The 144,179-nt window shown below is 40.4% G+C and overlaps 1 protein-coding gene across 1 annotated transcript; it reads left to right on the top strand.

The window, feature by feature from the left end:
* The first annotated feature begins 37,885 nt into the window (after nucleotides 1-37,885).
* On the top strand, nucleotides 37,886-141,878 carry GRXCR1 (glutaredoxin and cysteine rich domain containing 1). The gene is made up of 4 exons (XM_053672263.1): nucleotides 37,886-38,281; nucleotides 93,399-93,641; nucleotides 130,357-130,422; nucleotides 141,699-141,878. The coding sequence occupies exons 1-4, from the start codon at nucleotides 37,898-37,900 to the stop codon at nucleotides 141,876-141,878; spliced, it is 873 nt and encodes a 290-aa protein (XP_053528238.1). The 5' UTR covers nucleotides 37,886-37,897.
* Nucleotides 141,879-144,179: the final 2,301 nt, after the last annotated feature.

Below are 144,179 nucleotides of genomic sequence, written 5' to 3'. Positions count from 1 at the left end.
GGTCTCTAACATAACTCCCTTGCTTTCTGCGGCCTGAAATTCCACACATGGAGCTTCAGATTTTTTCCTTTTGTTTTCTTTTCCTGTGGAAATAAAATAACACAATAGAGTCACCTGGGGAGATATTAGAAAAATCCTGATGCTTGGGCCCAACTCCCAGAACATCTGCTTTTATTAGCCTGGATTATGGCCTGAGCATTGTTTTTTCCTTTGAGTCCTTAGGTGGTTTTAATGTGCAGTCAATGTCGATACACGCTGTGTTGGTTGTATAGTAAACTACATTCATTTGCACCTGAGCTATCTGAGTATGGGTGTTTGCTTTTGCTTTCTTTTATTTCAGGTAGCTTAGAAAACAGGTTGTTAGAAGGGAGAAAGACAGTAAAGCAGGAAAACTCTGGACTCTAAAGAAAATAGAGTGGTCAGACCAGAGACTGGGAGTGGAGGACACCAGGATCCCGAAACCATGTCCCGTTTCACGATGCTCTGAGGCTGGCTCATTAGTGTTAGTGACAGGCAGTGAGGAAATGACAAGCAGTAGCACACCGTGCCTCCCTTCCCTTCCCTTGAGCATTTAAGGGGCCGTCCACCTGTAGGTCAGGGGTCAGGGACATGGCGCACACACTGACCTGGAGGTGGCACTGGGAGTTTGAAGAAACTGCCACCACCTTTGCCAACGCTCTGCAAACCCATTAGGGAGGTGATTCCTCTGTCCTTTGATCCGAAGTTCCAGATTAATGGGCCTGAAAATTGAATGAGCTCAGAGACTGCTCCAAAATCCATGGCGAAGTGAAAACAAGTCAGAGCAGAAACACACCTGTGGCTGAGTTGCTACAGAAGCTTTTCAGCTTCTGTTGTTTTCAGGCTTACAGTGAATCTGAACTGGTCATACTGCGTGGGGAGATCAAAGTTAAGGGGACGACTAAAATGTTCAAAAATATTCTCAAGTGTCAAAATGTCCTAGAATGAAAACCCAAGGCATAGACATTTTTCTTCTTAGTCATAAATCGTTTGCTTTTCTTTGCCTAGATATTCCTAGTTTTTAAGAAGCAACAAGACTGGTCAAAGAAAATAAGCAAATTAAAAAGTGGGGTAAAGGTAGTCTTTGTAAGGAATTAACACATCCTTTTAAATTGTTTGAGAATCCCAGAAATATTTTCTTCCTTGTAAACAAAAATTGAGGCATTGATGAGTTGGCTCCCTGCCATTGCTTTGGGATGAGTCTCTCCAGAGTTGAATTTCCTGTGAAGCTAAAGAAGCGGATGCTGCTGGCTTCTCCTGCACACTAGCCCCACCTGAGGTCCTGGGAGGAGGGGCTCTAGCAGTAAGTTCAAATGATCCTCTTGTTTCCCGACATTAGAAATAGACAAGATATGTTGATAACAGTCAGTTAACACCATGTTCTCCACTCCATATTCTCCTTTGATGGACTCCCTCTCATGGTCTGTGGCGTTGGAGGGACTACATGCATTTTTTTGGGGATTTGGTTAAGAGTTTTTTTGAGATAACTTGTGTAGGTCACAGCCACTTCAATATGTATCTAAGTCATTACTAGTTATTCTAATGTACACGTAGCTTCCAGGGAAATTTTTCTGCTTATTATGTGCTCATGTGGAATCTTCGCCTAAATCTGTAGGAGAACAAATTTGCCACCCCCAGACATGCTACTTTAGCATATTGATTCTTTTGAATTAACGTTACTTGAGAAACAGCCTGTATGAGAAGGACACTGTGGCCTTCGTCTCTGTCCCCCTCAAAGAAGGAAATAATTATCTCATGTGAAATGTGCCCTCCTTACACCAGGTAGAGAGATGTGCTTAGCCAGAGAAGGAAAATTCAGGGCCCAGAAGCCTGGGTAAATAAACTCTTAGCTTCTTCGCTAATTAGACCCAAGGCTAAGTTTCTTTGTCTTGTCAGTTCTTCACAAGTTTATTTTTTGTTTGTGTACAAAGTACAAAAGCTGACTTTTTTGGGTCATTTCTTTAGGTCCCATAACTATGAGACCACTGTATTCCATTAATATGTCTTGTGTGAATTGAATTGTTAGACAGACGAAAGAACATAAGGGGTTAGAGAAAACATTTTTCTTCCCAATAATGCAAATAAATTTCAGAAATATGTTGGTAGGGAAAAGGGCAAATCAACGCCTGGAATGTCAGGAGGCAGAAACCGGTTTGTGGAAAATTCCCCCCCCCGTCAGAAGGTAAAACTGTAAGTGGAAGGTTTCGTTCATACTGATGCCTATCGAAAGCATAGGTTCCTATCCGTTAGCAACACTCCCCTTTTTTTAAAAAAGAAAATTATGTAGAACAAAATTTATTGGAATTCTTGGGTCTGTAGGACACTAATTTATAGCAGTAGGACACATTGGTGAAGTTGCCTATTTTATGCGTTGCAGCACAGCAGATGGCGTGTTAGAGTATTTGCTCTATCTTGTCTTATTGAAGTTCGGCAGTTCCAAGCCACCTGGCAGGAAGAATGGCCTTTAATAAAGTGAAACAATGAACTATGCTAAGGAAAAGACTGACTTATTCTGATATTTAAAAATTATTATATGAAGAGGTATACAAAAATGTAGGAAACAGTATTGTAGATGTGTTTCATATAACGCATTACTGTGTATAATGTGCACCCATGTTTTTGTGTGCATTACACACAGGATTATTATACCCATAATTATACCCATGGTATGTAATCATTAGACCCATGGATAATGCTCATTCTTATTTTTATCTAAAAAATTGGTCAAAAAAGTGCATATTATACATGGCAAAATATGGTAGCTTGTTGATAAATGTTATATTCTTTTTTTGGATTTTGTAATGTTTTCATTTTTAGTCAACTTTTTAAAATTCAGAACTTTAATAATTAAAGCTCTAAATAAATAACACTTTAACTTAATCTTATATTCTGTTTTGTATTATTTTCTTAAAGAGGGAACTTGCAAGTTGTACGAGTGTGTCCGGCTGCCCCAGACCCAGGTCTGCCTCTGTGACTCAGCGGGAGAGATTTTCACGTGATGGTGAGGCCACAAAGTGCAAGGATGGAGGGGGACTGTGGTCCCTGGTCTGACACTTTCCCACCTGCTTATGTCAGGAAGTTGGGCTCTCTTCTGAATTCTGTCACTTATTGGCTGAGTGGTTAGACTGAGTTCTCTGAGAGAGGGAAAAAGGGAGAGAAATTATGCTTGTTGGAGGTGCAGTAGTGAAATGCCAGGATCAGACCAGCACTTTTTATACATTATCTCACTTAATCCTCATAGCTTATTTATGAGGTTGGAGGATGCAGAGACGAATCGATGAAAAACCTACGTCAAGTGACCTTATGGGCTATGACTTTTGCTAATGTTACAGATTTTAGATTCTAAGATTCCTCAGCTGTAAATTGATGATAACTATGTCTTATTTATATGCTTTGCAGGATTTTTGTCAGCCATCAAATGAGGGAGGCTGTGAGAATGGACTTTAAATATTACTCTATAATTGTGAAATAACACGTATGGTCTACAGCTCTGTATGAGGCCATGTGATTTTGGGAATTAAATTATTTAACAGCAACGGCTCTGAGATACTGCAGCAAATGGAGCTAGTTAAATGTATTTAAGAGGTAGTGACATTGAAGGTTTTTTGTGCTCACTGGGGTGAGTCCTTCCCTGCTTGGACCCCAATGAAGGTATGTCTGTTCTTACTGTAGGAGTTCTTGACTCATCCAGAGCAGAGAACAGCGATGTGGAAGGATAATCACAATGGCGAAAGGAGGCTAAGAGCTTAGAGCTGAACTTGGAGAAAGAAATGACTCCTTAGCCCACAATATATTGGAGACAATCATCATCCACCAAAAGAAATCAATGAAGATTTGGTCATGTCAGTGAACCTTGGATTTGTGCAGAGTCTCAGAATAACATGTTAAAAGTATCACAGGCTCAAAGAACAATGTTCCCAGCAAAGTTTGGAAGAAAACAAATTAAAACTAGACAAAGACAGAGTCTATTCTCCTTGCCAGGGTGGCTAAGGAAGGTTAAGTTTTTTATTGAGAAGGAACTTTTGGTTAATATCAGGATGAAACTGGGAAATTATTTAGAAGAAGTTCTGTATGTTAATGTTCAAGTTAACTGTATTTTGATATGTAATAGGTTTTTATTTCAATTATGCGGTTAATAATTCTCATGTTTTCCTTTAAATTATATAAATTTAAAAATCACTCTTCATTTTTCGTAGCTGGGTACTTGAACTAGGGATCATACTTAATTATTGTCATCAAGATTCTGGTTTCTGGAGAAGGTGGAAGTGGGTTAGAAAACCTGCTCTAACAAGGTTTACTATTGAATGTGCTACATGTAAGGCCAGACTGAGACATAGAACTTGATAGGCAGGTTAAACAACTTCATACTTTTTACATGAAAATTTTAAAAATATATTTAAAAACTTTAATATAGTGGAAGTAAGGAGGAATCTCTTTCTAAGAAGTTATAGTAGACAGAATCCCATTCATTCATTCATTCATCCTATCCAAAGTATCTGTCAAACTATTTCCTATTTTACCTACTTCTTATCTTTCTATGTTTTAAATAATTTCCTTACTTATAGGCATTATAGAATTCTAAATCTGGGATAATGTCTTCAAAGACACAGCACTAGGTTTAGAACTTAGTTAACTAGGTTACTCACGCCCCTGAAGCAGACCTCTGTCTGACTTAATTTAGTTTTAGGACCTCGGCTCACTTTACTGACATCTAACTCACTAAATTTATGTATGAGTTGGGAAAGATACTCAAAAGATAAAGTAGTACAATAAGGAATTTTTGAATTTTGAGTTCATTTTATCTCCTTTAGTGGGGAGGGGGCCAATTTACATCGTGTGACTGCATCCTAATGATGTTTCATTGTTCTCTGGAAATCAGTGTCCCAGGCAAGCCCATTAATCCAGCTCGAGATAAAAGTTACTTATTTTTTTTCTTGTCAAGATCTCCTCTTCTAAATTATGTTCTGTTTGGCTCTTATTTTTAATCTCTGTTTACATTTTGCTGTTTTATTGCATGTGCTCTGCTGTAAGTCATATTAAATCTTCTGGGGAAAGTGATAAGGCATAAAACAAATAATGTGAGCTGTTTCAATCTGTCTTGCCTGTTCCCTTTGGTTTTTATCTTTGTCATCTGCCTCAACCTTTTCAGAATTCTGATGAGCCATTGGCCTGCCATAGCCTTCTTGCCCTAAAGTCCCCTCCAACTCTAATCCAACTACCAACTGTTTTTCCATAGACTTGCTTGGATTGAGGTCTCTGTGAGGTCTGACCCTGCCCTGGGCCGGAAGTTTAGGAAGATTCTCAGTTCTGGGACTGGCAGTTGATCTGGGCTGAGAATCTAACTCTTTTGTTTCTGAAGAGAGGTGATGCCTCTGGGGTGTATACTTCCCCAGGACGAAAGGCCTTGTCATTCCATGGGTGATGTTCCCAGAGGACCTGCTGATTGTGAAAGCTTTGGAGGGTCACTGTGATCCTCCTTCCGTTCAAGAGAGCGCCTGTCAAGGCTTTTCCTGATGTTTGCAGAAAGGACTGGGGTGTTTCCAGGTTTCATATCCCTGTCTGTGAACAGCAGTGCTTCCTACCGCTTGTAAGCTTCTTTCACACCTGGGTACCCTGTTAGTTGGGTACTAGAATAAACTCATGAGTATGCAATAGGGGTACCAAATAGTCACCATGAGGAGACCCAATATAGCCTCAGAGGACCCAATAGTCACCACGAGATGAAACAAGGACAGTGTATGTGTGTGTGCATGTGTGCGTGTGTGTGTAAAAGAGAGAGAGGGAGGGGGAGAGAAAGGAAAAATCAGAATAGAAAAGCTTTTACTATAGTAATAAAATTGTTATGGAGACAGATGACTATTAAAATGAATGCAACAAAATGTTTATAAAGAAGAATCAAGGAAATTCTATTATAGATTTTAAAAGACTTCCCAGAACTTAAAAATTTTATACTTTAAAAATTGAGAGAATGAATTAAGACGATATTAGTCACTACAAGAGACCAGAATTAGTAGCCTGGAGGTTTAAGCAGAAGACACATTTCAAAATACAGAGAGAATAAAATCATGAGTAAAAAGAGAAGGGATCTGGGGAATAGCACCAGATGTTCTAAGATGTGGAGAATAGGGATTCCAAAAAGGGATAGTTAGAAGAAAACAATAATCAGAGTAACAGTTGGGAAAAAGGAACATGGGATCAAAATTAAGACTCATATATTCTTATCGGAAATACCCAGGCATGACTGATTTCCATGTTTGAAGGTTGAAGGTGAGAGGGAGAGAGAGAAAGCAGGTGGGTGGCTACTAGCTTATTATCCTGGTTGTACCCTTTTGGGAAACGCATAGTGCTTTTGTGAGTGAGGAATCTTGTTATTCTCTGATTCCACCATTATGATTGCACCTTAAACTTCCCATGTGACATTTTGGGTCTTGTTTTACTGGGCTTTTACACCAACTGTCTTTATCTAATGGATGAAATAAGTTGCATAAGAGAGTAATTTCTATTATGCAAATTATTTGGAGTTGCCACACACCCTGGTGAATTTGGGTACACAAAATTGGCCCGAGAACTAGGTTTGGGGTTGGGAAATGAGGAGAGTGACTTTCTGTGCAATTTTGGGTGAATTTGGCAAGTCAGAAACTATCTGGAGAAAAGGGGTGAGATTGTATGTAGGTAGGATTCGATGTGGCGTAATGTAACTGATGAAAACTCTCATAAGAAATTGATCCAAACACAATAATAAGGATGCCTAGATTCCATTGTTCAGTTTTAAATTATGTTTCTGTGCCATAAACTCCTCATGGTTCTGCCCCTCCCTCATGTTATGTCTAATCTACCATAATTATAAATACTTCGCCATGTATTATATTTGAGGCAGAAAGAAGTTTGCTACATGAGAATAGGTGCTTAGGAAATGATTGGAGAGGCTGAGGGAGAGGTCTGGGCTGGGTTTCCTGAAACATCTCTAGGAAAAATGCATCACTGTCTCACTAGGTGAGCCGTTGTCCTCAAGGCCTTCATTGTGGGTTTACTTGGAAGCAAGAAGCCTCCACTTTAATCCAACCTTCCTCTCACCCCAAGACCTGAAGAGCAAACCCTTGAATGCTGATCAAGGAACATCTTGTATTTCTATGACCTTTCTTAACAGCAGCTACTGCTGAGGGGAGCAGGGGATTAGAATTCACTGTATTTTGCCTTTGGAATCTTATGAAAGGTATCTGAATAGCAGGATCTAATTCGCTTCCAGATGATGGCACCTGGAAGATACTTGTAAAAGTCAGGAGAGGCAATCCAGCATAAAATTGACTTTTCACAGGGCCAAGGAAGTAGAGGCAGAGAGATATTAGTATTAGTGGTAATTAGAAAGTATAGGGGCAGGAAGGTAATTCATAAACAAAGAATCATGGGGGGGAAGCAGGATCTGGGGACTGTATGATTATGATGCCTCAATTTAGGTTACAATTGTCTTTGGGTGACTTCGGTTGTCTTAAGATCACTTTGGGTGACTTTGGTCTGGGATGGTGAGTGTTGGAATGACTAAATCACCTTCTGTATTCCAACTAATGGTAAACATTAAGATCGTACATTGACCCTATTCCCCGGGCCTTAGAATCTTCAGTAAGCTCTTTAGAAATTCAATTCACCAATTGACTGGAGTTGGTACTAACAGAGAAATGAAACCTGTTTGCTACCTTGCTTGTCATTACCTTTGAAACAAACTTGCCACAGTACCACAAGCTATTATTGTTTAAAACTTGATGACCAAAACCATGTGGGCTGCGCACAGAGCTACAGGTCATAAATGTTATTCCCCATTTATAGAATTTATTAAGTGTTAGTGGCTATCTGGGCATGGCCATAGATGGGAAACAGCAAGTTAACAACAAAAGATACTGGGAAAGGGAGGCTGGGTGTAAACCGCCATGTTTCCTAGGGGCCAGGCAGTCTAGTCCAACAGGCAGAGTGGTCCATACAAATGAACAGAACCATCAGCCCCATCAAAGTAACTTAACCTTAGCAATTCTGTATAATTATTATATTGTTTCATATTGTTGATGATCTTAAGAAACTTGTTTTCAGCTTATGAAAAAATGCATGAAGTGGGGTGGTGGCGGTGAATACAGACAACTGTGCTTAAACAACAATAAAATAAAATAAAGGCACGAAGAAAGCTCATGCAAGTATACTGATGATATGCTGGAAATTTCTCATGTGCTATTATGTATGTGTATATGTATGGTATGAATTGAATTGTTTTCTCCCAAAATTCATATGTCCTTATCCCCAGTAGCTGAGAATGTGACGTTATTTGGAAATAGGGTCATTGTAGATGTAATAATTATTTAAGATGAGGTCATCAGGATGGGTGCTAATCTAATAAAACTGGTGTCCTTATAAAAAGGGGAAATGTGGACACAGATGTACATGCAGGGGAGAACACTACGTGATGTTGAAGGCAGAGATTGGGGTGCTCCCCTATACGCATCAAGGACCATCAAAGATTACTAGTAGCTCAACAAAAGATGGAGGAGAGGCATGGACCAGATTCTCCTTCACAGTCCCCAGAAAGAACCAACTCTGCTGACTTCTTGTTTGGATTTCTAGCTTCCAGAACTGCGTGACAATAAATTTCTATTGTTTATGCCACCCAGTTCATGGTACTTTCTCCTGGCAGCCCTTGCAAACAAATACAAAATATAAGAAATTTTAAAAAGCATATAAGGAATTCTGAATCGATGAATTAAAATTAAGAAAAACAAACATACTGGCATTATGTATACCATGCACGCACATGGAGGCCAGTCGGGTATCATCTTCCCAGATGGGGAAAACTTCAGCTGCAAATCTCAATATGACTGACCTAGCTGTAAGCAAATTCCATGCTAAAGGGGTAAAAAAATATTTAGCCTCTTAGAGTTAGCTGAACAACTCTGATTACAATTGGGATGTTTGGAAGCAATCTTTACCAAAAGGACTTGAGGCAGTGAAGTCACGTGAATCAAGTTAGTGTGATTTCAAACATTATGTGTGGACATATTGCTCCATTTCTGACCTCCGACGTCCCTTGTGGCATCACCCTAAAAAGATAGTCACCTTCAGGGGCGTGTCTAGCATGAACATTGCCTGGACTTTTGACATTTAGATTTTCATGGGAAATTGGGCCTGCTTCTAAGTAGATGTCAAAAGCAGGCTGGTAAAGAGATCAGCTGGGATGTGCAGTCCCAGGTGTCTGCCGGAGAAGACGAAGAGAGGCGGTGCATCGATTCCTCCCCCAGGAGCAGACGCCAGTGCAGCCTTGTCTCTGTCGGCCGTGACCACCTCTTCTACACGACGGCGAGAGTGTGTTGCGGCACATCTTGGGGGTTTGATTCTCAATATAGAGAAAAGCATTTCTTATCTGGAAATCTCCAACTGCTTTACTGAAAACTTTTTTTTTCTTCGGGAGACCCCACATTTCTAAATATGTTCCGTGTATATTTTTTCTTACTAGTGTGCATGTTTTTTTCTAAGAAACAGCCCATTTCAGAAATGAGGAGATATTTTTTCTTGGATTTTACTTATCTATTTTTAGAGAGAGGAGAAGGGGGGAGAAAGAGAGGGAGAGAAACATCAGTTTGTGGTTGCCTCTCACATGCCCCCTACTGGTGACCTGGCCTGAAACCCAGGCAATGTGCCCTGACTGGGAATCAAACCAGCGACACTTCTGTTTGCAGGCCGGTGCTCAATCCACTAAGCCACACTACCATGGCAAGAAATGAGAAGGTATTTTTAACTTTACTTATTGCACAGGAAAATCAATTATATTTTTACCCCTTGGGGAGACTTTACATGCTGCCAAAAATTACCATTTTAGTGCAGTCAATAAAAGCTTGTATCTAAGTAAGATATTATATATAGGACAATATGAGGATTATTTTACTGCAAGTGCAAGAAAGAACCTCAAACTTTGGTGTTACTTTGAACTAGGATGCAAAAACAATCTTTTGAAATGTTATTAAGTATCTGTATAAAAATAGCTAGTAGTAGCCATCATTTATGGAATGTTTACCATGTGGCGACCATTGTATCAGCGCTTTATTCACTTGTCATATATACAAGATTTGTGAAAGGGCCAAATTGCTGCTTGTGAAAAACTTTGGACACTTGAAAGTTGATGAGCTGGATGGAGCCCAAATCCAGGGCTTGAGTCCCTTGTCCACAAAAACATGTACTACAGGCTGTGCTCACGTGTTTGGGCATCCTCACTCATTGGTATACAGGGTTCAGTAGAAGTAACTCCTGCTTGAGTGTGGTTGGTAGTGTAATAATATGGGTGTAATAATTTATAGTTTTAATTTGAACATTTCACCTAAAATGTCACATGGTATGCTTGAGTGTGATATTGTTATGTTACCAATTTACATGCTTATGATTGTGTAATAAAAAAGGGGCATTATTTGTGCCAGACCCTGTATATTATTGAGAAACCCCCAAAGGCCTTTACCTATTAAAATTAATTAGTGGTAGCAAACAATGAGAATTGGAATGTTCTTCTCTTTTGGGATGAAAAAGAGTTTGGTATAGTTATTACTGCCATTGAGGCATGTGGGTTTCTCAGTTCAATACCATGAGATTTTGTTGGCCTGGATGCATATGTACTCACATGTGTTAGTTCAAAACCTCATGAGCTTCCTGGGTGAAGTCTGAAACTCGTACCCATTCGAGGGCAAGGAGAGATGAGGGAAAGAGGCGCACAGCCTGAGACTGGTAGGTGCCTTCTTACCTCAGACTGGTAAGAAGGCAACTTACCCATGATGCTTGTTCTGGGGAGCTGCAAGACCAGGTCTTTGACCTCCAGAATCTTAAGAGTTTAGAGACCTTAACTGGGTTTAGTCACATTTACCATTCAGATGATCTCAACAGCATCTCAGCACAATTATTCTGAGATTCATCCAAGTTGTTGCCTGTATCAGTAGTTCACTCCTTTGCTATTGCTGAGTAGCGTTTCATTGTACGGGCAAACACAATCTTTTTATCCATGAACTTGTTGACTGACCTTTGGCTTGTTTCCAGGTTTCGGCTATTGTAAATAATGTTGTAGTAAACATCCATGTACAGCTATTTTTATGTACACCTGTCTTTTATTTCTTTTGGGTAGATAGCTAGGATTGGAATGGGTGGGATATACAGTAGGTGCATGTTTGATGTAAGAAACTGTCAAGCGGTTTTTCAAACAGTGGTGCCATTTACATCCCCACCAGCAGCGTCTGAGAGTTCCAGGCCCTCTGTGGCCCCCCAGCCCAACCATACTTGGCATGGCCCGTTTTTACATTTTAGACATTGTAACAGGTGTGTAGTAGTATCACATCATGGTTTTAATTGATATTTCCCTAATGGTGGGCGACACAGAGCCTCATTCATGTGCTTGTCTGCCATTGGTAAGTCTTCTGCCAATTGTTTCAATCATTTACCATTTTTTATTGTTTATCTTTCTTGTCATGTTCTAGTAATTCTTTATGTATTTGGGTAAAAGTCCTTTATTAGATACAAGGTTTTCAAATATTTTCTCTCAGACTATGATTTGCTCTTTATTGTCCTTTTAAAGTTTTTTGTTCTGAAAACAGAAGTTTTTTTTGATGGAGTTTATTTTACTTTTTTAAATTTATGCTTTGTGTTTTGATATCTTATCTAAGAAATCTTGGCCTAACAGATGGCACAGAAATTTTCTCAGGTCTTGTTTTAAAATTTTTATAGTTTTATATATTACATTTATATCTGTGACTTATTTCTGAGTTGATACTTTGTATTTGATACAAGGTATGAATTGAAGTTCATTATGTACATGTATAATGAAGACTGCCCACTAAACTGTGTTTAAAGCTTTGTGGAAAATCAATTGATTCTATGTGTATTGGTCTATTTGTACTCAATTTCATAGGTCAATTTTTTTAAATCTTGGAGCGATACTGTGTCTTGATTATTGTAGTTTTATAATAAATTTTAAAGTAAGGTGGAAGAATTTTGCTTTCCTTTTGTGATGTTATTTTGACTATCTCAGATCCTCCGCAATTCCGAATGAATTTTCAAATTATTTATCAACTTCTACAATAAAGTTGCTGGGACTTTGATTGCTACTGTTTTGAGTCTATATATCCATTTTGGAAAAATTCCACTGTAACTGAATTGTCTTCTAATTCACAAACATGGCATATATTCTCATTTAGTTAGCCCTATTTAATTTCTCTTTTCAATACTTTATAGTTTTCAGTGTAAGTTTTTGCATATATTTTAACAAATTTACCCCTAAGCAGTTCATATTTTCATGCTATTATAAATTATATCATTAATTGCAATTTCCAATGGTTGACTATTGAACATTAATGTTTTATCTTGAAACATTTAAAACCCACTTACTACTCTCAGTAGCAACGTAGCTTTTCTGCATGAGTAGACTGTCAGTACATCTGGGAATGACTAGGTATGTGTATGGCCAGTGGGATAATGAGGGGTCTTTGGGATGACCACTGAGTGTCTGATCGCTAGATTACCAGTGATAACATTAATAAGGATAAGAAATATACAATAATACATTTTGCAAGAATAAATACAATAAATTTAATGCTGGCTATGTTGAATTCTAGGGTCCCATGGAAATGCAAATGGAAACGTTTAGCAGGCACTCATATCTCTTCTTAGAGGGAATGAAGATTTCAGGAATGAAATACATTTGGGAGTCATCAGTAGAGATGGTGGTTGCTTTGTGGGAATATAGAAAGTGAAGAGAAAACAAAGAAATTCAATGATAGAATTATGAGGAGCAGCATGTTTAGTTTAGGTTGGAGAGACTTGGAAATTTTCATGGTCTGAGATAAGAGAGAAAAAAATCAGTCTGGAGAAAGACTCTTTCATTTCCTTTTCTTTGGTGCTTTGTTTGGAATCGCCAGTATTTATTTGTATTCAAGAGAAAGTATGTTGATTCCCACAGAGGGTCATACCTCTGTCTCTGGCTTCTGCCTGGATTCAGTTCATGAAAATAAATGTTTCTCATCCTGACATTGCATTTTTAAACTTGAAAATTCAAGGGGTAGATTCTATATGATTGTGAGTCCACCTTTATGTCATAATTTTTATGAAAGTTATTTTACTAAAATAACTTTTATAGTTACAGAAAGAATGCAAACATACTATAGATAATTAGACAACACAAATGAGTATATTAAAAGTAATGCAAACATCACATCCCCACTGTCTCAGGGATTGTCACCATTAATGGCTTAGTACACAATAATATCATGCTTTCTGTTTCTTTTCTTAATCAACAGTCCTCATCTTCCCTGTGCAGTAAAATTTTATCCCACCTAATACCCAGATCACATGCAAATTTGCACAACTGGCTAAATATAAATGTTCATTATAGTTGGTTTGTCTAAGTCAAGACCACACACTGAATTTGGTTAATATATCTCTTATTTTTTATTTGGCACTATTGCCTTTTTAATGATCTGACTTATCAAAGAGACTCTTGTATGTAAAAATCTTAAAGACAGTTTCTAAAAAAGCAGTCAATATTTTTCATTGAAAAATACTATTGCAACAAAAATCAGTAATTAATCTACTTGTCTGTTACATGTTAATGGTTGGTACGTTGTCCAGTCAGGCATGTTTATAAAAGATGCAGACAGCAGGAACCGTATGTGTGATGGACTAGTTAGTGCTGCTTTTGTGGGATCACTGGGCTTGGGTTGGCAAGATGTAGGCTCCCATTCCATCTCTCTGGGTGATTGCAGCTCAGCCTCCTCTGTCCCCCTGACACCAGCCTTTGTGGCTCCAACCCCACCATTATTGGTTCTTGCATCACTGATTTCTATCATCCCGGACCCAAGGATGGTAGCTGCTTCCGCTGTGTGGTGGTTTTAAACATGTCTACAAATTCTCGGACATTCCTATCACTAAGAATCATGGGGCCTATGCTCCCTTCCCTTGTATCTAGACCACTTCCTGACAGAATATGGCAGACACGACACCAAGTGATGTTTGAGGGGAGATTGTAAAGGGAGACAGATCTTCTGAATTCTACTCTTAGATTACTTGCATTCAAAATCTGACCCATCAGGTAAGAAGTCTGAGAGTATAGTTCTGTAAGGAAGGGCAGGGCACATGGAGAGGTTCTGTGTGCGTGTTCTGACCCCTACCAAGTTCCCAGCCAACAGCCAGCATCACCTACCACCCATGGGAGCAGGTAAACTTTCAAGATGACTTCAACCTCCACCACCGATAAACTGCATGAGAAAACCTAAGTGAGAGCCACCTAAGTCTCAGAAGTGGGAAAGGTAATGATAAATAATGTTGGCTGTTGTTTTGAGCTATACAAACTTGATGTACTTTGTTATGCAAAAAATTAGGAATAGAACACTCAGTTATTTCTGAGTTACCTCATCAGCACTGGTCTTCTCTCTTAGCTCATTTAACACCTGTCTTACCACTTGCCCTCAATTAAGCTTCCTCTATTTGAAAAACTTATCATTGTTTTTCATTTCATGACTGGAACCTTATGGAAAACCCTCCCAGGAAGGGTGTCCACAAAACTGGCAGGAAAGATAGAAAAAAATCCAGATCACATGTTGATCTTTTTTAGTCACATGGCTTATGATGTTTATTATCAACTGGTTTTGTAAAACCAGCATTATAAAATGTTTCTGTTCTCTCAGAAACTGTACATGTCACCCTTTTGGAGTGTGTGGAAAATATTGCTACATTTGAATAAGCACAAGACACAAGAATTCCAGCACTTGTTTTTTAAAGTTCTTATAACATAAATGTGATTCTTCAGTAATATCCGGTTTTCTTCACTACAGCTAGCTGCTTTTTGTTTTTGTGACTGTCCACTTAGAGGGGGAAGGTTTAAAAGCACACCCCTGATGTTATTGTTCTTTAATGCCTTTTCCTTAGGACAGTCATAATCTGTGCAATGAGGAAGTGCAGTGGAGACAGTCCTGGCACAGAGTGGTTCTTGCTGCTTAAAAGTTGGCTTTGCCTGTGATCTGCAGCACACGTGGGAAAACTGTGCTGCTCCTGAAGGAGCCGTGCATTGGGGGACACTGAGGACGTGCAGATTGGCAGTTACAGAATAGAGCACAGCACAGGGAATATAGTCAGTGAACATAATGTGATAACTATGTGTGGTGCCATATGGGTACTGGAAATACCAGGGGAAACTGTATACGATTGTCTAACCACTGTGCTGTACAGTTGGAACCAACAAAAAATATTAAAAATAAACTGTAATTAGAAAATTTAAATAAAGATGAGCGGCTTAGATTTATGTAGATGGAAGAAGTAATTCTAAAGGGAATGGCACGGGCATATTTCTCTCAGGGTGTCTGGCTCTGCTCAGTCCTTCAGTGGGTGACGTTTCATAGCCTTGGAGTACCTGGGTCCTGAGCTGGTCGGGTTGCAGGAAGCTAGACTTCAGAGAAAGGAAACCTCTCAGGGCAGGGGTCCGCCTCAGTTCCGAGCCCTGTTTCCAGGCCCATTGTTAGTGTTATGGTACTAGTTCAGCTCTCGAGTTTCTCTTTACCATGGATTTCTTTGCGTCCTCTGATTTTACCCGAAGGTTCTCCCTGGCCTGGGTCAGCCTCAGCCTTCTCTGGCTCAGCGTTGGGCCACCAGGTCCCACTCACTTCCTGACACAGTAGAGACTGAAGGAGGAGACTCTAGTCCATCAGGCAGCAGAGACAAGTTTTGTTGCCAAAAGCCAGAAAACTGGTGCTGGCCCTCACTAGGTGCTGAACGGCAACCTTACCTTATTTCTGCATTGTTGGCCTCTTCCATGCAACTAACTGTCTGTGGTTCACTGCACCAGGCCCTGTTGGTACAGGAGCTTAGTCCTGAACTCCCACATGCTCTGATGGGTCTCTGACAAGCTGCCTAGTTCTGGCCTAACCCTTTTGCCAGCTTGCTCTTTAATACCCATGGCTGCAAGCTGTCTCCCATTTACTTGGGCACATGATGGAGCTTGTTCCCAGAGAATGATGACTCAGAATTCTGGTCCTGTCTCCTCAACAACTCACCTGAGCGTTTCATTGAAAGTGACCCCTATCTGGACTCTTCTGCTGCCGTGCCCCGCCCTCCACCCCTCACTGAAGGCAGGTGCTCAGCTGAATGGAAGATGAGCTTGTCATGCTCTTCTGGATACTAATGACTCCTCTTGTTTGTTTTCTCCAGCCCTAATGCCGTCCATTCCTGGTTTCTTCTCCTTTCACTTCTCCCACTCTCCTCTCCTCAGTTGTCCTGCCAACTGTTTGAACATCTATCTGGCTTCACTTTCATTCTTGTTGTTCCAAATAAAAGCACATAAAAAGCTTTGCACTGACATTTGAGAGGGGAGTGAGATAAATGCCAAAGTTAATTTGTAAGGCCAGGTGCTGTGGAGATTAACAGGTGTGGAATAGAAGGGAAAATAATGGAGAAGCAGGTGACCAGCACTTATCAGGAGAAACTAATAGGAAAGAAGATCCATGACAATACTTATAGCCTTAGGTGGCGGTATATTCAACAATGTACAGAGCTCAGCAAGGAACAAAACGAACTTAAAGTTTTACCTAGGAAGGTGAATATGATCTCCTAGGCACTATTGAGACTTGGTAGCATGGAACAGAGGCAATGGAACAATACTTTCATGGGAAGTCAGTTTTTCTTCAGGTGATGTCCCTGTGCATCCATGCCACTGATGAAACTTTTTCCCTTTGTCCTTTTTTATTGTTGTTCTACAATAGTTGTTTCAATTTCCCGCTTTGTTCTCCCCTGCCCCCACCCCCAGCCAATCCCCACCATGTTGTTCATGTCCATGGGTCATTTGTACCTATTTGTTGATTAGACCCTTCCCCTCATTTCCCCACTTAACCTCTTCTCCTGTCCCCTCTGGTCGCTGTCAGTCTGTTCCTTGTTTCCATGCCTCTGGTTCTATTTTGCTCTCTTGTTTGTTTTGTTCTTTAGACTCCTCTTATATGTGAGATCATATGGTATTTGTCTTTCACTGCCTGGCTTACATGAGGTTATAGCTTAAGAATCCCGAAATACTAATGCAAAAGAACTTATGCATCCCTACATTCATGGCAGTGTTATTTACAGTAGCCCAAGTGCTGGAAGCAGCCTACCTGCCCATCGGTAAACAAAGCTGACTTTTATCTCTCTCTTTCTTTTTGGTTCTGACATTCCATAGGCATTGCCCATGGGTCATTCTCACAACCAGGCCTGCACATTATGGGCTTATTCGATTGCTGTTTTCAGGTTCTTTAGAGTTACACACGTCCCAGAAATGGGAGAAAAAGTATAGTTGTTGGGAGATGACGGTGTCTAAAACCAGGCACTTCAATTGTGAAACACTTGTCATTGTGCAGTATAATTTGTGGTTTCGTAGAAATCACAACACTTTGACATCCAGCTCATGAAAGACCTGCCGGTTGCAAGTGGCTCTGCATGGCTGGCTCTCTTCTCAAGGGTCTGTTTTTCTTTCCCACGTGATGCTTCCAAAAGGCGTTTAAAAGCTGCTGAAGTGAAGCCTTTCTGCTGGGCAGGGGCTGCAGAATCAGGAAGCATAAAGGATAAGGAACCCTTTGCATTTTCCGGAGATGGTAGAAATATGAGAGAAAGGAACATCGATCAGATGGTTCCTCTGTTCTGACACTATGATGTCTATAATGTAGAATGCAATGTTTCCACAGATTTGGACTTGGATCCCAGCTCTGCCTTAATGACGTTGAGTAAAGCATTTAGTCTTTCTGAACCTCAGTTTTCTTATATGTAAAGTGTGGACAACATTACACATTTCATAGGCTTATTTTAAAGGCCAAAAGAGGTAACGTAGGGAGCATTTTGGGGCACATAGGAAATCATAAGTGTTACTTTGATCATTTTCACAGCTATACTGGAGATGCTGCAGTTTTGGTTCCAGACCACAATAAAGTGAGCCACAATCTTCTTGCTGGGAGAGTATCTTACCTTCAAACTCAACACAACATCTGAGAAATGCAGTAAAGCGAAGTGTCATAAAATAAGATACACCTCTATTGACTCTTAGTGAAGCATCCAAAATGGAGACCGTCCAGGAGGCAGTACAGCAGTACAGGCTAAAGTGGACTCCTCACTCCAGGTTTCACTGAGTATCTAAGTTCTTATCTTCAGTTATACTCGTAAATTTAAAATGACAAATTTTGCTTTCTGAAAAATTGAGAAAATGTAATTTAGAAGTAAAGTGAGAAAACAAGGATACCTGGGCACTCCAGGCAGCAGTCGAAACCATCTCAACAGGCTGTGGCAATGGACGCCACTGTGTCCTCCCCACTGACAGGCAGCTTCTCAGCTTCATGTCGCTGTTATGATGGTTTGTAAAACAGGAAAAAAGTTTTCAGGGAAATTTTTATTGAAAGGACCCATCCTGTTTATTGGACAGTAAGTCACCACCTCTGAGTTTTTATTTGCCACCCCTCCCACTTCGTTTTATTTGTAAACTAGGTAGACAGTCAATAGAAGGGTAAACATACGTCCAAACAAATAGCGCTTTCAGATACAGAGGTTCAGAACTGTAGCTATAAAAATATGTATCCTTTTTATAAAGAAAGGGAGGGAAGCCATGTAGCACCTGCAGAATATCAAGAATTCTTGATAAGGAATACTTGGGTAGGTTTTCTAATCTATAGCTTAGCTTGGGAAAAATAATGACAATGGTGACTTGGAATTATATGATACTTATATTTAGTATAGATATTTACAGGTGTTCTAAAACCATGTTTTTGAATGAATAGATTACAATCTAGTTTTCTTTTCAATGAGAACAAAACTCAGAAAAAAAGTGTAAGTTGTTTTTCTTTAAATGTGCGAGCAATATTTTGGTTTCTGTTTGGCCTTTATTAGATAAAGTCTTTTCTTCAACATTCTTGGGAATGTGATAGTGGCAACTATTACTAACTTTTCCACAGAAGCTCTCTCTAACCTTCGATGTCTGCACCTAAGCCTCATTTTTACCTACCTCCGCATTCTTTTTTCCTCATTTATCTCTCTTATACAGCTTGTCAAACTAACTGAGAGTATCTGAGGGCAGGAGCTTAATGAGTTTTGAATCCCTGCTGTTTAACATGACATGTGCTCAATCAAATAGACCAAATGAACAGTTAAAAAATGAATAGAACAAGTGTCTTGTGGAAGGAATGGGGTGGTAGGCATGCTCACTGATAGAATGTGAGGAATAGCCACGAGATCAGGATTCTTGTTTAGATGAGACTTCCTGGGAATGGAGGTAGATGTGAGAATTCTGCATTGGCCTTGGTTAGGATTTGGTCCTTGTTGAATCTATTTTCACAATCTCCCTAAGGCTAGTGTGGTCTGGCAGAAACCGAAGATGAATCAGTTCAGTCAAGGTAAGTTCTTAGCAAGGTAAGTATGCCCCCAAGAGGCATTGTGGAAATTGTGGGAGACTGTGTTTCGGTTGTTAAATATTTGGGCAAGGGTTTCCACGGTCATTTAAGGAAGTTGGACCCAGGGATTCTAGATGCCTTGCTATGCGTAGGAGGGCCCCGCACAACAGATGTGTATGTAGCCTGTGCAAATTGCATGTTATCTTAGCCTCGGCATGAACTCCGTGTGACATATGAACACCAGGTGCTTCTAATACAGTTTTAATATAGGTTTTTTTTCCGGGAAATGCTACGGATGTGTAGACTGAGAGGGGTCTAGTATTTTTTTTCTTAAAAATTTTCAAAAGTTACTTATCATTTTAAAAAATTGACATGATATAGCCTTGTCAGTCTGCATGTGTGCTTGTCATACCCAGAGATGGGTGGCTCTGTGTCTTACTTCGGGCATCAGACTACTACAGTGTGTCTACTATGTCAGGTTCAAGGGCTTACATAAGGAAATGTATGGTTTCTTATAAATTAGTATTCTATTTCTTCTTCATGCTAGAGTTAGGCTATTACATTGGGGTTTTTTTTGTGTGTGTATGTGTGAAGGTAAATTACATAGTTCCCAAAGCCCTTTTCTGAATCTTTTAGCCTTTAGTGTTTTCTGTCCTTTTCAGATTTCAGAAAGCCAAGAAGTATATATACCTGATAAGATGTAACAGTGTCAGTGGAGTAGGGAAGCTGCCCAATTAACCAAACACATTGGTTTTGATGCAGCAAATACTCACAGTGGATGGGATAAATAGAAGTAATCGCTTTCATTAATTTAGATCAGGGGATACAGCCATGTGAGGTTTGGGGCCCAAACTTTGATAGAAGTTGTCAGATTTTAGTTTATTGGGCTTTAGCATTGTGGAGAAGAAACAGGAAAAGATGTATTATCTCCATGTAGATGAAATACAGTGTCTGTGCATTTAATTTAAACATAGTGAGAGGGGGTATAAAATGTTTGGTATAAAAGGAGATCTGAGCGTGTCATAGTTAGAGACCACTGATATAGTTGATGAAACTCAGACTTTTAAGTAACTCTCTGCAGTGAGACCATTGACTGAGTTATGACCCAGGCTTCAGTTTGAAATAGTTCCCTGAGGCTAAAGTCCATTCATAAAATATGGAGATGTACAAGTCAGGTTATTTATCTCCATCTGCTTTACAACAGGGGATTGCACGCAGGGCCAGGGGTACTTTGCTGATATGAGAATGTTATTTAGTCCCCTAGAAAAATGAAGCATGAAAGTGATAGTCAAAGAAGCCAGATGAACTCTCTAGGTTGCTAAAAAGAGGTTTTGTCCTTTTCTATTTCCCATAAAAGCCCAGCTGTACCATATTCTAAAATTGGAACTTATTCATGTCCTCACCAGGTACCAGGGCATAAAAATCAAAAATGGAGAAAGCTGAAACAAGATATTTCAAAAATAAGAAATAGAAATAGGAATGGAGGTAAATGAAAGTGTAAGATGGAAAGAAAAAATAGCCATATGGAAACATTTCGGTGGAATAGAGTGCATACAGAATTTTATTAAACAAAATGAATTTATTGAACAAAACATAATCATTAATCCACCTAGTTGTTTTAGTTGGGTTGGCTGCTTATGGTTCATCCACTGATTCTCTGGCTTATATTTTTACATTTATGAACATAGGGCCCCAAACCAGTTTACAGGGAAGTTTGCAGTCAATCCAGATCTAATTCAGAGTGCAGTTTTCTTTTCATCCAGAGAACTTGGGCTTAAGTGGAGACTCTGAGAAAGAGAAGAAGTGAAATACCTGAGATACATTTAGAAGGGAGTACAAATAGGACTCATGTATTTGGTAATTGTGCAGAGAGAGACAAAGGTAGGGGAAGGGTTGGGAGCTGAAATTTTAAATCTGTTGAAAAGAAGAATGCTCTTGGAAGAAATAGAGATGATTAGAAAGAGGGGGTGGGGAGTTGTGAGGTTCTGTTTTAGATATATGCTTAGGTAACAGAATCACACCGTGGCAATGTCTAGTGGGCATGGGGAAACAAATCAAAGTCACAAAGTAGATCTGAATCATCAGTGTATTTTCATTCAAATGCCCCATTTTCCTAAAGCCAGTCCAGGTATATATCATTAGCCCCAGAGTTAAAGATTTTCTCGCTTGGGATGTTGGGTCCCAGAAAGGGGAGCACCAGTGAGTTTAGGCCTGGATGGTGTTTTGTAGTAATAAGAAGGAGCAACTGCTTGGTAAGTTTTCCCCAGTAAATGAGGCAGGGTTGTTGGTTATAAGCAACATAATGTTGTTCAAATCGGACTTAGTAAACAGGTGGGTTCACTAGGGGAGTTCATGGTAGGACATTCAGCCAGGCCTCATCAGGAGCCAAGAGCTGGAAATCCCCAGGAATCAAGATAGATACTTTCTCTACATTGTTCTATCTTTGAAGTTGCTAGAATGCTGTCTTCCCATTTCAAGTAAATTAATTGGGCCAGCCAAGGACAAGGTCATATCACTACCACTCACTTGGTAGAGCTGCAGGGACTGGCACTCTGCAAAGAGGCATGGCCAAGATAAGTAATTTGAAAATACCTGTTAAAGGCCATTGGGGAAGCACTCTACTGAGCATGCACGGACAGTGGGTCCAGAGCAGGTGGGTGGACATGATAACAAATTTATGAAGACATATTGCTTAATTAGAATGTTGACGCATTAAAAGAATAGGCTGGATAGGGGACTTAGTTGATTAACTTTATATTTCACTGAATAACTAAAATAAATATTAATCTGGGAGAAATATGTCCTTCACTTTAAAATTCATTCAACAAACTTTTGGGAATACCTTCTGAGTGTTTTGTGTTCGTTGTTCTAGATGTTGAAATATAACATTTATCAAAGTCACTTAAGTCTGCTCTAGAGCAACTTACATGGGGAAAACAGGCCATAGGAGACAGATAAATGTAAAATACGAAGAATAATAGAGGAGGTGAAAAGAAACAGCGACATATTTATCTCTGTTTTCAGGGAAGGCAGGGTAAATATAATTTATTATTTACTGGGAATACTCTGAGTGCAAAAACAAACATACTTAGTAATTCTGGGATAACATACGTCAAATGGACTGGCCCAGATGCAGCCTGGCTAGCCTACCAACAGAAGGACATTTGAGCAAAGACCAGGACAAAGTGAGGAGCTGGTGCTGTATTTACTTAAGGGACAGTGATCCAGGAAGAAGGGATGCTGGACCCATTCTGCACAGTTAGGGCACTGGGTGTGTATAGTTTTAGAATTTTTAAAACAAGGAGAGGCTCTCACTGTGGCATTCCCTTTCCTGCAAATGACACCTCAAGGTCTAGCCATGTGAGGACTGGCTGACCTGGCCTGTTGGAGCCTGGCCACTGGTCTAGCGGATCGTCAGTGTGGAAGTGGATCCATGGCTGGTAGGCTTTCCCAAAGACAGCAGGCAGCCTCTTCCACACCGTGGTCTGGAAAATGGTGCTATGGTGAGGAGGTTGCTTTGTGAAAGGCTGGACTCAATCTGTGTCTGTATGTTGAGAAGTCCTTTCTGTCTGGAGACTTGGCTCAACCAAAGCCTGATGGCTGCTGTGGAATAATCGGCTGTCCCTCTTTAATGGGCGCACCCTTTACATGAAGCTGTGCATGCACATGAAGCTGTACTTCCCAGTGTCGTCTAATGGTGTGGGCGGCTCTCCCTGTGGCTGTTGGCTGTCATAGTTCAGCTTATGGAGCAACCTACAGCTGCTTTCCCAGTGCCACCTGTTTTCCATGAGTCTTGCTCAGCTCAGTAGGTTCATGTTATGTCAGGAGACTGCACTCAGGGATTAGTGAGCCAGGAGCTTGGCAGCTTGGGGAGGTTGAAGCCCTTGGGCTGTATCAGCTCCTACTTTTCCTTCTCATCATCACAAAGTAGACAGGGCACCAGGACATCATCCTGGATAACAACAGCAGCAATGCACTATGATTAACAATTATTACTCATTGGGGTGTACTTTGGCCAGATACTTAAATGCATTAAGTATTAAAAACTCAAATCCTCAATCACCTGTGAGATAGCTATCATACTAATGAGTTCATTCATATGAAGTTATTTATGCTTTATCACTTTTAATGTACATAAATGACTTTTTTAATATAGTTAGACCCAATATTTTACAGACAGAGAAAACTTGTTCAAGAAAGTCAGACAAAAATCTTACCAAGTCACACACATGGACTCAGCTAGTATTTGAATGCCCGGAAGTTGGCTCCTGGGTCCACAATCCCTCCACTGTGCCTCACTGCCTGCTGGGTCCTGTATCGAGTAGATTGATCAGTTCTTTCTTTGGAGAGCTTGCAGGCTAGAACACACATGTGCAGAGGGATTTGCAGAGCCTCTGAAATCCCCTGATCCTGCCAAGTACTGACCCTACTATGCAAAGACATTCAGACCAGGGAGTGAGACCCTAATACCCAAGGTTGTGAACACTGAGAAGGTACTGCAGGGTTGAAAATTGAAAAGGGAAATGGGCAAAATAATCAAGTCTCGGGGAGTCCAGGTGAGAGGACCTGCAAGGACATTGCTGTGGACCAGCTGTGAAACAGGGCTGCTAGAAGCAGGAAGTGGCACCGTTTTCCAATAGGGTTCATTACATCCCAAGTTCCTCGAGAGATCTCTTGAGTGAGACAGGCTGGAAAATTGCACTCCGCTGAATGGAGACCAGAGCCAGTAATGGGAACGAGACCAAGAACCAGGCAATATCTCTACGTCTCTCTGTCTTGCTGCCTCTCCCACTCCAAACTCTGCTCCTGTTTTCTTCAGGATGTCTGTGTCTCTTTTCTCCCTCTCTTTACAAACAGTTCCTTGGTTTCTCCATGACAGTGGTGAAAAATTATTGCCGAGAATTCTCCTGAATTCCAATGCCCACAAAGACCAATGAGAATCATATATCCAGTTAGAAATTCCCTGGAGACATGATTGATCAAGCTTGGGTTAGGGGTGAGTTCTGTGCACACTCTTTAAGGAGGGGACAAAGCACAATAGGCAAATTGTTACAGGCACTGCAGTTGGCTTCAAGTCAAATTGAAAAGCTAGACACATTTTTTTTTAATGTTCCCCCCACCCCCGTTATGGCATGTTGGTGCTCGCTCAGGAATCCTCATAGTCTATGTCAACAGTGCCCTCTGCCCTCCTCTTCCCAAGCTGCCCCATGCCAGGGGAGGCTGTGATGTCCTGTCTCCATGCTCCCCTGGGCTCCAGTAGGAAATAAATCCAATAAATGTTGATATTGGTTCTAGAATAAGACTTGTTTTATCTCTAGTAATATGAAGATTGGTAAAATAAAAATAAAATATTATGCACATATAAATTAAAAAGAACCATCTCTAAAGATTTGTAAGTGAATACCTGGAGAGATACCATAAAGACAGCCATCCGTTTCTGTCCAGGACTGTCCACAATGTTTATCCCTGAAAATCTATACTAGCTTTAAAAAATGTGTATTTCTTTGAACTATTTCAGTCAATGCCCATGTTTAGCAGGTGTGGATTTATTTGATAATGTACAGGTATTCCACATGCATATTTTTAAAAATCTGTTTTACTTCTTCTGAAGTAGCACTCCTCAAACTTTGATGTTTGTGGGAACCCCCCAGGGATCTTGTTAAAAGTCGTGTTCCAATTCTTTAACTCTGGTTGGAGGGTTTGCATTTCTGACATGCTCTCAAGTGCTGTGATAGCGATGGTCTGAGGACCACGTGTTCTCTAGAAAGATTCTAAATCAATTGAAATATTATTTTGGGGTATGCCCCTCTATGATCATATTATAAGGGCACATTTGATCATTGGAAAATGGGGGGTGGGTGGGCTTTGCTTACAGTTTCCCAAAGCAGTGAGAACAAAAGAAATATTAATATCTTTTTAAAAGATTTTCTTTTTTAATTTATTTATCTTTAGAGGGGAAAGGAAGGAGAGAGGGAGAGAAATATCAATGTATGGTTGCCTCTCATCTGTCCCCTGCTGGGAACTGGCCTGCAACCCAGGCATGTGCCCTGACGGAATCAAACCACAACACTCTGATTCGCAGGCCCACACTCAATCCACTGAGCTACACCAGCCAGGGCAGAAATATTAATATCTTTATACATTTTCCTGTAATACAAATAGATCTTGTGGGAATCAAATTGTAAACTTGTTCACTTGTTTTAATTTCTAGAGCTCAAATGTGCTTTGCTGTATAGTACATAGGCAGAACTAGCTATGCTCAGGTAATAGATGTCTTAGTGGACAAATAATTACTGATGGAAGACTTGACCTATTTGGCTGCTGGCATCATCATCTGATGGAAAATTCAAATTCTCTCTCACTAAGAAGCTATTTCGATGATCATTTTGCAAAACCAGCTTCTTCAGATCCCATTTTTACGACTTGATGTGAGAACCACTGGGAAGTAAAGCAGTGAAAAACAATGCAAAATCTCACTATCATAATTTTATGAGTTGAGTGTCGCCTGGGCAGCTTACTGGGAAATGCTTCTCAGGATTCTAGTCTCAGCTGTCCTAGGTCATCCTCTAGATTACAAAACATTACTTGATAATATTTCCATATTTCCATTGGGAATAAGAACCCGATGAAGGCATGCACTGGAAGGTCCATTTCCTGTGCTCCCTCACTGATACTCCTTTGGCATGAGTGCTGTGCTGGCTGAGCCTGCGCACACTTTGATCTTTTGAACAGATGCCCGTAACAAAAAGCTAGCTGGGCTTTAGGGATGGCTAATGTCTCCATGGGCTGCAGAATGTTATTAGGCTTGATTGCAATCTCCTGACATGATGAAACCCAATGAAAGAGCAGGAACTGCCTGCTTGGCAGTGCTGAGGGCAGTTGGGAAACTCTGAGAAGGCACGAGCATCAGGAGGAAAGAATGTTGACAGAAACTGGGCAGGCCGACAGGGCTATTTCATTCAGAGGGGTGGGTGTTAATTAATTTATTTGGGGTCAGGGAGATCTGATTTCTAAACTAGACTACAAGCTGTTGCCAGCCTAGTTGGGGATGGTGCCCCAACAGCTGTAGGAATATCATCCATCGTCTGGGTGGCTGACCTCATATCATATCCATCTTCCTGGGTCCAGACTCACCATGTTGTGTCATTTGGACACCAGCAGCTCATTTTTCTTACCCTTCAATGTTTCTTTTATTGTACATGCCTGTCTACTTGCTCGTTGCAGCTCCTAATTCCTCCTCAAACTCCCCTGGACCACAGCAACGGTCTCTGGCAGGTGGAGAGGAGGAAACCTGAGTCAGAAGGTATTTCTTCTTCAAAAATGGCGTCATTTAAAATGTATGAAGTCTTGGCTCCCTGTACTTTTAAGATGGGTCAAGTGCTATCTGAAGGAAGAGAGAAAGAAAGAAAAAAAGAAAGAAAGAAAGAAAGAAAGAAAGAAAGAAAGAAAGAAAGAAAGAAAGAAATTTAGTCATTAAAATTTACTCAAGCAAATGTCAAGCTTGCATGTCCTGTTTTAAATTATTTTCCTGTCTGGTCTCTGCTTTTTTCACTGTCTGAAATTATTTTAACTCAATTCCATTGTTTCACATAACAAAGGATGTGCCTAATGATGTCCTCCCACATGTAATTTTTTGGAGGCTTTTATTATAGTAATTAATATTTCAAGGCAAAAAAAGGTATGATGTATTATGAAATACAGGCAGAAATGAATTAAAGTTTTAGGGTTATTTTTAAAAGAGTTTTGATATATTGTGGAAAGAGCATTGGATTTTGGTGCAGAAGATCTGGCTTAAGCAACTCACTTAAAAATCTAAGGAGTTGTGCACATATTTGTCAAAGCTCATCAATCTGTAGCAATAAAAAGGTGATTTTTATATGGATGTTAAACCTATATAAATAAAAATGTAATAGTATGCTTTATTTATTAAATATGAAGATAACACACACTCATCTGAAAATATAAAAATCACAAAATAATAAAATAACTAGTCATAACTTTTCAGTGATCAGATATCACATGTCTCTTATCTGGTTTACAGGGGGTGAATTAACCATATGCTATTGATCATGGTGCTCTAGCATCACTGGTCTCTGCAAATCACCTCTTTCCCCCATAACCCCATATTCCCATCCCCATCCCTCCCCTCTCCTATATTATGTCTGACATTTATTTAGATTTTTTGTAGAGGGTGAGGAAAACTTCTACAAAGGGTGAAGTAGATAAAATAACCTTCCCTGGAAATGCTTTTTTGATATTATTTACTCTGCACTGTGCTTTGTATCCGGAGAGTAAAACTGAAGTTAGTTATGAAGGGTGGGTATATCCCTTAATAAGGAAGCTCAAGGCAGACTATATGCTATGAAGTGTCTCATTTTTTTCTTGTGCATTTGCTTGCAATGAAGAGAATTATTTTCTGTGAATAACACTATTTTAGAGTAAGACCTTTTTAAACATGAGGAATTACTTGGGAACTTTTGGAGGTTAAGACGTTCATGTTCAGATTGTTCTGTGTTGTCATTTGAACTGAATGATGATTTGAAGAGAAAGCAGAGCAGGCCACCTCGTACATGGGTAAGGGTTCGCCTTGTGCACATCTGTACATGTGGGTAGTGTGAGAGGTGCTACAACGTATTTGCTGAACAAATGAATGGGCTGGAAAATTAATCAGTTTGGTTTCCAAGTGAAAGTATAAAGATAAATATTGATTTTCTGACTTTCTGAAAGGTTACCAGTATTCAACTTTAACTCAAATGTTTCATTTATATAGGACATTGAATGAGGATAAAAGGTGACATAGGAATACTTGTATCTCATCGTGCCTCACTTTCTTAAATCTGTGGATTGGACAATCCACAAATATTGATATTTACCTCCTTTTTTATTTTTCCTATGCCTCCTATTTTTCTAATTGGTCTAAATTTATGTTGCTATATGAAATGCATTTTTTAGCATTCTTCTACTTCCCATAAGAATTGGGTAAATATAAATAGAAATAATGATAGCTACTTTATTTTAAATCAAGTTAGACCCTCTGTAACTAAGCCTTCATAAATTCTTCATTAATAAACATTTATAAATATGTATGCAGAGTCATGATTAACCTATACTTTGATCATTGGTGTTGTAGTTATGTAAAAGATTGTTCTCCTCAATGTAAGTCACAGCTAATATGCTGCCCTACCTCCTCATTCTATTGGTCTGTGTTAGAGTTAGTCCAGGACTCACTATTTAGCCTCAGTTTTCTTATCTGTAAAAGGGGTGTTTCATACTCCCTTATTCTTAGGAATGCTATAAGATTAAATAAGGTAACAGGCAGTGCTCTCTGTTTGCTTTACCAGTTCATTCCTTACCATCCTCACCCCGCCCCAGACCCCCTCTCCAAGCCCCTGCCAGCATCGACATGTTGCATTCATGCCATGAGATGGGATCAGTGTTGGTGAGAACACCTTGACGGTTTCAGAGGGGCTCCATTCAGAAATGTCTATAAGACCTGAGCCTGTCCCCATAGAGGGGTGAGAAGAGCCTGATTCAGAGGCTATGACAACACTGAGTGACAAATCAGTGGGGTCCTGGGCCCTGGAGGAGAGCACATAGGAAGAGAAGGGAGAGGGCAGTGGGGAGGATGGAGGTGGGAGAAGGAAATCTTGGAAGCTGAGTCTGACTTTATTGTATAGAAAGGTGACCCTACGGAGACGGCAGGTAAATGGATGGCCCGTCCTCTGGAATCCAGTCTTTTCCTGACAGACTGCTGGTAAAACCACATCCTTTCTGGTAATGAAGGTGTTTATGTCTGTCTCTCGGGATGTGGCACAGTTGTAAATAAAGTTGAAAGGTTACAGGTACATGGACTGTGTGGCCCATATTTCATTGAATCTAAGATGCTATCAGAGGGAAGATGTGTCCTTATTTTATGAACCATTACAAACAAAAACAGGAACCCTGCTAATTTAAACCCTGGCACAATACTTTATTGTCACTCAAACTTCTTATTTTAATCATAAACATCTTTTAGATGTGTTTACCTATAGCTTGCTGTTATACATCACTCAAGTGTACACATAAAGGCAAATAAATGTAAAGTACACTGATTAGGATAGATGTGTTCCTGTGAATCATTTCCCACGCAGCGTCACCGGCGTGTGTGCTTTTCCACACAGCGCAGTTGGTCCCTCCCGCAATCGAGAGCACTGATGATGCAGCGTTATTTGAATGTGGGCTTTGCTATTGTCTTTGGTTTTCTTCTGGGCCAGTGGCACCAGTCTGCAACCGTTAATGTGCAGGCGATGACAGCTGTGTCATGACTGTCACCGAGTGATCTGCACACCAATTTCAGAGATGTTAACATGTCTAGAAGCATATGTCTTAGATTTTATGTACTGTTGTGGTGAATATTCAAAAGTGCTAAGATCCTCATATCCCTCTTTTAACCACTGACCAGCATTCAGGTTGAGTCTTCCATCTGTGTTCACTGGTGGATGTATGTTGTAGGCTTCTACTGCTGGAGAAGACAAATGATCCCTAAATTACTGTGGCTCTGAGTCTTCAGCTGGTGGATAGCTAGACCTTGTGCTCCACTGCTCTGAAGTCTCCAGAATTATTTCAGGAAAAGGGGGTTCAGTGAGTCTCACGTGGAAAACTACACATCCCCACGTGGTATGCATTCCCCTTTTTGCTTTTGCTTATCAATACTCACCACCCCTAAAGTGGCTTTGCAGGTGTCAGCTGCTGCCCTGCATCCAGTGAAGCCACAGTGTTCACACCAAGGAGGTTGTCTTCTAATGCTCCCAGTCACTGTTCATCTTCAGGGTGTTGGAGACGTAGGAGTTTGCAGGTAGAAGAAGGGATAATGTTATTCTCAATTCTCACTTCATTTTATTCCCCATGTCTCAAAGCGGCTAGGAGTCAATAGCAACTTCTGAGAGACTCCCAGCTTCTGGACACGGATAACATTTTGTTGGCTGCCAGATGGGAGCGGGGCTGGAGGTTGCGTACAAAAAGTGAAAGGATTAAGAAGTACAAGTTGATTGTTACAGAACAGTCATGGGGATATAAAGTACAGAGTAAGGAATATAGTCAATAATATTCTAATAACTATGTATGGTGCCAGGAGGGTATGAGATTTGTCAGGATGCTCACTTAGGTTATATAATGTCTAATTACTGAGGTATACTCCTAAAACTAACATAATATTGTATGTTAACTGTTTCCTTCAAGAGGATGATAAACTCCTTGAGAGCAAGGATTATCTCAGGTATGCTTTGTGCATATATTCTAATGCTGTGCAGTCAATATAAAAGTGATAAGTGAATTTTTATTTAGCTTCCAATATGACTTATGTATCTATACTGGGAAAAATATTCTATTTGCCAACAAAGCTGATCAAAGCCAAATTGCTCAGATTACTATAGACTTCCAAAAGCTTTGGCAACTCAGCCAGAATTAACTCATCGTGCAAAAGATGATGCACGGTAATATAGCTCTGCAGAAGCCCTCCCTGCGATTGGACTTTGGGAGAGGTGACAGCTGCTGGGGCGATGTGCTTTCTTTAGCCACAGAGCCCACAATTCATATTCCATCATTCCTTCTCCTTAGGGGAACTTCGGCTTCTCCTGGGCACCACGCACCTCCTCTTAAAAAGCCAATTTATTTGTGGACTCAAAATTAAAATTCCACCAGAAAAACAAAAATGCCTCTAAATGAACACAAGTTTTTGTGCTGTCTTGCTGGCTCCCCATTCCCCCTCCCCCTTTCCAGCATTAACCTTCATCTCAGGCACTAGAATCCACAGTCCTCTGTTACCTTGGCAACAACGACAGAATAATAGAATTAGAATTTTCCAGGGGCCTATTCTATCATCATGCTCTTGGAAAAAAAACATGCAACACACTTATGAATTATAATTTTTAATACTTTAAAGTGACCGTGCCCATTCTTTATTTTTTAAACTTATGGCATTTATTGGTAAAATATAATTTATATTAAACTTTCAGTGATTTAAAAAAACTTGACCATGAGCATAAGACAGGAAATCTTTCTCATTTATTTTTTCCATTTCTTTAAAAATATATATTTTCACTCAGCCTTTGTATGTTTCTCTTGACATTCTGCTTTTTCATCAATTTAAAATGAATGAGAAAAATTTATCAGCAGGAAAGTTTGGGAGATACTGCCATTTTATTTCAATGGATGTGAAAGTCTGAAGGCTACTTTCACACTTCCTACAAGAAGATTCTCACCATGGTAGAACACATTGACACCCGAGGGATTCACACTCCCAAGCGACTATGTTAAGCACTGACAGTATCTTCTGCCACCGGTTTGGAGAACTGCGCGTATGATCCCAGGTGATGTCCCTAAGACTGTAAGTCTACTTCCCTATTCTCTTATTTCTGTCCTGAGTCTGGAGAAAACCTCACTGTCAAACACTGGTCTTTTTGATATTTGGTAGGATATCTTGAGTATGTGTGTGTCTGATTCAGTATTTTTAATGGTTTATTTATTAATCTTTATTTTTGAGTGCTGAGTTCATTCAGATGGTTTGACCTTTTCGCCATCCCGTAGCAGCTGGGTTTGCTTCCGTATGGTTCCAAGCAGAATTTTAAGAAATAAACTTTCCATGTGTAGGGAATGAGTAAGTGTAATTCCATTCATTGATTATATATTTTTAGGAAGTAAAAGATATAAAAGTAATACAGCAATATCTTAGAGTCATAATGAAGTTATTTTAAAAATCTTTTTACCCTAAGACATATTTGTAAGTATCCTACAGGTAGTGACAATCTGATTGAAGAAGGATATAAAAGTGATCCTTTTCTTTCTTGCTGTTTGAAGTATCTTAGCCACACAACACACAAGAGACTCTTTATTCAAGAGGAAATAGCAAAGTCCTTGTTTCATGCTTGAGAATGAAGCTTAAGATTATAGTTATTAGCACTAAGTGGACTGGGTCTTTGAGTCATTTGGCTTTTGTAAATTAAAGGCAGTCAAGTCAAGTTTTTAACACCTACATAGGTAAACTTGATTTATTTTTCCTTTATTTTTTCTGGGACTGGGATTCCATAGGCAGAGTATATTATTTGCTTTGCAGCATTCAACAACTTCTTATGTTGTGACTGGTCCTTTAATGACACCAATAGCATTATGTGACCCAGATATCTCACCCGGAAAGTCAAGTAATATTATTTTTTAACTTGCATATGAAATGGAAGCAGGACAAAAAGAGATGGAAGTCATCATATGATTTGTTATTCACATCTCTCCTAAATATGAGATCAGTTTGTTCTGACATTAAAATCGAACTTAGCTAATTTTAATTCAGCAAACATTTTTCTAAGTGTTGTTTACATGCAAAACACTTTACAAGATCCAGTGGGGAAATCTGAGATGAAAATTGAACTGTAAAATTTATTTTGGGAAGCTGTTGCTCTGTGGAATCTTTATTTATCCTCCTTGTGTTAATTTTAGAGAGTTTGGGTTAATTATAAAACAGAAAGGCTAGCTATGTCCCAGGAGTCTGAGGCTGCAGGAGGTGGGCCAGCCCTGAAACCCCGCCCCCAGCACAGCCCCCGCGGGGACTCCCGGTGCAGAGCCGGGCAGCACGGAGCAAGGCTGCTGGAAACCGGAGCCCTTCTCCAGGATCTAAGCGATGACAGACTGCTTTAGCCTCGAAGCCCTAGAATCAGACCAGATACAGAGTGGGTTACCTTTATTCCCTGTCAGTTAATCACACTTACCCAGTTCCATTCTTCTCACTGTCCTTCAATCAGTATGTATATTTAGCTAGTTTACATAACCAATAATACTTTGTAGTTACCATTTGTTGAGTGGCGTGCTGACCATTTTGTATATGTCATTCTATTTAATCTTTCCAAACACTCTATGAAATAGGACCCATGATCTGACAGATGAGGAAACCGAGGCTCAAAGTCAGTGAGAGGATAGCTGATGGAAGATTCCCACCCAGCACCCTGTGTACCTGCAGTCCCCATTCTTCACCCCTAATCTCTAAGCTAAGAAATAATCCATCTTTGATGATGTTATTAATGACAATAGTCCTGTTCTTAAAGAATACTTTCCTGAATGTACCTACTTTCTCTTCTGATTACAAGGGCTCTGCATTTTAAAGTAATCACTGAACTGTGAATTTTGATTTGCAAATTCATGTTGGTTAATAAAGATTCAATATTCTATAATCTGAAAAATGTCAAGGATAGCCTATTTTTCCCTATTTCACCAATGATTACTAAATCTTTTCCCCCCTCTAATCAGTAAAAATCAATAGGTTTGTGTCCATCCAAACAGAAGTTCTGAGAGCAGAACTAGGGAGTGAATCATAGCTTATGGCTGTTCCAATGACAGGTATTGCAGGAAAGAATACAATTACTCTGCCAGGGACCAGCAGAGTTTCTGCTTTACCTGCAGCAATCAATTTAAGGGAGATTAAGAGAGGGAGAGAAACATCAGTGTGTTGTTGCCTTTCACATGCCCCCCACAGGGAACCCGGTCCTCAACCCAGGCATGTGCCCTGACTGGGATTCAAACTGACGACCATTCGATTCTCAGGTTGGTGTTCAATCCACTGAGCCACACCAGCAAGGGCTATAAACTTTAATTTAATGTCTCACATTAAGAGAGGCCTTCTGTGATTATTTCCTCTAAAGTAGGCTGCCTTTTTATCATTTCCATTCTATCTGCTTCTTTTTCTTGCTATCATACTTGCTCTAATTTTTACTATATTGTAACTTGTTGCTTGTATGTTATCCACCACTAAAGGCAGGGAAGGTGAACATGCCTTTTATTCTCACCTGTATAGATCCAGCGGCTCGCTCACACTTCACAGGTGCTCGATAAGTATTGTTAAGTGAATGAATGCTGATAAGAATACATCTGAAGGCAGAATGGTGATAAGAATATATCTGAAGGCAGAGAAGGAAATTCGTACTGATGCTAATTTGGAAGGATGCTAATCTGGCAGAGAGATTCCCATGTGGGAAATAACAAACTGATAGTGAGAAAGGTGGTGAACGGACTGGGTAGAAGTTGCTCTGGGGACGTCAAGCAGAGTGAGGGTGGAGAGTGTTGAGAACAGTGTTGATGTCTTATGTTGGACGAGACTCGTAATTTGGTTATTTCAAGGAAGAAGGATTTTATATGAGCTTAAAGTACACTGTGTTGAAATCTAGCTATTTTGTTTAAGCACATGTCACCAATGGCAGACATAAGAATAATTGCATATATCTTTATATTCACCATAGTATCTTGTGATGTCTTATCCTGGGGGGCATGCAGTGGATACTGTGGAATACTCATTTCCTGAATGAAAGAAGAATCGCAAAGACTTTCTCATTGTGAAGAACAGCTTACTTTTTATTTTAGTTTATGATAAGTGTGTGAGTTATAATTACCAAGGTCATATTATATATCAGGACACATATTTTCTCAAACTAGCAGATACTTCCCTGCACTTGTGGCAGGCTTGTTCCCAGTCTTCTGGACAGCTAGTTCATCCTTGAAAGAGAGATAACTCTTAACTAGTCTCATCACTTAAAAATATAATATATAACATTTTATAAGCATATATGTGCATGTGTACATGTACATATACACAAATTATGAATTTTTAACATTTCAATTTAAAATATCACAGGCTTTCCAGTAATCCTAATGATTTTTCTCCATCCTTCAAATATATCTATGGGCACAGCTTGTATGGCCACTGTCTTACCTTAGACTAAAATTAGTCAGTGCTTTCCATCCAAAGAACACATAGCACAGGTGCACATCATCGCAGACACATTGAGGGACGTGTTCTAGACACTTTGCCAGCACAGCTCCCTGGGGTAGATACTGTTATCATTGCCCCATTGAGGGGGAAACTGAAAGTTTAGTGAGAAAGACCAGTCTCACTAAGGTTGCTGGAATTTGAACTTCCGTCCCTTGCCTCCAAACCTTGGTCATGCTACAAAACACTGTTCACAACTCAAAAGTGTAGAAAAATGAACCTGGGGCAGATTAAGTGGGAGCTGAAGACACAAAAAAATTGGGAAAATGCAGAATTTTGATTTTTCTTGATTAGGCTGATATTCATGGCCTCCCCACTCATCCCCGTATATTCTGAAAGATCTGGACAAATGGGTACAAAACGGCATCAGTATCTTCCTTCTGCCCCAGTAAGTATTTCCTCACTTAAGTTCTCATGTTGCATATTTTGATTGTAAACTCTCTTACTTTTCCAAGTTAAAATCACTTTATATTGTCACCTAGATGTAGGTGACACGGGTCTATCTCTCTCACTTTCTCTCTCTCCTCATTCTCTCTCCCTCCCCCTTTTGTGGCATTGTATAGAATTCTCTAATCTTAGATTCTAGTGCGACTCCCCATAAGGCGGAGATTCTCATTTTTCTCTACCTTCTCTTCAGTGAGAGTTCTGTGTGAAAACATTCAGAATGAAAATCATTGGTAGTGTTTAAAGTTGCAAAAGTATAACATCAATGAAATACTGCTGTTTAAGTTGATAAATAAAATTTATTGACAATTGGTAGCATTCAATGTTGGCATTAACAAAAGTGCAGTAAAACAGGAACTCACAAACTAGTAGAATTTACTAGTAGTAATTATATAACTTTCTTATAAGTAATTAGCAGTTTGTATCAAAAGTTTTACATTAAAAATATTTTTACCACATTGAGTTTTACCTAAGGAAATTTATGCCAAAGAACTATTTAATATATGCACACTAATTTCTGAGTAAGAATATTCAGTACAGTATTATTCTACTTAATATTTTAAGTAATTTAAGCATCCAGCTTTCAGAAAGAGTTAAATAAAATATGGGGCAGCTATTAGAAGGACTTTTAATACACATCATGTATTCTTGTTTTTGAAAAATAAATATATAAGGAATTAATATGTAATGCTGAATGGAAACAGCAGAATATTAAGTAAATGCAATCTAATTTTATATATGAGAACACTAGATTCAATAAAAATAAGTCCTCTAACAACACTTCAATATCAGTCTCCATTGCCTATCACAATCAAGTCTTCTTTTTTCTCATGATATACTCCGGTGCAGGTGGTGGCAGTTGTGAATTTCCCTGTGGTTCCAGCGAGCTCAGTGCATGGCTCCCAGGCTGCTGAGGTCCAGTTTCTTTGGTTCACATCACTGTTGCTCACATTCCATCAGTGAAAGCTGGGCATGGATTCTCTGTTCTCTTAATGCAACCGCTGGGCAGTGTGGTTCTGAGAGCATCAGAGCCTCTCATCTCCAAACTCACTGGAAGCAATTCACAAAATTATGATGAGCATCTCCTGCAGGATCATTTGTGACTTTCATTTTCAACTTTGTGCTATTATTTTCTGAAAATTTTAAGGTTAGAATAAATTAAATTCATCATCAAACTATAGACATTTAAAAACTCAAGTTGCAGTGTGAGGGCCAGCTGCTTCTTTTCCCTCTGGGGGGGCGGGGCAGACAGGTGGGGCACTCCCTGGAGTGTAAGTTTCAGTGTGGCTGCCTGTCTGAAGAGGTTCTTCAGGGTCTGCCAAGGTGACGGAACATATGCTGGGCATAGCGTAAGGAGGGCCGTTCTCTATGCATGGGTGACTTAGATATATTTATCAATACTCATCACATGGATTGCTCTGGCTGATCTGGCAGGCTTGGAGGATTTTCCTTTCTTCCTTCCTTGTTCCATGTTTCCTTTCCAAAACCTTCCCCTCTGTTCAAGAGAACTGTGCTTTCTACCAGCAGATGTGGGAAAGTAACAGAGCAAAAGTTCTCTCTTTCCACAGTCTGTTAAAAACTGATTTTTTAAAAAAACACTTGTACTTGAAGATGTAGATGGAAAATCATACATTGTAGATGAAGTCTGAGGATTTAAGAACCAGTCATGGCAGCTCCATGCAGCATAGATTCTGCATATCATACTATGGAGCAATGGGCATGTCTACTGCCCTTTTTAAAGTGCTCGTTGACAGTGAAATAAGGAAGAAATAAGCACTGTGAGAAGACCAATGTCTCTGATGCTCTACATTTGATTCCATATTTATCTCTGGCCTGCACCCTGGACGAGGAATGTAGAGATATGTCTGTCAGAAAGACCCCTTTCAACACTCACTATTCACTATTGGCTTTAAAGTTTAAGTATTTCATTTCCTTGCTCATACTTACATTCTTTTTCATTGCATGCCACCTTCTTGCACTTGTCCCGTTAAAGAGTCCACCATAACCATTTAATATTTAATGGCTGGGATCATTTTGCAGGTTTTAGTTTAAAGGTAACCATAGCACACACACACACATCCATTATTAACAGCCGAGACGCACAGTAAGTTCTTGGGAATCTTCTTTCCTTTCCATGTTAGCTTCATATGAGGGCTGCTGTCACTGGAATTAAGTTCTGGTACTACTACATGGCAAGTGGACTAAAGCAATAACAGGGGATGGAGCATTATGTGAACTGTTAGTGTGTGTGGATGTGACCATGCTCAAAAGGGAGATGAAGCCGGAAAGTGACAGGCCACGGAAAGTCCGCTTTCGGATAGCGTCATCTCACAGCGGACGAGTTCTGAAGGAGGTGTATGAGGACGGGCCACCACCAGGCTCTCTGGATTCCGAATGTGCCAGTATCTGTGGCATAGATGGACTAAGTGAGTCTGATGGACAGCACAATGGCCACATAGGGTCAGAGAGTGAGGAATATGAGAACGAGCAGGATAACTTGTTGGTGTTAGCCAGGGCTGCCAGTGAAAAGGGTTTTGGTACAAGAAGAGTCAACATTTTAAGCAAAAACGGCACAGTCAGAGGTGTCAAACACAAAGTGAGTGCTGGCCAAGCTCTATTTAACAACCTGACCAAAGTATTACAGGTAAGTCATTGCCTTTTTCTCCTCCTGAAGTTGTTCCTCACTCACCATCTGAACAACACTCAGTTCTCCAGCTTAAAGCAAGCCTCTCTCATTCATGACTCTTGCATACTTCATGAGTCACTTTCCCATCTTAAATATTACCTCCACAGCCACTGATTAAAAACAGGTTACTGTGCTTAGCAAACTAGATGGACCTCTCAAAGCCAAGTTTTCACCATTTATGTGGTCTATTCTTTCAGCTTGCAATGACTGAAACAGAGTATCTGCTCCTTAGCCAAGAAAAATGACACGCTATAGTGTTCAAGGCATCTGAGCAAAACTTAGACGTTAATCTCTGGTTGATCATTCTTAAGACACCAGATTAGTGTTCATCATCAGTTGTACAGATATTTAAAACAGAAAACGACTGCGTGTTGCACGTGGGGGGGGTGGGTTCGGTTGGAATGTTGTGAAGACAGGAAGGCTAATTGACTCTCTGGTTCCTGAGAAGGTTGCAGGTTCATCTGTGTGCACTTCTCCATTGGTTTGCTCCTCAGGACTCGTAGAGAAGCACTGGGGAAAGTTATTCTTCTGTAAGTGTAGAGACCGGGATCCAGATTTCACAGTAAAAGATTGCCCTTACAATTGGATAGACTGTGCAGAGTAATGTAGGAATGTATTATTCAGGTCCTGGGCCTCTGGCAATGATCTAATATTGAGACAGTTTCGTGAAATTGCCTGGAAGTATTAGTAAAATGATATTCTGTTAAAAACAGGCATGCATTTGAGATGAAATTCAAAACCACTATCATTAAGGTAGCTAACCAATATTTTCATTTTAATATTTATATTATTCTCAATATTTAAATAAAATGATATCTTGTGGTGAATTATTCAATGTCGACATTAGGGAGAAAGAAAATTTAAAATGATATTTGACTTTTTTTATTTCAAAGGAAGTACACAGAAATATCACACGATGGTGACTTCAAAATGAAAATTAAAGAGTAAAAGCAGTTAAGGTAATGGTTATTTTCATATACAAAACCTGTGAAGGGTTTCCCAGATTACAGGTCGGTGTGGGGAACTGTAGATCAGAACCAGAGGACTATGTTTTACCAGGTTGGGAATAGTCTCATATAGATTCCAAGACAGGTGACTATCAGGTTGAGATTATCTTAGTGGCTTCCCTGTTTCACCCAATGCAGAAATTATTTTTGTGAAGGGGGGACCAAGACTGTATAACAGTTACATTTCAAAACCATTAATTCATTGTAATTAATTTAGCTTGTCATGATTTCAAAGGCTTTATGGTTTACAGCATAGCATTATTTACAAAACTACTGTATCAATGTTAGTACTTTGGTTTGATTTTGTTCAAATAGCCGCCCCCCTCAAACTATTATTTATTATGAGTTGATACTTTAAATCTTCAAAACCTGCAAGAGAAAAACTTTTCTTCCTTATGACTTTAATTTGATGGTACTATAAATTTGCAAATAGGAAATATAAAAACTTATTTGTCAAAATATTAGTACTCAATTAGCTTACAATATTAACTTGTATATTTTTCTATGCATAATTCCATGACCCCTTTTTGGTGCTGGGGAGAAAAAAATTCCACAAGGTTGTCATTTTCTAATGATTTAACTGGATTTCTTATACCCCTTGCTCTAAGAGGAAAAAAGTGGTTCCTAGCAGAGGGGTCTCAGAGTCTGATATTTCATGTCTTATTAATATTAGTAGGACCCTCTATTTATTTAATATAAAGGACCCCCTATCTGCTCCTTCTTTCTTAATGTGGATAATCAGTATCCTGAAGGTATTAAAAAATGTTGGTCATTATTATCAGCTTCATCATCACCACCATTATCTTCATCATCACCACCATCATCTTCATGGAATGTTCTCTGATCTCTACAGAATAAAACATAAGGTAAAGGAACTCCTACCTTGGATCAGGGCTGCCAGTTGCACTATTTCAAGAAGCTCCATTTGTATCATTGTCTGTGTGAACAGCACCCCCTGCAGTTGTGCAATGCAACCTACAGGGCATTGGGCAGGGAGCTGACTTAGATACTTGCTGCTTGCTAAGGGATGCATTTATCATAAGCAATGATAAATGTCTCAGGCACGTGTCTTTGAATGACTGAGTAGTTTTCCATATACGTCCCACAATGTAGTAGCAGAGAAGTCCTAGGGGCTAAACTCAGAAGTTATATTTCAATTCCCTCCATACGTGGGTGTGGGGCCAGATGTGACTCTTCCCTGGATCTTTTTATATTTTCCATGTCCCTCAGAAAATAAGCAGCTAACTTAACTAGACAAAACTAGGACACAGCAATTTCTGTTAGGGAAAAAAGGGAGGAGTTGTGCCTTGGCTATTTGGTTAAGCTCCCAATGCACAGGCAATCTTGCTGGAGCAGGGAACCATGACCAAAGGAAGAGGTCCTTTTTCCTGTTTTATGAAACACTCAACTTGAAATTTGAAAGAAATTCTAAATATAAATAAAATCTTTCAAAGACCCTGCAAATCCCCCTGCCTCCTCTCCATTAGTCTCCCATTCTGTTATTCCTGTTCCCTTAAACACTGGCATGTGCTCTGTAAAAACTTCAACTGTGCAGAGAATACTCATTGAAATTATTTACTTCAAACAATTTTCTTCTTAGCAGCACTGATTTAGAAAGTTGTCTATAAAATATATATTGGAATACATTTTCATTTTCATTATCAGTTCATTTACCTTATAGATTTCTGAACTATGGAGGATGTGCAATATGGAACGAGGTTGCTAAGGGTAGCAATGGATCAGGAGGCACAGAGAGAAAGGTCATCTGGGTTGTCTGGGGGCCTTGTAGCGGGGGGTGGGCTGGTTCCTTGGTGACTGGCTCCAGCTGGTCTGGATTATAGCTCCTCAGAGCCAGGTGCTTGACTTTTCCAGCTCTCAGAGGTGACAAAGCTGGAATGCTCAGGGGGGGCCAATCTGGAAATCTGAAAACCTAGAGTCTGAGAGTGGCCTGGAAATATGCCTTTACTAGAAGCTCTTTAGGATGTTCTTACATACAAGGGTCCGGCACAAATGACACCCCTTTTCATTACAAAACCTTTTATTAAAAAATCATAAGTATTTTAATCTGTAACATAACACTATCACACTCAAGCACACCATATAACAGTTTAGGTGCAGTGTTCACGTTAAAACTGTAAGTTATTACACTCATGTTATTATCCCACCAACCACACTCAAGCAGGTGTTGCTTCTGCCAGACCCTGTACATTAAAGTTTGAGAGTCATTGACCTCAAGTGTAAAGGAGGAATTCATCCAGGTGCCTGAAGTTAATAAATATATTCCCTAATGTTTTTATGTCTTCAATATTTAATAAGGAGAACAAAGAAGACATGTATTGATCTATGGTTTGCGGGGTCACAAAGAGGGTCCCTCCTGATCCAAACTGAAGATGTCTCGACAGACGTGTTTCCTGTGGGTTTTCTGAGGCATTGCTTAGTTGGCCAAGGAACAGGCCCAGAAACCCAATCAGTGCACTTCGGTGTGGGTGCAGAGTTGCAGTTATGCTTAAGAGATTCTGCTCTAAAGATATTTCTATGGAGATAAGTGATTTTACTCCTCACTAAAGGAGTATTTTAGAAAGATCATTATTTTCTGTTTTTCAAAAGCAGTTATTGTTGCCTCGTGGAAGACAAATCACAGAACCACTGTACAGCTCAGGGCTCTCCTCACCCGTTTGCAGGATGGGATTTGAGATGTTCCCTGCTCTCAGCAGCAACGCATTTCTAAAACCTGTTAGGGTGGGTCGGTGATGCAGATGATTAAGGTCATTTATTTTTTCTAACTTATTCTCATGGGATTAAATTTTAGACATAATTGAATTTCACTCAGTGATAGTTTCTTGACCTTATCTTCAAATTTGTATAATTTGTTGTATACTCTGTAAGAATATTGTAATGTAGTTTTTATAATTTCAATTCCCCAGTTTTCTACAAATTTGAAATTATTATATAAAGATAAATAATACAAAGGAGGAGAATAATTGCACCACATACTCTGATTTGGTAGCTCCTTTCTAAAAACCCAAATTAAACATTTTCCTTCATGGATATGTGTGCATGCACATCTGTGGTTAGTGTGCTTCTACTTGTGACTATTCTAATATTTCAAGACAAATAAGATAAAAATACTATTGAATTTTCAGAATGAGTTGCATTTTACAGAAGGTTTTCTCATGCACAATTTTACTTCAATGTCCCCAAAATTTTGTGAAGTAAGCAAGAAAATTATAATGCCTGTTTTCAGATGACTGCTTGTCAGAGAAATCAAGCATCTGGCCCAAAGCTACTTACATAAGAACGGTGCCTTTCTCTCTTTTAGCTGTCTAAAATTTTAAAAGCATAATGCTATGGACAAGACCTCCCAGTTTTACAATTTGAAGTGTTATAAGTACGAATATGAAGATGTACAATATATTACAAATAAGAAACTATTATAATTACAAATATGAAGATTCGTGGTACAGTCTGGTTTTTTGAAAGGCCAACATTTCATTAGCAGGCTTTGAAATTTATTATTTAGCCAATATTAAGTCTTCACCTAGGTTTTCTGTAGAGTTAGATAGTTCTATTAATTTTTAAAATTAATTAATCAAAACCTCTCCTATCTATCACATTATTTGATTAAGTTATTGTGGAGTTACAAGGGTCGCCAGTGGAAGGGGATGCTGGGGTATTTTGAGGAAGAGTGCTGCTCAGTATTGTTCCGTAGCTTTAGGACGGGGAAAGAGAAGTTTTTGGCACACTCATGATCTACCTCTGGTTCACTGACCTCTGTTAATAGAATAATGTTCCGGTGAAAACAAGGCCATATCTTTGATGACTCCTTGGCCCCAGTGGTTCATTTGAACCACTCTGGAAAAGCAGCAAGAACAGCAACAATGATGGTTAGTGTTCATTAAATCGTTACTGAACATGAGGCACTTTTCTTGTTATTTATGTGCATTGACATCTTTATTTTTCACAGCAACTTCATGGTGTAGTATCATTATTAATCTAATAATAGTGAGTTTCTTTTTTATGTATGAAATATTAAGTTGTAGGTTAAAATATCATTTATCCAAAGAAATTTTTATGTAATATTTTATCAAAATAAGCACTCACTAATGAAAATATTGCCTTTTTTTGTTATCAAAAACCAGGCAAAAGACTTCAGAATTGTTGATACAGTTTCAAACCATTCAAAAAGCTACATTAAGAAATTAGGTGCCCTGTAATTTAAGAAACAGGAAAAAAAGCATCAATAATGAATTGATACTACTAGTATATTTTTATGTACAATTAAAGACTAGCAAACCAATAGACCTTAGAATCTTGTGACCACCTTTTCACACACTATCTCTTTGCTACTCTTGGTCACAGCATTTGACACTAATACTGAGTTGGACCTAAATAAATTCTGTTTTTGAATTAATGAATTAAGTGAAATCCTATTAGACAGTGGTTATTTTTTTCTTTTCCACCTCTTTTGGGTTTGAAGATTTCCCATAGTGGGTGGGAATAAAGTTTGGGTGGAGACGCATTAGTAGCTTGCTCCAGTTAATCCTTTCTGTTGTGGGTTATCTTCACTATTCTTTCAGTCATTCATTCAATAACCATTTACTGCTTATCTGTTATAGAGCAGGCCCTATGCTAGATAATTTGGTGGATAAAACTCAATTCCGGCCCTCAAGGAATATTCAGTATTGTGTTGTGAATGGTAGTGGAAAGTGACTCAAAGAAGGATTCAGATGTAAAACTCAGTTTTGTTTCTTCTTGCCATAGGATTCTCCTGTTTTCTTGTTGACCTAACGTAGCCTCTGCATTTCTCCAATGCTTGTGTTTTTCTCCTTTTAGTCTCTCTTTATGATATCATAATTTTGTTGCATCCCTTTCTTCAGCTTCTCTCACTTTCTAATTTAGTTCTGTCTCCAGGCCTAGTAACGGATGGATCATCTGTGTAACTGACTCTTATCTTGATCCAAGAGTCTCCAGAAGTCTGTAATGATGACTCTGCCCATGAGCACTGACTTATCCAAGGTCTATCAGTCTTACTAAAACTTCCTCTCTTTAGTTCAGTGAATGTCTAGTTGAGGTATCTCTCATTCTACTCTATTCATTAGAACCCTTGTATCATCATGACATTTTAATTTATGGGAGTTTGGTTTTAATTGTTTCAAGCTTAATCCTATGAGTCTACCTGAATTCTATCTTTAGAATAACATGCTGAGCAAAATCACAGATGAGCAAATGCAAGATGAGTTGGAACTGTTTAATGAACTCTTAGGGAAGCTCAAAAGCACCACATGATTAGGGAATTTACACCTGATGTTTCTAAACTTTATTAAAGCAATATAACTACAGGACTGTAAAAACATTCTTTGGGTGGTTTAGGCAAGCTGAAAGAGTTCCTGATATTTTCTCTAAAACTCAGTATTTTGAATGCTGTACAAGAGCAATATAACATTTATGGTCTATAAACTGACACCAAATAAATATATCTGTCTGTCAATCATTATTACAGATATTGCATTATGGAAGAAATTTTAAAAATTATAAAGAAAATAAAATGTGATGTTAAAATAAATTTTTAGTTAGGGAATTATATGATCTATTTGCTCATGTTTTCATTTTTATTAAATTTATTGGGTGACATTGGACAATAGGATCGAATAGGTTTCCATGTCCATTTCTATGTTACTAGACCTGTATGGCGGACTGTGTGCCCTCCACCCCAAATCAAGTCATCTTCTGTCAGTATATTTGTCCCCCTTTACCCTTTACTACTACTCACCCCTAATTATCTCACCTGACTGCTGATGAATTATTTATGTCTTAGAATATTTCATTAGGAGGGATGAATTAAATGTACATTTTTTTCATGTACATCTCCTACACAGTTAATATGACAAATTATGAGTGTATTTGTTAATTTTTTTGACTCCTAAACAACAAAATTGGGTCATGGATGAATTAAAGGAATGTTACTCCTTTTATGGATCTTTAAGGTAACTAGTGGTATGGATGAGAGATCCCTATTTTATGAAAACTCTGAAAGTGTGGTTAGTCCATGAAGCAGGTTGAGTAGTGAAAGTCAAGGTACTTACTTGCAAGAGATGGTTTGTTAGAAGAAAATTGTGCTCTAAGAGGCCAGTGGAGAGAGGATAGGGAGAAAGTCAGAGCACCAAGCCCATGGATGCTAAATGAAGGGCATTTGAGGAAGGTGGGAAGACCTGGGTGGGCTGTGACCTCTGGGAGAAAGGGGTTTCATGGATTAGACCAGGGTCGGCATGGAGAAGCGGCGGTTGCCCTGCTCACAAGGGGCCTCTGATCCAGCCCATGCTGTCAGAACAGCTGCTCTGCCCGTGTACTGCCTTTGGTGTGCCAGGTTCAAGTCCTCCCATGGCTTCTCATGGCTGTCAAGGGACCTTCCTTTGACCTTCCTTTGACAGCCACCAGCACATTGCTTTTGGAGTATTTGGTGGAAGTGACACTCTCTCAAGTCCCAAGATTGTGGAACTCCACTAAAACGTCCCAGATATATACTCCTTTCTCAGTGATATGAGATTAATGATTTTCTACAGAAATAGAAAGCAGAGGCTTTGGAATATAGATTAATCATGTTCATTTTATGAAATATAAGCCTGCAGTAATTACATTTAGGAAGGACTGAACAATGATAATTACTCACCTAGTGTATTAGTTCTCTATTGTTGTTGAAAAACACTGCCACGAACTTAGTGATTTAAAACAAAGCAAATTCATGGCTTTATAGTTTCAGAGCTGAGAACTCTGAAGGAGTCTTATGGGGCTAAAATTGAGTTTCCACAGGGCTACATTCATTCTGGAGGCTTTTGGAGAAAATCTGCTCCTTGTCTTTTACCACTCTCAGTGGCTGCTTGCATTTTGGGCTCCTGGGAGGGCATCACTGTGACCTCTGCTGCCACAGCTCTGCCTCCTCTGACTCTGACACCTCCCTTCCCTTCTAATGACTTCTGTGATTACCTGGGCCCACAGGATAATCCCAGATCAGCTTTGTATCTTAATACCCTTAATGCAATCCTGTCTACAAAGTCCCCTTTGCCAGGGGAGGTAATGTATTCATAGGTGTGGGGATTAGGCTAGGGGTGTTTTCAGGCAGCCATTAGTGTGCCTACAAAACCCGGTGGATAAATAAGCTTATTTTGTATATGAAAAAACAAGGGCTTTGTGTTCAATAAATTATTGCTCTATTTCTTTATTTTCCTGTAGCACCATAGTATGAAACATTGATACCCTTTTGCCATGGCCATCTGAGGACAGGAGTGCACTTCTGCAGCCCTTGACTTCAGTCTTGGCCTGATGACCTTTGAACAATGGGCTCCCAACAGATGTGGCACATGCAGAAGCTTGAAATGTGCTTGCATGGTTGTGTTTGCCCTTTGGCACTCCTTCCATTACCAAGGGAAGGGCATGATGCAGAAGGCCAGCTTGCCCAGAAGAGTGAGAGACACAAAGATCAGAACTGGACCCAACTCACAGTTCGAAGCCAAGCCCTGCATAGCTTCCCCTAGATCAACTGACTGCCAGCTAACCCTCAATGAGTGAGCAATAAACACTCAGTGTCATATTCCACTGAGTTTGGGGTAGTTTGTGAAGCAATGGAAGGAAACTGGTACAAGCTCACAGCTACTGAGTATCTTGCTCAGTCCCACAATAGTAAGTGATACGAACACCAGAATGTTTAACTCCAAAGCTTGGGTTCTTATTCACTGAGCAAATGGTGTCCAACCGCTCACCTGCTCCCTGAGCTTTCTTTACTATGCCTCTGCTGAGGCCTTACCTTGCCTCTGGTGGGGATTTGTAGGGGAAAGTGATTCAGGGTATTTGCCAAAACAAGGTTTCAGATCTTCCCTCCATCCCATGGATACTGAGCCTACTGAAGCTGATCACTCTAGGACAGAGTGGAGACCATCCGTCATTCATTTCAACAATGTAGCTTAACATTAAATTAGTGTTTTTGGTGGTCACATCACACTGTCGTGATGTTGGCTTGCCTCCTTATTAAAACATCTTTTCTCAGTGAAAAGATTCACGAATGAAAACTTTCAGTCCTATAAAACATCTACTCTTCTCACTTAATGTAATACTGTTTTGTTGGCTTCCTTTCTGCACTTAAATACAAGACTCAATAGTCAACAAAATTCAATTTTATTGCATTAGTCCCAGTTGTCAAAATATTTTTGGATCCTGATATTTTGTCAGGCTGCTTCTGAGTACCTTGTTGAGTCACTAGAACACAGTTTAGATCGTGGCAAATTATGGTCACAGAACAATATAGTGAGTAAGAAGAAATGAATGTAAAGGAAGTTATGCATGCTAAGGAAGTCCCAAATGTGTTACTGAGCACTGGAAACCAGTCAAGCTAAATGAGTGATCTTATTCTAGTACAGGAAGAGGCAGGAGTCAAAGGGTGTGGCTGAAGCACAGGCTGTGATGGCCTTAGAGGACTGTAGGCTTCCCCTTAGTAGGTTGAAAATTATCCTTATACTGCCAGACAGTTTTCTTCAGGAAGGAGGTCATTTGTCCCTAAGGTCTGGCATCCTTATTTCTACAACTGGAGGGCAATACCTATGATCTTTGGGAAGCAGATAGCTTGTGGTCATGCACAGCATAGGTTGAGTCAAATGAATGAATTCCCAGCTGTGTTGGGCTCTAGAGTCATGGAGTTTTATCCACAATCTAAGGCAACAGCAGGAGTCTGATGGCTGAAGACTTGCCTCTCTGAGTGCCTGTGCTTTTAACTGCCATCTAGTACACACAGTCATATACTTTTCTGTTAAAAGGACGTATTAGGAGATCTGTTACAAGTTTAACACAAATAAACCAACCATCCTTTACTGATGATGCCACATCTCTTTCTAAACCACACAGAAAACTAAACAACAGAACTTTGGGGTACAGCTTCACATATTTTCTTGATTAATCACATCTGTCAGGGCTCCTCCTCTAACTGCAGAATTTTCCTTCTCATTTATACAGATATACTATATATATTCTTCTTCTGCAAGGCCATCCTGCCTGCCTCAATTTCTTCGGTACAAGCTGGCTTTCTCGGTAGTAGTTTTTCTATTTCTATGAAGGACTGCTGGAGAAGAGACTTTCCAAAAAAGTGACTTGGTGGTGGGGGCTTATGAGAACTGACACAGACTCGAAGCCTGTGTTGGAAATGAGGTGGCTGCCTATTCAATGTGCACAAGTGTCCCTTCCTCTCCCCCTCCATCTCTCCCTCCCTTCCTTCCTTCTGTTGAAGGTGTAAAAGTGAGGCACAAGCAGCCATTGCAAGAAACAGCATTTTATACTTGGTGTTTCCACATGAGGTTAAAAGTGACTCATGGCTCCTGTTTGGAAGGGCACACAGAGAGTTCTCTGTTGGTCATCACTGGGGCTCCTTTCCTCACTCCTTGAGCTCTGCAGGACATGCAGGCTTCCAAGGGACCAGGAAACCTAGTGATGGTCCTGGCCCACAAGTCCCATCACCACTGCTGCCCCTTCAGCCCTGTGATGCTGCAGGCAGCCCATGAGGCCCTTCTCATGAGCCCTTCCCCAGCACGCCCAGCTCTCACTTCTTCCAGCTCTAGGAGTTACCCAACTCCACTGCTTTATGTCCAGCAAAAGAAGACCCATGTTTCCAGGAGTGAGAGCTCACTTTTCTATGGGAGAGAAAGAAGAGACAAGTGTCATAATTCTCCAGTAGTGTCTTAAATAATTTCTGTGCTTCTTTTCCCTCCACTAATGGATCAGAGTACTGTCTCCTGAGGGAGATGACCTGCAGAGCTCAGCCATTTCCTAGTTGGATATTCTGGGGAAATTTACTCAACTTCTGTAAACCCCAGTTTCTTCATCAATAAAGTGGGAATAATGATAGTGACTATTTCCCATGAAATAATTGAATTATTGTGTATAAAGCATTTTGAATGATGTCTGGAACATTGCAGGGGCTCAATGAATACTGCTATTATTTTTATTATCCATCTTCCAAACAATTGTGAATTAATTAATGCTAAAAACTCTGTTAGGCAATGGGTGTGCAAGTATAAAAGAAGCATCTTTTCTGTCCTTAGAGAAATTAAATTCCTTTTTATGAGGGAGGCAAACTCATTGTTACTGTAAAATATAGTTATTCAGGAGCTTACTGAAGGACAGAGGCTGGACATCTCACCCAGTTCTGTGAACATTGTAGAGATTCTGTTCCTTCTCATATAATATTTTTTAAATAGGGCCAGTTCTTTTAGAAAGCATGATTGTACTTTGAGCTTTATTGGTAGAACCCACTTCCTTTGGGGCAGTCTTGCTGTCTCTAAACTTGGCCGAGCCCCTGCCATGCAAACCTGGTTTGCCAAGGCTAATTCCTCTGTTCGAGATCCTGTCTTGGCTCCAGCCCCTACCTGGGCTCTTGTCTTGGATTCTGTAGTTCTAACCTCCTGTGGCTACTGGGCCATGTGTTGTTCAGCCCAGCTCAGCTGCCCTTGGCTCCACACCTGTGAGCTGAGCCAGCCAGCCACCCATGTGCCTTGTGTCTGTGCATTCCTGTACAACACCTGTCATCCTGAAAACCTGGCCTGCTCCTTCTGTGCAGACGTAGGCTTTGTGTTTTCTTTAGCAATAGCCTGGGTTGATTATCCTGTCTTTCAGCATTAATCAAGGGTAATCCAAGGCAATAGTTCTTATTTATAAGGGAGGTTGTAAGGATAAACCATAGAGTAGACTGCTACAGGTGGCTTAAAATGCACAGACATTTATATTGTGTATGAAGCCCATAAGAGACCTCCAAGGTTGTTTAGTGGCTTCAAACTGTGATAAACAAGCCAAAATGTTCTGTTCTGTCATTTTTAGCTTATTCGAGGTGTTCTCTCATGGATTCAAGATGGCTGCCATAGCTCAAAGGCAGGGCAGAATCAAAGACGGAAGGAGAGGAGTGGCAAAAGAGAACGGTCTTTGTAGGCGTGCCTCTTTGTTGAAAGACAAATACCACATGATCTCACCTTTAACAGGAAGCTAAATAACAAAACAAATAAGCAAGCAAAATAAAAACAAAGACACTGAAATAGAGAACAAGGGGACAGTGACCAGAGGGGAGAGGGAGAGAATTTAAGGGGAAAAATGGGAGAGATTTAGAGGAACAAGTATAAAGGACACAGGGACAATAACTAAGGGGGGTGGAAATGGAAGGGAGGTGGGGAGAATGGGGCGGGATGGGCTGGGATGGGAGAAATAGAAAACTGTACTTGAAAAATAACTAAATAAAAAAAAGAGAATCTTCCAGGAAGCTTTCTCATACAGTTCATTGGCCAGCGTAGAGTCTCATGGCCACTCCTTGTTCTAATAGGAGGTTGAGAGTGTGAGTTCATGGCATTGCCTCTATGGTAGAAGGAGCATGGAGCATGGGGTTGGCAAGAGCTCATGAACAATGAGCGACGGCACCTACCACATCATTATCCAAGAACTTTGCTAAGACAATTTTTATTTCATGCAATTTAACTCCATTGGATTATGCTACTTGAGTTACAAAATCATCTTAATAGCGATCTTATTTTATAACCTATGTACAGTTATTTTTCCTGAACTTGTTATTATTCTGTCTTCTCAGGTTTGTTTTTTTCTCATTGTTTCTCAGTATTCGGTCCTTTTGATGTCTGATTGCTATCAATATTTTATCAGGCCTAGAGCAATTTACCTGATGGCTTTAATTATTCTAACACTAAAACTTCAGAGACCTCAAGTGATGTTAGGGATGCTAAACCATTTACTTTTAACATCAACTAAAAGTGTAAATCTATTAGTTACCTATTCTCTCTCTCATAGGGTGCTAAGTGTGCCATTTTAAAGAAGTATGTTTCACATTTAACCTAAGCTGAACAATCTAAAACTGAAAAGCACTTTGCCCAAACAGTGCATATTGCTTTATTTTCCTCCCTGCTGCCTGCTTTCATTAAATCAGAAACAAAATAAAACACAAAAGACAATGACTGCAGAGTCACAGCCATCATTCCCACAGCTCCTTCATTCACTCCTGCATCCGAAGCCAGTCACCTCAGGGCCTCCGAAGTCAGTGGGCTGGAACTCATTCCACATTGGAGAACAATGGCAGGAAAGCTTTCTGCATGCAGAGTAGGGCAGGCCCGTTCCCTACAAGCCTTTCAGCAATGCTGCCCCAGCTCCCCTGATTCTGCTACTCATAAATAAGCTTTAAAAATTATTCAAAAGAATATTATTAATATTAATAATAAGAGCAACTCTTTACTGAATGCCTATGTGTGACAGAAATTATGTTAGGTGCCTTTCTTATGATGCTTTTTTCTTTAATCCTCAGAGAAATTTGAAGGTTGATATTAACTTGTTTGACATGATGAGAGCTGACAACTTCCCAATATGATTTAAAGGACCATTGAAAAAACATGGTCCTGGAATATTTTGGCCTCCATGTTAACCTGCTACTTGAAATGTCTTCTGTTCTTTCTCCTACTTCACTTACTTTAGAGATCTCCTTTGTCTTCAGCTGAGTTCTTTAGAAACAGAACCTGAGATTGGGTTCTAGTGCACAGTGATTTTGTAAGAGAGCACTCTCAGAAGATGGGAGAGAAGGTGTGGGGGTAACTTTCCTTGCAAGTTCCCTCACTGCCATGGATGAGAGTAATCATGACTGAGATATGATGTGATCTGCTTGGGGAGGAGAAGTGGCCATTTTTCCAGAGGAAAAAGGCCGTAACCAGTGGACAGTTTCTCAGGGGAAAAAGGCGTTGAGCTCCCTCCTCTAGGGGCTTTTATCGGGTTGTAATACACAGGAATACAGGGCGGTAAGTATCAAAGAGTAGATAATATTTCAAAGAAATCTGAGGGCTTAGTCTGAGTCAGAGTCTGTCAGGAACAGAGTTTTAGGGTTTCCTGCTTGAACTCTTAACATATGAATGAAAGCACTCTTAGCAGAGCAGATTTCACAGGTTTATCAGGAAGTCTTTGTGATGCCAGATTTTTTCCCCAAGACACACTCTAGCAAGGCAAGGAGCTGTACCTCTCCCCAACAGGTATTCAGGCTTAAGGGGATTAGAGCCAGGAAGCACTTCTCCCAGAGAACTTGGGGACTTGGGCTATGTCAAAGCTGGGGGGTGAGAATCCATTGCTCTATGCTGCAGCCCCCTGAGTTCTTCCATGAAGGCCTCCCAAGTGATCGAGTCTGGCTTAGGTTGCCCCCTGCTGTGAGGGGTCTTACCCGTCATTGACTTCCAACCAAGCTTTGGGGGCAGGGAGAGGAACTGAGGCAGCGTTTGCTACCAGAGACAGGCTTTGTCTCCCGTGTCCTTAGCCACAAGGAGTCAAGATACAATTCCTAGAACCAGGCAGAGCGGTCTATGACAGGAAGAAATCAGATTAGGACAGGAGAAGAAAGTTAAGCAAGAGAGTGACTGTGGCTGGAAACCAGCTGCAGCTTGGACACTCAAAGACACATTGTAGCGTGGATTTGGTCCCACCTTACAGCAAAGAGCTGGCATTGACTATTGGCTTTGCATGTGTGTGTATATGTGTGTGTGTGTGTGTGTGTGTGTGTGTCAGGGCAGCATCCATTGTGTTGAGACATTTGGAGATATTTATCCAGAGAAGGGGGAAGTATGACCTTTTTAGCAGCCAATATTTACAGTGGCTGAGGGACGGGTCTACCGGCGTTATGAAAGGAATCTAGAAGTGTTCTCTCCAGTGTGCTTCTTGCACTAGTCAGAATTAGTTGCTTCTTCATTAAGTTCGCTCCATCCCCACACAGCCTTGCCACTGTTAGTGGGAGAATTAGTGGGGTAAGTTAAAGCCCCACAGTGTGGTTGACCTGGAAGTAATAACTGATACTTATTTTTCCCTTGTTTGCTATCTGTTTTAGAGGTCCCCCCCCTCAGCTGGCACTTCTGCTTGTCTAGGTGGCTGCTGTGGTTGGGTGAATCACATTCTCAGTCCCCTTGGAATCCGAGCCTCTGGTCACTATGCCCTTGTTGGGGAGGCAGTGGTTGCTGTACTTGGAGGGTTTGAGCAAAAAAGAAAAATAAAAGAAAGAACTTATGGATACAGGCAACAGTGTGGTGATTGTGGGGGTAGGGGGGTGGCTAGAGGTGGAAGAGGATAAAGAGAGGATACAAGATGACGAAAAAAAAAACAAAAATTGATTAATTAATTAATTAAAAAAAGGAACCGAGTGAGTACCATGAGAGGCATCTAACCACCAAACATATTTTCAGCTGCCCCTAATATGTGGCAGCAGTTCTGTCCACCTCCTTGAGACAATCAAGGTCTGTTACCCCGGCCAGTAACGTAATGCCTTTTTATGTCAGCTGCATTACTGGCTTTAAGGTTAATGGGCCTCTTTCTGTGTTGCTTGGGAGAAACACTCCCCCCTGGGACCAAGGGCTTAGACTAATAATGCCTAAAGTTTCAAGGATGGAAAGCACAGTTGGCCAGGTGGCTGACTGGGAGTGATGCTGAATGGGATCATTCCTACATCTTCCCATTGGTCCCATGAATTCTAGCTATTGGCAATAAAGCTCCGTATAATGACCATTGCTTTAAGATGTTGAGCGTCAACGAATAGACAGCCAGGTATTTCTTCAGAAAAAAATGGATTTATTCAGGAACAACAAAGAACTGCAATTTGGGGCCTGCAGTCTAATGACAAGCCACACGCAAGTGCAGAGAACAAGGGAGAGGAATGCTATTTTAGAGAGGAAAGGGAAAGTTCAAGGGAGAGTTGTAAGCAGAGTCTCCTGGCGGAAACTGAGTTCGAAGTGTTGTGGCTTTTCATTGGCTGACTTGTAACAGTCTCTCATTGGCTGAGTAGTTGCTGGGGAGGAGAAGATCATATTCTTTCCTGCTGGAGAAGTGGAGTAGAAAACACCTTCCTGTTAGAGGTGGAAAGTTCCCTTGTTCCTATTGGGTGTAATTGATGGTGAGTGGTCCCACGTGAGAGCTTCCCCTACATATCCTCCCAACTATAAATGAAGTTTTTGTTCATTAGTTCTTGCAAAGGTAGAAGTGGCATCCTAAAGAATCATGCCTCTTTCTAAAGAGTATCTTCTCCAAGCTGATGCATCAACTATGCCCTCAAGATGCTACCCCGCAGCTCTATCAGGTGGCAGTGTGGATGATGTGGTACATGGTAGGTACTCCTCCCTGTTCAACTAGCTTATCTGAGCCCTCTGAGCCTCTGTGAGCCTGATCTCAGTTAAACCTCTTTCATTTTATGATCACTTATCGGTAGGCCTGTTTATGACTTTGTGGCCGTGACAGTATGCATCCATGAAGCAGTATACATCCAAGTAGTTCTCATGCCCTGGTCGGGTAACCGCTCAGTTTCTGCTGGGCCCAGGCCAGGTCAGGAGCTGGTTTTTGAATGTTGTGGGGTTTCTCCTGCCAATGGCATGGTCTTTATCAAGAACCCTAGCAGGGGTTGGTACTGTGTCTCTCTTATTGAGGCTCATAGGAGATTGGACACAGTGCCTTTCTCCACCACAGGTAACTAGTCATGTGGGATCTGCCATGTTGTATGAACTGCACTTCAGAGCTGCTTGTACCTCAGCCTGAAGCCCTTGGAATGCCCTTCTTTTCTGAGCCCTGCTCAAAACTAGCAAGCTCCTGTGACACTCGACAAATGGGTAGGTGTCCTCTAAAACCCGCAGGGGTCCACTAAGCACTGTGCTTCTTTCTTAGCGGTAAAATGTACAAAATACAGTGATCTTCCCTTGCCTTTTGAGGTGTTCCAGCATGGCCCAGACCACAGACTCCTAAGTAATGCACCAGGAGCTGCAAGTTCTTGGATCTTTGTGAGGTCTATCTCCCACATTCTGGGGCAGATGTGTCTTACATCTGGATACTTAGTGTTTCTTGCTCGTCAGGTCTTAAGATGTGTTACTAATACCAGTTGACCAGTGTGAGGTCATGTCTAATGGATGAGGTGGCTCCCATTCATCCGAGAGAGCAATAGCAGACACAACTCACAACAACCTAGGGGCAGAGACACACACCATAGCACACACTAAGCCTTGTCAACAAAAAAGTGACACTATCTGGAGATAAGGGAGGAGTGGTGGTGGGTGGGGAGGGGATCAAAATTCAGGATGCTAGGCCCTGGCTGGCATGGCTCAGTGAGTTGGGCGTCATCCTGCGAAGTGAAAGGATGCCAGTTCAACTCCCTTTCAGGGCACATGCCTGGGTCATGTGTTCGGTCCCCTATTGGAAGTGTGCAAGAATCGATGTTTATTTCACACATCAATGTTTCTGTCCCTCCCTTCCCCTCTCTCTGAAAATAAAGAAATAAAATCTTAAAGAAACATTAAAATTGACGATGTTAGGATCTTTCATTAGAGTATTGCAGGGGAAAGCAGTGAAAGACCGGTGTATTTTGAAAGAGACGAAAGAGCCTTGGCCGCCAGATTCCTAAGGAGCCAGGAGCTTTCCTGGGGGAAGGGGCAGTGGTGTGGTGGAGAGAGAGGGCTACTGTTTGGTTGGCCAAAATGTTCATTTAGTTTCTTCTATAAGATGGTTTTGGTAGCACTTAGTTGTCTTTAATTTCATTTGAAACAATTTTGTTAGATTGTATGGTGATGGCAGTTATATCAGCATGCATTTCAAAAAAACATCAAAATTGGTGAAGTTTTGTGCAGCCATTTTAATGTTGATGATGGAAGAAAATATACAACATTTTCAGTGTGTTATGCTTTATTATTTAAAGAAAGATAAAATGCAAACAACGATTTGTGCAGTGTATGGAGGAGGTGCTGTGACTGATCAAATGTTTCAAAAGTAGTTTGAAAAGTTTCTTGGTATTATTGACATTTTGGCAAAATAATTCCTTGCTGTGGGGATGTCTCATGCACTGGAAGATGTTTAGCAGCACCTCTGGCTTCTACCCACTAGAAGCCAATAACAGGAGATGACTGACATGCTCAAAATATCTAAATCAATAAAATTATTGGTGATTCTTAGGTATAATTCTAGCAGTGGAATTGCTGGGTCAAAAGGCAGGTCCATTTGTAGTTTTCTGGGGAAATTCCATACTGTTATCCACAGTGGCTGCACCAGTCTGCATTCCCACCAATAGTGCACTAGGGTTCCCTTTTCTCTCAATCCTCTCCAACATTTGTTTGTTGATTTGGTTATGATGTCCATTCTGGCCTATGTGATGTGGTATCTCACTGTGCTTTTAATTTGCATCTCTCTGATGGCTAATGATGCTGAATGTCCTTTCATATATCTCTGGGCCCTCTGTATGTCCTCCTTGGAGAAGGAGGACAAAGTATCTGTTCAAGTACTCGGCCCATTTTTTGATTCGGTTTTTTGTCTTCCTGGAGTGGAATTGTGTGAGTTCTTTATATATTTTGGAGATCAAACACTTGTCTGAGCAAGAAAAATATAACTGGAGACATTGAAATAAATAACCAACTGATGGTAACCAGAAGGGAGGGGGGAGAGGGATAACGGGGGGAAAGTAGGGGAAGTGTCATCAAGGAACATGTATAAAGGACACAGGGACAAAGCCAAAGGGGATAGGATCGAGAGTGGGAGGTAGGGATAGGTGGGGAGGGGGTGAGAGGTGGTGGTGGGGGGAATGGAGACAACTGTACTTGAACAACAATTAAGAAATAACATTACTGGTGAAAATGAAAAATGTGTCTTTTATTTTATGGAAAAAACTAAATGGGCTTTCTGGCAAACCCAATAAATATTCAGAAAAATTTCAAGACAGTTATTAAACCCTTGGCAGTTAGAAATTGGCCCTGGTTTGACTATTCCCAGCACAGGATTCAGCAAATAAGTACTACAAATTAGTATTTGGACGTTTTTCTCCCCCCTGAAGGTAATTTACCAGCATACCACTGCTATTCCAAAGCTGCTGAAAAGAACGTCAAAACAGGAAAAGGTGAAGACCCTTGAATAATTCATGCGGGAGCCAGAGCTAGCCCCTGCACGTTTCATTTCCCTAAAATGCACTCGGAACACGCCATCTGGTTAGCTATTTTTTAAGGTTATTATTGCTACATTCTCATTAAAAAATTGGTTTGACTTCTGGGTTTGTTTAGTAACTTTATGTTGCTGCAGACGTGAAGAAATTATTCCCATTTCATTGTCCGACTTCGGGGTCGCCTTAGTGATCCTTCCCTCCTGTGTGACTGAACAGCTCATCATCCTTCTGCCCTGCTAACAACAAACCCATGGTTCATGTAGCATTTACATATAAAATCAAACATTTTAGTCTGGTGTGTGAGCCTGAGTTCCTCTCAAAACACAGTGTGAAATAAGGTCGTGGGTACAGTTAGTTTATTGGGATGGTAATCTCAGGGCAGGAGGGAGAGATGGAGGAATGGGGAAGAGGGAAGGAGATACAGCCACTCAAAGCTGCACTGGTAACTGCTATGGGCAACTAACACTCCATCCATCCTGGGTCCTCCCAGCCTTCTGAGGAGTGTCTAGAATGCCTTGCAGAATACCCACAACCTGAGAACAATGGGAGAAACATTTAGGGACTCCCTTCCCTAGGTGAGGATTGTCCCAAGAGATCTATAATCCCCACCCCACACAGATGTTTCTGAGCTGCATACACTTAAGAGCGGAGAGAGTGGTCGTGCTCCAGTGCCCCACACTGGGGTGTGGGGGGACACCCAGGGCAGAAGGCAGAAGGTGGCACAAGCGCTCAGCGTTTCCATCACTACAAAGTGACTTGAAGATCGTGTGGAGCTGCTACTCGAAGTCACAGTTGTGAGGTAACACAAAAGAGGCTGCTGATCCACAGGCATGTACAGCTCTCCATGGTTTTCCATTTTCTCTTCCAGTCCCATCCGTCCCTGGACTCGTTCTCCAGACAGCCTGTGCATACCCATACAGGGAGCCTAGCCATACTTTGCTGCTGCGTAAGGCCCATTTGTATTTTGCACATGCTGATCTGCTGAGCTCTCTTCTTGAAATGCATCCATTAGCTTCTCTCAAGTCCGTTTTAAAGCAGAACACTGCTTCTCCCAGCTAGTGTTCCATGTGCTTATGGCTCTTGCACTAAGCTCCATGAAAACCTTTGTTACAACGCACTGTACCAGAAATCTGTTTAGCTCTCAGTCTTCTGCACAGATCTGTGAGGAGCTGTGTTCTCAATGTCCGTATTCTGAGTGCCTAGTATAGTACATAACCACATAATTACATAGCTATATAATAAGCATTCTGTAAATACTTGTGGGCTGAATGAATGAATACATTTTGGTTTTGCAGTGGGTTTCTTTTGCCAAAAAAGAAAATCTAATCTAATTGAAGACCATTCCAAAGCAAGTGAAGCATGGATATATTTTGAAAGAAGTCTACTAGGTATTCAAATATGTCATTCATTATATGTACAATAAATAAATATATAACTGTAGATATATATAACTATATATATATAACTGTATAAATATATAACTGTAAATATATAACTAAAACAATAATAATGAAACTGTAAGAAAGCCAAGCAATCAATTGATAATAATGAGTGAATGACTTGTGCTTTTAAGAATTAGGTAAGACACAAACAAATAACAAAATGAATAATAATAAAAGAGGGGAAAATAAAGACATTAAGCTATGAAATATTGTAAGATAGCATGAGTGAATAAGGAAATGAGCAGCGAAAATATAGTTGCTCTGATGGATCCCGAGGTGCTGTGGGGATAGAGGACAGGGGGTTTCTGGTCAACAAGGTAGGATTTGAATGAGGCAGCATGCGCGGTGGTTGCCGGCAGTGACCCCGGAGAAGAACTTGGAGGTTCCAACTCCTGGCTCACATATCACCTGATTAGGCATGTAATCTGGGGCAAATTTTAGTTGCCCCATTTATAAATGTGAGTTTATAACTATACTTAATTTATGTGGTTATTGTAGGGATTAAAATAATTAATGTGTTTATAGAGATGAAAACAATGCCTGGCATAGAACACATCTGTCAGCTATGAGACACCTTAAACCCTGCGGAGGCTAATCTCTTAGCAGAGGCGTCATGTTCGTTTGCGAGCTAGTGAAGGGACTGATTTATTTGCAGCAGAGAGTTTATGTGGAGCAATGGCAGGGGCTTCCTAGGGAGGACCACAAAAGTTAGCTTTATGTAATGACAGCAAACGAAGAAGACCCCTGAATGTCTTGCTTTGCCCTGGATAATTGTGGCTTAATTATTATTTTGATATACTTATCTGGGCACCTTCACTTCCCAAAGTGTCTTGTTTGGATAAGATGGCTATCAGAGTAATATTTAAACAAGGCTCAGGGGGATTTTTGGCGATTATCTTGCATAAATGTAAGGTGTTCTGGAGCAGAATGGTCTATAGATTGGTTGCAAACCGCTGCATGCTTACTTAAAATCACATCCGCTTCCTTAGAACCATTAGAGACTGATACTGAAAGGGGCCTGGAGATAATCTGATAGAATTCCTTCTTTGTTTTTTGTATCATCACATTCTGATTTGATGTCTCCTCATGATTAGATTCAAGTTATGCATTTTTGAAAGGGATGTTATATAACTGGTATGTCTTTCTGGGGTTATCATGTCTGAAATATATTTTTTAGATTTTATTTATTTATCTTTAGAGAGAAAGGGAAGGAGAGAGGGAGAGAAATATCAATGTATGGTTGCCTCTTGTGCATCCCCTGCTGGGAACTGGACTGCAACCCAGGAATGTGCCCTGACTGGGAATCTAACTGCGATTCTCTGGTTCACAGGCCCATGCTCAATCCACTGAGCTACACCAGCCAGGGCTTCATATCTGAAATCTTATGATGTCCATTTCCCCCTATTTGTGATATTAACTTGATCCCTCTTTATGGTATTGTCTAACTTTTCTCCTATATAGTCATTTTCCTATGATAATTAATAAATAATGTGTTGGGAGATACTTTGATATTATATAATTATCTTGTTATCCATCAAATTTGTACACCCAAGATTAACTACCCATTGATGTTTGCCTGGATCAATTTTTAAAGTTATGCTTGCAAAACGATGATTTATTTTCTATAGTTACTAGCCAGAACTTTTCTGTAAGGAAATTTTTTTGTTTCTCCTTTGTTTATAGATTTATTTATGCATCTATTTACTATCAGTATGAACAGACTCACAGATTCTTACTCACTGGGTTCTACTCCACCACTGCCCTTATTTATTTTAGTGCTCTAAATATTCCAGCTTTGGCCAGTGGGAACCCCTTAAAACTGGCACTAGTATCTTTTGACATGCTCCCATCCATTTGTGAGCATGTCCTTACTTTTTGGCAAACTGTGTTCCAGGCTCACCTTATACCTTTCTTGCCCATACCAGGAATCAACCACTTCTTCCAAGAGCCTTGGTCGCCTTTGGTGCAGAATGTTAGGAGACAAAAGTCTGGGTGCTGGGTTTGCTCACTCCTCCTGAAATGCCATTACTCATTGGTCCTCTCAGTGGACAGAGCTACTGGTGATGGTGGAGGGAGCTCTGTTTTCATTCAGCATCTATTTCTCTAGTTAATTTGAAGCTTGTGCTCTTCTCTCCCTGTTCGGAATTCTGAAGGCATGGGATGTGTCTGGTTTTATTTTGTTGATCCTATTTTGGGGGGAGGATGTGTGGGGTGGTTTGGATTTAAGAAGCCACCAGTATCTGAGGGCTGAGTGGAATCTCTGAGAGCCAGTCTTTGGGTGTCTTCCTTATCCACGGCCCTCTCAGTCTCCAGGGTCATTAACCACACGTGAATTTTTAATGAATGAATTAATGTACACGTTGATGAAAACTTTGAGAGTAGAAATGTATGCTCTATCCTCCCCACAATCTTTCATTTTAACAGTGTGTAGTTGCTGTAGGGTCAAAGGTTTAGAGGGAAAAAAGCCAAGAATTCCTTAAAATGAGCACTAATGGGAGGATGTCATCTGCAACTTGCTTTTATATATTGCCTTCTGAGGCTGCTGTTGTCTACCCAATACATAACCAAAAGTGCATCCTTGGCATTAGCAAAATCAAATCTGATTTTATTGCTGAAAGCAGAAATTTATGGGGGAGGAAAAAAGTGTCCCATTTCCTCCAGTATCGATAGCACAAATGAGAGTTTAGTTTCATTCCAATGAGACTGGGGCTTTCATTACTCTCATGTTCACAGCTGATGAATGAAAATTGTTTTGTCATGGTAGGCAGACTACTCCTGCAGAGGAATTAATCCCCAGTGAAGGGCTGGAACAACTGCCAGTGAAAATGTTATATATTCGCAGCTCAGCTGAGACTCACCAGCGAGGACATTCCTGGCAGCGACTCATGACTCTGATTCCTCTCTCTGACACAGGGAAAGTGACAGATAGAGCCTCTGACCTGCACTTTAATTAAATAGTCTCTGAAACAGGCGGCTAGTTGGGGCAAAGGAGGTACAGAGGGCTTCTTAGGTAAGAGCTTCTTAGGGTGATTGTATTGCACTGGAAAAGAAGCTGCCCTGGGCAGAAAGGCAACACTGTAGTGCTTCTGGGTGGAACTGGAACCATCAGGATTATGAAGCACAAACTGCAGTCCTCAAATAGGGAAATAAGATAGAAATGAGACACCGGAATAGGTAGAAAGGAAGTCCATGAACTATTCACCCCAAAATGTAGTTTGTCAGTACTAGGAGATCTGATATAGGGCCTAAGTGGTGAGTGTGCATTTTAGGATTCCAGCATGGAGAGCACTTACTCATATCCGAGCCTGGAGTGCCTGGAGATCAGTTTTACATGCATTTTAATATTTCTCCCAAACGCACTCTGGCGAGTGACCCACCCCTGCTACACCAGCCTCACCTTCATGAAGGCATAAACCTAGGATCACAGTCATGCCTTTCTTGAGCAAACCCAGTTCTACTGAAGTTTTCTGGTTTTTTCCTCTGAGGACTGAAATTCGCAGAAAGAGTCAAGGCCTCCTGGCTTCTCAGCATGTCTTCTAAGGAGTAGCAGCATCAGCACCACCTGCGAGTTTATCAGAAACGTAGAATTTTGGGTCCTACCCAGAACTACTGAATCGGAATTTCATTTAACACAATGTCCAGGTGGTTCCTTTGCAAATAAAAGATTGAGGAGCCCCGTTTGGGAGGACTAGACCTCCCCGTTGACTTCTCGACACCCTTCCATGTTCTTCTGTCCACCCAGATTCATTTCTGTGTCCCTCTGGGGCTGGTCTCGGGGATGGCCCCTTGGAGTTTCAGGTTTGTTGGTTTGTTTCCCTATGAGATCATATGTTCCTCCAGAACATGTTATATTTGTCTTATACTTGGCTTTCAGTAACTATTGGCATAAGTGGTAACCGATGCATTTGATGATTAAAAAGTGATAATAGAATTTTTAGGGTATAATCCCAAGAGTGGTATTGTTGGGTCAAAAGGAAATTCCATTTTTCGTTTTCTGGGGAAGGTCCATACTGTTTTCCACAGTCTGCCTTCCTACCAACAGGGCGCTAGGGTTCCCTTTTCTCTACAACCTCTCCAACATTTGTAGTTTGTTGATTTGTTTATGATGGCCATTCTCACTGGTGTGAAGTGGTATCTCATTGTGGTTTTAATCTGCATCTAGGTGGTGAAAAAAATACCATATGATCTCAGCTATAAGTGGAACCTAATCAACAACAAAAAACCAAGCAAGCATAATACAGCCAGAGACACTGAAATAAAGAACAAACTGATGGTAGAGGGGAGGGGCAGGGGAATAATAGGAGATAATAGGGGAAGGACCATCAAGGAACATATATAAAGGATACATGGACAAAGCCAAAGGGGGGTAGGATCGAGAGTGGGAGGTAGGAATGGGTGGGGAGGGAGTGAGTGGTGGTAGGGGAAATGGAGACAACTGTACATGAACAATAACAAAAAAATTAAAAAATTAAAAAGTGACAATAGAAAACAAAAGGAAAAGAAAAAAATTGTGAACACCCCTCCTTCTGCCCCTGCAGGTGCCCATGTGGTCTCATCTCAGGTTCTTTGTGCACTGTGTGGAGGGAGCGATGTTTGCTCCCTTCTCTGCTGGCCCCCATTAACTTTACAACAAATTCTTGTGCGTTGGCCACCTCTCTTCTGACACATAAGTCTTTCCCTGTAGGTGCCCCAGTTTACTGCACGTGAATAAAGCACTGGAAGACTCTGCCCCTTACACATTTCATACACGCTAAGCCCGAAGGTGAAGTTATCCTATGCTCCAGCTGGGGGCTCCACTAGCTGCCATTTTAATAATAACCGTCAAGGTAATCTGATAATAGGGTTCAAAACCTCAGGTCAGTGGCTAATATTTCAATATAGGGGTATTTTACATAAATCTAGATAGTAAATCTAGATAGTGGTATCTCTTGACAAATATTTCCTGCATTTCCTTAACTGATGTCAGCCAGGGCTGCTCGGGGGTTGGTCGGTCAGACAGGGACACACCAACTTATATGCCACACTCTCTACTACTTTTTGTTATTTTTCTAACTCCAAGTTCACGGGTCCTTGGTAGTTGTCCTGATATCCACTCTGTTGCTTGTTTGTACTGGCCCGAGTTCCTCATTTTTACATTTCCTGTTTATATTTGTGAGCATTTGGATTTGAGGTCTTGGGCCAGCTTCCTAGCCTACCTTCATGGTCATGGTAATTTTAAAGTGTTCCATTTGCTTTTAAATCTGAAGTACTGTGATTCCAACATGTATAGAGTTAGAACTTCCAGTAGTGTCTTCACACTGAGAGCTCGACGGAATGTGAAAGAAATATATTTGGATAATATTGAAACCCATAAAGCCATGTTTTCCTGGTGTTCTCACTGAAACTCCCTCCCCCTTTTTATTCTCACCTGAGGACATGCTCATTGATTTTAAAGAGAGAGGGGAAGGGCGGGAGAAAGAAAGGGGTGAGAGAGAAACACCAATCAGTTGCCTCTCATATGTACCCTGGCCGGGAATTGAACCCATGACCTTTCAGCTTACAGGACAATGCTCCAACCAACTGAGCCACACTGGCCAGGGCCAAGGACCCCTTTGAATATACTGAACCAGTGAGCACAAGGCCATTTCCAAGAAAATGTCACTGGAAAAATAAATTCCCAGAATTTATCCTTTATTTTCTGTCTAGAGCTTAAATTGTCATTTCTTGAGATACAAATTCCTATACTAGTTCTTCTCCATTTATATTACTGACTGCAAAATCTCTTAGTTGACTCCTACATCTCTCCAGGAGCCTGACACATCCTACTAAGTGGTTTGCTTTGGGAGATATGGAATGTGTGGAGCGAGCAGGTCTGTGGAGTGTCTGCTCAGTGCAGAGCATTATGACCTCAGAGAAGGAAGCAACACATCTGGCCTGTGTCTGAGGGTCGGGCAGGGAGTTTGGCATTGCTGACCACCATCAGTGTGCTGCTTCTGCATCATGGCGGCAAGTTAATATCAGGAGAGTGGACACACTGACAAACGATTTCTAGAACTGGCTGCCTTACTTGGAGTCAACAACTGAAAATGTGGAAGGGGAAGGAAAGGTGGATGAGCACCGAGCACAGACAGTGAGTATATTCCTTGGCACTTACCTCAACTACAGAGGACTTTTTAATATTCCCAATCATATGCTTGCCTGTTCAGGCAAGAAGGCTTTTATTTCACAGCTTATGATGAACTGATGTAGAGCTAATTTGCTTCCGCTGCCATCTGCACTCCATGCACGCATCAGGAAGAATGGCATTCAAAGCCAATTACGAAATTGTGATATATGTGTTGGGGCAAGGTGTCACGTAGAAACAGCAAATAGTAGTGTAGGGTGTGGTAATCATCCCAGAGGAGCCGGAAGCTTAGAGAATATGCTAATGTGGGGTGTGTAGAGTGTATACCGCATGGGCACAAAGGTGCTGCGTCAGATCCCCTCTCTGTGTGGGTCCTTCTCTCTGTCAAACTGGACAAACCCAGTAGAGCCCACGTGTTCTTCCCTCTCTCCCTTCCTTCTTTCATTTTGTTATTTCTTATAGGCTTTCTTAAACATAATTTTCAGAAAATGGGATGTTTTATTCTTCTCTTACTTCCCACACCAAGCTGTTACACTAATCCTGATCAGATCACTGGTTTTCTGTTTCAACCTTTTTTAGTCAACAGAGGCCAATAAGTTATTTCCATAACTTTCACTATGGGGTTATCTTTCATGTTTGCAGTGAGTGCCTTTAAAATATCAGAAAATAAATGCCATTGATCTTACCACAGAAGAAAATTCATACCTACATCCCACTTTTACCCATTTTTAGATTTCTTTTTTATCCCTCCAAGGATTTCCTAAATTTGGGAACTCAGAACTAGATTATGCTTCCCGTTACTGTAGACTCCTGCAGGAAATACTATGAAGGAGGACAGTGGGAATGTTCTAGTTTGAATTCAGGGGCGGGGCATCTTGTCCATAGGAGATGCTGTAATTGTACCCACATAAATATGCTCAAGCCATCTCTAAGTAGTTTATTGAAAAGTCTGAATTTGGTGAGAGTCAAACAATAAGTTCTTATTTTTGAAGATTTTATTTATTTATTTTTAGAGAAAGGGGAAGGGGGGAGAAAGAGAGGGAAAGAAACATAAGTATACAAGCAATTGGTTGCCTTTCATGCCCCCAACTGGAGACCTGGCTCACAACCCAGGCATGCGCCCTAACTGGGTATCAAATTGGTGATCTTTTGGCTCACAAGCCAGCACTCAGTTCACTGAGCCACACCAGCCAGATCAACAATAAAGTTATGTTTTTAAAGAATCACTGTTTTTAAACATGTTTCCTTGTTAAATTTCATTTAAGACAAATTCCATAATGATTCCTAATTTTTATACTCCTAAAATATTCATTTTCTTATCTATTCAAAGAAATCCTTTCCCCCATTGCTGATTAGACTTAAGGTTGGAAAGACTTGAAGAGATGAGGGAACATACTATTTGCCTTCCTTTTCCTCACACTCTGTCCTCTCCTAGGTCCCCATGCCTGTGTTGAAGGACAGAGAAAAGGGATTGAAAGCGACAAGTGTTTCTCATTTATCTTTGGATTAATACTGATGCGCTGCCCCAGATACCTTTCTCTTGCTTGCCCTAAACATCCATGGGTCCTTGGGCATGAGGACAAAGGGGAATCTAGACACCCTATGTCTAAATATTATGAAGTTATATATCAAGATAGTGAAGGGTTAAATAAGTGTATCCCATATACTTCTCTTGATAGATAAATGTTCATTAATGGTCTTCAAGACCAGGTTGGAATTTGGAAGTTTTGAACTTCTTGTAATGTCATATGTTGACATGGCGACATGGGATAAACTATGTCCCTGCTCACCTCACCATCCATGGCCCGAGGACTACCATCCTTATCTTTCCAGTCCTGCATCTGTCTCACATTGAGAGTGGCCTTGTGCACCTGTGTGTAATCACTCCAGCCAACAATGTTTAACTTCTGTTTTTACCTGCTGCAAACAGCCACCCCTTGGCTACTCATTGAGTATAGGGGTTGCACTCCTCAGAAGAATTAAACAAAGGAAGAAGTCCGTATAAACTCTGAAAGCAGGCTCAAGACCATTTGGGGAGAGAATTCTGAGTGCTAGGTATGATCTAGAAGTTGGTTCAAGTTTCAGACAGGCACGTCTCTGTCCCTCACCTCGTAGGGCTGATAGTGCTATAGGAGAGCAAGTATGGGGTTCTCTAGAGAGCAGGCTGTCAGCTACCTTCTCTAATGATCCTCTGCCCCATTTTCCTCTGGATATTAAGGGGGAGGGGAGTTGGAAATGGGGTGCAGTGATGGTTGGAGGATAGCAGAGCTCATTTACTTGCTTCTTAATAAACCTATGAGGCACTATTTCTCCCCAATTATGAGATAATTTATGCTTTTGTGTTCTCAGCTTATGGTCTCAGTAGTCCATTCCTGGGCCAGTAAGAAAATCTCTTAATATCTTAATCAGCATTCAAACATACTCCTTCTCCTGTTAAAGTAGCTAACTTCACCAATTAAAAAGAAAAAAGACTATCTAGCCAAATACATATTTACCTTGTTTTTTGCTTTTTGTGTATAGAAATTTCTTTCACTTCAGTTATACAATATCATAGTTGTAGTTTAACTTAAAATATGTTCTGGGCAACATACAAATGGCCAGTTTTATCCTTTCTCTTCTTAGCCTTGCGCATGCTTCTCTGTCCCCACCTGTCACCAGTCTAGGAGACCCACATACACATTATTCCTACAAGTACCAATTCCTTAAAAATCTCCAAAGACAATCCAACATTTTTTTTCTTCAGAAACATACTAGATATTGCTCACTAGCCAGACGTTATTTTGTGGGCAACAATGAAGGTGATACGCAGCTTGGCATGTGGTACTTTCACTCCATTCTCTCTCACTCAGGTATGCTAGTGAGTGAGCATGAAGTGATCATGGGGATAACCTTGAATTTGTTCTCTTCTATTCTATATTAAAATGTAAATCACTTACAAATATTAGTGCTCTTATCAGTAAAAAATTACCTGCTTCAAATTGTACAACTGATTATGATACTAAAGTTGAGAAGTAATTCCCAAGATGAGTAGAAAAAGCAACAGAGAGCAGGACAATTTACTTTCAAATTCAACAAGCACTCATCAGCTCTGGACGTGCTCTTAATCATTATTGTAGCTTTAGTAATACTTATGTAAAACAAAGTAAGGGTTGTATAATAAATGTGTGTATATGATGGTCGAGGAATAATGATTAGTGGATCTGTGATTTCACCTAAGTAATCACAGTTAATCCTTAAATCAACTCTGTGGGAGGAAGAGAGAGGGGGAGTTGATTTCATTTCATAGATAAGGAAACTAGACTCAGAGAGCTTCCCAAATCTGCTTACGTTCATTTAAGAGGCAGTAAACTAGTACAGTCACTATGGAAAGCTACGTGGAGTTTCTTCTAGAAATTAAAAGTAGAACTGTATGATCTTGTAAACCCACTTTGGGGTATACACCCAGGAAACCAAATCATTATTCCTAAGAGATATCTTTGCTTCCACCATCATAGTGGCATTATTCACAATAGCCAAAGTATAAAAACAACCCAAGTGTTCACTGACAGATGAAGAAAATGTGGTTAATGTATAAAATGGAATATTTATTATCCAGTCTTTCAAAAAGGAGATCCTGTTGTGACAACGTGCATGAACCTGAAAAGCATTGTGCTAAGTGAAATAGGTCAGTCTCTGACAGACAAATAAGACAAATAATGCATAACATAACTTTCCTGTGCAATCTTAAATTAAAAAATGGTGAATTCCTAGAAAGAGAGAGCAGAGAAGTGGTTGCCTGGGGCTGCAGTGGGGAAAACAGGGGGAGGTTGGTGAAAGGGGACGACTTCTGGTTGTAGGATGAGTGAGTCCTGAAGATCTAAGATAGAACATGGTGCTGTAGTTAGCACTGCTCGGTATAATTAAAACTTGCTAAGAGAGTAGAACTTAAACATTCTTACCAAAAAGAAAAAAAAATCTTAATATGTGAGGTGATAGACTGTATTAAAAAATTCAATGGGAAGAATCCTTTCACATGCATACATACATCCATCAAATCATCACATTGTACACTTAAAGTATCCTGCAATTTTATTTATCAATTATATCTCAGTAAATTTGAAAATAACAGAAGCAATAACAACATAAGAGGTAATGAAACTCTATTGCAATTGAGGACTTTCTGACCCCAAAACCAATTTTTCTTACTATTCTTTCCTTTTCATCATTTATTTCTTTCCTTTACTTAATACAAATGTATAGAGTTGTGGGGGCAACTTTGCTCAAAAAGTCCCCCCATTTGCCACAGATGAAAATAATACTACCAAGACATGATCTGCTTGGGGAGGAAAGGTGGCCAATCTCTCAAAGGAGAAGGGTCAAGAGCCTCTTGCTCAAAGGGTTTTTATTGGGTTCATTTGCAAAAGAATACAGGTAAGGATCAAACAATAGATAGCATTCAAAGAACCAAGGGGGCTTATTCTTCATCAGGGTCAGATAGCTAAAGAGCCATAAAACTTTGAGGAACAAATTTCTTGCTGGGAACTTTATCATCTAAATGAGAGCAGTCTAAACAAAGCAGGTTTCACAGGACTTTACATATTCTTTCTTAGGCCTGATCACCCAGGGAACCCATCCTATCCAGCACAGGGCTGTACTGCCTTCCTCATCATAGGTTTTTAGGCTTAAGTGGATTAGAGCCAGGAAGCCCTTCCCCCAGATGGAAATGGGGACTCAGGCTATGTCAGAATAGCTGGGGGCAAGGGCCCATCACTCCCTCTTTGTTGCAGTCCCCCCCAAGTCCTTCCATGATGGCCTCCCAAGTGATCATGTCTGGCTTAGGTTGCCCCTCCTCTGAGGGGCAAATGAATACATTTGCTCTGAGTATTCCCATGAAAGACAAAAGTATGTGCAATGTTTCTAAGTGAATGGGAAGATGTCTGAGTACAGATAAGAACATTTTAAGTCTTTACATGGCAAGTAGGTACAGATCCTGTGTTTAGGTTGGATGCCCCTTTAACTAAAACCAATGTGACATGTTTGGAAGGAGTGAGAACATTAGATAGCAGGGAGAGGGTCAAGGAGGAATTTGGGAGACATTAGTAAGGGCAACTTGCTTGCGAAAGCAGAACATGAAAACTCTAGATGCAAAAATGGAAGCTTCTAGTTTGTTTTACTCAGGCGTGTATAAACCTCAGAATAATCCAATTCTAGAAGCAGATAAAAATGGGTCATTTTACAAAGTGAATCGGCCCCATAATTAGAAGTTCATTTTAATAATAAATCTCAGTAGACCAATTAACTGAATTCTTCTCATTTCAATTGCCTATTATTTTTCCAGCAATGTGATTATATTGTAATTTATTTAAGCAGTTTCCTTCATAACCTCAGGATGATATTTTTGAGGTATAACTGTCTTCAAAAATATGCTGAATTTATGCATGTAAAAATGTTACAGTCTAATTCCATTTCTGGAGTCATAATTGAAATGGAATCGCTTGGACGTATGCTCTTCCACCATATTGGCAGGAGATTTAATGAGGTGGAGAGAGAATGCAAGATGGAGAGGAAGTGCTGACTTTGATAGAGGCAGAGAGTGGAGGCAGTGGGGCTGTTCTGAGAGACAGCTGATTCAGTTAATCCCACTAACCATTCTCGCCTCCTCCAAAGATCAGACCCTGGAGCTGCGTTGGACACTTCTGGGAATGAATGAGAGAGAACTTCAGTGTAGAATACCTTTGGGTGGGGAAGTTCGGATAACTGAACTCATTAATTACTCCATTAAATGTTGCCATGGGATCAACTGCTCTGACTGTACATTTCAAATGTCCTCAAGAGAAAAGGTTTCTTTGGGCCTAATCTTCTTTTTTTACCCAAAGATGCTCAGTTGGTAGCTAATGTTGCTGTTTGTGAGGGTGCAGTGACTCAGCGTGTCAGTGCTTTATTGTAGGTTTAAATAAACTAGAAGGAAAAAAGTACAGAGTTCTAGTAGAGGGTGAAATTTATTTTGATGTTCCCTTCATTTTGAGTTTCTCTGAGCCCAGCTCTTGGTGAATATGATAAAAATACTCAAAGTGTTCACCAGAATGGTAGCTCCATAGGGACAGAAATGATTTTTTAGCCTTTAAAAAAATTCATTGCAGTATCACCAGTTCACAGAACCGTGCCTGGCATATAGCAGATGAACAATAAATATTTCTAAAATAAATGGACAATTGAGGTGGTGGTATCACCCAATTTATGTTTTTGATATTCACTATTCCTGGACTTTGTGAATTTGATTTTTTTTAACTTTTGGAGAACAATTCATTGACTGAAAAGTAATACTGATTTTCTGTTAGATTTTAGGGCTTCAGTGTGCTATGCTACATAAGTTAAGTGTTCAAAAGTAGTGTCACACATATTTTACATTGGGCTGTTTTGCCAAATTTTAAGTCATTCATGATGCTTTGTTAATTGAAGATATTTTTAACATGGAAATCTCTAGCAGTTTATCCTCTAATTGAGGCTGATAGCTGAGCCTGTGGTTGAAGATGTTTTTAATTGCCCAACTTTGAAATTGTGGTTGAAGATCCCCCTGAGTTTATTGAGGTATAATTGATGAATGAAATCGTATTTATTTAAAGTGTATAACATGATGATTTTATATTTATATACATTGTGAAATGACTGCCACAATTAAGTTAATTAATACACCTATCAGCTCACAGTTACTTTTTTTGTGTGTGAGAATGATGAATATCTACACTCTTAGCAAATATGAAGTATATGATACAATATTGATAACTATGGTCACTATGCTGTACCTTAGAGCCTCAGGACTTCATCTACTTAAAACTCAAGGTTTTTCCCTTTGATCAACAGCTCCTCAGCCTGCTTTCCCCAGCCCCTGGCAACCACTGTTGCAGAATCTGTTTCTGTGAGTTTGACTTTATTTTTTGTTAGAGTCCACATGTAAGTGATACCACACAGTATTTGTCTTTCTGTGTCTAATTTAATTTACTTTGCATGATGCCCTTCAGTTTCATACGTGTTGTCACAGATGACAGGATTTCCTTCTTTTTATGTGGCTGAGTAACATTTAATTGTGTAAATGTATACCACGTTTTCTTTATTCACTTATCAGTCAATAGACACATTTTGTTCCCATAACTCAGCTATTAGGAATAATGCTGCAGTGGGAGTGTATATATTTCTTTGAGATGGTTATTTCATGCCCTTTGGATATATACCTGGACATGGGATTGCTGAATAGTAGGGTAGCTTTTCAAAAAGTTTCCTGAGGAAACTCCATATTATTCTTTATAATGACTCTACATTTGTGTCCCCATTAATGATGTCCATGGGTTCCCTTTTGTACACATCCTTACCAATACTTCTTATTTTTTCCTCTTGATAATTGACATCCTATTAGAATTCATGTAGTTTCTTGAGAATGCTAATCTCCCATAGAAAGGATTTTGAGGTTGTCCACAAAAGAATAAATTTTTCCTTCATCTTTGCTAGCAGGATACTATGCATTTTCCTAGTCACTTGCTCTATCATGTGATAGAGTTATTTCTTCCTTGATTTCTATTATTTTTCACAAAATATTTTCACTTATTGTTCTTCATGTTTCTATTGGACTTGCTGTTTGAATAAACTTTGGAAGAATATGAGCTACCTACGCAATAGCTAAAACTAGTGACGTGTGCAGAACCATGTATGGGGTTTGTCTGGAAAAAGTCCAGCCATTGTTAATATAATGAGATGGTTTGCACGACATTGATGTAACCTGGCAGCCAAGGAGAGTGGATTGGATTGTGCATGGGTGAACAAAGCTGACTTCACTGTACTTGTCAGTGGGGGCCATTGAGTGAGCATGCGTTCTTTGTGGCCGTTGCATTCAAAATGACTGAGTAAGCAGAGAAACCAATCTGCATCAAATTTTGTATTACGTTTGAACCTTCCTCCATGGAAACTATTTGGATGATTCAGAAGGCCACAGCTATGGGCAACTGGTGATTGGCAGCTTTATTATGATAATATGCTTGACTTATGAATCATGTTTTCATGTAGTTGTTTTGTGAAACATCAAGTCACCCAGTGACTCAGCCCCCATACAGTCCAGATTTGGCAGCCTGCAACTTCCGGCTTTTGCACAAACTAAAATCACATTTGAAAGGGGAGAGATTTCAGACTGTCAATGAGATTCACAAAAATATGACAGGACAGTTGATGGTGTTTGGAAGAGCTGTGTGAAGTCCCAAAGTGCCTACTTTGAAGGGGACAGAGGCATTATCATTCTATATACAATGTCACTTGTATCTTATTCAATAGATGTCTCTATTTTTCATATCATATGGCTGGATACCTTCTGGACAGACCTTATATAAATAGGGACTTACATAAGAGCTGGGATGAACTTGGAGATGAGAAGACCCCATCAATGAGCTCAGAGAAAGCTCAGGAGCCTGGACAAAGATTATTCTTGTGGCTAATGACACTCATCTCTGAGATATAATAAATTCAGGTGATAACATTTCCTCCTCAGGATCTGAGTCTGGGACAGGAATTTTGGTTGGAGATTGAAGGCTATAAACTCTTGGCTTCTGCTTGGGGGAAAAGAGATTTTTCACCAAGCTCCTCGTATAAGCAGATTATTTTGGAATTCCTGAAACATGGCTGCTCAAAAACATGTCATGGCAACGAGTATTTATCATACACCATATGTTAGAATTTCATTTTGTGAGTTACTAACAAATGAAAGACTTATTTTTGCTTTCAAAGAATTACAGCCTTAAAAAAGACACGTGCGTGTATTCAGAGATACACAAACAACAGCAAGCTGAAGTTTTTTCCACTGAGGTGTGTGGGTTTCTAGTACTAAGAAATGGCCAGGAAAAACAAAATCAAATAAATTCTGGGTGGTCCGTGGAACACATTCTAAGAAATACTGAGCAAAGTAATCAGATATTGTGCAAAAAGCGGCCTCATAGACAGATTATGAACTATAGGAAGAAAGGGAAGATCGGAATGGTTAGGGCTGGGAGAGATTCAGGAGGGCTTTGTGCAGAAGTGTGATTAAGCTGGGCTTCGAATGATAGGGAGAATTTGGAGACGAGGGAAGGAAGGAGCCCATTTTCGATAGTCTGGTAGGAACAAAGTCTTAAGCAAATCTTGGATATGAAACCAGTCTCCAGATGGAGAGGGAGGAGCTTTGTAAGAGCAGAGGTTCATGGTGAAGGAGTCTGAGATATGGGCTGAACCCTCAGTGAAAGGTAGATGGACCGATGGCTGAGGGGTATGAAACCTGGGCAGGTGCTGGGCAGGAGCATCTAGCAAGACTAAGAAGACATTTTAAATCATTCGGTTGAAATCCTTCCTGAATGATCTCAATGCACTGTGTTATGAGGCAGTCTGATGTTCCTTCAGGTGTTAATGCGTGCCTTGTGAAACACTGTACACTTACCATCCAAAGTTTCTTTACAAGAGGACTGGACAGTCTCTCGTGCTAAAGTGCACTGTGGCTTCCGGGAGGGGATGTAACATTTCATTAAGGAAATCCCATTATATTTTTTCACTGTGAAAAACTCTGTGGGATATATAGTCTTGACCTTTGTTAATTTGAATAAGGGAGAAATAAGATGAGAAATAGCCTTCTTTAAAATAACTGTTTTTGTCAAATATAAAAATTAGAAATAGCATTGCCATATTGGAATTTTACTTTCTACTATCATTTCAATAAAATTACAGTAGACTAGAACTTTCAGTTTTCTGAGACCACATATCAAGCTGAAAATTGGTCTTTAATGTGAGAACAACATCAATTTTCTTATGTTAATTAATAATTATCTGAATTGTAGCACACTATTAACATTTTACATTAATTTTAAGCTTGTTATTAGTGGTATTAGATTATTTCATATTTATTAGCTTTATGTTTTTTAAAATTGAATGTTTTTTGCATAGTTTCTGATACACCCAACACCCAACACTCTATTATTAACATCTCAAAATTAGTATGGTACATTTGTCACAATTAATGAACCAATATCGATACATTATTATTAATTAAAGTCTACATTTTATTCAGATTTACTCAGTGTTGACTTAATGTCCTTTTTCTGTTTTAGGACCTGATGTAAGAGAGCACATTACATTTAGCTCTCAGAGTTTCCTTGGTTTTGATGACCATGATGGTTTGGGGGAGTATAGTTCAGGGATTTTGAAGAATACCCCTCAGTTTGAATTTGTTCACTGTTGCTCTCATGATTAGACTGGGATTATGTGTTTTGGGGAGGAAGGCCACAGAGTGACATTTTCATAACATCCAAGTCAGGGTGTGTACTACCAACCTGACTTAACCGCAGTTGAACCTAAACTTGACCTTCTGCCTGAAGCAGGGCTTGTCAGGATGTTCACGTAATTTCCATACTGTACTCTTTGGAAGGAAGTCATTATGTGCAGCCCACACTTAAAGAATGGGGGAATATTTCATAGGGTTGCTCTTCCCTGTTGCTTCCAGAACCTGGTGGGGATCCTTCTTGGTCCTTCACTACAAGAACCTATTGGGGTTCTTGAAAGTAAAACTCATGAAAGTGTAGGAGCTTCCCTAAAACAGCAGCCCCGTGAATGTTCACATTCTCATGCTAGGCCATGCTTGGGTGCCAGCAGTTTACACAAATTACCATTTAGGGATCCCACCAGTTTATAGCTTCAAAGACCACAGCCCCAGGTGAGCAGAACTCAGCTATGTCTCTGAATGCATCTGGGTCCCAGGTTTGACCAAGAAAAGTCACTGATGTTAGTTTTGTTCAGCTTTTCTTGTTGTAAGGATAGAATTGACGATTGCTAAACTTTTTACATGCTGGGACTGAAATCAGAAATCTAAACTATTACATCTTAATGATTGTTTCACTGGGTATTTTGAATTAAAATAAATTGTTAATTTCTACGATCTGATTGCAAATGCAGCATAGCCCAATAAATGGACTAAAGAACAGTATGCATTGTTTTTTTAGAAATCTCTTCTAGTCTTACTATTCTAATTATGACTATTCTAATTCTAACTATGACTACATTACCTTTCCAAAATAATTTTTCTTCAATTTAAAAAATTATCAATAATTTAGACAATTCACTTTTAATGAAAAGTTACTCCTATTTTCACTCTCTAGCTTCTAATAACTATTAGTCCTCTAAGTGCACAGTGCTAGTTTAGTGATATAGAAACATAGAAATATAACTGATTATTTATTACTTTTAATAACATTGAACATTGTTAATGTTTAGTTGAATGTTAAATAAGGTCACCATATAAAACATTTCCCAACTTTCAAATATTATTTTTTATCATTTGTTAAGTCTCTTGATTAAAGTTTGTAAGCAGAATATTCAGTCAATTATGAAATCGTTTAGATTGTCTCGCTCTATTGATGATGTTTTATTATTCTTTTTGTTCATTGTTTATTAAGAAATTATAAGGAGTAAATACAGAGTTTAATATAGGTGATGTTAATGATCAATCGAAGATCTGTGGTTTCACATAGTGACCTCTTATATGAAGACCAACAAGATCTCTGTCAATGTGTCGAATTATCAAACACATAGTAGGTTCTTTACATAATGGTAAATATGAGAAAGATCCTACTGACAAAATTTACAAAACTATCACCAGAGAGATTTTATATCTATACCTAATCACTGAATGAAATGGTAAATGTATGGCCAAAATATTTAATCTGTTATGGTAGAGAGCTTATGTATTTGAAATGATGATTTTTATATATAAAAACCGTTAAGTGGATTAGCATGGACAAGTGATTTAAACTGTCTGGGCCTCAATTTTCTCTTCTGGAAAAGGAGTGTAACAATACACCTACTTTACTGAATCATTATGAGTATAAAAATGAGTTACTTATATAAGTAAAGTCTTTAGCCAAGAGCCTGGTAAATAAAAATCAACATATAAATGTGAACATTATTATCTATGTTATAAGGTAGTTTAAGTTATTATTACTGACAATTTTAGAACCCTATATGGTTAAACCTGGAAGGCGCCATCTAGTTTAGAGATTATAAGTAGTGTGTGGGCTGAATTGAACTTCCAGAGGTTTGGCTACCATGATGTTTTAAAATTATTTTTAATTGAAATGCTTTTTGAGAGGACATAAAAATCCATTTCCTTGGAGTAGTAATTCCCACTACTCCTTGTTGTCTTAAATGATCACTTTGCTTGCCACATTTGCTCGCTGGCTTAGCTTTTTTAAAAGAGCTTTACTTGTGTAGCTCTTGATCTAGTCTATTCTTCTCATTTAATAGAGAAGCAAATGAGTTCCAGAGGGATTAAAGAGGAGCCCCAAGGTTGTGACCAAGCTGCAAATGAGATCCTGGACTTGATTCCTTAGCCAGTGTTATCCCCATTACACTACAGTGTCTTTCTTCAGTGACAGCTCGATGGCAGGGTCGAAAATTGACCACCTTGCGATGCATGTCCATGGGGAGAGTGTGTAAATTCTTGAGGACAAAATTATCCTCAACATTAAAAAGCAAAAAACAAAATAGACTTAAGGTGTGTGGCAAGACCCCCTACCCCCTTTCTAAAATTGCATAGATGGGTCAAGTTGACACCATCAAGAAGCTCTCCTCCACCCTTATTAACTGGTTGCATTCCCAAACTAAAATAGCAACTTGAGCACATCATTTCAAAACCTGCCTACGAGGTTTTCAATTGACTTCATGTTCTTGTGCTGTCTTCAAAAGAGAGACTGAAGCTAAAATTATTTGTGTGGGATGAGAGCATCAAAATAGGGAACTCTTCTGGTCGTGGGCATGGGAACAATAATGAAGTCATTTCTTTAAAATATAAGATGAAGAAAAATGATGTGATTTATTTTGAATACACTAGGTCTAGTAAAATGGCTGCAACATGAATCATATATAAGCAGAAAAATGAGGACGTTGAGGTTTATTTAAAACGAGATGAGTGTTTTAGTGATGCATTAAATTTTTGTGTAAGGTTTCACTTTATTATTTTTTAAATCACATTTTCTTTACAAAATCAAGAAAGGAAGTAAGACAGTGTAGGTACCTGGACCTGACTCACTGTCAGATCAGTGGGAGGTTTTAATTAGAAACCTTCTCTCAGTGAGAATAAGAAAATGAGAAAAATGTGATAGCCTCATCTGTTGACAGTCATTGGAATTAGGCGAACTTCCTATAAAGTGCTGACTCTCTGCAGGGAACAAATTGAATACGCCGTTTAAAAGCTCTGTGTTTTGTTTTGTTTTGTTTTTGGCAAGAACGTTGAGAGACTCCAGGTTTCAGTGGCGTGCACTCTGTGGTGTGGGTAAGAACCACTCGAGGCTCTTCCTGCAGGAAGGAGCTACTTACTGCACCAGAATCAGGGGTGCTGGTGCCTGGGACCCTCACCCCAGAGATTTGCTGTAGGTGAGAAATGATGGTAATGCATCTTGTCTCCTGTAAGAATTTTAGAAAATTGACATTTTTTGTTCTCTCTCTTTCTCTCTCTCCTCCCTATGCTCAGCTTCATTTTAGGAGTAGACAATAATAAAAAAGATGAAAGACTTGAAGATATGAACCTTACCTTCTCACAATCTCCTTGGCACACATAATGCCATTGATACATGACATAAGAAAGCCTGGACTGAAGGCTAAGGGACAAATAAGAAGATGCTTGTGAGCAAAAGGAAGCCACATAGCCCGTGATGGAAGGACTAGAACAGGCTAAGTTAGTGGAAAGCATGGCATTACTGGTTAGGGAGGAAGACTACTAGGGTTCAGTTCTGTTTTTCCTCATCATAGCTGTGTGATCTAGGGCAAGTCATTTTATATCTCTGAGTCTCGACACCCACATCTTTCTAAAAAAAACAAATAAAAGCATTTACATTGCAGAGTTGCAATGCACACACACACACACACACACACACACACACACATATATATATATATATATATATAAATTTATATTTTTATCAATGAGTTACAGGGACAGCGATTTGAATAAGATTATTCAGACATTGATAGTGGGAAGAACATCAGATTAGGTGACTTAGGACACAGTAATCCAGGAAAAAGATGGTGATAGTTTAGCATTGCACGGGGACAGTGAGACTAGAGTATGAGGGACAAACTTACAAGGACACCACCACCCCAACAGAAACTGGTTTATGGTTGGGTTGGATCGATCAATCGATCAATAGAGAGGAAGGAAACTCCAGTAGATGATAAATAGACCCAAGCCAGAGAGGGAAGATGAGAGAGAACATGGATTTGGGGGAAAGTCTGATTTTAGACTTTCTGAGTTCAAAGTTATGTCAGGATTTAAAAAGGAAATATCCATCACACTATACTTCCAGTGAGAAGAAGGGAAAGTAAGTACTAAGCTGGGAGTTAGAAGCAAGAAAGTGGTAGTTGAAGACAATCAAATAGATTAGTCTCTATGGGAGGGAATCCATACAGAAGATATCAAAGGTTCAAAGGTTAAGCCTTGGGAAATATGAGCAATTAGTAGCAGTAACTTACTTATAGTTGTACAAAGTATAAGCATGGCATTCACTTTATTTTATCCTTATTAAGAGCCCCTTGACATGGCATAAGAGGGTTTTACCTATTTTATTTGTGTGGGATAAGCTTATTATAGGTTATTTGGCTACAGAGTAGCAGAGATGGGATTCACCACCTAGGTTTCATATCCCGGACTTCAGAATTCTGCTGACCATGAAGTCAACAGGCAGATCGGCCAGGCGTTCCTGAGGTCTATTATATTCAAGCCTGGGTGATATAAGAGCATAGAAATTGGTTACGTCCCAAGCATATGAAAACTGTTTAAAAGGCTGGTTTCCTCCCCCAAACAGTTATTTCTGGAAAGCAAAAAAATGCATAAATAAAATTCACTGAATCTGCTGAAGTCCTGGGGACTGTAGTGGCACCTTTGCTTGGTCATGAAAGAAAGGAGACCAACTCAAACAAACTAACTAGCAAACTAAAACACAGAAAAAGGAATTTACTTGTTGACACGTGTAAATAAACCACGATTGTGGCATGGGTGGAGATAAAAATGAAAGTGGAAATAACCTGGAGACCCCTTTTCTCATTTCTGCTTCCTTCCTCCTCTCCCTTTCCAGTTTTGGGGTGGTGGAAACACCGTGTCCGACATCCTCTATACTTACATTTGTCCCAGCCTGGGAACCAGGGAGAAACACACCTTCTCCTTCCCAGGCCTGGCGGAGGTTGCGGCTGTGCCACGTGGTGCAGAGGGTGGCTGTTTTCTAAAAGACTTCACAAACCATTTCAGTAGGTGCCACCAGGAAAACAGTGGGAAGGCCAGCAGGCTCCCCTCGGGCATGGCTAACATCTGCACGAGCATTTAGCCACATCTTGACGGCACGTGAAGGAGAATGACGATGCTCTCCAATGTGATTTAGAGGTCATTAGCTAGTTCTGAATCTCAGCTCCTGTTTTACGAGCATATTTTAGAATGCCACTTCAGGCTGATTCCCAGTGTTTGTGAAATCATCACGAGCTTGAATAAAACGACATTCTTTCATTCTAATTTTAAACCTTAACTCTTTATCTCTTTCATATGTTATTAAAGTGATAAAATGAGGAGAAGTGAGGGTCCTTTTGCTGATTTGTTTGAATGCATCCTGTTGGCTGCTGTGTAGCACTCAGCCTGCAGCTTCAGACTGCAGAGGTGGTTTCAGTTCGAATCAGAGACAATGGCTGCAAACTTCCCCTGTTGGGAACTCTGTACGCCGGCAGGAATGGCTGAGCGACAGCAGTAGCCTGCATTTTCACCTTGGGTGCTTTGCTAGGAGTGAATTAGTCATTGTTGTTATGCAGAGAATTTGTTGATGACATAGCAAAAATATCCAGTGTAAATGTTTTCTTAAGTGGCACTTTGATGATAAACTAGTGACATTGTGTTTGGCTTGCTTATTTTGGATTAAAAACATCACTTAGGAGATTTTTCTTTTTCTTTCTTTTTTTTTATTTCCTCCTAAGTCATGCCGTATTGTGATATTATATTACTGTGGAAAGTGCATAACCTTTAAGATCTCAGAGCCTTAAGTTTAAATTTTGGTTTATTATCCATTCAACAGACATGTACTTAGTGCCTCTGATTATGCTCTAGACATTTCATGAAGTGTGGGGGACACAACATTAAATAACCCACACCCATTGATCTTAGGAAGTTCATAGGAAGACAGGGGGTGCAGAGTGAGTGAGTGCTGGGGTGCGGAAGATGGGCAGCACACATCCCATTGTAGAGATGGGTGGGAGAGACTTCCTAAGAGGCACCACTTGACCTGCACTGTGTCAGGTGAGAAGGAAGAATGAACAATGGAGGAAAGTGTGTTCCAAGCACAAGGACTACATGAGAGAAAGTCAGAGATGCTAAACACGATGTGTTTTGGAAAACATGTTTGATGTGTCTGGAGAGGTTAGCATGTAGTTGGAACTTACACATAGGTCAAATAATCAGTGTATGGTGAGGAGAGCTGTGGGAAGCAGGCTGGTGAAGAAAGCAAGAACCACAACACAGAGGGCTGCATGGGTAAGCATTGTGACATTTATGCTAAAAGCTGTGGGAAGCAATTGTTTCTTCTCATTATTTTATGTCGAGAAGTGACATGCTGGTCTAGAGAACACACTTTGTCTTTCTCTCAATTTAGCAGAAAAAAAATGATGTCATTAGGAGACACTGATTTGGACACCCTGTTGTACTGTTTGGAAATTAAAATCCTTATAAAAAGATTTTATGGGAAAAAAAAGAAGTGACGTGATCAGATTCTTACTGCATGCCAGAGAAGGAATAGAAAGGGCCTACTTTAGGGGCATGGAGGCCAGGCCAGGAGCTATCGTGTAACCCGGGTAAGAAACTGTGAGGCCTGAGTAAAAGCGGCAGGTGTGGGGACAGAGGGAAGGAGCTAGGCTTGAAACACAAAAAAGAATTGATAGGACTGCTGGATGGATAGAACATGGGGAGTGGTGAGGGAAAGCCCTGCAGAGCTCGGGACCGTTCCCAGAGTTGAAGCAACTAATTGAGGAGGGTTAGCGACAATGATGAAGTTAGCTTCAGACATTCTGAATTTGAGGGCTGGAGGGCATGCTCAGATACAGATGCCACAGAGATAGCGGGACACCCAACCTGGGTTGTTGCAGTGGAGTCTGAGCTGAGGATGTGCACTTGGGAGTTTCTCAATCTTTAATGAGCTATTGAAATTGTGGATGAGGTCATCCAGACAGGAGGTGGCCAGGGGACCAACCTGAGAGTCAATGAGAACCAGAATGTTTAGGGGAAGTGTGACCATAGCTGACCATGGAAAAGGACTAGCCAGACACGTAAAAGAAAATATAGGAAAGAAGGATGTTACATACCAACAGGAAAGATTTTTAGTACTTCATGACCTTGAGCAAGTTCACAGCCTCCCTGTGACTCATTCACTTGGACAGTGAAAGTGGAATGATAGTATCTATTACATTATATATTGTGAAGATTATGGTAGCAATGAATGCATTCATATGACATAATGCCTCCAACATTAAATTCATTAATGAATATTTTTTCAATTTCCAATGTTGATGGTGTTAGTAATAAAATCTTTCATGATAAAATCTTCCACTTAATGAGACTTATTATTTAGTTTAATAATTTAGTTAGATCTCTATTCTAATGTTTGAATCTCCAAAATCCAATACTCAGGTCCAGTGAGGAGCTCTGTCATCAAAGCAAGCATTGTCTGGTGAAGAACATTTCCAGAACTAGTTTTTTTTTCTTCATTCTGATAACACTGTGATCTATCTTATTAAAAAAAACCTTGCATTTGTTTCTGATTTGAGTATGCAATAGAAATCAAATGTTAAACTTTCTTTACAAAATTACATCAATAATCTTGAACAATAAAGTATGTATTTGAAAAACATAACTTTTAAGATTTTGAGCATTATTGTTTACATCTGCTTCTGCAGACTTAATCATCACAATTTAGTTGCTTTTATTAAAGTGACCTTATTTGGGGGAATTTCAGAAGAAATGGGAAGACATTATTTTCTTTCTTTTGACTTATGGTTATTTGTTCGTTCTCTTAGTTGAAGTGAAAAATTAGCTAGATTCCTTTTTGGAGTACACAGATATATTGAACCTCTGGCTTTACACAGAAATTTCAAACATTTTCTTATGTATTTTCCATGTCTTGTAACACAAAATACCTCTTTCATTTGGTCATGCTGAGTGTGTATTTTTCAGAGCAATTTCTAAGGCTTGTTTGACAATTGGAGGCAAAGCCTATTGAGAGGTAAGAGATAGAAAAGGAGAGAAAGAGAGATGGTTACACTAGATTGATGAAGAACAGGCGAATTTCTTTAATACACTTGTCTCTTCTTTTATACACTTTCATGTCTTCAGCAGCAACTTGGAGAATAAGCCCTACTCAAGTATTTCTGTCAAAGGTCTTGAAAGAACAATGTGTTTCATACCTGCTTTACTCCAATTTACCCTCATTTTATGTGTATAAAGCAAGTGGATGCACACAATAAGGAAGATCTTGTCTGATAATCAGAGGTTAGAGTGTTTTCTTGACATCTCATACATTTGTTCAAGTTAGGCTAGATAATCTCCAAGTTTCCGTTCTATTTTAAGATTGTGTACCTTTTATTCCTATACTTAGGATCCAATCCCTTTAAAATCTATCATCTATCTATCTATCTATCTATCTATCTATCTATCTATCTATCCATCTATGTATCAATGTATCTATCTTTCTAACTATCATAGGCTGAATAATGGAGTCATCCCCCTACCACCAAAAATGCCCATGTTCCAACTACTGGCACCTGTGAATGAATGTTACCTTACAGCAAAAGGAACTGTGCAGATATAATTACATTAGGGATATTGAGATGGAGAAATTACCCTGGATTATTGATGGGCCCGATGTAGTCACAAAGGTTCTTACAAGACAGAAGCATCAGAGAGGAGATGTGGTGACGGGAGCAGAGGTTGTTACTGTATACTTTGAAAGTGAAGGAAGGGTCTGCTCTCCAAATAATGCAGGAAATTTCTAGAAACTGGAAAAGACAAGGTAAGGGAGCCTCTCCTCGAGCCGTTGAAGGGAGCATGGTCCAGCCAACACCTTAATTTCTGCCCAGTGGAACCCATTTGGAACTTCTAACCTCCAGAATTGTAAGATGGTGTTGTTTTAAGTGTGGTAATTTGTTATAGCAGCTCTAGGAAACCAACACACTATCTCTCTAAAACTCCTGCATATTTACAAAACTTGAAGATTCATAAATTTGATGTATATCCCTCTAACTTCTTGTTCTGTATCAGAGGAGATGGGATATAGCTGGACTCATAGAGAGTACATGACCAACAGGGTCATCAAAAGAGTTAATTCTGCTATGATTTACTTGGATAGAATACCAGTGACATTATTTGCCAGGTGTCTGACTCTAGGCTTCTCAAACACTTCCGTGCTTTCATTTCCTCATGTGAAAAGTCAAGATAGTGATAGTGTCTACTTTCCTTATAGAATTAGAGGAGTCAGTGCTCATAGAAGAATTTTTCTTTCCCTGAATACACTGTTTTGAATCTGGAGAAGAGCATATCTAGGTGAGAGTGGGACCAGGGCAATGATTATAGTCAGAAGGACACCTGTAGGTCTGAGGAGGAGACAGATATGAGAGATTTGCCTGATGTGGGTCCAGCCTTGTCAGCTCTCCCGTTCTCACCTGCTCTGTTGCTCTCCATCTTCAGTCTACTCTGGGAAAGCCATGGAGACAGAGGTCACATCCCCTCAACATCCTGGCATTTATGAAAGCATCAGGCTGACATGAGATGCAGGTATTTCAACCTTTACAGTAGGTTCTTGTCCCATGCATCAAACCCCACTCAAAAAGACTGACTATATCAAGCCGATTATTCAGGCCTTTTCTTTGATTTAGAAAATTAAGGAAGATTTTAATCTTTTATTGTTTGATTTTTATTCACGATATGCATATATTTGGAAGAGTTGAAGGAAGCAAACACCTTGCCCTTTCAGAAAGAGCACCGGGGTTTTTGGAAAGTAGGAATGTAGAACATTACGAAAATGGTCAAGGAAGGGCTATCAAAGCATTTATTACTCTGAGGCTACTTTTTAAAGTTTTAGTTCCATTTCTTCCGGTTTTGCAACTTGAATCTCTCCTAGGAAAAGATGGAAAAGTAATTTTTCAATGTCTCCGTTTGTAGACTATCCCTGATTCATTTGCTGCCTGGCTCTCGCTCCTGCAGTAAGCGCATCACTTTGGCACTGGGTGCTTCTAATTATGGTGATTTGGGTGTTTGTGTTGATATCACTTCTATCTGCCAAGATGAGCAGAATCTCAAATGCCAATAAATAATGTTTGTAACAGTTTCTATAGCAACCAAAACATTCCTGTTGGAAGAGAGATACTTTTGTTTGGTAGGAAGTTGGTTTCCATTAGATCATAGTTTCTCTTCTCTCAGCTGTGTGACTTTGAGTGATGATGATAGCTGGCATGATTGTAAAGTTTTATAATTTACAATCTGTCTTCAGGTGCATTTCACATGTGATTCTACAACTCCCACATTGCAGAAAAGAGAGCCCTGGACGTGTAAACTGATTTTCCCAGTTTGGGCAGCTAAATCCCAGAGCATTGGCTCAGAATCGGTTTTCTTCCACTGCAACACATTGCTTATTCCCAAGCAATGGGAAGTTTGGTTCAAATAAACTGTTGAGTCTCAGTTTCTCCCCATATCAAGGGTGTAAGCCGATGTATTGGACTAGCTGTGATGCCACACAGTCAGTTCTCAAGGAGGAATACAGGCAATGTCAATGCAAAGCACTATCTTGACATGAGGGAATGTGGCCTCAGAGACAAGTGCCACCCACTGGGGTCGCTGCTGCCCAGCTGCAGCTGTTGTTTTTATGGAGGAATGCAACAATACTCCAATGTCGTCAGACTTTCTGCCTTTTCAAGAGAAGACACAGTCCAGATCTTCAAGTGAAACCTTCCTGTGCTTGATCATTGCAAAACTGGCAGAACCATGACCCTTTTCCAAGATCTCCACTGCAGGGGATGGGGCACCATCATTTCCATAACTCTGATGTATTGTTAAATCCGCCGTGTGGGGGAGGCAACGTATGGAGATTCATTAGGTTCACTGACTTTTCTATTAATGTTTAGGCCAATTCAGTAATAGATTTGGACACATACAAAATTCCTGAGGAAATAATTGAAATTCATTTATTTATGTGATTTTGGAAAATTATGCAAATAAAAAATTTTTACTTAGTTTCATGAATTGCTGGTGCATGTCTTGGTGCTGGCAAGAAAAGAAGTGTTCTGAATTTAGGACAGGAGGGACTTTATCATGTCTGATATGTACACTCCACTATGTTGCTTTCAGTCAAAACTGATGGCACATGAAAATAAACGTAAGTGGTGATTTAATTCATTAAAGAGATTTATTTTTTGATCATTGTATAATTATAAAGTCAGCCCTTGCCATTTGAGCTCATGGGGTTTATGACACGTGAATTTGGACTTGTTGATAATGCGGATATTGGTGATGATACTGCCGGTGTGTGTCAGTAACACTTTATAACAATGATATTAATAATCAAAAAGATACCATTTTACTCAGTGTTAATTATGCATCGGGCTTCATACCAACTTTTTCTATTCATGAAATCATTTAATCCCCACAAATCCCCATGAAATAAGCATCAGTGTGCCTATTTTTCAGGTAAGGAAACTCAGATATAAAGAGATTAAGTAAATGGTTCAAGTTATCCAGTTACTAAGAGGCAGATTCAAACCAATGTGTGGAAAACAAGCCAGGGGACATTTATTGAGCACGTACTATGTGCCAGGAAATTTCCTGGGTTCTTAGTTCCGGTGAATAAAACTAAGTCCCTGCTTTACTGGGGTTATATTTTATTCGTGGAGCTTGACAGTAGACAAATAAATGTATACAATGTCAAGTCCAGCAATACTAGATACTTTGAGGAACAGAAATGGGTCAGAGGTGGAGGGCTTATTTCCCATATGATGTTGAGGGAAGTTCTGTCAGAGGGCGACATCTAGGCAGAGACATTAGCACAAAGTGGGGAGTTGAGCTAAGTGAGTTTCAGGGACTGTCCCTGGGACAGATCCTTCGTGGTAGAGTCACGGTCATCTCTAGAATGGTATGCCCCACCGGGGGGTTGCGTTGAAGAGGGGTATGTGTGTATCTTCCCACAGCAAGAGCAAGGACTTAGGAGGTGGACCCAGGTCAAGATGCTGGTTCTGCTTCCTTGTCCTCTGACCCATCTGGGCACCTTAGGTTTATTTTTAAGCTTTAGTTTCTTCATGTATGGAGTTTTCATAATAAGCTTTATCTCTTATGATCAATGGAAATTGAACATGTAACATTCCCTTTGTAGTCCCTAGAACTGCATGTAAATATGCAGGAGTCATACAATAAATAATAGCTATTTTAATAATCTGTGCCTTACAGAGGGACACAGAGAAGTTCACAGGGTATTTGGTTTTGTCTTGTGTGTGGTTGAAGTGTAGGGAGTGGGTATGGAAAAGCCTTTTATCTACCATCAGAGCTGAATAGGGAATAGTGACGGAATGGAAGCAGATCCAGGAAAAGGCTAAGAGAGGAACCTGCTGTGGATAAAGTGGGTTTTGAATCACATTAGTTAAGAGCAAGAATTCAGATAAAGAAGTGATTTGAGAGCAGGAGGTTTTTATTTCAGTTCAATATTAAGAAGCATTCCATAATATATGTGGATGGATGCCCTAACATAGTAATTATATGCTGGGAGATGGGCCCCTTGTAGTACAGGTTTCCTCATCAGGTGAGTGTTCTAGAAACCCATCTGTATCAGTGTACCAGCTGGCATTGTTGTGAGAGGCTGTGTTTGGCTTCGGTAAATTTTTTGAAGACTCTTTGAAGGTGTTTGCCCATTTCATGATGGGCAATTTAGAAGTGCACCTGCCCATACCTCGCTGAGTGTTCAGCAGTTTTTGACCAAAAATGGCATGACCCCTGAGCCCCACTCTTCCTATTCACTTGATCTCACCTTGAGCAATGCTTTTTTGCTTCTCTGGATGAAAATAGTCCTTGTATGGAAATGTTTTGAAAATGTGGAAAAGGTGAAACGAAAACCAGCAGAAGCACTAAAAGGCACCAAAAGCCTTTTAAAACTGTTAAGCAGTGGAAAAAAGTTCTTGATAGGTGCCTTGCCTCAAGTGGAGAGTACTTTTAAGGTGACTGGAGTTTAAACATATAAGAATAAATACACAATTTTTAATAAATAAGTTCTGTTCTTTTGGATTCCCCCCTTGTATATATAGCAAAAAAGGAAAAAGGGCCCATGGACATGGACAACAGTGTGGTGATTGCTGGGGGAGGGGGGTATAAGGAGGATTAAATGGTAATGAAAAAATTATAATAAAGATTAAATTAAAAACATTAAAATTTTTTATGTTTAAGACCTGAATTCCTAAAGTTGCCTGGAGGCCCCCAGTGTCTTGGTGATTGAGGGGCACACTGGGAGAAAACTGGGGGGTCTCTTCCTGGAGGCCTTTTCAACCTTGGCCAGGCTGCACAGGCTAAAGGTCAAGTGTAAATAACTCGCTGTACTTGCTGTAGCCTGGGGAGCTGGGTCTGCTCCAGGCTGATCCTCTGATGAGGTGGGGTGGGGTCTAATTCTTGTCCTGAGTTCCACGGGTGTGGGGGCTCCAAAATTGCCCCAAGATGACTAAGTGACTAAAGTACTTACTTGGCACAGTGACAAGTGCGGGCTATGGACACAGGTTGGCTATTTAGTAACCTCTCAGCCTCATTCCCAGAATGTCCATCTCTTGCCTGCAGGTCTACATTTGCTGCAGGTTGTTATGAGGCCTCAGGGCGCCCCTAAGATTCATCCTCGTACAATTTTTTATTAAAAATTTGAAAATTGCAGTTTGCATTGAACACTATTTTGTATTTGTTTCAGTTGTTTGGTATAATGATTAGACAATTACAAACTAACAGTTTGTAAGTGTTAGACAGTTTGTAAAATGTTCTCCCTGATATTTCCAGTATCCAATAGGTACAAAGATTCATTTTTTTAATCAATGGAAAGGAAGAAATGGCTTAACTTCATTAACATCTAGGTCAGCCCTCAGAACAAGCAGGCTGCAAATCTCAAAGGGTTCTCAGGGCTGTCTCAGATGCCTGCATCCTTCATTACGCTATTCCCATGGTAACCCTCTGAAGGGAGCAGAGGGACAGCTATCTGCTGAGAGGCTATTTTTAGATTTCAAGCAGATGCTTTGCCAAATCTGTTGAAGGAAAGAAAAGGAAACAAATGTAGAAGAAGATTTTTTTAAGGTCAAAGACAATATCACTTAAAATTTATATTATGAGGCTGGAAAAGACCTTGTGAAATCATTCGACATACCTCTTTCTACTTTTAAGAAGATCTACTTTCAAGTCACACCAAAAGTTGTGCAATTAGATTTTTTTAAAACATTTTACTTAACAGCCTATTCTTATAGGTGTCCATATTTCCTACCCTGAATATACCCTGCATTCGATCTTAGTTCTGAGACAGAGGCAATTGGGACAGAGACTATGACTGCTCAAGTCGAGGACCATACAACTCTGAAGACTTAATTCGTTCAGACTTTGCTACTAACAGCATTCCCCAGGTTTGCGTTGTGCACGACCAACACAACTATCCACACTGGCTCTGCTTGCTCACCTTCTAAAGATGTAAATTCCTCCCGTTCCCAAAAGCCTTCAGGGATCTCTCACTGCTCTTGGGTTAAAGGCCCTACATCTTTAAGGTGGCTGTGAAGTCCAACACGATTTTGATCCTGTCCAGAATCATTTGGTACCATTATAATCCTATCGCTTTGCGTCGCAGCAAAAGACCTTTGAGAGTCTCACCATGCCATCTTCCTCCCATCTCAAGAGCTTTGCACTTACATATAATACTTTCCCTCATGCTCTCTATCTAGTTAGTTTCTCAGTAACTCCTTATACTTCCAGCCAGAACTTAAATATCAGAAAGACGAGAGAAGGCACTCCTGCAATAGCTTCTCCTAATATTTTGTGCATTTTCTAGACAATGCTTAACAGTTTGTAATTCTGCATTTATTTACATAACTTTTTTAATTACTTCAAACAATGAGCTCTGTGTGGTTAGGGCACGATATTGTTTGGTCATCGTTACAAATCTAGTGCCTAGCACCATGTTTGCCACATAAATTATTCTAATAATTGAACGAGTGACTAGCAGTTTAAAGGATGTGACCTCGGATTCTCTGCCAAGTCAAGCTGCCGATGTGACCGCAGTAGGACTCTGCAAAATGTAATGTGCTCCAGATTTCCCAGAACACTTGTTAAAAATGCAGAGCCAGTAGCTCTGGGATAAAGCCTACGACTCTGGATTTCCAATGAGGATGTAACTAGCTCTAACAGGAGTGTCAAACTCATTTTCACTGGGGGGCCACAGCAGCCTCTCGGTTGCCTTCAAAGGGCCAAATGTAACTTCAATTCCTTAGCAGTTAAGGAGTAGTTACATTTACACAGTCCTAAAATTACATTCAGCCTTTTGAAGGCAACTGTGAGGCTGATGTGGCCCTTGGTGAAAATGAATTTGACACCCCTGCTCTAGAACATGGTTCCCCATTAGAATCAGCATAAGAGCTTTAAACAAATTTGCTCTGAGGCCCCACCCCTGGTGATTCTGACTTAACTGGTGTGTGCTTGGGGCTTTGTAAAAGTTCCCAGTTATTCTAATAGTCTAACCTTCTTGGACCCCCATTGATTCCAGGCAAAGCTCAGCCTCAGGAGTAGATTAAGGGACATTTTTGTTGCCCTTTGCAGTAGACAGCATCCAATGTGACCACCTGACAGGGGTTTACCTTATCACTGTTTTTAAGTGCATGACTCTTGAGACACAGAAAAACGGTACCTAGCATTGCTCTGTGAGTCGAGAGAATCCTGTGTGAGTTGGTTAATGTGGCAACAGAGAGGTTCGATCTTCAACTTTCCCACTTCTGCACATGGGGCAAATGCATTTCTTATCAAATGTTTTTAAAAGTACACGTAGCCATTGAAAAAAGTAGAACATTTGGGTAGGACTAAATGCAGTTAAATGTAGTCTTCACAGCCAGAAGAACAGTGCATAGTTGGTCCAATACTAACAGGAAAAAAAAGAGAGAACTTTGGGGCTCTTCTAAAAGCTGCAACATTGGCAGCGAGTTCCCTGGTTCCAGACTTGCCCATAATCATGAACATGAAGAGGAGCTATAGGCTCTTGGGCATTTGGTTGCTTCCTCTGAAGATCAGTGTTTCTTAATCTAAAGTGTAGTAATAATCCCCTTCCCTTCACATTTATTGCTCTGCTTTTTTCCCACTGACTTATTTGTGTTAGTGTGTTTAATCTTAGACATTTCACGATGCGGAGTGTAATATTTCTGTATTGGCAGAGCACAGTTGGAAACCCCATACTCATTGTTTTCATATTCTTGCTTACTTTATCTTCTGGACAAACCTACTAAGCAGCTGTTAACTGTTATCACATTGTACAGATGAAAAAACTAAGGCTTGTTAGTTTAATAGCATCAAAAAGGCACACACATGGCCAGTGGCAGAGCCCAAGCTTATCAGATGCTCTTTCTACCCAAGCGTTACTATATTAGCAGCTATAGGACAAATTTAGCCTTCCATCTATAGGTCTACAAGGTCTCAGTTTTTAATGAGGTGCCAAAATTTCGACAGCGGCACATTTCCTGTAATGATCTGTATTTCAACCTTCCGTTTAAAATAACCAAGTCTGACAACATTGAGCAACGTGCCTTCAAGCCTGAAGCTTGCCTGAAGCTAAGAAAGATTTTTCTCTTTTGTATGACACTCTGCCTGCCTCTCAGTAATATCTCTTTCAGTTCTGACCTGTTGAGAATTTATGAGTCCTGCTTGGCCCTGCTAAGTTGGTTTCCATTTAGCATTTAAACGCTACCGAGGGAAGAAATGATTCTAACAACTTGAACAAACTTTACATCACAAAAGAAAACTGTCCTCTTTATTGGTGAGGTGAAGAAGGACGTTGCCATTTTCTCAATTTGGGATCTTTTAGGACTGCCTGCCTGCATGCATCTGGCAGAGTTCTCTGAATCCTGTGAACACGAAGTGCTGGAGCGTAATAACCCTACCTTCTGGTTGAGGTTGTAGCTGGTTGGAGTGGTTAGTTGTGTGGTTGTTTCAACGACTGTAGCCCTGTGGAGTCCCACATGTCCCTTGTATAACGGTTCGGCTGCCTCGTGTTCAGTCCCCTGCAAGTAGAACTGTAATAAGCGAACTGTCTTTCCAGGACAGACCTGGTGTGGTGTGAGCAGTGCTGGGCGGCTCTCCCAGGAATGCGGTCACTGCTTTCTGATGTAGCAGGAAATGCAGAAAAAAAGATTCTCCCCTAGGGCGTCTGTAGCTTTGTGTGAGATTTGCCTGCCTCTGTTGCAGTGCGCCTGTTTCTTTGTTTCCTTTTCAAGCCTGGCTTTGACCCACTGTCCATTTTGCTGCTGGTCTCCGTGCATTCCCGGGACCACTCCATCTGCTGCATTCCCGGGACCACTCGATCTGGCATTCTCTGTAGCAGAGCCCCTCGCTGCACAGCGGAGCCCCATGACTCCACAGAGCTCATGCCCATGTGTCCCGCTACTTAAACCTTAGAACAATCCTATGACACAGGTCTTGTTATTCCCAGGAAATTGTGGTTCAAAAGACTCTGAAATTTGGTCAATTGACAAGTAAAAGAATTGTTTTATGGGTAAATGTCACCTTGACTATTTTGTTCTGCATTTCACTTTGGGTTTAAGAGGCGCATATATGCCCCTGATGGAAAACTGTTAGCTGCTCATGTGAGCTTTCAGTAGTGCCTTGTTTTGCCTCCTTAAATTAGGGTGTGCACAAACCTTGTTTTCATTGCAATGCATCTCAAATTTGAACACCTGTAATTTTTTGTTGTTGTTGTGAATGTTTTAGACTCATGGGTTTATTTTTTTATAGCCCTTTGGCCACTGCCCTGGGGTATGCCCACAGCGCCATGCCTCTCAGCCCATGTCAATCAAGATGGGTAATTACTGAAATTACCAGACTTCTAAATGACATGCTTTGGAATCCATTGGGTAAATAAATGCTGCTTTGGGGCTAAAACAATTTTTTTTAAAAAAGAGGCAAATATAGTGAATGAACAATGTGTTAAAGACACAAGAATACTTGTACTCTCCTTTATTTCAACACATGGCCTGCCGAGTGACACATGAGCAGTTTGAATATGCCATTACTCTGTGTGCCACTGTGAACAGAAAAAATACTGTCAGCTAAATTATGTCATTTAAATTATGTTGATTGCTGCCCCTTTCTCAATGACATATTCTAACTTACATAGACCTATCTGAGAAGTGACAAATACCATACTCATTAAACTGTTATTGCATGCCCTTAGCGTATAAGGCACTTGCTACAACTTGTTTATTGCCTTAAAATAAGCCACAGTAAGAAAGTAAATGCAGACATATTCACACTACAATGTTTTCCCCTCAGCAACCATCCACTGAACTGGAATTTGACCGGGTGGTGATTTACACCACTTGCCTGCGTGTGGTGCGGACAACCTTTGAAAGATGTGAACTGGTTAGAAAGATCTTCCAAAACCACCGAGTAAAATTCGAAGAGAAAAACATAGCTCTGAACGGTGACTACGGAAAAGAGCTGGACGAACGCTGTCGCAGGGTGTCCGAAGCGCCTTCCCTCCCGGTCGTGTTCATCGACGGCCACTATCTCGGGGTAAGGAGAATCCTATTTCTGTTAAACCCAGCCGCGGTTGGTAGAGATCTGTAAGCCAAGGACAAGGTAACTTGCAACATAACGACCAGGACACTTGCTAATTTTGGAGTTCAAACCAAGGGAGTGAAGCACTTACTTCCATCCTAAACAACATGTTGCAACAGAGTTCTTCCCGCAGAAGCGTGGTGAGATAAAATCGGCATGTAATTGTCTTTTTGAATAGGATACATTTTAAAAATGTTCAGTGGACTTGAGTTTTGTGTTACAAAGTTTAACGTGTTATAAAAACGATTTTATTTGGTACAGGCAAGAATAATGGAATATTTGTAAGACACATATTTGTGAGTTCTCTCAGCACTCACTTCCCTACCCTGTTATCCAGCTCCTAGTTTCCTACCTAACGAACCAAAGAGGACAGTCCTGAAACAAAATCAATAAGGAATGGAGCCTGGAGCCGGAATCTTATCTGCTTGTTTAAGATTATCCTTGATTTTGCTAATGCAGTATGAGACACAAATTCAGGCTCACAGTGAGCGGAGAGAACTCCCAGAGCGGCAAGAAAACATGCCTGCTTCATTTCTCTTTGAATAATACTCTTAGCGTAATAGCTCCCATTGATCTATGGACACGCTCAGTCTGTGAGAAGCCTTGGAGAGGGCTCCAGTGAGTGCACTTGGCAAAGACTGGGAGCAGGGAGCCAAGAGAACCAGCAGTTGAGGGGGGAGGGGCTGACCACAGGCTCACTTATCAAAGAACAAAGAGGGACTGTCAAACTGCAGATATGCCTGGATCTAGTTTTTGTTTTGCATCTGGTCTTAACCTTCAGCTTTCAGGAGCGGTTAGAAAAATCCAGAGCAGAATATACTCATGTTTTGTTGCAGGGAACCTCACATTCCTGTCAGGTCCTTATAGGGGAACTGTGTTCTGATACACTGTCTGCAGCCATAGTTATTAGAGGCAGCCTGCCATCCCAGTGGAAAGATAAACCCAGAGAAGCTCTGATTCATTAGCTATGACGTTATACAATCTGACACATGAGTGGAGCTGGGTACAGACTTCATTCTGAAGCAGAGGAATTTTGATTTGAAGTATTGAGTCTCATTTATTATATTTCAGCACAGACCCTTAGGTCTCAGAATGTTGTAACAATGGTAGTGATAATCATGATGAATCATAATGATAACATGAACCTATGCTGTTAGCTTTACGTGTGCCATCTCGTCCAAGCTCAGGACAGCTTCAGAAACCAAGTCTGCGGCACCCTGGTGAAGAGGGAAGACCGCCTTGGAAACAGGAAGCCTTGTTTCGAATTCCTGCTTTGATGTTTCCATGTCATTCTGGGCAATTTGCAAATCGCCCTGTGCCTTGATTTCCTCATTGGTAAAATGAGAATGATAATATAACTTTTCTCATGGACTAATTGTAAAGATTTGATGATGTATATGCTTAGTTGCTGTGCCTGGGACAAAGTTAAGTTTTCACTAAATACTGATAATTATTATTCTTGTTTTGCAAAAAAGAACAATAACTCCTTTCTACCAAGTCACACACATAGCTGGGAAGTGGCAGGGCCAGACTGACAGTTAGGTTGGTCCGACTCCCCAGACCCTGGCTGTTTGGTGCGCTATCTCAGGGACAGGAATCTTGGACTGTTGCTGATGCATTCTTGGCACCTATACGGCAGGGCTTGACACAGAGTGCTCAAACACATTGTTGAATGGACCTGTGAATGATGCTCTTTGTCTGCTTATAAGGTTGTCTTCTCTCCTAAAGACATCTTCCACAAGGAAATGATCCGATACACTCATCTCCATCAGGGAGAAAAATCACTGATAGGGGTTCTGAACATTTACATTTTAACCCAGAAAATTTTCTTTAGACAATATAAGATGTTTCTCCTTGTGGACTTTAAGTTTCTGTGAAACTGCACAATGCAACTTAGTGGGTGACTGATTGCCTGTAGAAGTACAAGGCTGGCCACACCTGTGATACTGCTCTGGACCACACTTACATTCTTCTTGCTTCTGAGACAATCCAACAGGCTGGGGTGCCTTTTCTGCTTTTGTCTTTTAGTTTGAAGATCAGAAAGAGAGTGCAACGGAGGAGGTAGGGTGCTGATTTCTCTCAATTGCTTTTGTTCTGTGATCTCTTTATTTTCACACATAGTAGCACAGAGGAGGAGGGGTCACATACGTGCTACCTTGTTGCTTCTGAAATTTGAAGCTAATGTTTCAAACTCGGTAAGAGGGGCCAGAGATAGAGAGTTTTCTTTTACCTCTTCTTCTCCTTATAAAAGGAGAATTACTTGTAAATCTATAGTTCAAAATGGAGGTAAACACCCCAGAATAATAGAACAGATTCTCCTTCTACCACAAGAGCCTTTTGACTTAAATTCCTGGCACGGTTGTAAATGGAAGCCATTGCTGGCCTCGAGGAGCCCTTTTGCTGCAGTGTTCATGCATCTGAGATGGAAGGGCGCCCTCTGCTGGGTTTCGGCATGTGGAGAAACATAATTTCCATGGAGGAAGAGAGGCTGATGCTGGCCATTTCCTTATATCCGTGAGATTTTAAACAGTTACATGAACCCATTTGACTTAGTTTAAATTTGGATGAGTGAGAAAAATTCAGATGTGTGAAGCATCTGCATAATACAACTTTCATTAAGAAGGGAGGGAGAGAAAGAGAGGGCCAGAGAATGAGCTGGACAGAGACAGACACAGGCATTCAGAGGCCGAGGCAGGAGGCAATGAGACGGGGTGCGGGGAGCCCGAGAGCCTTTCGCAGCTCCCTCGTTTTCCTGCCAGCGCTGCTACCCTACCCAGATGTGTGTTGCCAGAGGCGTTCAGTTACCTGCATTGAAGAGAAGATAACAGTTCAGTGGGCAAGAACAGGGGAATTGACCAAGACGCTGACCTGACCTCGTTTTCCCAGCCAAACTAAAAACTCAACGTGAAAGCGATGCAATCGTCAAGGGAAAGAAGTTACTTTAGAAAACACATTTATACTGCCCTGGGAGGCTCCACGGCCTGGGGCTGGGAAGCTGGGGTTTGGAAAGCAAGTTCAGCTTGTAATTTGCTTAGGATAGTTGCCTTGTTGTTTTGGCACCAGAAATTCTTCTTTACACAAGAAGATTGTGTTCCAATAGTTCAGACATAAAGCATCTTAGAAATTGCAGTATGAAGTAGGTTAGAAATAGTGTTTGGACTCTGGACCAACTGTAAAACTCTGCAGTGGAAATCCACAAACCCCACACTGCAACTGAGCTGTAAAATGCATAGAATGAACCTAAGTGAGGACTCTGGTAGCAGAGTGAAGACTATAAGGGCTGCTGATGTTGCGGTGAGACTGCTGGGTAATTAATTCCATTGTTTAAAGGACTGTTTTATTCCACTGAAGAGTAAAAGAATTTCTTTTCAACCCAGCTAGTTCACAGACTAGAAATACAGACTCTGAACACGTGTAGAGGGACCACTCTCAAATCTCTGCACACCTGCTCACCAAGGAAGCCCCTGCCCTGTCAGGAAGTGGGCAGCTCTGGAAGCTCAGTGTTTCTGCCCTGGCCACTGGCAAAGTAGATGATTTGTTCCCTGTCCTTCTCTCAACACAAGTCTACTCCTAGGTCAAGACTGGAGAGCGAGTACCCTTGGTTACTGGAGTCACATAGGAAAACTGTGAGAAAAAATGGGAAACGTACTTTTCCATTTCCTAGCTTCTTCAGCACAGCAAGGCATTTCGAAAGACTGAATTGGTTCCCAAACGAGCCGGACCACAATACCCGCCAGATATCTTGTTTTCATTTATTTTGTTTTGTTTTATTCAGCTTTACCTAGGTATAATTTATTATATATAAATTTAAAGTGCATAATTTTATGAGCGAGTTTTGACAAATGTGGAAACCCGTGAATCTACCAACACCCTCAGGACACTGAGCATTCCTGTAACCCTCTCCCACTCCTCATGCCATTGGCAACCGATCTCGTCCTCCAGCCCGAGTGCCCTGGTAGCTGTCGGTACTTCCATTAGCAGAGTTTTCTATGCTTCTAATGCCTTTGCCTGACTCAGTATCAGGGAAACAATGAGCTCAACCAGTGAATTTGGAAGTACACTGCCCTCTGCAATTCAACCTCCCGGACCCTTGATGCTTTAGTGTAGATCCTTCTGTCCATTTGACATTAGCTCCCTTCAGTTTGGAGGACTTTCTTCCTGCTGTAGTGTGGGTCGGCCGGAGGCGGATTCTTTCAGCCTGTTTTAGGGCTGAAAAGTCACGTGACCTTTTCTAAAGAGGTATTTTAGCTGGACATAGAATTCTAGGTTGAAAAGGTTTCTTGTTCTTTCATCACTTCAAAGAAGTTGTTCTTCTCCTTCCTATTTGCCTTTTTTCTAGTGAAAGTATCTGCTGTCATCCTTATGTTTGTTTCGTCCTTATATCTGAGGAGAAAATGTATCTTTTCTCCTTCTCTGGCTGCTTTTTCTCAGTCACTAGATTTGAGAAACTTGATGATGATATGTCTCGATGTTTTTTTTTTAATGTTTCCTTTGCTTAGACTTCATGGAGACTCTTGGATCCATAGGCCTATGGTTTTTATCAAATTGGACAATATTCAGCTAGAATTTTTAAAAAATATTTTATTTATTTACTTTTAGAGAGAGGGGAAGGGAAGGAGTGAGAGAGAAACATCAGTGTGTGGTTGCCTCTCATGTGTCCCCCCACTGGGGACCTGGCCTGCAACCCAGGCATGTGCCCTGACTGGGAATCGAACGGGTGACCCTTTGCTTCACAGGCTCAGCCAGAATTTTTTGAAATGCCATTTTCTTCTTTTCCCTTCTTTCTCTTCTTTTGCCAGAGGCTCCAATTACATGCATATTAGGCTGCCTGAAGTTATTCCACAGGTTACTTCATTTCATTTTGTTTCTATTGCTACACAGGATGGGGCAAAAGTAGGTTGTGTTCATTGTGTGAACACACGAAGCACAGAGTTTATTCTTGCATTATTATGCATTCATTATTGTATTATTTTCCACAGAAACAACTGGAAACCTACTTTTGCCCCACCTTATATCTCCTGGTCCCTGACATTTTCTTATGTAACATCTAATCTTTATACATTTAATTAGAATGTCTTCCATGTTTCTATTGAACATGTTCAATATTTTTCTAGCTTTTTGAACACATGGGAAGTAGATATAATAACTGTTTTAATCCCTTTGTCTGACAATTCTAGTATTAGTGTCAGTTCTGGATTGCTTTCAATTGATTGATTTTTCCCTTAATTATAAATCACAATTTCCTGTTTCTTTACCTGCCTGGTAATTTTTTAACTGAATTCCAAATGTTGTGAATATGCCTTGTTGGGTAAAAATATTCCTTATTGGAATATTTTTATATCTCTATAATATTGTTGAACTTTTTGCTGCGATGCAGTGAAGTCACTTTGAAACAGTTTGACCTTTGAATATTGGTTTTAAAATGATCTAGGCGGGGCCAGAGTAGTGTTTAGCTTAAAGATAATTATTCCCCAGTGAGGAGGCAGGATCCTGTGGGTACTTTTCCCAAAGCTCGGTGAATTATGTGTTCCTTCTGGCTGGTAGGAACAGACGCTGTTCAGCGCCCTGTTCCCAAATATTGCCCCTTTTTATCCTTCGTGGTGGTTCTTTTGCTGACCTTGGGTACTTTCCTCAAATACACGTATGAATCAGTCTCTGCTGAACACCCAAACTGGGTTCTCTGCATGTCTCCAGAGTTTTCTGTGACGGTCTTTACTCTCTAGGACTCTGTTCTGTGAGCACCAGTCTCTTAGTTTCCTGGACTCTCAGGTCTATTTCCTCAACTCAAAGTCTACCTGGCTCTGCTTGCATTTCCTGTTCTTACACACCGCTTGGTCAGGTGGTCATGATAGAAAGTTTAGGAAACCATGGATCTTACCTTTATTTCCTGCTGCTCAGAGATCATAGTTCATTTGTTCCCTAAAGTCCAAATTCATGAAAAAATATGATGAAAATTGTTTATCAAAATGAATCATCAGTTAGTCCTCTTCCAGGTAACATAACAAAATACAATGAAAATTTCAGGTTGTTTCTCTGTAGCAGTTATGAATTACATTATTTTCTGAATAATAATTTTTTCCGCATTAAAAAATCTAAACAAAAAACAAATTCCAAAGCATTACAAACTAAGGGTTTATTATTTTTTTCACATAAAAATACTGTACAGAAAGATGCTCCAGGCAGAATATCAGACTTCTGTGAATCATCCAGGACTACTTCTGTTTTCTAGCTCTGCCCTTCTTAACACGTGCCTTCTGTCTTCAAGGACTCCTGCTGGTTCAGGATGGTTGCTGAGACTCTTGACTTCATGCCTGCTTCACAGGCAGGAAGAAAGCAAAAAAGCAAAGAGAAAAAGAAAAGTACATCCTAGCTAAAGGAGCTTTGAAGAGCTCTCTCAGAAATTCCATCCAACTTCCACTTGCATTTTTTTAAAGATTTTATTTATTTATTTTTCAAGAGGAGAAAGGAGGGAGAAAGAGATGGAGAGAAACATCAATGTGTGGTAGTCTCTCACCTGCCCGCAACCCAGGCATGTGCCCTGACTGGGAATCCAACTCTTTGGTCCACAGGATGACACTCCATCCACTGAGCCACACCAGCCAGGGCTCCCTTGCATTTTATTGTCTACTTTTAATCACAAAGTAGGCTGGGGACAGTGATCTTGATATGTTGAAAAAAATCAGGTTTTTCTTAGAAGAGGAGGGGTATCATGGATATTGAGAAGGTACTTAGTCACTTTTGATATTTTAGCATTTAAATACGGAGTCTAAGAATTTTGATCTTTATCTTCCCTTCCTTTTTCTTCAGAAGTCATCTTCATCTCTTTTTGGTCATTTCCTGATAATTAGTAATTTCATCAGAGGTCTGGATGAGGGAAGGGTCCCTGAATATTCCAACTTAACCCTATTGTCTTGTATTTTATTTGCCACAGACAACACATGTGTCTCATCTTTGAGCCTCTTTGTTCAAAGTCACGACATTTTGTTTCCTGGCAGGCGCACTTCAGAAAATGCAGGGGTGGAGAAATTTGCAACTGAAGCCTCAAGTCAGGCTCTTGGAATTTAAATTAAGCAATAACTTTCTTATACGGTTGCTTCTTTGTCCTCTCTCCTGAATAATTAAGGATCACTTTTCATAGCAACAGTAATGACAATGACGGTGAAAGCTAACTTGAATGCTAAGGTTTTTACTTGTATTATCTCTTTTACATTTTAAAGTAATACTGTGAATAGTGAGTACCATTATCATCTCTCCCACTGAAAATTTTGTACATGGAGAAAAGTAAGCCTTAGTGATGTTAAGACACTGTTTAAATACCCGTAGATCATACATGGCATAGCCAGAAGTAAAATTTAGGTGTGCCTGTTTGTAGAGCTTCAACTATTCAAAGTCAAGGTCATTATATTCCTTAACCCTAATCTCTAATGTCTTTCTGTTGTTGGTGGAAATTAACCTCTTCAGTGGCATCACGAGGAAAACATTCCGAGGATGCACACACGGGGGATTTCAGTGTGGCACGGTTTATTCGTGTGGAAATGAAAACCACCCCTTGGGTTTCCAATGTCCCATCTCTCTCTGTCCTGACATAAAAAAGCCCAACTGTGTCTTCAGCAAGGCCAAAAAAAGCCAGTGTCCGGAGTTTCTGCTACATGCTAAAGCTCAGTGTTTTGGAGCCTGCGGGTGGCTGCTGAGAGGTTTCAGTGCCATCCAGGTAGCTTAGCTTGCTCCTGGCTGCTCCGATGGCAGAGTTGGTGTGGTTGCTGGCTGCATGGCTACTGAGTCCACATGACTATGGAGATAGAATACCTCAGTGTGCAGGGTGAGTGCAGGGCATGAGCCAGAGAGAGAGAGAGAGCTTAGTCTGTGGGAAGCCCATGCCGTCTTCTGCGGCACCGGTGGCTGCTAGGCCCACGTGGTCATATGCTCTCGGGAGAGTGACAGTGCAGGAACCAATAGGCAAGTGCATCACTGGTTTGGCAAGAGAGAGAGAGAGTTTCTTTGTTCCCTTGGGATTATGTTAGTTTGGGCATCGGAAGGACCAGGTACCTTTTCAAAAGAACCAATCAACTTCCCAAGCTTTCGTGGGCTTTGGAGGGATTGCACTCCGACCAATCCCTTCTTTCCCCTGGCCAGACTGAGAGGCCTGTTTGGTCCAGCCCCTCCCCCTGCACCATTTTGACTTCTATTGCTCCTGCAAGAGAGGAGCCTTCATCCTCTGGCCGAGGGCAGTGCTGTGGCCTCCTGCAATGTGAAGAGCCATGGTTTTCTAGTGCAGCAAACAGGCTCCTGTTTCCCACTTTATCAAGTTCAATTTCTAGTCCCCTTTGCTTCCTCTTTTCTAGCTAAATACCAATGATAACCTTCTATTTTACTCTTTAGCATCATACTCACATTCAAGATATTTAACTTTGAAATGTCCTGTTCTGGCCATGGTTTTCTGCCCTTGAGTCTCTCCCCTTTGACTCTATTGAAGTTACTATGTCATCATTAGTATCTGTTCCCCTGTCCCCCATTTCATGTCTCTCAGCTTTCAACCACAATTTTGGGTTTATTTGGCTCTCTGCTTTACTGTATTTAGGGATAAAATAACATCAACTTTGTTATCGCTTGGTGGAAAAGTTCTCTTGAATTTCCAAAGTTGTTAATTCCCAGTCCTTTGTAACTCCTCCCATCTGTTATTTCTTCTTTTGCTCCCGTATACCTGAGGCATTATTGGAGAAAATCACAAAAACCATAACAAAGAAGTCTGCAATGAAGTTGTAACATTAAGGTCCACCATCTAATATTCCTGTTAGTATCGTGTTGGTTTCCTATTGCAGCCTCATACCCAGAGCTCTTTATTTTCCTAATTTCCCGAACAGAAGTCCCATCTCCTGCTCCCTCTCTTTCACAGTCATTACTATCTTTCTTCTTTTCTAGCCTTCAAATCTATTTACAGCTCCCACCGTGTAGTATACTTTCTTTTTCTTGCAGATGTTTTACCACCATATTTTTTAAAAGAACACCATAGAGTAGTTCCTCATTATTCGTTCCTTACTCCAGGTCTCTCGCTTTGACTAATGGCTCCTCAATTCTCCTGGTCACTCAAAATCTCAGTTTTCTTCCACTCCATCCTTTTCTTCCTCACATGCAGTTGCTTGCTGAAACTTACATTGTATCCTATGAAATCCCTCATTTTGGGGGTCCCTCCCAGAAGGTAAGAGTAACACAGCAAAGTGGAAACAGATATCTGGATTCAAGAGTAAGTTTTTTTGTCCTACTGGTATGTATGTTAGACAAGTTATTTAATCTCTCTAAAATGAAGAAAATAAAATACCCCTATGACTATTTTGACTATTTTGCAATTAAATGAGATTAGGCATAAAAACCAACAGCTCCTGGAACATGGTACACAGTAATGAACTCTTTGCTAATATTATCAAGGCAAGAACTTTGGAGAAAATTTACTTACAGGGTCTATAGGTGAAAAGAGACAGAGAGAGAAAAACAGAATTAGGGTCAGTAAGTCATTCATGAGAGGAGAAGGTGTAGCGTTTTATAATGAGTGTAGTCAAACTCAGACACTAATTTCCAAGGGGTCTAATCCGTGGGGCCAGGACGCCCCATGGTGTGTGAACTTCTGGATAGCGGCAGCATTCTTAGTGTGAAGCAGGAATCAAGGTCAATAGCACTGTTCCATGTGAGCAGAAATGTCAGGTATCAGAGACATTCCATCTCCATTCATGATATTTTTCCATGAATAAATATAATTATTTAAATGGGGTCATATTTGTTCATTTTAATACCAGATCAATTATTTTAATTAACAATGCTATTTAAAACATATTAATGAAAGTGTACAACAGAAGAGATTTAAAGATTTTATTTATTTATCTTTAGAGGGGAAGGGAAGGAGAGAGGGAGAGAATATCAATGTATGGTTGCCTCTCATGGGTCCCCTGCTGGGAACTGGCCTGCAACCTAGGCATGTGCCCTGCCTGGGAATCGAACCACGATTGTGTGGTTTGCAGGCCTGCGCTCAATCCACTTAACTACACCAGCCAGGACCAGAAGAGATTTAAAAAATATTGACAATATATCTCTTTCCCTTAAAGTGGAAGACTTTATGTATAAGAAACTGTATATTTCATTTTTTTAAACAATATAAACCATTGATTTCTCCCCCCCCTCTCTCTCTCTAACAATAAATTCACTTTTACCTTTATTCAGCTCAGCATTTAATTATGCCAGGGGGGTGATATCTGATTTTTTGTTTGTTACTAGAACAAAGCTAATAAATTTAATATGTAAAAGAAATGCCCAAGTAAAAGAATTAAGAGTTAATTTTTCACTTTCTTCCATTAACATCTTCCTTCTCTCATATTCTCTCAGATCAAGACTGAGTTGAGAGACTGGTGGGACAACCCTTGAGATGAGGTTGCAGAAGATTTGCTTTATTAAATTTTGCAGAGACACATGTAGATAGATGGACACAGAAATTTCACACAGAAGCACAGATTATTTGGTTTGGGAGGAACCTTATATGTCATCTTGTCTAATGTTCCTCTCGATGCAAAATTTCTGCACATCCCTGGGAAAAGAAGAATAATCTTTGAATATATCCAGTGACAGTATCTGACTGTTCAAGCCAAACTATTTTATTGCTGTACCCCTTTAAATATTACAAAACTCTTCTTCATGTTGAGAACAAATTTCTCTCTGACTTTCATCACCCATTGGTCATAGGACTCATACCTAAAGCAATGCAAATGAAAACTGTTCCCTGGTCCTCCTCATTAAAACTTCATATACAAAAATCATGGCAAGTTTTCTCTGTGATTTCTCTATTTTTACTCTTCTCTCATGGTTTTCTGAACTTCCCCATCCTAATTACTCTCCTTAGGACACATTCTAGTCTTTAAGTGCAGCACCTAAAACTAAAGCTGTCCTTCTAGATGATTATTTCACTGAACAGGATCTCTGTCTCTCTAGTAATGCAGCTGAGATTTACTTTACACATCACTACCATGCAGCTGATCATACTGAGTCTGAGTCCATGGAGACTGGGGCCTGCTGGTGGCTTGGTGAGAGATGGGTAGTCCAGGATGGCCTCAGTTACAAAACTGGAAATTTGCTCCTCAGATTTCTTCCACGTGGCATCTCTGGAAAATTAGCTGGGACATGTGAAATGGTGGCCAAGAAATTTCTAGCGGAGAGTAAACCCAATGTGCAAGCACATTTTAGGCTTCTACTGGCATTACATTTGTCTTTGTCCCAACAACCAGAGCAGGTCACATGGTCAGATCCAGATTCAACATGGAGAGAACAGCCTCCAGGTCTTGATGGGAGGACCGGCAGTGTCATGTTGCAGAGAGCATCTATACAAAGGGGTGTGGACAAGTGAGGGGCAATTACCGCAATGGTTTACCTAAATGCAGACCTTTGAAGTCATCTAATCCTGGCCTTCTTCCTGAGACAGGTGTGCTTGCTCACTGACATTGTCATCTTGGAGGACTGCATACTTTTACCAAAGCCAGTTAGTTACGTTTTAACATTGTGTGTGCTCATGAAATTCGTTTGTAGAACAGGTTGGCATTGGATGCACAGCTGATGGAACTAAATCAAAGTGCTAAATCCCCCTCACATTTCCAGAGTAACACACCGCCATCTTGTTCCTTCAGTAATATTGCTGCATCATCAGTAACATCCTGTGATATCTGCGGTCCACTGACCAAAGTGTCGCCTTCAGCTTTATAGATATGCTATTTATCTTCTTCTCTTCTGTCAGAATCACCTGTTCTCACAGAAGAAATGCAGAAGCAGTAGTTTATTCGCCTCACACTTTGGGTGCTAGAGTTAATCAATGACAGGAAAAGTCCTAGAGTAGTACATACTTCAAAAATTATTTGTGTATAATTCAACTTTCACTCCAGAAACTTAAGAGTCTGTTAAAGAAAGAGAACTTTTGAGGCATGCAGACATTAATGATTGGTAAATTATAGGCCAATGAAAAACTTTATTCACATAGACTTTTCTTAATATACAAGCTCTGTCCAGAAAGTATCCAGCCACATAATACGAAAAGTAGAGACATTTATTGAAGAAGATACAAGATGCAAGAAACACCGTACATAGGACAATGATGCCTCGGTCCCCTTTAAAGTGGACACCTTTGGATCTTGCACAGTTCTCCCAATCACCATCAGCTGCCCTGTTGTATTTTCCTGAATCTCATCGACTGTCTGAAATCTCTTCCCTTTCAAAGGTGATTTTAGTCCTGGGAAAACCCAGAAGTCCCAGGGCACCAAGTCTGGGCTGTAGACGGGCTGAGTCACCTGGGTTATTTGATGTGTCACCTAAAAGCTCTGCACCAGATGTGATGCACGAGTGGGCGTGTTGTGGTGATGAAGCTGCCAATCACCAGATGTCCACAGCTGCGGCCTTCTGAAGCATCCAAAACATTTCCATGGAAAAAAAATTAGTTTCCATGGAGAAATGTTCAAGCTTAAGGCAAAATTGGATGCAGATTTGTTGCACTACTAGTTCAGGCATTTTGAATGTAGTGGCCACACAGTGCACATGCTCACTCAATGGCATCTACTGCCCCCACTGACTAGTACAGTGAGGTCGTCATTGTTCACTCATGTACATTCCAGTCCTCTCCTTTGGCTGCAGGGTTACATTGATGTAGTGCAAACTGTTCTCATTGTATTAACAGTGGCTGAACTTTTTCCAGACAGACTTCATATATCCTGGTTTTATCCTTTCACAAACTTAAATCTATTGTCCCAGCTGTCTAAGACTTTGGCACTTTTAATTTTGTCTGGTGTAGTTCTCTGCATGGCAAGATACTTTAATGTATCTGCTAGGTCTATTGTTTTCTGATTTGCATAATGTGTCAAAACATGAGTCTTAAATTTGGTGCTTTGGATCTGGGCCTATACAATATTGATCAATTTTATCTATTTGTGACTTCACCAAAAGTTAAAAGAGGCTATATATAGTACATGCCATTTAATAAAGGTCTCCAGGAGTCAATTTCATATTTTTCAACTTAGATGTAATGGCTAACTATTCTAAATATGATTGAAAAGAAAGGAAAATGTATTTGCACATAATCAGTTTTTTTTTTAAAATTAGGATTTAAAGACCTAATGATTTTACTTAAGATATTTTGTTTTAATCCTAGAAAATGCATAAAAATAAACTGACCTTCCATTCTATGAATAGGTGAAAGTTATAGAAAATTTAATAAATACCCATGTAAAATAGAACTTGAAATCAGCATTTCAGTAAAGAAAAGCTTTCGTTTGTAATGAATTTTATTTCTCTTATGAGCATTAGGTTTCAGTATCCTTTCCACCACCAGAGGGCTCCCACAGTATGAGAAAATATGTTAAATGGGAGAATTAATAAAAATAGAAGAAATCATTCATGATATACCTTTCTTTAGAGCTCAACTAAAATTAAATACCTTATATAAATGGATTATAAACAGCACTTCCAATCCAGATAACCTTTTAGGAAAAGATAAAGATAGAAACAATTTTAAATGGGTGACTCAAGAACTTAAAAGAGGTGCGATAAATACTTTACTATTTGGAGGCCTAATCCTGAATGAAACGTGTATATACCATTCATATTTTCACTGGAAATGAAATAAAAGGAAAGTGCATGTATTTTTTTTCAGAGTTTCTGACCCTTAAGACCCATTTTTCTATAAACATCTAGTTTGTTACCATGATTTTATACATAGTTACAACTGAGCCAACATCTCACAGGAGGGTTCTACAAAGTTAATAGCTCCTGAGCCCAGCGTCAGGCTTCCTTCTTCACAGGCAGGATTACGATACATTGAGTTGTGGTTCGGTTTTGTTTTTAATCACTCCTTGGACCCCCGGTTTGATTGAGCTCATCCCAAGATGCCTGTCTCTTCAAACACAAAAATTAAGCTCAAGACCCGACCATGTTTTGGTCCTGAAGGTGCATATTCTTCGGATTAGTCTCAAAGAACGTATAGAATGAATAAAGTGAAGCAAATCACCTGAGCAACAACAAGCCCTGAAATGCTTACCAGGGACTCATCCCCTCTCGATATAACCAGGTCAGCCTTGCAGGAAATCATTGGCATTCAGCCCCCAGAGGCCAGGGCTCATCCTTTTTAGTGAATCCGGGCACTTCTCTCTGACTCAGGAGGCTCATTTGAGGGACCGAAGAGGCTGAATCAGGATTAGTGGTTTTCAAATCGTTCTCTCTGGTCCCCTAGAGGTTACTTTGACCTTTCCTTAGGGTGTACCTGGTGGGTAGTGTAAACAGGAGGGACTTTAATCTCTACTCCAAATGTCAGACAACATCAGGCTGATCCACACAACTAACTTTATTGTATTCCACACATGCTTTCCCTCGAAGATTTGAAACAATCAAAAAAGTTCAGTTGAAAGACTTGGGAAAACAGAAATACATGTCTAAAGTTCTTTTCAGCTATTTTCTATTACTTGAATTTCTCTGGAACTTGAACCATATTGCTAAAATACAGGGTGGGGGAGGTGATCTACAACCAGATGGGGCAGGTTTGGCTATGTCTCTCTGCACAGCCTCCGAACTGTTGTAAGAATTGATGTCCTGAAGAGCTTAGGGGAAGCAAGCGGAGCATCATTGAGCAAACGAGGAGCACCATGTGTGTCCAAAGCATCGTGCAGTACTCCAGAAATTCGAAGATATTAAATCTGTAGAATCTCGGCTCAAAATTTAACGGGTGTGTGGGGGTGGGGAGGTGGGGCAAGTATGGCTACATAGTCTAAGCTAGTTGAACTGTGTGCTGAATGAATGGTAAACCAAAGTTTATTTAGATGGACGAAAAGAGAGTCCCATTTCACTCAGGATGATGAGAGAAGGTGCTAGGAAGGAGGCGGTGCTCTGTGAAATGAGTTTGACTCCATGAAGGAGTAGAGAGAATGAGCCTTTAATTCCACGCCACATATGTTCCTACCATAAGAGATTTCTGGAGAGAAACCCAGTGCTATGCCTAACTTGTGAACATCTGTGATTATTTCGCATGAGGTGTGATTCAGTTCGGTTCTGGGAAAGTGCTAGGTGATGAAATGCAGGGTAAAAGAACTCTAGGGAGTAAACAGGTCAGTTTAGATCTCTCTAAAATCTTAGTTCCTAAGGAAAGAGTTATAAGCCTCCCCTGACGTTCAGCTTAGCTGATTGTACCCAGGCCGCTGCTGCCTACCTTTCATTATAGCTGCCCCACCGGAAACCCCAAAGCCATTCAAGTGCACCGAGGGCCTGGCCGGGGAGTTCCTCCTTGTTCTTCTCACGGGGATCCTCAGATGTCACACAGTTCTTGGAGTTTGCTATGATTTAGAGCTCGAAATTACTCGAGCCTGAGCTTTAGTCTTTTGCTTTTCTCTTGAGAGAGTCCAGAGTGTTTAAACATGTGGCCTCGGGTAGGAGAGGGGGTTTGAAGGACCTGGGTGCTGGGAAGCGCTCCCCGGGCTGGCGGGCATGCTCGCTGAGGGTCCTGGCTCCACTCTGCCTCCTGTGTCTCGGCCCCGAGAAAACACGGGCAAGATCTACGCCTGCAGATGTTTAGGAGTCACGATGAGAAATCAGTCCCATGCTGCCCCTGACTGGGAGCGCTGGTGCAGAACGGCACCGCATCTCAGTTCTTCCTCAAGCAGAGGACACAATAACAATTATAATGTGGTTTTTCTTGAGGACTGCTAAATTCACTCCATTCTTTCACTTTGGTGGTGCAGAACTCAGGGTAAAAAAAATTATTCACCATAAATATTCTTTCAAGGTCACTTTTTCCCCTAAGTTCCAATCATATATTTGAAAATGTATTATAATTCATAGTGTGATAAATTATTAGAAAACTGGAATTGAAAATATAGTTAAACATTCAGCTATATTTTTATCCTTTAGAAGAAGACTCGGTACCTTTTCCCAAATGTCTCCTCATCATTGACTAGTTGAATATTTTTGAAATGAGCAGCTAATAAGTGAATGGGGACCTACTCTGTTCCACGGCAGGCCTCTTGGAGGATTTAGTAGCAATAGAATCTGTGAGGTTTACATGCCAGGAACTCGCAGTGAGGCTGAAAAGACAAGAGTGTACATGGAGTGATGTGGGCCCCACAGTGTTTTCCGGGTTGTAAGTGCAATGGGCTGCAGTGGAGAAAAAGATCACTGGAAGGTGGAGTTTTCAGAAAAGACTTTTAGAGCTCACAGGACTTCATTCTTTCATAGCACATTCCTCCACACATCTCACTCAACTTTCTGACTGAGTGACCTTGAGCACATTGACTAAGCATCCATGTCAGTTTCACATCTATGAAAGAGGAACAATTGTATCTGCTTCATCGGATCTTTTCCAGATATTGTTTTAAGCAATGGAAACACAAAAACGATAACATCACAATCTCCGCAAGAAACTCACGGTCAGTGTGAAGGGAGACAGGGAGGCACACAGAGTGAATGAGCGCCCTGCTGGATGTTGTGACGTCCAGAGGACATTGAGGGTGACCTCGACATACTCAGGGAAGGTCTCACTGAGGGTGCAGTGCTTTGGTGGATCTTACAAGTTGGCTTGAAGTTCCTAAGGTGGGCAAAGTCAGTGGTAGGGATGAGAAAAGTAGACTGCAAACTCAGAGATAGCTGCTCAGTATGACTAGGGTATCAACTATGTTTCTGCTATCAGATTCTTGGCAATGAGTCAGCCCAAACTTAGTGAGCTCAGAAAACAATTTATTATTTCCCACAATTATATGGGTTGACTATACTGGCTGGGGGATTCTTCCATTCTCCTTCTACCCTGCATCTACTAAGGCCACTCAGAAGTTCTAGAACATCATTTTTTATACTTCCTCTGGGTTGAGACAAGTCACAAGCCCAGATTCAAGGGGAAGGGATAGACCCCACCTCTTGATGGGTGAAGTGACATAAGTCTTTGGGGGAGAGAGGAAGTGATAGTGGCGATTATTGGAGATTATCTATGAAAGCATATACAGGAGGTGGTGGGAAATGAGATTGGAGAGATTGCTAGAGCCAGTTAATGGGGTGAGTCACAGGCTGTGCTCTGTTCTGTGAGGTGGGCTGGTTTACATACGTAGTCTTTCCATAAGAAGTCCATAAGGGCTTCTAGAGCCAGGCTGAAAGGATTTTAGAGTGTCAGTACTGATAAAATCTTTTTGGGTGGTTTATACATTTTTTTGACATGTACCTCTTCCTTCTTCCTTCCTTCCTTCCTTCCTTCCTTCCTTCCTTCCTTCCTTCCTTCCTTCCTTCCTTCCTTCCTTCCTTCCTTCCTTCCCTCCTTCTTCCTCTCCCTGCTGTTGAGAATTAAGGCTCACTGTTGTAGAAAGTACCACAATAAACATCTTTGTAAATGCAATTTTTATATCGTTACTATCTTCTCAGAGAATTGAGGCCAAGGGCTCAAACATTTTCACCCTTTTGGAGACATTATTGTCCTTATGGACAGTCTGTGCCCCGCAGAGAGGTCTTCTGACTGCTGGGCACCTCTGCAAGTGTTGGTCACGTGTTTGGAAGTGTTCTCCACGGTTTCCTCGGGCATGCGACTTCTTCACGGTGGAGTCCATGGAACCTTCCCCTCTACCTGCTCTTCCTTCAGCAACATGCCTTTTAAGCACCTGACATGTGGGTTAGCCTGTTCTAGTTTTTATTGCGAGGTCCAATGTTCCCCAAGTCTTATGTTTATAATGTAAGATGTGTTATCCTGCCTGCTATTCTTTCTACTTTGGAAGATTACAAACATTTTACTACTCAGATATGCAATTTTCATTCTTTTCTCTTATCCAGTTTCCCTACTTAGAACTCTAATATTAGTGTGGAAAAGAGCCGAAAATCACATTAGTTTACATTACATTTGATACATTCGCTGCGGATCATGCTATTGACTCAGTAACCTCAAAATCCTTGCTTTGGTTTTCATATGGGGACCTTGAAGCTCATATCGTTTAGCAGCTGGACTCAGGCAAAAACATACGGAGAAAGTGACTCCCCACAGTTCCTAGCTGTCAGTTCTTCAGAATGATAAAGTGAGGTGATGGTGGGTGAGGTGAAGTTCACTTTTTAGTATAATTACTTAGATATAAAACAAAATTAAAATGGGCTTCTTAAAATTGATTTTAAAATATTTTTATAATGATGTTAATTATATATATATTAGTGTATCTTTTCTTTAATTTCGCACCTTTATTACTTTGGGGAAAATAAGAAAAATCTCGGTTTTTTAAATAGCTTTTTTTCCCTCCTTTTCCCATCTCAGCAGTCATCACACATACTACATTTCATTTCAGTGTAGAAAATAGCAAACAGAGTTCTAATCAATGATGGGATTTTCTCCCTTCCTTACTTTCTGCCTGTCTCCTTCTTTCCCTTCTTCCCTTGTCCTTCCTTTCTTTCTTCCAACTAGAGTCTGTTTTATCTTTCACAGGCAAAACCTAAGGGAAATTGAAAGAGCAGTTGAAACTGTGCTTCCGGCCAGATTGGAGCAATTCACTTCAGTAACAGCTCAGAAACACTCCCTTTATCTTCTTTGTTCTCTGTCTCCTTGCTTTGCCTGGACTCTGGGCTATATATCCTTTGGTGTCTTCTGTTTGAACTAAAAAGCCTATTGTATCAACTTCTCAACAATGAGCTCTAGTTTTCAATTACTTAGTTTCAACTAAGAAATATCATTCGATTCCAAGTAGGTAGATATCAACACTTGTGCCAAAAAGTGGAACAGACATATGGTCTCTTCTCTATTTCTTTCATAAATAATTAAGCGGGGAAGTAATCCATCAGCTCTGTGAGCATGAGCTTCTCATTGCTGATGTCAGCCATGAGAAAGTCTGGAAGGAGCTTTCCTATTTGGGAAAGGAGGTTGAAATAGTTTATAGGGTTGGAGGAAGACTAGTCAGGTCCAATGAGTCAGGCTAAAGATGGTTGTTGAAAAAGGCTGTATTATTCTTGGTAATTAACCACTATTGATCAGTTTGGATTATATCAAAAAGAATGAGAGGAGTAGTTGAGGGCTGAAGTCACAAACAAGCAGCTATGGGGAGAATCAGCTGTAGGACACAAGGACACAAAGGGTGCCTGAGTTCAAGATCCTCAGTCCTCCAATGGCTCTTCAAAGATAGTATGAGTAGTTGACAGACAGGGGGAAGTGAAGAGACGGATTACTATTAACTCTACCAAATGTACTAGATAATTTCAACAGCATTAAAATTCTTTTTAAAAATATTTTACTTATTTATCTTTAGAAGGGAAGGAGAGAGAGAGAGAAATATCAATGTATGGTTGCCTCTCATGTGTCTCCTCCTGGGAACTGGCCTGCAACCCAGGCATGTGCCCTGACTGGGAATCAAACCGCGATCCTCTGGTTCACAGGCCCGCGCTCAATCCACTGAGCTACACCAGCCAGGGCCAGCATTGAAGTTCTTATGTGGACTGGTGACAATTGCAAAAGTGAATGAGGGACCACCCCCAACTCCTTGCTCTGCTCCAGCTCCTGTGATAATGGGGATGAGTAACACAAGTTAAATATCTCACTGAGCATGTGCTGCTGTTCAATTTCTTCCACCAATTTTTGAGTGTTTCCTATACACACAGTCTTTCTCTCATAATCTAGTGGAAGAGACCCACTTTCGTAATCACCCTAACACAGGTTTCTGTAGTCACAAAGTGAGAGAGCGGTTCTGAAGGAGAGACACTGGGTCTTTGATGACACCTAATAAGGTAGCTTTACCCCAAGTGAGGGGTGAGGGAAGACTTTCCTGAGAAAGTGAGAGAAGATGAACTATGAAGGCCAATAGAGGTTGGAGAGAAAGGGCTGATTAGATTTGAGTTTTGAAAAGTTTACTGTTAGCTTGTTCTTACATATTACTCTGAAATAATTTATAATCTAGATCATTTTCTATTCTTTAACTTTATCGGACAGATGAAGACTTTTGAGTGTTAATACACAATATACAGACTATTTCTAGGGAAACTACTTTGTATGATACCTTACTGATGAATACATGTCATTAATGCATTTGCCCAAACTCATAGCATGTACAGAATGAAGAGTGAGCCCCCATGTAAATTACAGACTTTGGGTGACAAGGAAGTGTCAGTGTGAACTCAACAACTGTCACAAACCTACTGCGGTGGTGGATGTTGATAGTGAGGGCAGTTCTGAGTGCATGTGGGTGTATAGGAAATTTATGTGCTTTCAGTTTTGCTGTAAACCTAAAACTGCTCTAAAGTAGTCTTTTAAAAATATACATATGATAGTACTGCAAACATGTTCACTTTCCATATTGCCTTCCAGTGTGTATGTGTGTGTGTATATATATGTGTGTGTGTATATATATATATATATATATATATATATATATATACACACACACACACATATATGCATGTATATTTTTATGGTGACATTCACAACAAATGGATCATTTTTACTCTGTTTAGCATACTGTTTTATCAAAAACATTTTTAATTTTTTCATGTACTTATAAGTAAACTTGATAGTGATTTTATTGTGTATCATCATGATGAAACATTTGAATTGTTAAAATGTTTCCCTCTTGTTGGGAATTAATGTTTCTAGTTTTGGGGTTTGCTTTATATGATAATGTTGGATAGATATCTTTGTTTCTGTTGAATTATGTTTTAGGACAAAAATTTCAGAGATGGGAGTATTGAGCTATAGTTGTATTTTAGCCATATACATCAGTGAATTTTAGTTTCCTTGGTTCGGATACTTCACATTGTGATTTTTATTATAAACATTTAAAAATGCAATGTATTTTGTTTGCATGTGTAGAAATGATTCATTTAAAGATATTTCTGGTGACAATATTTTTCTTGGAAGGGAATGAAGCATTATCTATTGCTTTTCCAGCCCTTTTTGACTCTGCTGGAAATGGTTGCACAATTATGTAACAACCACCAGGAGTCACTAAGTTACCACATCCTTGCTCTCAGGAGCTCTCAAAGGACAATCCCATGCACACAGCTGAATTGGGGGGTGCTGAGGAGAGCTAAATATGGTGCAAATCTTACTTAAATGCCCATACATTTGCTACCTTAAAAAACATGAAGTATATATGTGCCACTCTTTAGGCCAATACAATGAATCGGTAAATTAGAGAATTATATTTAAAAATTTCCACTGTTCTCCCCTTTTAAGGTGATGTGCAGAGTAAGCAGTTTTGTCATCAAAGAATTGGGGGGGTTCACTCTGCCAGCTCAGGAAAGTCTTGTTGAATCTGAGGGCGCAGAGGCTGTTTAAAGCAGAACCATGGTCTACTTGCCCAGGGCTGATGCCGGGCCAAAGCAGGCTTTACCTACGACCGTCTAATCTTACTGGAGAATACCTCAAACATAAACACCCTGAAGCATCCTGATTTCTTCATTATCCTGCTATATCGTAAGCAGCATTTAATCAATAAAGAGAGATTTTTTTCCAGACTGTTGTTATTTCTTTAGAAACATGGAGAAAAATTTATGTATTTTTTTCAAGTATGTTTTTCAAAGATGAAATTTAGTATAAAAATGATTTCATGAGAGGCAAAATTATAATGGAAGTGAAGAGAAAATTTAATTTGATTCATAAATCCTGCTTTATGTGCGATGCCACGGAAACCGGTCCCTAACACCCACAGAGTTACTGTCCCCTGTCCCTGTGACATGTGGCTAGCAGTGTCCGGTTGGAAATACACATTATGCCAGGGTGAAAATTGCTTTGGTTACGAAATGACAGCGAACAAAGCAAAGACACAGATTTACTATATCCAGTGCTGTTTTATGACCCTGATAAGTCATCTTTAACTTTGACCTGAAGTTACATGGAAAATAAATCATTGTAGTGTTTCTGACTTGTGTTCATTGATGTGTGGGCCCTTTGGTTTGCACCGTAAAGAAATCTTGACTAATAATCTGTGTATTTTGAAAATGGACCTGTAATTCTAGTAAAATAACAGATTTCCCTGTGACCAATTTTTATTTTTGCTTTAAGAATGGTCAAATATTCATTTTGTTGTGAATTTATACAGCACAAACATACATCCTACAAGTTTAGATTTATTGTGGGTAGCTGTCATCCTTAATTATAGTGTTTTGGAGATAACTCTGTAATTTCCTCCCCAAACTGCAATTATAAAAGATGGTAAAATAACATCCTGACTGTCCAAAAATACCGCCCTCGCCCCCTAGTGCATTCCGTCCTCTCTGCTTCCTTGGAAAGCGAAACCCAAGAATCGCTGTCTCCTGACAGAGCGGGGAGGCCATTCTCCTTTGCTGCTCCTGGGCTCCTGTTCCTCTCCCATCCTTGGGCTTTCTTCTCCCCTTAAGGGTTACCTCCTTTTGGAGGTTTAGATACCTCCAAATCAGGGCACTTCCACCAAACAGCTTTCTCCCTTAAAGATATTGTGCCTGGGCAACTATCAGGACTCTTCAAAAACTCATATCAAGTTCATCATACGCTGAATTAATTAAATGAATTAGTTAAAGCTGTCAGCTTTAATTCACTAACAGCTCCCTAGAAGTATACAAAGGAACCAACTCAAAGCATGCCATTGGCTCAAGAGCAATGAGCTCACTGAATTCCTGAGATGGTTTGACATTAGATGGTTGTTGGAGTTTAATTTCTACTTCATGTACCTTTTGTTACCTTCTGTGATGTGTGAGCCTACTCTGTTATTACCAAAACATATGGGTGGAGGCCGCGAGGACTATGTTACCAATTCATAGTTTTTCCAGCCATATACCAGTGACAATATGTATAACTATAGGTACTTCCCTCCTTTAATTTGATTCTTATCTATTTCTCAGAGATTATGTGATCGCTTTGTACTACAGGAAATCTTTTCTCCCTTAGTCACAGTGTACCATTTATGACAAGTCTCTGCTTTGCTTCCTTTGCTTGTCCTGAATCCAGCTGTGTTATTTATTTAGTTAATTTTGAGTTCACCTTGCACCGGGGCTGAGGCTCGTGGATGACATCTTGGCATGACGCTTGATGCTCGACTTTGCAAAGGGGCTAGCTCACTTTTTTAACTGAGTCTTTGACTCGTGGAAAGTATGGATTTTTAAACACTGAATTAAAAAATCAGTCTCAGTCATTTGTTCCACACTGTGAGGAAATGCAGCTGGATCTGTGTGGAGTATTTTTGGAGGAAAATCTATTTGCTTGTACTCCTCAAAATGTAAGTGCTCGGCAGTGTACATACCTCATTGGAAGCTTCCAATGGCCTGCATGTAATTGTTTGGATGTGGGGGTGATAGCCTTCTTATGTTTTAGCAGATTTGTCCCCTAGTGCTGGCCTGAATGAACCAAAGGTAAGCTTTTCCGGCTTCTTATCCTCTTTTGCTCTGCTTAAAAAAACCCCAGGGGCAAGGAGATGACCGTTTGCTTTAATGATCTCATAGAAAATGGGGTACTGATACTTACTGCCTGATATAGGCAAGAACTGTATTGAAGCAGGTTCAAGTTTTGGAGGTGTTTTCTCACATATTTAATTGAAGAGCGTGCCTGTATGCTGTCGTAGCCTCTGAGAGACTGGTTGAATGCATTTCATAATTTGTAGCAAATTCTTTAGCTTTAATTCTATGCTTTCTTGTGGGTATTTATGAAGTGGAACAGCAAATTTTGAAGTTTGATCATCTTTGGCAATGATGATAATGTCATGTTGTTCAACCTTATGCTTATTCAGGAACAAAGAGCCACCACAGGAAGGAAGGGTGTGGCCAGGTTGCAAACTACAGGCATCAAGGAGCCAAGCCACAGAATCCCACCTTGTACTGAGTTACCCTCACACTAACATCTAACGTAGTGGGCAAGACACCTGGTGGAGTGAGATGCCAGACATGGGGAAGGGCTTGGAGACCAGGCATTCTGCTTTGTGCTCCTCGGTTCTGAATCTTGAGGATTCTTGTCCATGAGGAAGACCAAAGCTTTGGAAAAAAGCACATAGTATGGCCTATCATTAAGCAGATATTTATGAGAAACTAATATGACTCTGGCGCCATGCTTGCTGACAGTTTTGAATTCAACAGTGCTGAACTAAATAGCTGGTGTCTCTGCTGTCATGGAGCTTACGTTCTACTGGGGTGGGGGAGCAGGTAAATAAATAGGTTCTAAATTACAGATTGAAAACTGTTGTGAGGTTAACAGGATCTGGGATTGAGAGTAATTAGAAAAAATAAAGCTAATTAACTTGGGTGATGGGAGGAAGCCTGCTTAAGAGTCTGAGACTTGAAGCTAAGACTTGGAACATTATAATGAAACCACTGTAAAGAGATCCTTGGGGGGAAAGAGATCCTTGAAGTTGTGAATTCTGAATGCAGAGATTTTGTACATTCGAGCATGTGCTCATGCTCCAAGGCAGAAAGAACCGGCACATTCTAGGAGCTGAAAGGAAATGGAAAGAAAGCGCAAGGAGAAGTTCATGAGCTTGAGACAGAGGTGAGTCTGTGAGGCAGGTTAGAGCGCTAGGCAAGGCCATGCTTCCCAGGATCCTAGAAATCACGATAAGAAGTCTGGCTTCAGTTACCAGTGGAAGGCAAAGGTGTTCAGTGTTTTCTATGGGCGGATGGCAAGTGATGTGACTATTCCGACTACGTAGCAGATCATTCTGTCTCTGCATGGAGGAGATGTTGGTGGCAAGCAAGAATAAAACCAGGGGAATGGTGGACCCTTGGAATAAGATGTTAGCAGTGAGGTGATGAGAAATGGATGGGAATAAATAATCATTGCAGGTGAATCAGCAGGGCTTAATGATGGATTTGGATGTGGGGTGATGAAAAGTGAGGTGTCAAGTTCAACTGCAGGAATGTGGGTTTGAGTAACTGCCATTAATAGTTTAGAAACTAAGTGCTTTGGATTTAAGGACTTGGGTAAGTTTCTACATGTGGGTTTATGTTTGGGTCTTAGAAGCTGCCTCATCGATACATTCAAATAAAATTGTTTGGCTTTTATTCTCATACCTCATAATACCTCAATTGCTTACTTTTGTATTTTCAAATACTTTTTTCCATTTTGTTTTAAGGAAACAGATATGTCTAGGAATCTCTTAATTGCCTCAGTCTGCTGTGACTCTCGGAACACTATCATAGTTCACTAATACCTTCCTCCTAGATTTTATTAGCTCAATCCAGTTTTCATAGATTATAATAACTTCTTATTCATAAAGTCTACTTTTTATTCTTACTTTTTACTGCCTGGAGTGTGCTTTCATTTCTTTATTTCATTATATTTGTGTTTAGTATATCATCTTTTATCTATCATCATGCTTTGCCTTATTAAGTGGTTGGTCAGATAAAAGGTCACTTCAAGGATAACTTTTTGTTAGCCCACCCTTTGGATAAGGGGACTATATATTTACTCTTTGGATTCCCTGAAACAGAACAGCCTACATCCTTTAACAAATGATCTATATTTTCATCCATTTGCTTCTGATAGGAGACACGCAGATCAAACCTCACAACAGAAGTTTGTCGGTACTGTTTGCCTAAATGCAACATTGAAATGATCTCTGAGTGGTAAGAAATGGCAAGATCTAAAATCTATGTTTTTTATCATCTACCATAGCTGAACATTAGGTATCATTTGTAATATATTACTATCATGGTGTTTGAGTATAATAATAAAATAGTTTTAATAGTAGTTGCAGATATTATTTATTAAAATGCTCCCTATGTTTTATAATGAATTGTGGCTTAAACTATGTATCATGCTTTAATCTACTAGTGTTCCTTAGAAGCAAATATTATTTCAATTTATTTGTAAGTTAAAAAGTGGAGTTCAGTGAAGAAAAGCACAGGCTGTGGGGTCAGGTTGATCAAGATCACATCTGGATGCTGCCATTGTCAGCTGTGTGATGCTCTTGGATCAGCGCTCTTCTGACACTGGTGCTTTTATAATCTCTTCGAGTCTCCATTTCTCTCTTTGCAAAACTGCAGGTTTTCAAAGACAACTTGTAGAGATGCCGTGCAGACTGAGTGATGCTCACAGAGCACATGGTTACTGGTAGGTGCTCATTAACTTCTCTTACAGTTCGCTGCTTCCTCCGTGCTCAACCCTCTCCTCCCACATCCCTTAAGAACTGGCCTCTTTACCTCAGAACTTGTACAGCATTCCATCTTCAGCTTGAACTTGTATATTTATTCCTTCCCCTCTCCCAGAATTATTTCCTGATATTATATAAACATGCACCAAAAATCTTTTGTTGAGTACTCTAACATACTCTTCTGTAACAAAAATGTGTATATATAATTTTTAAAAATCCTTCTGGTATTATGCTACTCACTGAAATGACCAATGTCCTTAAGAGATGAATTAAGAAAGCCTTGTAACTCTGAGAAAATGCCAAGCTTGTTCTCTCTGGAGGCCACGGAGGCTGGGGCAAAGGGAGATGACGCAGGGGCACCAGGCCTTGTTCTCATTCCGCCTGCAGAGACCCAAGGTGATTCACGCTCCCTGAACTTGCCTGAACAATTAGTTCCTCAATTTGCTTCTTCAAGCAGGAGACAGTTCTGATAGGGAGAGTTCTTGAAGTAATGGAGGAGAAGAGTCTTAACATTTCTAAATCTCTCTGGACAAGGTTAGTAGGGCCACCCTGGTTTACTTATTTTCTTAAATCTTCTAGCTAAAAAAGATCTTAAATTTGGTCAGTGCTCAAGAGTTTGTACTGGCTTCCAACTCGCTCTAGCTAATGTCATCTTCATTCTTTCTCTCTCTCTCTTCCTAAACCTATCTATCATCTATCTATCTATCTATCTATCTATCTATCTATCTATCTATCTATCTATCTATCTATCTATCTATCTATCTATCATCTATCAATCATCTATCTACCTACCTACCTATTATCTATTTGCCATGTATCTCTCCATCTATACTTACCTACATACATATATATACACATATCAATGTATCTATAACTGTCTTTGTATCCATCTATGCGAATCAGAGGCTCCTGGTCCAGACCGAGGAGGTGTTGTCTCTTGAACAAGTTCCAGCGGTGCAGAGGTGCAGGTGTCTCTGCTCCATGAGTGCGTGTCTCAGCTCGTTGCACCTCCCTTTCACAGTGAGTCCTCAACTCATGGTTAAAAACAGCCCTACTCCATCCTATTTTTCCAGCTTGTTACAAGGTACAAAGAGTAAGTATGGGGTGATCACCTCGCTCTTAAGAGGATGTCCTGGAAGCTGTATGCAGTGCTTCTTTCCCATTTCACTGACCAGGACTTAGTCATACAGCTACTGTATCCAATCACGCAGAGGCCAGGAAGAAGACTGTTTCTCTACATGCTCTGCCCAAATAAATTTCAAAGGGTTTCCTAACTAAAAAGGAGAATGGAGAATGGACAGTGACAGTGGGCAGAGGTAATTAGGGTTCTTTCTACCCTGTTAATAGAGGTAGGACAGTCCCAATAAAAGAAGATCATTATGGTTCATTAAAAAACAAAACAAACAATTGACAATCAATCCCTCAGAAAGGATCTTTGGAATTAGGCTCCGTGGAACACCCATTACTTCCACTTGTCTGGTGAAATAACAGCAAGAATAAACAAATAATATTCTAGTTACCAAGGCCCTATGCTAAACACATAATGTTATCAAGGCCTGGCACTGTGCTAAACACACAATGTGCATTATCTCATGTATTGATTACCACTCCACATGCTAAAGATATTTTTCCGCTCATTTCATAGTGGAGGAAACAGGTCTTGTGATGTAAAGTGACTCGCTCCAGCTCACACTCTAAGTAAGCAGCACAAACAGGACTCAGTGCATGGCTGCACCCACAGTTTTAACCCCCATCCTATAGCCACCCCAATGTCCCTTGGTACCCACATGATTCACCTTCCTTCACTTTAGGATTATGGGAAGACTCTCATCATCCTTATTCTCTTGTTCTGAAGACAGATAGAAAATGGACTCCAACGAGGATCAGTGCCAATAGGAAGGGCTCATCCAATTCATTGCTGGCCTTCCAGGTTGCTTTCTGTCTTCCCCTCCAGATCCATCCTCTGCCCTGCTCCAGTCTGCTCTGAGCCTCGGGAAGGCAGCCTCCACTCCTGTGTCACACAGATGCCTTCCCCCTGTGATTTCTAGTTCTTCCCCCATGAGTTCATTCGAAGGGAAGATAGGGCTGGGCATCTGAGTAAGGCAGGATAGAGAGGTTGAGGTGCTGATTTTCTCTGCTCCCGTCATGCCGAGGTGCATTTTTGGCAGACCCTGTGTTCCTCTCAGCTGCATTCCCACGGCTACATTTTCTGTGAGGTTCTGGAATATATTACCTTTCCCACGAACATGAGGCCCGGGGACCGTGCCAGCTTCCTGCTGTTGTCAGCCCCTGGGAACCTCTCCAAGCCTGTTGGTGCACTTAATGCTGTCCGCACTGCTGTTGACGGGCCCTTTGTCAGGCCTATCTAACAAATAAATGCCGTAATAGTAAATGCCATCCGTTTTTTGTTGGGATCCTGAGAGATGCATTAGGTTATTGTCATGATTGTAAAAATATCCACTATTAGACTCGTTGGCATTATAGCACCTTATAAAAATGGGGTATCTGTTTCAATTTATGATCATGAACTTCAGTACACTGTAGAGATGCCTTTCTAGGTGGCAACTGGGGTGGGGTGGACGCATCTTTAATCTTTGGTAAATTTACTAAAGTAGTAACATGAAAGATGAATTGTTTTGCCTGTAGAAGCTGCAGTGATGAATCTTTAGGAACCTGCTGGTGCCCGAACATCCTTAGACATCAGCTGGGATCAAGGCCCATTCAAATTATAGCTCCCTTTTAGGAATGAAGTTTTAATTGACATTTTGACCAAGTAATTATATATCTCAATTACTCTCACCACCTGATTCTTCCTCAAGTATTCTTCCTGATTAGTGATTAAACATCCACATTGTCCCAGAAAAACAATCCACTCACTTTTCTTCAGCAATTAAATGATTTCTTCAGTGGTTTTTCTTCACTGACTATCCTCAGTTTTTCATTCTTCAGAGACCACTGGCTGAAAGCTGGTTAAATCACCCATAATAAAAAATACTTTAGCCATTCTATAACTTCGCTAAGGAGTTTTGTGGTCTAGAAAGTCCTCAAATTTTATAACAATGTTTCTTTTTAAAAAGTCACCAAATAGAGTCATTCCAATATTTTGTGCAAGGCCCCCCTCTTTTTTATTATATTCTTTATTACTTTATGGTGATATGCAGCAACACTGTAAACCCTTGTAAATATCCACTTATCTTTTATGAGTTATTGACTCTAGATGTTTATGGACCAAATTTCATGTGCTCAACATTGACTCTTAGTTGTAATTGCTCTCAGGGAGTTCGATAGTAATAATAATAATACACACGACTACTACTATTGCACTCCTAGTGTGTCATACCGTGTTCCAGATGCATATATCATCTCTTGTAATCTTTGCAACACTATAAACATTTTGTACGCGATTTCCAAATGAGGAAACTGAGTCTTAAAGAGTTTATGTTACTCCTCCAAGTTAAGTTAGAATTGAATCCAGAGTCCTGTTCAAAAAGTCTTTGCTGAGCATAGTCACTTCCATCTAAAACCGAGTTAATGCAAAGAGAATTTACGACACAGCTGAGAGCAATCTCAAACCTATTAAACAGAATAGCCTTCTGGCTTCTTCCAGCTCAGCCCCCCAAACTGTATGCATTTATTAACCTGATGACTTGATGTCACTTTTCATATAATTTGATATCCATCTTGAAGAAACAGAAGAGATGGCTGCTGCCATAGAGAAGAAAAGAATACATCCCCATGACCACCTATTTTGATGATACTTCTTTTTTATTTTATTATAAACACCAAGATTGGCTTCTATGGGAAATTGCTCTTCACAGCTACACTGCAAAAAGTGGCTCAGCACTAATTTTACATGACGAAAGTCACTTTTGTTGGGAGACACGTTTCCTAACCCCCAGAGGGCTGCATTGAACAACTGCACAAACCAACTCAACTGGTTTAGTTAATTTTGCAGTTAATTCTTCCTGCGAGGGATGCAGGAAAGCTGTGCTTTTTCTGATGAGATCATTCATGGAGCTTCTGCTATGCGATTTAAGACACTGCTACACCTGTTTTGAGCATTTTTCACAGCCAAGTGTTTGGTGTAGGACTTCATGGAGTATGTTCATCTCCTGGGAAAGATCCAGGACCGATTGCTGAAGCAGGTTCTGCTTTGTCAGCAGGACACAGGTGGCCAGTCCCGGGGTTGAGGTAACCTCCCATTCTGGTGGGCACGGTAGCCACAGCAACACACATTTATTGAGCACACCCTTTGGCAGGCGCCATGCCAGGTGCTGGGTGAGCTTCTGAATGCCAACCCTGCCATCTGCTCTCCTGATTATGCAGCAGAAGGCTTCCCTAGCAGCCGCACTGGACAGTCCTAGCCTCCTGGTCTGCACCAGAGAGCACAGCCTCTAGTGGTTTGCTCTGCACTTCCCATCAAGTGCTGGCAGAGAGAAGTGATGGCTGGGAGAGATCATTTACACAGTGTTCATCCCTTTCAGCTCTCTCACATCTGGCGTTCTATCATCAAATCATATCGGTTTGGTCCCTTTGCAAATCTCTCTGTACCAAGGTGCTATGATTCATGCCCTCACTTGTTTTCCCCTTTTAAAACAGCAGTCGTTAGAAGAAACAGCCCTCTGGAATTGAATGCTGCATTTATCACAAAAGGCTGGAGATATAAACACAGCAAATACTTGTTGAGTGGGGTAGCCTCTATTCTCTGCAATGTGCTCCCTGTGTAGTGGGAAAGTGTGATCTGGGGAACAACTGTTTTTTTTTTGTCTGGGAAAACCAAAGAAGCTCCATTGAGAAGGTAGGCAACACTTCCACTGAGTTTGAAGCATTTGTAGGGTTTCTGCAGAAGGTAGTAGGGAAGATATAAGAAACGGTGGGCACAGGATGGAGCATGTATGTGTGAAAGCATATTATCTCACCGGAGGACCAGGAGGAAGAGAATTCAGGGGGCCCAGAGTGTATGATGTGAAAGGACTGGGCTGGGAAGATTGATGCGACCAGATAGTGAAGGCCATTATAGACTCTGCTCAAGAGTCTTGGTTTTGTCCCTGTCACTAGAAGGCGTTCCAATGAGCAGGGTAGGGTATATAGTAAAGTAGAGAGAAATATACTGGGGGGGTAATTAGGTGAGAGAGAAGTGGAACCTTGTTTAAGTCAATAAGAGGGATGAAAACTAATGTTTGATTCAAGAGCCACTTCTGTGATGGCTTTGATCTGCAGACTGTAATTTAATGGTTAATTAAAAAGCAAAATCATTACTTATTGTATCAGCCAGTTCACCTAAAATATTGTGTCAAACATCTCTTTGTTGATCTACTGTGCTAAAAAAAACTGATTTAACTGAGGAGCTGGCTCAGAATTATACTTAAGGCTCAATCATGGCTATCATTTTTGAGATTTATTTAGGGCATTTTATATATCCTGAATTCCTATTCAAATTTTATTTTATTACCATATCATTGTATGGATCTTTTGTTTGAAGCTGATTTTTTAGTAACATGAAGTGAGGTGTGAATGAATGCAAGTAAAAATAAAATAAAGCTTACAACTAAAGTTTGTGTTTGGTTTTGGTTAGTGAGAACATTTTTTTCTAGTCCTTCTGGGCCTCTCAGAAATGTCAGGTGAATTGCTCTCAAATATCGGTGCTCCGCATGGAAACTGAAGCCTGGGTATCAACATGGAGACACATCAGCATGTGTCTTTAAACAATTTTTGAAAAAATACTGGAGTGTTTGTATTTGTTCACTTTGTTTTTGGATAATGTGTTTGGAACCCCTTGACTGAGCAGTGCTTCCCAGAAACCTGGGAGAGTGTGCTAAATACAAAGTGGCTCGCACCAACCTATTCTTCTCCTCACTTACTGTTAAAGTGGATCTCTTACACTGTGGCCTGGGTTCCCACCTCTGCTTCCTTCATGGAGTCCTGCAGAATACCACAGAAAGTTTCATGGAACATAGACTTTTTTATTTTGAGTGAAAGGAAATGGTGATTACAAAGGGTGATATATATATAATATTTGTTGCCCTAATTAATATATAACCTTATCGCCCTAATTAATTTCCTCCCCTTATTCTATGGGAGCAATCAACTACTATTCTTCCTATAGATTATATCATTATTACTTTATGTTGTAGACCATTCTGACGGGTTCTAGGAATTGTATCTCGACCCCTCGTGGCTAAGGGCGAGGGAGGACCTTTGGAATGTGAGCCGCAGGAGACAAAGCCTGTCTCTGGTAGCAAACACTGCCTCAGTTTCCTCTCCCTGCCCCCAAAGCTTGGTCAGAAGTCTTTGATGGGTAAGACCCCTCACAGCAGGGGGCAGCCTAAGCCAGACTTGATCACTTGGGAGGCCTTCATGGAAGGACTCGGGGGTGGCAACAACAAGCAATGGACTCTCGCCCCCGGGCTTTGACAAAGCTCCAGTCCCCATGTCCTCTGGGAGAAGGGCTTCCTGGCTCTAATCCCCTTAGGCCTGAATACCTGATGGGAGGGGTGTAGGTCCTTGCCTTGCTAGAGTGTGTCCTGGGGAAAAATCTGGCATCACAAAGATTTCCTGATAAACCTGTGAAATCTCCTCTGCTAAGAGTGTTTTCATTCATAAGTTAAGGGTTCGAGCAGGAAACCCTAAAACTCTGTTCCTGACAGACTCTGTCTCAGACTAAGCCCTCAGGTTTCTTTGAAATGTTATCTACTGTTTGATCCTTGCTGCCCTGTATTTCTGTGTATTACAACCCGATAAAAGCCCCTAGAGGAGGGGGCTCAACACCTTTTTCCCCTGAGAAACTGGCCACCTTTCCTCTTCAAGCAGATCACATCATATCTCAGTCATGTATACTGTCATCCATGGCACCTGGGGGGACTTGCGAGGAAAGTTGCCCCCACAACTTTACAAAGAGAACTTTTCCTAATCCTCTTAGGTTAAATTCCCCTTATTATATGCTTTTATAACATCTTGTACCAATGCCTTTTTTTGTACTATGTATGAGAATTTTAAGTTTATATTTCTTTATGTGATCTTCTGTTTAACATCTGTTTCCTCCAAAAGACTACATTCCTTCGGAAGCAGGGAACCATTTTTAGTTTTCATTATGTCTCTCCCACTTAGCTCACTGTCTGATCCAAAGCGGTGTTGACCCAGGAAGGGAGGAACGGACGTATGTGTAATGAAGTGTGGTGTGTGGTGCACACCCTTGGCTCAGAGATGATGGGCAGGTGTTCTAGCAGTTCCTAGGCTGCAGGGGACTGATTTTTTTTCTAACATTTTTGTTATTCCTTAAAGGTATGTGTCTCTTCTTCAGGACTCATACAAGAGGAAGGGTTATGCCAACTGTCTTGTCTTTGTCTGAGATATTTGTTACTTATAAAGTAAAGTGGCTTGTTCACGTGCCAAAGTCACTACTCAGAATTTTAAGGTGGGAACTATTTGAGAATAAAGCTAGTTTCACGTATTGAAGGGTAATGAAAAGCACAGGATCCTGCAGGCACACGAGGAAATCAGACGGTGCCCTCTCTGCTCCCGAAGAGCAGCAGGCGGAGAGCTCAGTGTAAGTGGCAGGGAACGTGTAGATTTCTCCCATCACCAGACTTGGGGCTTTTCCTGGGGTGGCCTCCTTCTCTCCTGCTCTGCGCTGCATTTGTATGTTCCGAGGTCTCACTCACCATAGTTCTGCCTCAAACGCACCTCTATTATTGCTCGGCCCTAAAAGAGACCCTCAAACCCACAAAAGGGTGTGTCTCCTTATGTATTGATATTCTCGGGAAATAATCTTTTCGTGGATGGTATTTGGCTATGAATTTCACATGTAAATTTGTTATTTTCTAGATATAACTCCCCATTCAGTTACTTATTTTACTACTTAGCATAGTTAATCAAGAATTCCCAGATACCTATGGAAATAGTTCTAGAATTTTTAGATTGATTCAGAATCACTTTTTCCTGAAAATTAGTACAATCCTGCAAATAATGGTAATGATGTATCCAGTGCCGTACAGATATTGGCTCTTTTAATTATCAGTGCAAAGAAAGAATTATTGTTTCAATTTTTAAAATGAAGCCACTGAAATTTGAAGGGGATAAAGAACATGCCCAGAGCCTTTAGTTAATCAGTGCAAGGCCTGGCCAGATCTTGAATTCAGGTCCTCCTGACTCTGTAACCTACAGAGGTTCAGCGAGGACATGGTCAGGCGGAGTGTGAGGAGGTGGGGCCCTGTAAGGATACAAAGGGGGGGTTTTAGCTACTGCTTCTGCTCTGCGTGTATGCAAAGACTAGGGGGCTCCTTCCTGGGAAAAACACTGAAGGCTGGCCAGATACAGCTGTGGGTGGAGGCCAGGCTGAGTAGCAACATTTGAGAGTGAGACCTCCTGTGTCTCTGTTACAGAGCAAAGTTCTTCCCACCTTCAGCCCTTGGCAAACTGCCTGTGCCCTGGACACTGTGGCTGTCTTGAAGAACAATGATTATCGTGCCCTCCAGTGCATTGTTTGAAATGGGCAAAGCCTGCGCTTCATCTGAAACATGGAATCTACGTCCATGAAAATGATGGTGCTGGAATTATAGGACCAAGGCTGAGCATGTTCTATGCATTCCAGGGTAACGAGACAGTCCTTTTCCGGCTGGTACAGTGCATCTGAACAACTAGCTGATGCACGCTGCCTGCTGAGGTGGGAGCTGCAAGGCAGATGTGTGAGCGCTTCCCTGGCACATTCATTTTGCTTGGAGTTTCTGCGGTGCATTTTCTTTCCCTGAAGAAAAATGACTTGTATATTGTTTCCTCAGTACTTCAGTTTACGTACCGAGTTCCCCAGAGGCTTTTCCCATTTTAGCTCAGCTAACTTTTAAGAGAAATAAGACATAGCAACAGTAAAACATTACCAGATGTTACTGTGTTTTAGACTTTAATGTTTTATTCTGGTGCTTTTGTTACCTTTCTTCTCATTTTAGGAGTGTCACATCTATATACCTGGAAAAATTATCCACAAGTAAAAGAATGTTACCAGCCTCGCAGAGCCACATGTATTCTCTGTAACCCTGTGCATTTATTCATAGTGCTTTCTAATACATCAAGCACTGATGTATTAAAAGCACTGATGGTGATTAAGATGCCACGAATTCTATAAGACAAACTGAACTGCCATGAAACCAGAGTGATAGGTCCTTATACAGGGATTGCCCACCAGAGATGTCCAACCTTTTGGTGTCTCTGGGCCACACTGGAAGAAGAGTTGTCTTAGGCCACACATTAAATACATCACAACACGTAATTACAAAAAATCTTATAATGTTTAAAGTAAATGTATGATTTTGTGTTGGGCCGCATTCGTAGCCACCCTGAGCTGCATGGGGCCCAAGGGCTACAGGTTGGACACCTCTGGCTTTAGCCTATTTTAGGGACTTCACCTGAGCTTCAGGGTCCAGACCAAATGCTGCCAACTTCAGAAATGCTTCTCTATGCTCAATAAGCAGAACCATTGCTTCTGGTGTGATTGCCTAGCTCTTTTCTGCATCATTCATTTGGCTCCTATTTTCCACGCTACCCTATGAGCCACTCCATTCTGTGTTTACATAAAAGTGCATTGTAACCTCCTTAAGAACTAGGACCATTGTATTTTGAAGTGACTCTGTTTTCTACCCTGCCCAGCACAGATAGGCATGCAGAATTATGTGTGGTGTGATGATGTTTTTCTTGGTCTTGTTGATTAATCAAGAGTGGGTTCAACATTCTGTGCTGGGGAGATAGTATGTGAACGAGTCAGATGTGGCCTCTGCCTTTGATTAGAAACAATTACCCGAGTTCTCTTTCTTCCGCCTCTATCACTGTACAGTGGGAAGTGCAGTGGGAGAATGTTAGGAGACACAGGAAAGGAAAGGAACACTGGCAGTGAGAAGAAACACGGTGGGTTTGTGGGAAGTGCGCCCGTGCCCCCTTCTCACTGTCACAGCAAAGCCGTAGAAGTCGAAAACCCTGCTCTGGAGTCAGTCCCCTGCCTGTGTTCAAACTCGCACTCCGCTCCCTTTCTGGGTAAAATAGAACTTATTTAATCTCACTCGCCGAGCTTCTATTTCTGCTATTAATAGAGTCAACTGCATCCAATTAGATGATGCTGGGTGCCTAGCTCACAGAATGTGCTTAGTGTCGGTGGTTACTCATTTTGTTGTTTTAACTATGGCTCTCTGTACGTGTGTGACCTTAAGGAAGACCATCGCCAGGACCACTTGGACTGGGGCAGGGCCAGGGGCAGCCCAGGCTGGGAACTTGCTCAAAGGCTTCCTTTCCTGGGTGGCAGAGCAGGCTTCCGGCTCCTTGAGCAACTCTCCAGGGGGAGCTGGGGCCTCTTCTGTCTGGACTAATCCTGACGTCTGCGGGCTTTCCAGTGCTCACCCCTCCCAACAGTCTTCCTCTTGCCCCCCTGTAAGCCTTGCTAGATGGGAGAATATGTGAAAGGAAAGAGAAATTTCTTCTCTTCTTTGGCCTCCCAGTTGTAAACTTACTCAGGTCTGATGGGAAGAATCATGTTCGATATTTTGTAGGTTAAGTTTTCCTGGCTAGATCTTTGTTTTCTCCAATACTAACAAAATTGATTTTCTTTTCCCCCTACCCGCTCTTGTTAATAGGGTGCTGAGAAAATTTTGTCAATGAATGAATCAGGAGAACTGCAAGATCTCTTAACCAAAATTGAGGTAATTGTGCTTTCGGCAACTTATTTTTAATAATCAAAATGTTAAACACATTCTGATTGTACCTGAGTGTTCCTAATCAAACTTTCCCATGTTCTTATAAATATGTAACAGGATACATGAGGCAGTTTCAATTTGATGTCACCTGCTGATAAGTTTGCTCCAGCTAGAGTGACTTTAATGTTAGCTTCTAGTGACCTCATCGTATAAATATTAGGTGAAAATTCTAGTCAGTTTTATCAGAGCCTAATTCTCTGTAATAGAGATGGTGTTGTGAGGTGTTTCAAACCAGATGCTTGTCTTGAAGCACATTTAAATTTTTTCACTTAAAATTATTTTATTTTTCTCATGGACCAGGTCATCATTTCTAAAGATTACAGAAAAATGTATTTCTACGAAGGTACATATTTAAATTTTGTTCCTGTACTGATTATTACAGCATCAGAGAAATACTCATTCAAATATGCAATGTATCAAATCAACATGCAACCAGAAAGCCCTCAATACCTCTCTGCTAAACCTAGTTTCCTCTGTAGGAAGGAAGATTGAATATTTTATCATGCAAACTGGGATACTTTGAGATGCAAAGGTGCACTCACCATTATTCTGGGACAGCAAACATGAACCAGGACTTCCCGGGGGACTGGGCAGTCTGCCTGCCCGGGATCTGGTGTACATGCCCCTAACTGCGTGCCATGCTGGTGTCCTTTGCAGACCTTGTTTTTGATTGTCTACCATTCCTTACACTTCAGCTCAGAGAAAGAACTTTTTGTGGCTTATTACTATCATTCCTCTGTGCAAGCTGTTCTGTCTCCCTAGAATGCTGTTCTTCCCACCCCTCCTTCTTCTCCAACATCCTCAAGGCCCATCTGCAGTAGCACTTCTCCCCCAAAATCATTCCTGATCTCTCCCACCTTTTAATTCCTGTAACTGTCTTTGTGTTGGGTGCTCATCAAATTAGTTTGACTTTTGTATTGCTTTTCTTTGGATATTTGATTCATGTCCCAAATGACTATATACTTCTTGATTTTAGGCATCGTGTTTTATTCATAGTGTCCATGCCCACAAGGACAAATACAACAATATATACTTGATAGTCGAAGACTCCTTTTAGCTCGGAAATCTATATGAATGGAGTTTACCTGTTTCCTGTCGTGCCTATACCCTACTCCAACCCCATGAAACCATTAATTTGGGTTAACATATAATTTTTATTTGAGTGAGCAAAGTTGGTTAATGTGTATAATTTTTTTCTGAATACATTTTTAATTTATATAAATGGTGCTTTGAAATAGATCTAATTTTGTTTCGTATTTTTTTCTCCAGGCATTGTGTTTTTAGACACCGTCTATATTGCTGTGCAAATATTTAATCTATTTTTTCTAACTGTTGCACAGTTCTTTGTGACAGTGCTTTTCAACAGAACTTTCTTCAAGGATGAAATGTTTATATCTGTACTATCCAGAATAGTAGCTGCTGGGTACACGTGACTACTGAACACTTAAAGTACAGCTAGTGCGACTGAGGACCTAAATTGTTAATTTTATTTAATTTTTCTTGATTTAAATTTAAATTCAAATGGCCACATGTGACTAGTGCCTTCTGTTTTAGGTTGTGTAACTCCACAAAACCTACCCACTGTTTTTTTTTTTTTAAATCTACCTTTTATTTGCACTATGTGCATCCAGATATCCTCCAACTTCTTCTATAAAACGTACTATAAGGAGCGACCTTGAACATGTTCCCTATGGGTTTCCCTGGGAGGAGAAACTGCTGGATCAGAGCTCATGCAAACACTTAGTTTTCCCAGAAGTGCCAGATGGCATTCCAGAACGGTTGCACCATTCAACACTCCCCTCCTATAGACAAAGAGGTTCTGTATGTTCCCACATTCCCGACAATTATTTTATGTTGTTCTCTACTTTACAGTTGTCTAATTTTTGCCAAGGTAATAGGTATAGAGGTATGTTGCTTTACTTTTTTAACTTACATTTTTTTGATTACCACTGAGTTTGGACACTTCATTGTATACTTGTTAGATTTTTACCATTTTTTCTTCTGTAAATTGTATGTTCTTATACTTTGCTCATTAAACATCTTGAATTTGACCTTTTTGAGGTTGGTTTTCAGAAGGTTCTTCTATATTCTAGATGTTAATTTTTGTTGGTTTTAGTCATTGCAGTGTTTTCTTCCGTTCTTTCATGGTGTTGCCTATTCAACAGAAATCCTGTCATATAATCAAAACCATCATTTTTTCTTTATGTTTTGTGCTTTTGAATTTTTATTTATAAAATGCCCTTTCATTTTAAGGTCGGAAAATATTGTCCCACATTTTCTTTTATTAACTTTATAATTTTTCACACTTAGGTGTTTAATTCATTTAAAATCCAATTCTATTTTCTTACATATGGTGAGCCAGCTTCCCAACATCATCTACTAAATTATTGCTTTATTACGTCAATTTTATGTTAAATAAATCTCCATATATACCTGGGTCTTTGTCTGAGCTCTCTAGTAAGTTCCCCTAATCTATTTGTTTCTTGTTGTGCCAGTACCATCCCCTTTTTATTTTTGTGATTTAACAATAACTTTAAAATTTTGACAGGGTGAATCTTCCTCATTATTTTCTTAAAGATTGATGATTGACTTAATTATTTGGGGGCATTTATTCCTTTAATTTTGCAGCTTTATTAACACCACCAAGCTATATTAACATAGCTTCTCCTCCTCCCCTCTCTCAGCTCAAACAAGTTTGGAAATAAGATTTTGTTTTCTTCATTAAGTCTACCTCCAGGCTACTGATATCATGAACAAGGCACAGACATATAAGACTCTTGTTAATATTTAAACTAATAGAATGGTGCTGGCTTCTAATGCTATAGTAGTTGTAAGGTGCTACCATGCTTTGGGGCTGTTTTGCCCATATAATATAGCTGGTAGAAGATTTGAAGCCATCCAAAAAAGTCCTGAACTCTGCCTGTGAAAGGGGCTGGAATTTAAGGCAAACTAACCCAAATAGAGATACTGGGTCTGGATAATCATTTGGAAGAGCCAAAAGAAGTGGATAGGGGGTGCAGGCCTCAATCCAAGTCCATTCTGTTCTTCTGGTTGGCAGGAATGAAATATTCACAAGGCAGGAAACACTGGTGTCTTTACTATGTAACAGATAATATTCTTGGTATTTTGTGTATTAAGTCTCTGAAACTTCATAACAACCCTGCAAGGTGAGTTCTAGTTTCCTTGTTTCAGAGACAAAGCAATGAAGTTACAGGGGATTCATTCATTTGCACAAGACCTTACAATAATGTTTGATTTGTACCTGACTCCAAAGCCCATGATTTTAACCATGAATCTACGCTGTCATCACTCTTGAATAAAGTGTCCTGTAGGTTTCTGGGACAGCTGATCATATGTGGCAGGACCCATGGCCAGGTGAGAAGCTTACTGGGACGAAGACAAAATATCAAGATCAGGGAACAGACTGGGTTTTACCACTGGGTTCTGATACTCGTGAGGCCTCATGGAAGATGTACAACTTGGTGATAACTTTAGAGAGAAACCAGACAGATCCTACCAAGTTCTAATTTGCTGTTACTTGGCTGCTACATAGTAGACTCTGAGTGCCTGGTCCTCAGAATTCAGTCCCCGGTTCTCAGCATGTATCCCTGGTGATGGTGAGGAAAGAGGCTGACAGTTGCAGGTGGGCCACCAGAAATAGTGTCAGTAAATAATTTCAAGTTTTCTGGCCCCCAAATCTTAGCATATGTCTCTCTCAAGTGGAAATTGCTTTGGGAAGCTGAGTGAATCTGATTCTTTTTTAAAAATTATTTTATTGTTGTTTGATTATAGTCGTCCACATTTACCCCCACCACTCCTCTCTCACCCCAGCCATTCCTACCTCCCTCCCCTGCTTCCACCCCCCTTTGGTTTTGTCCTTGTGTCCTTTACAATTGTTCCTGAAAACCCTTCCCCTTCCCCTCATTATCCCCTCCCACCTCCCCTCTGGTTACTGTCAGATTGTTCTTAATTTCAGTGTCTCTGGTTGTATTTTTCTTGCTTGTTTGTTTTGTTGATTAGGTTCCAGTTAAAGGTGAGAGCATATGGATTCGATGAAGATTGTCAGTGGCCTCTTACATGAGGAGCTGGCTAAAGGCAACAGAAGCAAGTGAGATATGGTGATAGCTGGTGTGAGGCTTGGATTCAGTCAAGTCGACCGTACCAGCGGAGGCTCTGTCTCTGAGACAGTGCACAGGGGTCCTCTCAAGAGAATATGAGCCCCATGTAGACACAGATTCTGGTCTGTTTTGTTTTATTCTTCACCTCTGATGCCTGGAACAGGGACTGGAAAATAATAGATACCCAGTAAATAGTTTTGAGTTGAATCGTTTTTCATCCAAGGTGTTTTTGAGAAGAAAAAGCAGCTAATTAATTTAAAAAGGGAAAAAATTATTACTTTATGTAGGGGATGCTTGGGTAAAAAAATGAATAAATATAATACCATTTTTGGTAAAAAGTTTATTGTTATATTTATATATTGATTTATACTAATAAAAAGGTTGAAGATTAGAAGCAGGGAGGTGAGAAAGGATTCCCCGACAGCAACAACCAAGATGGATAGTTGATCCTGCTGGTGTCCACATGGAGAAAGCAAGTGAGCCTATGGAGTATTAGCAAACAGCTTGTTGCGGCAGATACTGAATTGTAGTTCTCAGTTGGTAGAGATCTAAGCAAGTATTTGCCTTGCTATATTTTTTTAAGGATATGAGCAAACGTCTTATTGTCATTTCTAGTGAGATTGCCAACAGAATGTCCATTTTCTGCACTTCTTTTTTTCTTGTAAAGCCTAATTCTTCCCTGGGGGCTGGTGACTGCTTATGTGTTGCTCATGTAGAACAGAGGTAAGAGCCCCAGCAACACACTAAGGATGCTGGAAACGGCCCAGGTTGCCTGTACAAGGCGTTGCAGCTGTCAGAGCCTGTACCGAGCCTCCCAGGAGAAGTGCCAGTCTGGATGATGGCCCCTCTCAGTGGGGAAATGGCCACAGCCTGTTCTCAGACTGCAGCCTCACAGCACTGCCCGCTCACTGGGGAAACCAGGCTGTGTGCTCAGTCTGCCACTCTCTGAAATCTGGACATGTTTTTAAGTAGGTTTATGGCAGTATATCCCATTGGGTCCAAGCATCAAACTTTCCCATTCGAGCTTATCTACTTAATGTCATAAACTACAAATATCCTCTGTGTCTGCCTTTTGTTCAGTGGCTTCTTTCCCAATGCTGTGCATTGAGGATACTAGAAACTCTATCAGGTATGATTATGATTAGCAGCTTGGTCAGACAGAAAGGTGTTTATTAGGCACTTAGCAAGCATTTGCAGAACTAAATTATTGAATGTAGTTCAAAGCAAAATACATGAACAAAACGGAATCATCCAGAGATGATCATATGTTGAGCGTGCACCCTTTGACAATTTGTTACATGGATTCAGTTGCATCATAGGCAATCTGGGTGATAAGGTTTGTGTCAGCTAAATTGCTTCTTATTTGGTAGAATACTTAAGGGACTGTCCAGCTCCTCTGGAATAAGATTAGATCATCTGAAGTAAAGAATAGGAAGTGCATTTATTTCCTGATCTTGAAAAAAAGACATGGAAGATTATTGACCTTAGCATTCTATTCTTATATTAGATAACAGCAAAAACTATGTTTGAGTTATTGCTACAAAAGAAATCCATCTAAATATAATTTATGAAATCCACCCTTGTATCTTTTTCCCTTGGACCTCTGTTAGAGGTTTGGGAGTTCCTGTTGCTTCAACCAGATGACTGCAGTGTGGAGTGGCCTATGCAAAGATCTGAGATTGGAGCTAAGAGCTATATTTAAGAGAAGGGGAAGTGTCTGGTCCACTGCTGTATCCCCAATGGCTTAATGCCTGGCAAGTGGGCACCCACAAAATGTTTGTGGGATGAATGAGTAAGTCTCATTTGTTGAATATCTATTTTTAAGTCCTTTAGTCAAGAATATGTGAACAGAAAGAGATGGAAGGGTGATGATTCTTGACTATTTTTTTTGGAATTGTACTCCAAAGGGGCATGCTTCTACCCAAACCACTATTGAGAGGAATGATATTCTGCAGGTTCTCTACTGAGTGCTGTTCTCAACTAAGTCAGCATGGTCTCACTGTGCTACACATTAGAACACCAGAGAGCTTGCTCGATTCCTTGGTGGCTTGATGGTCAAAATCCTACAGTAGACTTCGTCTTTGAAAGTGGAAGTCTGTTTTGTTGCTAATAATATTGATTATTGTTAACTTTAGTTATTCCTTTTCCCTCAAAGCTGGGACACTGCCTAAATTTTGGGGAATCCCCTCACTCCTTTTACATTTTGCCCTGAGGGCAAAACTGTCTGTGGAAGTGCCAGACTCAGGACACAGGAGCTTCTGTCATAAGCCGGCTTTTTATCTTTATGAAGAACTCTTCAGAATGGAACCAGAGTTCCAGTGTAACACAAGTGCTCTTGAAGGAGATGACGAGGAGTCACTGAACTGTTGATTTTTACTTGGAGATCAAATGGAGCAGATTGCACAGGATGACAGAACAGGAACAGGATTTCTGGTGGCTAAATGAGTCCTGGGGGAGCTTAGGGGGCTCAAGGCCCACTCCCACCCCACCCCCTTTTTCTTTAGTCAGAGCATGTGTCTGCTTAACTGTTTTACATTTGGGAATAATATATTATATGGGGAAATGGATGTAAATAAAGGTTGAAAGTACTGTGAAAGAGAAAAGACAGTAGAGTTTGCTCCTGAAGAGAGTTCTTCGATTTTCAGTTTTCCCTGGTAACCTGAACATTGTCTTAACACTGATTCAGAGGCTTGGTTTCCTTGTTTGTGAAACGAGGCTGGTGTGAGAATTGGGTATAAACTCTGAAGGCTGTATAGACCATCCTTCCCAAGTTCATGGCCGAAAGTGAGTTTTTTTTAGGCATGAGAGTGGCCTGGTAATCTTTCCAACACTGTGCTCCAAGACGTCGAAATTCGCACATGAACTGAAATACACTTACTCTCCCTTAAGACCTTAAACCAAAAGACTATGTATAGAAGGTATTTAAGTAAAATGATTTTAAGAATGTTACAGAAAATAATTGTGTCTTGTGACCACAAGCAGTTTAGCTTGCAGTTAGTAAAAATCCCTTCAAATGAGGTTTAATGAAACAATAGCTAACAATGACTAATTTTATTGAGTGGTTACTATGTGCCAGGCATATTCTATTCATTTTTTCCTGGATTAACTTATTGACTCCTCCCAACAACCTTAAAGTAAAAGACAGATCTCATAATGACATGCCGTGGATTCTGATAACATTGTTTCAGCATGGCCATGACCCATTTGTGATTCTCTTTAAAATCACAATTTAGCTTTGAGCAATCATATATTAATTTTATTTTAGGAAATTTATTTGATCTGACTTGTGGCTAGTCTACTAAGAAGCAGCAGTGGATTTAACGTATGCCCCTTCGGCCCTTGGAAAGTCATTTTTGTCAGTTGCAGGCCCACGCTGTAACATATTTTTCTTCTTGTCCAATTACCAGTTTGAATTGTGCACTGTGGGCCTGGAGTTTGGAGTGACCGACATAGTGAGTGAGCTAGAAGGCTGCCTAGCATTCCATTCACTTCAGCTTTGCTGTTCTGTGCTTTTCATCACAAACACTTTGTGGCAAAACTGTATGCAACTCAAGAATGTCTTGGGTTATAGCAGGAGTTAATAGTTGGCTAGTGTGCACTGGTGCAGATGCACTAGTTATTGAATATACCGAAACATGCTTGCACTGGTTGTTAAGACAGTGAACTTGGTAAATATCTGTTGCCCCAGATACCCAAGCATCTCCTCTTTTCTGCCTGTAACTCTCCTGGAAGGCTTGTCATTTAAAGTATAGGATTCACACTTACATTTAAATCTCAGATAAATTATTAATAATTTCTTTAGTTGAAGGGTGTCCCATGAGATATTTGGCACACACCTATATGAAATATCAATTGTTGTCTATTTAAAACTCAGTATAACCAGGCTTCCCCTATTTATAGTTGCAAAACCTGACAACGCTATGCCACTCGGAACCCAGAGCATTCATAATGCGGCACCAATGGGTGAATTCTCAGGTTCTGCGGTCCTGCGGGTTCTTTTCAAGGACCTAGGCCAACCGACATCTGCTCTCACTAGTTGGTGCTCTTGCTGTACATCATCAAATATTTTTAACACACAAGGTCTGTCTGTAAAAACTCCAACCATAGTTAATATAAAGAAAATGGTTTGCACAATGTTGGTGTAACCTGACAGCCAAGGAGAGTGGACTGGAATGCACAAGTGTAAGCAATGCCAACTTCACTTGTACTAGTCAGTGGGGGTGGTAGACACTGAGTGAGCATTTGTACTGTGTGGCTATCACATTCAAAATGACTGAGCAAGTAGGGCAATGAATCTGCATCACATTTTTTGTTAAGCTTAAGCATTACTACATGGAAACTATTTGGATGCTTCAGAAGGTCGCAGTTGTGGGCAACTGGTGATTGGCAGGTTCATCATGCATCATGCATCATGTCTTGTGCAGTTTTTTAGTGAAACATCAAATAATGCAGGTGACCCAACATCCCCTACAGCTCAGATTTGGTGCCTTCTGACTCCTGGCTCCTCCCAAAACCAAAATCACCTTTGAAAGGTATAGAGAAGGTATCTAGCCATGTAATATGAAAAATAGAGACATTTATTGGAGAAGATATAAGATACAAGAAACACTGTATACAGGACAATGTTGTCTCAGTCCTCTTCAAAGCAGGTACCTTGGGACCTCACACAGTTCTCCCAATCTCCATCAGTTGCCCTGTTATATTTTCCTGAATCTTGTTAATGGTCTGAAATCTCTTTATTTTCAAAGATGATTTTAGTTTTGGGAAAAGCCAGAAGTTGCAGGGCACCAAATCTGGGCTGTAGCGAGGCTGAGTCACCTGGGTAGTTTGACATTTCTCCAAAAAACTCTGCATGGGCTGTGATGCATGAGTGGGCGTGTTGTTGTGATGAAGCTGCCAAGCACCAGTTGCCCGTAGCTGCGGCCTTCTGAATCATCTGAATAGTTTCTGCCAAGGATGCCAAGCTTAACATGAAATTTGATGCAGATTCATTGCTCTAGTCAGTCATTTTGAATGTGACAGCCACACAGTACAAATGCTCACTCAATGGCATCTACTGATCCCACAGATTGGCACAGTGAAGTTGTCATTGTTCACACATGTGCATTCCAGTCTACTCTCCTTGGCTGTCAGGTTATACTGACATTGTGCAAACCATTTTCTTTCAATGAACAATGGTTGGACTTTTCCCAGACAGACCTTGTAATGTTCTGGCATAGGTCTAGTGAATGTCAAGGATCTATCTACCTTAGACATTTTAATATCATGCAATATTTTAGTTCATTTTCTGTCGATTTTTTTGCCAATTATTGGACAAATAAATGACAAAACCCCACATACAAAATAACTGAATTGCTACACAAACTCAAACTTCTTGGAAGAGCTTTGAATCTCTACGAACTTGATGAAATTTCTTCCTTATGTCATTCTAATTGGCAGTCATTACATCAAAGAAACTCTGTACCACTAAAAATGACCTCCTACATGGATTTGTGCCATCTTGATGCAGCAGCTAAATCAAACTGCAATTGCATACAAATCTTGCTACCTACAGAAAATGCATATCCGAAAAGTGGTCTGGGAATACAAACATTTTAAGGCAACCATGTTCTTAATGTTTGTTTCCCAGAGTACATTCAACAAGGTAGTAGTTATGAGACAATCACCTTTGTTTTTTGGGAAAGGGTTCATATAGTTGTTTGTGGTTGGGAAGTAGTGGATAAACAAAGTTAACCAGGTTCCTTTCAGTTTTGTATTTCCGAGACTTTCACACCTGCAGCTGTGACTCACCAGAGAAAAGCTGCAGCCTGTGTAAGTGTGCCCAGTAGGTTTGTCTCTGTGTGTGTGTGTGTGTGTGTGTGTAGATTCATCCACACTTCCCACCTCTATTTCAGCCATTATTCTTGTTTCCAAAATATGTTTTCAAACCTTGCTGCAAATTCCTATCTTACAAGTCAGAAGCTTGGTATTAACCCAGTTTTTTTGTTTTGTTTTCCTTTTATACTGGCTCTTATTCTGTCCTCAGCTGATGGACACCACTAAGCAAAGGTCACAGCTCAAGAAAAGCAAATAGCAATGTGTATGGATGATTTTCAAAATATTATCCTCAATGCACTGTGTGTTTATTTTCATTTTACTATCAAGATTCTTTATCTTTACTTGATGTAGAAAGCCTGATAGCCACTGTGTGAAGTTTCACAGACTGAGGTAAATGTCTTAATATTTTATGCCTGTTTCTTCAAATATGAAATGGAGTAAAAGTTGCTTGAATAATCTTCTGTACCAGAGTGTCTGTGTGTGTGAAGGGAGGGGTGAGGCAAGTTTCTATATATATATTACTGCATTTGGAAGTGCTTTTTAAAAACAAAATGTATGCAAATGGGCAGTACAGCATTGGTTCTCCAGTTGGTATTGGCTCTTATTCTGATTGTCTAAACTCATTATTATTGATACTATTCTATAAACAAAGACATAAAACCATTAAGAGATATTAGAGAGAAAATGATGGCATTTCCCTTGAATGCAAATTACTATCTCCTAAATTGTTTGGTTTGTAAAAATGCATTTTTTAAGTTAAATTAACCATTTTTTTAAAAAAGGTTTTACTAATTTATTTTTAGAGAGAGGGGAAGGGAAGGAGAAAGAGAGGGAGAGAAATATCAGTGTGTGGTTGTCTCTAGCACAACCCTGGACTGGAGACCCAGCCTGCAACCCAGGCATGTGCCCTGACTGGAGTTGAACCGGCAACTCCTTGGTTCACAGACCATTGCTCAATCCACTGAGCCACACCAGCCAGGGCTATAAATGCGTGTTTTTATATGATGAGTTTCTCTCTAAGCGTGTACCCTTCAAACTAAAGTGCACCAAGCTTTATAAAGTCAGCTTACACTATTCGTGGCCATCAATGGGGCAATGAAGGAAACCTCAGCTAGTGTTTCCTGAGTCTAAGTAACATATTCATAGATAAGTGATTCCAATCTACAGCTATATTTCGCCAATGTTGTTTTTACGACCATCAATGGTATAGAATGACACAAAGGCTGGTTGCGTTGTTGGTGCTAACACGTCTCCTGTTCTCTCTTGTTCCCCTGCCGCCCCGTGCAGAGAGTGCAGCAGCCTCATGAGTGTCCCTCCTGTGGAGGCTTTGGCTTCCACCCGTGCTCCGTGTGCCACGGGAGCAAGATGTCGGTGTTCCGAAACTGCTTCACAGACTCCTTCAAAGCCCTGAAGTGCACCGCGTGCAATGAGAACGGCCTCCAGCGCTGTAAGAGCTGTGCGGGTTAGGCGGAGCTTCCACGAGGCGGAGCTTCCACGGGGCAAAGCCTCGTTTTACTAACTGAGGCAATGATGTGCTTTATACTTTTTTTAAATGGTCACGTTTATGGATTAATCAATAAACTTCATTTATTATAATTTTCTTTGCTTTGAATTTTTACTGCGACCATTTTATTTGAGTTATTAAATAAACGTTCATTTAACAACTCTATGTGCCAAGTCCTGTACTAGGTCGTGGTTTCTAATGGGAGTTACCCCGTACCATTCAGAGACATTGAAAATGTGACTCCTTAAATGGGGTTGCTCTTCTAAAGAAAAGACAAAGTCCATCCAATGGTCCTATTGTAATGGCCCCGGACTGATGAGTTAGTTCGACTCTCCAGGTGTATAACGCATTTCTATGTGTGTCCCAGCTGCAGGGGAGGAGAGCACTCTGGGTGGTGGGGAAGAAGATGATCATACTCATTGTTAGACAGTGCGTCTTTTTGTCTTGGAGATGATGATATGAATGATAAATAATTAGTGTTACCAGATGGATTTCTTGGTGATGATAAAAAAAATGCTGCCAGGAAACTTACCTGTACTTACTGTTTTTCAAGCAGCTGCTTTGTGCTGTTGTCGCAGCAGGTCCTCCAAAAGGCCACTGTCACAGTCCTTCAGAGCTGGACCCAGAGAGCTGCGCAGTTTGAACACAGCGGAGGCAATGACAGCAATGAGGCCGGGGAGATTTTGCTGTCATTATTGGCCGATGCCTAACTGTACACATATCTGTACTCTGATGTTCCCTTCATCTGCAACTGTCATAAATCGCCTTCACAATATTTGTAATGATTATCAAAATATTTAATCCTTGGTTTTATTAAAAGCTACAAATATTTACCAAATTCTTTCTAATCAGCTAGGCACAGTCTATAGTATAATTTCTGCTTTCATGATGGTTAAGCTTCTAAGAAGGAAGAAGGTGTTAAATAACTATAAGCAGACTGAAACCTATAGACACTAAATGAAACAGTGTGTTCTGGGGATGTGTAGAAGGAGAAACCCAGATAAGTAATAAGGAAAGACTGTTGAGTCACTATATTTAAACAGACAAGAAGGGAAACCTGTTAGTCCAAGAGAAGAGGGCCTGCCTCAGGTAAAGGGTAGCGTATGTGGAGACTCTGAGCTCACAGAGGAGTTGTATGTTTGAAGAACTGTAGGAAATCCAACATGGGGAGTGTCAGTCTGGTAATAGTTGAACAGTTTATGGCAGGCTAAGTGTCTGCTAACAAAACATCTATCATGAACAATACAGCAAAGAAAAAACAAAACTGTTGGATGTATTGGAAATCAACTAAAATAGAAAGAAACAGAAAGGGATTCATTCAATCACCAGACAGAAGGAAACAAAATTAACCACATCTATCCAGCTTATCCTTGGAGGGCACTTCCCAGTTTGCACTGAATAAAGCTCATAAAGAAAGTGCAGTTGAACTACAGAGATCTGTCAAATGTTGTCATCCAATCCACACACATGGTAGATTTCTCCATGTGTTTTGATTTTACATAATTTTTTGACAAATATCTGCACTGTGGTTTTAAATGTGGAAGTGTTACATATCTTTTGTAAAATTTATTCCATTACTTGATGTTTTCTGATAGCATTATAAATTGTGTTATTTTAGTTTCATGTTCTAAGTGTCTGTTGCATGTATATTGTATTTCCAAGCTTGTTAACTTCACTTTGAGGTTCAACAGTTTGTAGATTTCTTTGGATTTCTACATGCCAATTCTGTTATTTACAAGTAATGCGCTTTGTTTTCATTCAATCTTTGTGGCTTTTTCCTGCCTTGTTTAATACCTTCATCACCATGTTGAATAGAAGTGATGAAAGTGAACATTCATGCACTCTTCCTGAAAAAAAAAAGTTGGAATTCGGGGTTGCAGTGTGCCTGGAATTGAATGGAAAATTCTAAGAAATGAGAAGACCAAAGAAGAGGCCACAGATTTTATTATTAATTCCACTCAAATCCTTGGCGGATTCCTGATCTACATTTACAGAGTAATATCCTGGGACCAGTTTCAATGTGTGGGGCTTTTCCCCACACCACCAAGCAATTCTCTGACACGACCTGAGCATCCTACAATTCTGCTCATCCTTGACACTCTCTGAAGATAATGTCAGATCCCACAGGATAATAATGGCTCAGTCCTATGACTGCCCTCCCTCCCCACACATTTGTTACCTGTGTTTCTGACCAACTGGTTATGGATCACAACTCCTTCCCTGGGTTTGATGAATCTTTTAGAGTAGCTCACAGAACTCAGATA

This window comes from Artibeus jamaicensis, unplaced genomic scaffold (assembly GCF_021234435.1).
Source record: "Artibeus jamaicensis isolate MK-2021 breed Jamaican fruit bat unplaced genomic scaffold, CSHL_Jam_final contig_76, whole genome shotgun sequence".
Taxonomy (NCBI): domain Eukaryota; kingdom Metazoa; phylum Chordata; class Mammalia; order Chiroptera; family Phyllostomidae; genus Artibeus; species Artibeus jamaicensis.
This window is presented reverse-complemented; position numbering and strand designations above follow the sequence as displayed.

What these genes read in the sequence shown, in the direction of transcription:
- GRXCR1 (XM_053672263.1), top strand. Translation starts at nt 37,898, where the DNA reads ATGCTCAAAAGGGAGATGAAGCCGGAAAGTGACAGGCCACGGAAAGTC. An exon ending in TCGACGGCCACTATCTCGGG is followed by an intron (nt 93,642 to 130,356) that starts GTAAGGAGAATC and finishes TCTTGTTAATAG; the next exon opens with GGTGCTGAGAAAATTTTGTC. An exon ending in ATCTCTTAACCAAAATTGAG is followed by an intron (nt 130,423 to 141,698) that starts GTAATTGTGCTT and finishes CGCCCCGTGCAG; the next exon opens with AGAGTGCAGCAGCCTCATGA.